This window comes from Gossypium arboreum, chromosome 11 (genome assembly GCF_025698485.1).
Source record: "Gossypium arboreum isolate Shixiya-1 chromosome 11, ASM2569848v2, whole genome shotgun sequence".
Lineage (NCBI taxonomy): Eukaryota > Viridiplantae > Streptophyta > Magnoliopsida > Malvales > Malvaceae > Gossypium > Gossypium arboreum.
In genome coordinates this window covers 115,746,859-115,891,037 of record NC_069080.1, presented here as the reverse complement: position 1 = coordinate 115,891,037, position 144,179 = coordinate 115,746,859, and the positions used below count along the sequence as shown (strand labels likewise).

General features: G+C 33.1%; 9 protein-coding genes and 1 long non-coding RNA gene across 12 annotated transcripts; 7 read left to right on the top strand and 3 right to left on the bottom strand.

The window, feature by feature from the left end:
* Positions 1–6,453: 6,453 nt before the first annotated feature.
* LOC108470655 (PRA1 family protein F3-like) lies at positions 6,454–8,716 on the top strand. The gene has a single exon (XM_017772044.2). The coding sequence runs from the start codon at positions 6,572–6,574 to the stop codon at positions 7,241–7,243; it is 672 nt and encodes a 223-aa protein (XP_017627533.1). The 5' UTR covers positions 6,454–6,571; the 3' UTR covers positions 7,244–8,716.
* Positions 8,717–10,697: 1,981 nt separating this feature from the next.
* Positions 10,698–15,746, bottom strand: LOC108470755 (E3 ubiquitin protein ligase DRIP2-like). Of its 3 annotated transcripts, none has more exons than XM_053020969.1 (7): positions 15,454–15,746; positions 13,593–13,692; positions 12,689–13,022; positions 12,116–12,594; positions 11,901–11,951; positions 11,642–11,714; positions 10,698–11,093 (listed from the first exon to the last, which is right to left on the bottom strand). In XM_053020969.1, the coding sequence occupies exons 1-7, from the start codon at positions 15,551–15,553 to the stop codon at positions 10,920–10,922; spliced, it is 1,311 nt and encodes a 436-aa protein (XP_052876929.1). In that variant the 5' UTR covers positions 15,554–15,746; the 3' UTR covers positions 10,698–10,919. The 3 variants fall into 3 exon arrangements, with proteins under 3 accessions (XP_052876929.1, XP_017627692.1, XP_052876931.1); XM_017772203.2 differs by lacking the exon at positions 15,454–15,746 and adding an exon at positions 14,482–15,081; XM_053020971.1 differs by lacking the exon at positions 15,454–15,746 and adding an exon at positions 14,345–14,462.
* Positions 15,747–19,095: 3,349 nt separating this feature from the next.
* On the top strand, positions 19,096–19,919 carry LOC108472895 (photosystem II reaction center W protein, chloroplastic-like). The gene is made up of 2 exons (XM_017774454.2): positions 19,096–19,372; positions 19,515–19,919. Exons 1-2 carry the CDS (start codon positions 19,282–19,284, stop codon positions 19,829–19,831), a joined length of 408 nt encoding a protein of 135 aa, XP_017629943.1. The 5' UTR covers positions 19,096–19,281; the 3' UTR covers positions 19,832–19,919.
* Positions 19,920–40,348: 20,429 nt separating this feature from the next.
* LOC128284404 (uncharacterized) lies at positions 40,349–42,013 on the top strand. Its single transcript, XR_008274837.1, has 3 exons — positions 40,349–40,650; positions 40,747–40,837; positions 41,467–42,013. It is a non-coding gene; the product is annotated as an uncharacterized LOC128284404 (long non-coding RNA).
* Positions 42,014–53,591: 11,578 nt separating this feature from the next.
* LOC108474203 (putative calcium-transporting ATPase 13, plasma membrane-type) lies at positions 53,592–57,146 on the bottom strand. Its single transcript, XM_017776133.2, has one exon. The coding sequence runs from the start codon at positions 56,885–56,887 to the stop codon at positions 53,873–53,875; it is 3,015 nt and encodes a 1,004-aa protein (XP_017631622.1). The 5' UTR covers positions 56,888–57,146; the 3' UTR covers positions 53,592–53,872.
* Positions 57,147–72,811: 15,665 nt separating this feature from the next.
* Positions 72,812–84,002, top strand: LOC108472228 (uncharacterized). The gene is made up of 2 exons (XM_017773738.1): positions 72,812–73,157; positions 83,947–84,002. The coding sequence occupies exons 1-2, from the start codon at positions 72,812–72,814 to the stop codon at positions 84,000–84,002; spliced, it is 402 nt and encodes a 133-aa protein (XP_017629227.1).
* Positions 84,003–85,933: 1,931 nt separating this feature from the next.
* LOC108472227 (uncharacterized) lies at positions 85,934–86,462 on the top strand. Its single transcript, XM_017773737.1, has 3 exons — positions 85,934–86,058; positions 86,148–86,306; positions 86,393–86,462. The coding sequence occupies exons 1-3, from the start codon at positions 85,934–85,936 to the stop codon at positions 86,460–86,462; spliced, it is 354 nt and encodes a 117-aa protein (XP_017629226.1).
* Positions 86,463–107,442: 20,980 nt separating this feature from the next.
* LOC108472470 (putative calcium-transporting ATPase 13, plasma membrane-type) lies at positions 107,443–111,108 on the bottom strand. The gene is made up of 2 exons (XM_017774008.2): positions 110,450–111,108; positions 107,443–110,348 (listed from the first exon to the last, which is right to left on the bottom strand). The coding sequence occupies exons 1-2, from the start codon at positions 110,802–110,804 to the stop codon at positions 107,647–107,649; spliced, it is 3,057 nt and encodes a 1,018-aa protein (XP_017629497.1). The 5' UTR covers positions 110,805–111,108; the 3' UTR covers positions 107,443–107,646.
* Positions 111,109–115,482: 4,374 nt separating this feature from the next.
* On the top strand, positions 115,483–116,786 carry LOC108472226 (F-box protein At5g10340-like). The gene has a single exon (XM_017773736.2). It carries the CDS (start codon positions 115,659–115,661, stop codon positions 116,784–116,786), a length of 1,128 nt encoding a protein of 375 aa, XP_017629225.1. The 5' UTR covers positions 115,483–115,658.
* An 8,268-nt stretch (positions 116,787–125,054) lies between these two features.
* Positions 125,055–128,223, top strand: LOC108471127 (light-inducible protein CPRF2). The gene is made up of 6 exons (XM_017772717.2): positions 125,055–125,436; positions 126,352–126,448; positions 126,588–126,780; positions 127,000–127,075; positions 127,179–127,304; positions 127,460–128,223. Exons 1-6 carry the CDS (start codon positions 125,086–125,088, stop codon positions 127,835–127,837), a joined length of 1,221 nt encoding a protein of 406 aa, XP_017628206.2. The 5' UTR covers positions 125,055–125,085; the 3' UTR covers positions 127,838–128,223.
* Positions 128,224–144,179: the final 15,956 nt, after the last annotated feature.

Below are 144,179 nucleotides of genomic sequence, written 5' to 3'. Positions count from 1 at the left end.
CCATCAAACTTTTATGTTATTTCCAAATAAGTCCTTCCACCATTGTTGATCAAACCAAGCTCAAAACCTTGTATTCTTTGAGGTTTCCTTAGTAAAAAAAACTAGAGAAGACTAGTATGCACCTTAGTTTCATGTGAAGAGTTTCCATGGAAGTGTAGAAGTAAAGAGAAAATAAGGGTTAGATTGTTAAATCAAAAGTTAAGGTAAGAGATGGTGAAATCTTCATGTCATACATGTTTATTTTCATTATCTAGCAAAGTAAAGCTATATGACTGTTGTTTTGACTTGTAAATATTATATGTTTGATATGAAACTGAAGAAAAAGAAAAGAGGGGAGAGGACCCAATTGAAAGAAAACGAAAGGAGAATGCCAATGTGAGAAGAGGAGAAATCACACCATCTCAACCTTCTTTTGTAAGCACTATAAGGAATTTATCTTTTTTCCTAGATATTTATTATATAGCATATTAATTATTTAGAAAAATTATGGATATGTTGTGTTAATATAAAAGGGATTAATTGTAAAAACAATGAAATATGTTATGAAAATATGAATAAGAACCAAAAGATGGCATACAAATATTTTTGTTATGATACTTATGTTGTGAATGAGAAAATTGTGAAGAAGTTATACATTATATGTAAGTTGAGACTTAAGGACTAAATTGTAGAAAAGTGAAAATTGAGTATATTTTGAGACTGATTAAATATTTTGAATTAATTCAGTTATAATGCCCAAGTAGACCTATTTAGAACTATTAGGATATTAGTGGCATACCATTAAGGTTCCTTAGCATGCTCTCTGTTTTCTAGCTCGTCAGTGCTCTTCGTTTATTTGTGCATATAGTTGCACATTTGTACTTGATCCTTATATCTTGAATTGTTCTAAATAGTCTACTGTGGGCTAATGTGTAAAATGTAAGAAATACAAGTATTTAAAGTATCTAGGTAAGCATGGAAATTATTCAAGGTAAGTAAATTTATTAAATTAAATGTATAGTTATAATGATGATCATATGTGGAAATATGTAGTAGATTAGTAACATTTTAAATGTACACTATGTTATTTTATTCTTGTAGTGCTTACCAAGTCTTCATTGGCTTAAAGTGTTTATTTCAACGCGTAGGTACAGTTAGATTCGACAGGCCAGAGTCGAGGTTGTTGTTGCTCATCACATCACCAAGCTCGAAAAGAGTATGTACTAAATTTTGATATAGAATGGCATGTACATTGGTGGTGAGGTATGAAACTTGGTAAATAGGGATTAAAATTGCAAACCTTTAAAACTTTACTTATTTTGGTATTTAAATGAAGTACTTTAGCATTATTAGAAATGAATTACGAAGAGTTTAAATGTATGTCTGCATATGTGGTATGATTATTGGATAAGAATGGTTGATTTAGAATTGCTTTAGAATGGTTTTTAAGTGTTGAATTGGTCCAAACTCTTTGCAGGGGGTTTTTAGCTTTTTAGCAAAGTTGGCCCAAAGTATTGATACCAAGGGTTAGCTATCGATACATGGGCCCTGAAATAAAATAAAAAATTGAAACAGGAAGCTATTTTGGTATCGATATTAAAGGTAATGTATCGATACCTTCATAAAAAATTTGAAAATTGAGTTCCATAAAGCTAATTTGGTATTGATACTAGTTAGGGGTATAGATACCTTGTTATAGGTATCGATACTTGCCCCCTATTTTGCTTAAAAATAATTTTTAAATCACTTTCGAATCTAAGCAATTAATCAATAATGACCCCTGCAAACATTTGAGATAATATTTAATGAACTGAATAAGTTAAAATGCTATAGTAAACGTTCAAATCACCTAGTGTTTAGCCAATATCGTTTTGGCACCAAATATAATAGTCCTATACTAGGTCTCGAAGGTTAGATCGGGTATAAGAGTGTTACATGCTTTTATCATTTTATATCTTTTATATAGAGAATAAAAATATAAACACATATAATAAGATTTTAACCAAACAACTACAGTTTTCAATATTTGTATTTTCCCCTTCAACCAAAGACTCTTTTGCTACTTATATAAATTTTAAAAATATATTTATAATATAATTTTTTTTCTCATATCTAAGAGATATGTCATAATATGTATATATATTATATTGGAGATAATATTATTAGGAAAGGTAACTACAAATTTTCGAAAAAACATAGATTTTATGAATTGTAAAACGAACATTAAGAATACCTTAATTATACCTAATAATAATAATAATATTGTGTATATTAACTCTTTTATTAAAGACATTAGTAAGGAACTTGTCCAACCTCGCTTAACATACTTTTAACAAAAAACTTCATTGATTTTGAAACATTGTTGAGGCTGTAAATCTCCAAAAGAATTAATATTCATGATTATGTATCGTAAAACGAATGTAAAGAAAATCTTATTTTTATTAAAAATAAAAATAATATTATAAGCATAATAATTTATTTTAGCTTTTCATTTATTTTTTATTTTTTATTCATTAAACCTATGTAGATAGATGGAAAAGTTAATGAATTCAAAAGAATAAATCATTAAATTTCTTGTCCAGGAACAATAGGATCCAAATTTTAGAAAGTGATCATAGGAATAGGGTTTTGGAACAATAGGATGCAAAGCAGCAGCAGCAGCATCACCATTGCTCGTGAAATCATCTACTCTTATCTTTTAACATTTTCTAACTCATCAAACTTTGGATCAAGATATTGAAACCATTTGTTATAACATAGACCAAAACCAAACTAAAAAAAACAGAAAAAGAGAAGAATAAAGAAAGAATACGTCATTTATCATTCATGTCCATGGAGCCATTTTACATCATCAGGTAACTAACAGAAGATTAACAAACAAAGGTACACACATCATTTATCATTATTCCTCAAAGATATTGGGAAAGAAAAGAATCAAATCGAGAAAAACATAACTGCTCTCAGGGTGTATATCCTTTTCTTTTATGTTCATCATAGAAATTGGAAAAGAAAAGAATCAACTATCCAAATGGAGAAAAGACCTGCTCTCAAAGTTTGGAGCGCGGTTCGCCTTGCTTCCCGCCAAAGGTGGGGTTCTGAACGTTCTCCGCCTCTATTCCAGGATCAGCAGCAGGATTGTTAGCAAGATCCTGCAGGTTAACACGAAAACGGGCAGGTGCGGCTGCAGGTGCAGGTTGCGGTGGTGCTGCCGGGGGTGCCGGAACCATCTCAAACTTAATGGTAATGCTCCTGACAGTGTAAGGAACGGTAAAAAAGCACGCATGTGCTTCTCCTGGAGGAAGTTGAGCCGCCATTCTTGGGGATATATCTGGGAGACGTAGGTCCTTTTTTCTTGAATCGAGGCTAAGTATGAGAATGAAAATGAAAATGAAGGTGTATCGTAGTCGATATACTATATATACGCCATATAAAAAGAAAAGAAACGATCCCAGTGTGTCCCGTTACAGGGTGAAAGATACTGAAGTTAGTTAAATTAGTTTAAGTCTGTTTTTCTTTTAGGTTAAATCCTGCTATTCTTTTGCAAAATTTATGGATTTAGTCCCTATACTTTAATTTGGACATATTTAATCTCTATATTTTTTAATTTTTAAAATTTCAGTCCTCATGAAATGATTAATTGTTAAATTTTTCCATTTCTAAAATCTAATGTGGCAAACATATTACCATATGTATGCCATGTCATCTTATTATTTTTACATACTACTAAAAATCCAGCTAATGAATTAATGACAATCATTTTGCATCAAAACTGAAAGTTCAAAATTCGAAAATATAGGGGATTAGAATGATATAATTGAAGAATATAGACTAAATCTATAACTATACGTATAGTATAAAATTAGTAATTGAATTTAACCAAATAAGTTTAGTTGCTACTGTTTGGATCAGGGCTAGAGTTTCAAAATTCGAAAAGTAAAAGGACTTAAATTGACCAATTTAAAAAGTGTATAGACTAAAATTAATCAAATTAAAAGATAGGGACTAAATTCACAATATTTGCACAGTACAGAGACTAATAACAGAACTTAACCTTTCTTTTAATTAAATAAAAATAGTCAGTACTGTGTCGTTTTATATTATTAGGACGGTGTCGTTTCGAGCATATTCTGTTGCAAATGGGAATTTGGGTTATGGAGCTGTCAAATTCTTGTAATTCCGTTGCGCATTTATATATTCGGGAAAAACAGTACATGTAGGGATTATTCTCTTACTCTCTTCTCTACTCTCTTATGAAAAATTTAATTTCTCTCTATTTTGATCTTTAGATAGAAAGATAAATTGACGTCAATTCATTTGAACTTACGTCTTATTACATTAACAACAATGTCAATATTAATTTTCTTTTTCTTTTATAGTGCAGTTACCTCAGTTCTTTCTTTCTTTTGATTTTTTGATTTTGTGATAATTCCTTGTTGAGTCTTGTGATTGGACAATCTCCAAAGAGTCTAAAGTAGTTTTTGTGTCTGTCCAATTCCTATTTTCTAGGTTTTTATTTTTACTTTTCTTTTAAAGAGATTGTGACTATTAAAAAATAGAAAAAAATTAGTTTTATAAAGTTTAATTAGACTTGCAACTCAATTAATTCAATTAGAGGAAAGCATTTGATTTTTGATTGATTCGATCCTTTTTTTTTATTAAACTAATTTAACCAAGTATAATCTATAAAAAATTTAGAGTAATAATATATATTTATTTTCTATATTATAAATTATAAATATATTTTAATAATTAAAATATTAAACTAAGTTAATTTATTGATTGGGTTGACTTGAATTTTAAAATTAATAATTGATCAAAATAATCAACAAAACCAAATTTTAACTGAAAAAATTGCTTAAACTAAATTGATTGAGTCAGTTTTCTCGATTTTAATTGAAAATTGCTTTTTCCTAAGTTGAATCTCTTATTTGAATTGATACATTGATCAATTTCTAGCCTGGCTCATTTATGAAATCTGTAGTAGACTAGGTCACTTGATGAAGGTATTGAGGGATAGTAGAAGAACTTATGGAATTTAGCTGAAGACAGATCCATTGAAAGGATTTTGGACTAATGTTAGATGCGTGAAAGGATTTGGAAACAAGGTTTAGGGAGAATATTGATGTTAATGCTAGTTATGGAGTGTGGAAAGGGGTAGTAAGTTGGAACTGAGTAGGATGGAAAAGAAGGATAATGGTGGGAGGGTGAAGGTACTAAAAGGCAGTGAAATCAGAAAGATAGTCAAATTAATTATGGGTGTCGAGCTCCATTGAAAGTATTTATTATTGTTAGATCTACGATAAATGATGAAATTTTAAATTAAATGAATTTTGATATTTACGAATATTAAATTCTATTGAACAAACTAATTATGGTAAAACGATGAATATTAAAAAACAAACAACTTATCAACTACAATTGCGGAGCTATAATCAATATTAATTAAAGAGAAACTGGACATCGGTTGGTGTCCACGTCTTTTTTATTTATTTATTAGGATTTAACTCCTCAATCGTACAAATTATATGTAGATATATATATTACATATTACATTGAACTGTTGCTTTTCGTATGTTGATTACAATTAAAAAGCCTAGCGATCATCATTAAATGTTTGTTTAGCAAGGAACTTGACACTTGCGAGTATAAAGTTAATTTATTCCAATGTGGTGATGAAAACTTGTTAGTATAATACAATTAAAAGAACTAGTGTCTGAGGTAATCTTAAAAGATAGTAAAATAATTGGTTAAAATATACTATATATAGTTCATGTACTTATAAATAATTTTAGATTAGTCCTTGTATTGTGAAAGTTAAAAATTCAGTCCTTTTACTTTTTTTAATTTAAAATTTTAGTTCAATTATTGTCGTTGTTGGTAGTTTTATAAAAATTGTCAATTTGTCATGTTTTTCATCAATCATATCATATGTCACATTATATGAGAACAAATTAATTAAAATTTAAAGTACTTATGATTTTAATGACTGAAATTTTTAATTAAAAATACGACTTTATTTTTAATTTTTTAGTACAAGAGCTAAATCTAATATTTTATCAAAGTAATAACATGTTTTAACAAAAAAATTAAGTATCCAATAAAAATTCCAAAAAATTATAATTTTAAAAATTATGTTCCATTATTTTTCACAAAGTGTCTTATATGTAAATAAATTATACCTAAAGTTATTAAATTTATAATAATTTTATAATTTTAGTCACTCAACTTTAAAAGAGTATAAAATTGTCGTTGAATTACTAAAAAATTTTTATTTAAGTTAATGGACGTTAAAATCATCATTATATAGCATTTTATTTACATCATTAATTTTAATCGAAAACTCTCATTTTGCTCTTCTTATATAATTTAACTTTTTTCATAAAATATATTTAAACATCAAAACTTTGAAAATTAAAATGTTGAATCCCTTTGTGACATTAAATTATGTTGTTATATTTATTAATAAGTATAATATAAGGGCAAAAAAGTTATGAATAGTTGAGCCACATTCATCGGTGTTGACACTAAATTAAAAACCTTGAGCTTTCTTCCTTCTCTATATTTTCTTCACAAAAGAAAAAATGAATCCCAAATGATCCAATCTTTAGGGTTTTATATCTCAAGCTCTATTTACTTTCTTTTCCCAAATCTTTCGAGGTCCAATTTTTTCTTTCTTCAAACAGAAAGTCCATATCCAAAAATGCCATCAACATCCACCACTTACGGTACCATCACCTCCAACCCAACTACCTTTCCCTCACATGTCAAACACACGCGCCGCCCGTGGCCAGAGCTATTCTCCCTCTCCTCTTTCTGCCTCCCTATCTCTGCCGGCGATGCCAAGGCACGAATAAAGATCAACCTCTCCTACTTTCGCGTGAACTACGTAATTATAGCGCTAACGATCCTCTTCTTAACTCTCCTTTGGCACCCTACTTCAATGATAGTTTTTCTGATAACTTTCATTTTCTGGTGGTTCCTGTACCTCTTTAATGACAACCCAGTTGTTATTTTCAACAGAACGGTGGATGAAAATGTTGTTTTGGGGGTTTTGAGTTTTGCTACTGTGATTTTATTGGTTTTGACTCATGTGGGTATTAACGTTTTAGTGGGGTTGATTATTGGGGTGGTTGTTGTTGGTGTTCATGCTGCCTTTAGAGGAACTGAAGATTTGGGTTTTCCCGGTGAAGAGGAGGAAAACGGGTTGCATTCTGTTGTTGGAAGTCAGCCTTTGAGGCCCACTTCTGGATATAATAGGATTTGATTTATTTTCGTGTTGAATTTTGCGGATGTCGTGTTATGAGGGTTGATTTGAAGTTTGGTTTTGTTGCTATTTAATTGTGGAATTGGAATGGAGGAATTGCTTGTTTCATTTTTGTTACATGGTCCTTCTAGTTGTTAGGATTTTGTTTGAGGTCTGGCCTGTGGTGAGGTGTTATTAGTTTAATCTTTGAAGTGGATGGTATTTGAGTCCTTGCTTGTTTCATTCATGAATTCATCAGTGCTGTTGTTTGAAATTGAACTAGAGCTGATATAATGCTGGTTCAGGTTTGAATTGTTGTGGAATTTGTTGGTTTTTTGGGGCTTTGCTTTGAACTGTGTTCATGGGGCTAATAGTGTGTTTTGGTCCCGGTGCTGTTTGGTTTAAGATTGTGGATGTAGGATGGGAGGCCTTCTTGTAATCCTTTTAGTGGTTAGTGCTTGAGGAATGAATTGTTTCATTCATGAAATGATCCCCTTGATCGTTCATCATTTGGAATTTCCACTGTTATTAGGAGAAGAAAGTTGGGTTTTTGGCTCTTGGTTGAAAGTGGATATAATAAGTTGTTTTATATTCCTCATTGGTTGAAGCTCGAAAGTGGTGAGATCTTGCAGTATAATTGTTCACGTAATCTGGCAATATAGGAGAAAATGTGGCTGCTAGTTTGATGATAATGTTGATGGGATTTTATGTTTTGGTAAATTAACATGATTTTTAAAATAAATTTCGTGGCTGTGGATAGGGATGATGGTGGTGCAGTGTTGCAAAGGCTGACAAGTATGACACAGAGATTTTCTATTTGCAGTTTTGGCATGGGAGCTTAGGGTGATTAGTTTGTTAGCATATTGAACTGATTCGGGAAGTAACTTTGTTTTAGGCACTCAAGTGTAATCACTAATTTGTTGGCTTCTGCTGTAGCCCAATCGGAATGAATCTAATGATCAATCAACTTTCTTTCCCTGCAAAACTGGTGTCTTAAAGCATGTCTCACAATGGTTGTTTGATAACCTTGACATTGGCAGGTTATGCTAGTAGTTTGATTCTGCATATAAGATTTGGCTGTTTTACAATTTGCATTCATTGTGGTGTAATAATAGATAAAGGTTCTAAAGCCTAATGGGGCTATTATGATCCATTAGTGGAGCGAATGCTAACCATTAGAACCCGTTAGATGGTTGTAGGATTGGTGGGTTCCTGCCATTTTACTGTAGTTGTCAACCAGCGGTTTGTTATGGTTTGCTTTCTGGTACAGTTGTCTCCTTGCGCTGACCTCTTAATAGTTTAGGAGGGTGCTAGATTTGCAATAACTCGTTTAGAATAGCTTTCATCTCTTTAAGCATCCATTTTCATTTTCATTTGACAGATTCTAGGTTGCCTTAAGAATACTAATACCTACTCAATGATTACGTGTATTACATGAGTCCTTTTTTTGCAAGAAATGATCATTAGAGCTAGTGTTATTTTGGTTATATGAAAGTTTGTTTTTTCTACTACTGCATCATGCATTATATGTATGTTAAGTAAGCTCCACTAGTAGATTTCTTTATGAATTGGAGGCTCCAAATTATTTTATCCATTTTTACATTATTTTCTAGACATATATCCTTACCATGTCTAGCATATTGTTGGCATATTTCTAGTTAACAAGGCATGCCCGGTTCAGTTCATTGCCAACAAAAGGAGCTGAAAGGATCGTAGTTAGCTTTGCTATTACACTGAAATTGTTGTGGCCTATAGAAGAAGCAAAACTACAATGCTGAGCATTATCCAAGTTATTTTCTTTCAATTTAGGGGAGAAAAAAAGCCTAATTGAACCCATAAACTTTCAAGGTAAGGAAAATAGTAAGAACTACAGTCCATATTTACCCTAAAATTGAAACAAAACAAATAAAAAAGGCAAAAACAGTCCTACGCTAGTAATCGTTCTAGATTGTTGGTGTCCTTGAACTTCCCATACAGGGTCTTCTTCAACTCGGTCATTTTGTGCGGGTACTGAGTGTTTCTCCTCCTCGAGTTGTTGGTGGTCGCTTGCTTCACGTCTCGTATCCTGGTCTCTACATGGGCACATGTGCAAAGACTTCTTCTATTTGAAACCGTACTACTACTTCCTCATCGGTTAGAATCGAATCATTAGTCACATCCTTCAGGTTATCATTTGGCATTTTGAAGGCGGAGAAAACGAAAAACAGCAAACGTTTATTGATGGTAGAACATTTTCTAAAATGGAAAATCGAGATAACATTTGCACTTCAGTCAAATGCAACAAAAATGTAACTACGAAAATATTAAAAAGGAAAATTATTATTATTATTATTATTTATATTCTTCATGTTGGTTTCACGGATCATGTTTAAAGTTCCTCTCATCAAAATTTGAACTTCTACCTCTCTTGATACCCAACATTTGTTGGTTAAAAGGGCAATTACTTATAACACACAAACACTTTTGATTTAAAGACATTTTGTAATCACATTATTATGTTTAATTTAACATTACATTGAGCCGATAATATGATATTATTAACAATGTTAAGATTGGGTAATAAAGAAGTAATTTCAATACAAATAATATAGAAATAATTGTAATACCACTTATTTATCCATGGACCTGCATGGCCAGATTGGACCAAGAATTTTTATTTCACGGACAGATTTAGTACTAAATACAAAGTGGGGTGATAAGATTTTGTTTTTTCTATCGCGAAAATCTATTGTTTAATGTTGTGTTGATCTTCCCAAGTAACCTCTCCGTCTGAGATCCTCCACTACCCTTCAAACCATTTTTCATTTCAAATTGAAAAGATGTAATAAAGAACAGAAGCAGCTTCATAGGCCCAAACTATTTGTTCTTTTCGGTTTTGGGTCCTCTTGGCCTTTCCGGCCTATATATTCCTGGGCTTGCCCTTAAACAACATCTCTGCCCTTTTTTCAATTAAAGAAATATTTTTTTACGGGGTAATATTAATTCTTTTATTTACTTAGGTAGGACACATTATCCCAGTATAAAGAGGATATAATTTGTAACGTAAATCATAAAACGGACATAAAAAATATAAAAAAATTATTTATTTATTTATTTTACAACATCAATTTTCAAAATTAATTATTTTTATTTATTTTCAACTATATTTTCATATAATATATAATAATTTTAAAAATAATTATAGATAATTTATTTTTATAAATAATTTAAACAGATTGACTTTAAGTAAATTGCATTCTTAATAGGCATAAGTATTACAATTATAGGTGAATTTTGATGCAGGGTGAAATATTTACATCACCTTTGATTTTACATAATTTTATACATAAATATTTTATTTACTTCAAATTTATTTATATCTTTAAATGAACTTTGAAGGGTTTCACTTGGTTATTTCAAGAAAAATTAGATAATTCACTTTTTAAATGGATAGGAGCGAATGCTGTTTAGTGCAAGGAGAGCAAACCAAAGCCAGTTTGTAAAACACAAAAAATTCAACGATTTTATTTTTATGGGCTTGTTTTAGGTTTTGCTGAAGAATGAAATAAAAACAAATTCACCATGCATGACAACATACATGACAAGTGAAACTACTTAAAACTATGATTATCCTAAGAATACATATATGTTTAGATGACTGGAATTCCAAATGATTCAAAGGAAGCATGAAAAATATAAACCAGACTAAATGGATGTCTCAAGGAGCTTGGACTTTTCGGCAATACGACAGAACCATAACAAAGTCCTTTGCTGATGAGCCAACGGATGCTGGGACCTTTTTCGCTGTTGACGCAGTTCGAAACCACAGATCTACCAAGTTGTGAAGTTGTAATGATGGTAGGACCGGCTGACCTCGACACATGATCTCCACCTACAAAATTGCATCCAAGTCGTAATGAAGATAAATTGCCAGTAAATATGAATTCCTTCTTTTGCATTAAAACTAATGTAATAATCTCGAAGATGGTACTGCATTATTTGTCTGAAAACACAGGCGGGTTAAAAGAGTTGTGTTAATGTCATCAAAACATGCTTATACCATAAACTGTTTATACAAATCCAGTTTAAAACTTCGGAAAAGAGATAATAAAAGGTAAGGAGCAATGCAATAAATAAGAATAAACATGGATATAATGAACCAAGGGTCAAAGAGTCTTCTGGAACTAGGGCTGAAACCTGCTACCCAACAAGATGCAATTCCGAAACCAAGGAATTAAAAACTGAAGTGTTACCGATGGTTTGCTTCTACTTTCATTTCAGCATTCAGTTTCAGAAAACAAGAAAAGAAAAATGGCACACCTGAAGCAACATGATAACATAAAATTATAGCAAAATAGCATCTCTACTTTAGCATGATGCAAAATTTAGGCACCCTGAGTTTTCAGGTGAGAGCAGAAAACTTAGTAAAGGTGATCTCACCTCAGCTTCACTTGAAAGATCGAGTTTCTTTACAAGGTACTTCTGGATGAACAAGACAGGCATTTTACCATCCCTGTTACCATAAGAAAACAAGTCAATTATATGGGCGCAATATCGCAATTCTATAATACAAGAATTAGTATTGCTGTTAAGAGTTGTGATAATAAACATAAAGTATAAAAATATACCACAAGCTCTATAGAAGTAAATGAGGGAAAAGGACAGATTTCTAAGTGGCTAATATGAACAAACTACTCACTTGATCCTCAAGTAGCATGCAGAAATCTGTGGAAGGGAAGTATGTCCTATCCTGAAACCATTTTATAAAATCGGGTAGCGAATTGAAGATATTCAAGTTGAATGTCCTTAATGGACAATGCAATATGTCATTCAAAACTATCTCAAGCAAGCACGGAACATGTTGAAAAAGACAAATCATGAGTAAGTGTATATATTGTGTAAACAGTATCTTACTGGCCTTCACAAGCAACCAACGAGAACCAAATTGGATTGTTTTTTCTATTCCACTTAGATCCCAATGCGTCTAGCATGATTCTATTGGAGGCAGCTACTTTCTTTTGTGCTTCTGCATGCAACCTTCTACGCTTAACAGGCCTTTTAATCAAATTTGTACCGTTCTCTTCCTCCAGGATTACTGAATTGTTCCGATGTTCCTTACTTTTAGACTTATGAATACTCAATTTGCCATCAGGAACAGTGGGGGATTGAGGGCTAGGTTTTGCTTCAGGTGCATGTGAGCAACTATCAGGGCCATTATGTTGCTCAGTCATGGAAGCTGTTGATCCCTGTGAATTTAACTTTGATGACTTTCTGTTAGCGGCTTCAACAAGACAGTTTAAGGGTGTCCATAGGTCTGCTTTGCCTTCCATCACTTCAACATCATCTGTATCTTCATTAGGCCTGTGTTCGCTAGAAGGTTGTGCCATGGAATCCTGCATGGATTGTTGAAGATGGACACAGTTTCAAAAACTAAGTTTGAAGTTAAAGTAACATAATCGTAAAGAATCTTTCTCCAGCCTCCTTTACCTGCCTTTTACTTTGACTAATTTTGTGAAAGGAATCAGGTGAGCTTGAGCCTGAGGGATGATCTTCTGCAGAGTCTTCTTTCTTAAGGGACTCTTCAACAGAGAAACTACATCCTCGAAAAGCAGCAATTCTTTTTCGTGTAGTAGCTTTGGTTCTCCTTCCAGTCAAACCACGCTGCATTGGCACTTTGGGAGTATTGACCACCAATGATGATAGTGATCTTTCCTTTCTTTTCACTGGAGGTGAAGCTGCAGGCATAACTTCAGGAGCACTTATCTTTCTTCTTTTGTAAGGGAAAATTTTGGCCCTTACATCTTGTAAATTGTGGTCTGGTCTGCATATAGTTATAGGAAAATCTAATTCTATGCGAGCTTATGTCAACATAAAACTTCATAATGAACATACTGACTATAAGTTTTTATATACACACATGCTTTGAAGATTTGGATAGCATCACATAAACAGAGTGCATCTAACTAGCATATATGTTGGAAAGCAATAAGCTAAACAAATCAAAAGTTAGCAACATCCGATGACACACATTGACTTATAAAAAGCCCCGAGAAGCAAAAGGGCAACACAAGACGTAAGTCAGAGCAAGCTGACAACACAATGCATAAGAACTGTCATTTGCATCGTTGAAGTTGGCATAACAGCACAGTTATACAGTTTCCATGCCTGGACAGTGGTACAAAGAAAAATTAAAGTGCGGTACGAGAGAATCTATTCCAGCTGTAATTCAGAAAAGTTAGCCAAATTTGGCTTCAGCATTGTGTTGTTGACAACATTGTGATTGACTGATATCTAGCATCACTTAGTGGGACTGGACTAGAACTTCCGAATATATTTGAAAAAGGTCTATGACAAAAAATTTATATATTTCTGAATAGACATAACCAATCACCTGAGTTTGTCAACTGGAAGACAGCCGAGCTCAATGTCACAAACAGGACAACAATCCATCCCCTCATCAGAGAGCTTCTCATATATGCACTTCCTACAAACTGAAGTGATTTCAAGATTCAGTGCATCAAAGTAAGCCACTGAAATGTGAGGGACCATAAAAGCATACATAAAAAATTCCAAGAAAACATGGTAGGAATTTTAACTTGGCAGTTCATACATCAAATGAATCAACAAGTACAATACAAAAGCCGTTACATGAGTGAAATAGGAAGGGAAACAATAAATCAGTATATTTCTTATAAAACTACATATTCTTCAACAAGAATTCATCACCCTTCAAAATATCCAGTAAGCACATGATGATACACTAACACCCTATGCACAATGCCATTGTAAAATAAGTGAGACCAAGTCTCGCATAACCATAGAAGGGCAGAATAGGCCACCTAATGATCCTATACATAAAAAGAGGTAAAACCAGAACAACCAGAACGCAAAAAAAAAAAAAAAAAAAGAGGATAAAATCCCATAAAAATAAGTTAAAAACCCATCATATGGCCATGACATCAAAAGAATTACAAATCGGATTACAATAAGACCAAAAATTTGGCATTCAATAGATATCGTCGTATACAATGCATCTGAAACGTACAGTTTTAAAGAAAATGTAAGACGATAGGGAAAGACATATCTCAACACAGCAAAATAACAACAAAACTAATCAAATAAATTGCAAAAATAAGTGAACACCTGATGAAAATAATCCAAAACAAAAATTATCATCCAAAGACAACAAGAAAAAAAGAAAAAGAAAAAACCCAGATCAGCAATTATCAAGCGGAAAAAAAACATTAAAAAAAGTAACATCAAAGAAAAGAGAAACTAACACGTATGGAGACACAAGGAAATAGTTGTAGCTTCCTTTAAAAGCTTATTACAAAGAGGGCATGTCATGCATGACTCTAAAGTTTCCCTCTTCACTTTGACAACACGATGATGACCAGCCATCTTTTTCTCTCCTTCAAATTTCTCTTTTTTTCCCTTTGACATTCAAAGGCTAAAACTGGGTCGATAAAGAAGGGAATTCATCACCGAACAATGGGTAATTCCTAAAAACAATGGAAGATTGAAGTTTGGTTTGGGTTCTGACAAGTGTGTTTTGGTTCCTTGTATTGGTGTCAAAAGAGAGAGAGAGAGAGAGGCTTCTTTATTGTTACATGAAGATATCGTGACAGAGATCTAAACTGAGAACAGATGTGAAGGAAATGGCGAGTTAGGGAGGTGAAATTTACAACATAACTACGTGAGATTTGGTTGGATTTTTGGACACAAAACAGAGATATAGAAGAGAAAAACAGCGGCTTTTTAGAAGTCTTTCTTAGTCATGGGGTGGTTCGAGTTTTATTTTGTTTTCTTGGGTTTTCCAGTTCTCTAAAATCGATTAAAAATATAGTTTTTTTTCCTCTAGTTTTCGGGAGTTGTGAAGTACTAGTAGGTCTTCCTTCGATTCCTACTGCTACAAAAGGTCTTATTCTGAAATTTATCCCTTTAACTCTATAAAAATTGACAAGTTAGTCCCTAACTTTTATTAGTTAGAATTTGATGTTCATATTTTGCGAAAATTGAAAAGTTAAGTTAAATGGTAGATTTTACACGAACTAACTGAACCCGATTTATAATGTAGTAAATTACGTATTACAAATCGAGGGAGGAGATGACAACAACATAATTTAAACCCTAATCTTTGAAATGGATTAACAATATCACATCTATTTAAATTAAGTTGTGAAAAACATTAAAAAAAAAAATGATATCAAATCTAGACTAGTAAGAGACTGTCTTTTTACTTTCCCCCTTACTATTTTTGATGCTTTGCCTGAGCTTCTCTACTCTAGACCCTTTACTCCCCTTCCCCAAGCCACCATGTCCTCTGTTGGATTGATCATTTTCCTTTTTCATCTTTTTGCTAAGGGTTTTCTCGGTGGAACCCTAAGCCAAACTTTTGCAATGGTAATGCCAAAAGCTTGGATCTCTCGAATTGTGCCACACCATTGCTAATGGGCCACTCATAGGAGCCGTAAACCATGCAACGGGAGGAAATCTACAATGCCCCGAAAATCTCGGTTGGACACGTCGCAATATTCCGAGCTTGAACACCGAGGAAATTTCAGTATGATTCATATAAAGAATATTGTGAAATGAAATTATGATTAGAGATGGTAATTGGTGAAAATAATTTTCAAAAGTGAAAATATGATAAAAAGGATCAAATCATAAATTTTGACCAAGTACAAGAATTAAAGTGTAAATTTTCTCAAAAAAAGAAAATATTAGTTATTATGGATTATTTGACATCAAATAAATTGGAATATGATTTGGTGATATGCAAATTACTTTTGGTGGCTAAATTGAAAAAAGTGAAAAGTACAAGGATTAAATTGTAATTTTTCTTATTTTAATGGAAAAAGAGCCAAAATACGATTCTCACTTCCCATAGAATTATATTAAAGATTTATTATGAATTACAAACTTGAATTACTCTAAGTATCAAATTAAATATATTTCCTCGTAGATTCTAATATAGTAAAGTTGTCATAACATTAACGGACGAAATTAGAATGTGATTAAGAAAATAATTTAATTGATTTAATTAAATAAATAATATTTAAGAAATAAAAATATTTATTGGGTTGATAAATTATAAGTGTTGGATAAAAATTCAAATAATACATATAATTGGACTCAATACATGAAAGACTCAAATGAGCTTTGTGAAATATAAAGGGTGACAAATCCTAGTGTACTTTAGGGCATGTCGCCACTCCTAGCTCTTCTACATAGAGTAAAAGTTGTATTTTTATCAAATTATTATTTAATTAGACCTCATTCGAACAAAACTCTTTGTATTGATTCTTTATAAATAGGAACTATGTGTTGAACTATTTACACATATTAGTAGCATTATTATTCTGGCAGAAAATAATGAAAATTCATTTTTCAGAATGAATTTTATTTTCTTGAAAAAATGCATAGTTTCTGATTAAATAGAAAATTAAATTTCCTATTGAAAGTTAATAGAAATTTGTATTCTATGTGTTTGGTTCATGTGCTTTGAGCCCACGGTCAAAGCAATTTGTGGTTCGAGAATATCGGAGAAATTCAACTAAAAGTTGGAATTAACTTAACCTCCTTGTACAAAGTACATGTATAATTTCGGTTAATGGTTTGTTACTATAAAAATCACAAAAGCTCGATTTTAAAGAAAAATTGTAAACTTCTGCTATTATTAAAAACACTATTTTCTAAATCGTTTTTTTCAAACAGTTAAGATGTGTAATTTTTTACGTATTTGTATGTCTGACGATTACTATAAATAGGTTACATATAAAAAAGTGTTTATACATAAACGAATATTTTCAGAACATAATTCTTCTCTTTTCCTCTATATTTTCTTCCCTTTTCATTATTTTTTCTCATGATTGTTATATCCAAAATAGTAACTAGTAGTAGCCTCTTCTTCCTTCTCTTTCTCTCTTCTCTTTCTTTTGATTTCATAAGGTACAGTTTAAAAACATCTCAAACAGACGCTAACAACTATGTGTACCAAGGGCTTTGCCAATAAAAAGAATCTAATGCCCAAATAAAAATAAGAGTATTTAGGGGGGAAAAAGTTATCTTAAGCACTCCTACAAACCAACAAAATGGATAGCCTTAACACAAAGGGATCATTCCTCGATGTCTTCCATGGTCACATCATTGCCACCAAAACTTAAGCATCACTATCCTCAATCTCATTGGCAATAACATTGGTCCATTGACCATATTAACCTCTTTTCATCGTTGGCAACATCCATCTCCACCTTGCCATGGCTCCCACCTCATCACTTTGAAAACTTTCTCATCTAGCAAGCATTTCTCTAGCTCTAATTTGGTTGTTATATGACTTGAATGTCACATTTGGACGACTTTCTTAACTTTCAACAAATAAAGGTTGAAACCTTCTCCCACGACCATAACATGGTGAGCAGGGTTGCCCTATTAAAATCTTCGAATCGTTGTACTCAACAATGATGGACCTGCAAGTCTTCCAAAGGTAGATCCCCCCTTGACGTCCCAAAATTTTGGGAATTTTTGATTTTTTCCTTGAAACTTTTAGAGAATTTCAATTAGCATCCTTCAGATTTTTGAAAAATCTCATTAATCTCACAAAAAGTTTAATTAAACCCCCAATTCTTTAAAGAAAATTTTAAACTCTTCCAATTTTGAAGATTTACTATAACCCCAAAATTTAGTCCCAAGAATTGCCATTGAAAGTCTCCTCACTTTGAGCCTCCTTATGATCTTTCTTATTGATTTTCAATCTCTCTTTGGCATGAGTATACTTTTTCTTTTTACCCTGACAAAGCCAATTAAAATAACACTTAGTAAAAAAGAATAATCTTGCTTTAAGTTAAGGTGCAAGCAATGTGAGGAGACACAAGAGAGCTTTCTTTTTCTTTTCTTTTTTTTTTTATCATCTCCTAATGTATTTACTAAAGTGAGTCCAATAATCAATCCTCACGTTTTATAGGCCTATTAAAGAGGTGGACATTGACTAAAAGTTTTAAAGCTATACCATACCTAAGGCGAGGATCAAACTCTTGACCACTAATTAAAGGAAGAGAGACCCTTACCATCTCATCTAACTATATGGTTCAAAAGAACTTTCTTTAACATTATATATTTTTTAATAAAAAAATAAATTTTCATTCTATAACATAATTTAGTAATTAATAATGCAAGACAAAACCTCTAATACATAAATATAATAATATATTTTGAAATTAAATATAATATAGTTAAGAAATCATTGTAAATGACATTCATATGAAGTTTGGTAAGGCCATAACATAGGGATATAAATGCATTTGAAATTGAATATTAAATTGTCATATTGTAGACCAAGTTTTCCCACGAAAAACTGGCATTGAAAGTTGTCATTTTCTAGATAGGTACTTCAAAAACATTTTTCCCCCAATGCGCAATTGGACCGGTAAATTAAATTACTGAAGTCAAAGTTAGGTTATTCTTATTCTTATCCATCTAATTCTAACATATTGGGTTGAGCTTTTTCTTGACTATGGGCTGTATGAAACACTAGAGATCAAAGCACTTTTAGTTTTAGAAGCCCATTATGCTTGTCCTTTTCTAGACAAAATCAGTGTCCCTAATCAGGAAATCCAAATTAGTTGATTAAGTAGATTCAGCCTTTAATTCAATCTATTATTATAACAATAAAAAAAAAGTGAATTTGAATGTGTTTATATTGCAATTTAATTTTTTAAAAATTATTAATAGAAATAAGTGTTGTGTAAAAAAAAAAAATTGTAGATCTGAAAAATATCTGAAATTTGAGCCAAGAAATTCAGTTTACTAATAAGTAGGACCTTGTTCACTGATTCAGAGTGAAAAGTGGAGGGAAATGGTTGGTTCCTTAAGGATTTAAGGATATAAAATTCCTGGCTTTTATTCACCACTTTGTATGGTTCTCTTGTGGCCACCTGTTGCCCACTTCTTACAACATGAACCAGTGGGAACTATTTGCCACTTTCATTAACAAGAGCATAAACATAACATAACTCTTACCCTTTTTCTTTTTTTTTTTTTTCTGGTTTTTCTCTTTGATTTTTTTTCTTAATTTCAAAGAAATGGCCACCATAACTGTTAGCAACTTTGCTGCAGTGTTGACTAAGGCAACTTTGAAGGGTTCAAACAAAGTTCAATCATCCAAAGTTCTTGGTAAGTTTCCAGTTTTCTTAAGCCTAAATTGCGATACCGGATGATTCAAGAACTGGAAATCAAAGACGTAGGTGTATCTTATACTTTAATGGGTATTTCCTTTGTCTTTAAAACTGGATTTTACATTGTCATGCATGTTTAGGATTGCCTGTGATGGCAACAAATGGTAGGGCTAGGTGCAGTCTAGAGCAGAAGTCTTCTTCAAACGGGCTGAGCTCGAACCCCAGCATGGTGGCATCAATGATGGCGGCAGCAGCAGCAGCGGTGACAACGGCTGCTGCACCGGCAACGGCGTTGGTGGATGAGAGACTTTCCACGGAAGGAACAGGACTTCCTTTTGGCTTAAGTAACAACCTTCTGGGATGGATCCTTTTTGGAGTGTTTGGTTTGATTTGGGCATTGTATTTTATCTATGTTTCTAGTCTTGAAGAGGATGAAGAGTCTGGATTGTCGCTTTGATGAATGATGTAAGAATATTGGGCTCATGGTTTTTACTTTCCGCCATTTCTTACTAAATTAACCCTTTCAATTTTATGAAAGTAACAAATCTGGGCTTGAAAATTATCATGAAAGCTATGATCCATGGCCAGAAAGATGATACTATGGAAGACGCTTTGTACTAAGCGTCGGATAGGGTACATGTATATGATATGATTTTCATATTTCCCATATCCATAATCATAAGCCATGTTTAACACAAGTATCGACTAAGGTAATTTTAAAAGATAAAAATAATATAAAGTGACAACAAGTCAGTACAAATGCAATTGCTGAAGCTCTAACACTCAACAATGCTTCCATTTTGTTCAAAAAAAAAAGAACAAAGCTTTTTATCTTTCTGGACCAAGAAATGTTGAATTGTTTTATTTTCCTATTTTTACATCATAGAAACGGATTAAATAGGTTCAATTCTCATCGGTTGACAAACTGGTAGTTCACCATAAGGTATAGTTTTGTTCTGGTAATCGCTATTACCGACCTGTTATCTTGTTTCTCAATTAGGTCTTAACTCGTAGTCTATATGGTTCACACTTTAAGTTTACAAGTGAGGTGTTAGCATCCTATTATGAGATCACGCGGTGTGGGTTCACACCACCATGAAGGCCATCCCATATCAATAAAACACGTGTTAACCCTAGAATAAGGTACGTGTTGGGATGCATGGGGACCTACCTACGACGTCCCATTCATGAACAGTAACCGTATCATATAAATAAAGAATCTAACCCTTTTGAAGGGGATACACACAAAAGCACTCAAGAATTTGGTGCGGTGAGCGTGGATAGATTTCCAAGAATCAGAAAACAAGAAAACTAAGATGAATCACCCCAACGAGATTTCCCTAGCAATTTCTCATCTGGCTAGGTAAGAAATTCTAGCACTGGCAATCAACCTAGTGAGATACACCTTTTTGCTACTTAGGCCAAACAGGTGCTTTCAACTTTTTCGATCTCAATGCTCCCTCTAGTTAGGGACCGTCATTTCCCTATGATCAAGGAGCATCGCTGCAACAACTATATGGTTTATAAGAGCAACTGAGGTTGATGAAGGAACAAATGACTAAACAAAGTGCCAGATTTAAACAACAACAATTATTCCAATAGGAATTACTAAGACAGAATGAAGAACTAAGAAAGAAGATGCAATTCGACCATTCTGATCTTCAGGGCCATGTTGGAGATAAGTTTCATAGACGAACTTTTTGTATGAAGATTAAATTCCCTACTAGGATGGGGATAGGTTTCATGAAATTTGACCAACAAACAACCAGACAGTGTCACATGTTGTCAATTAAGCAAACGCGTGAGTAAGAGCCACATGGTTAGAGTTCGCAATAGGCAGAGATGATTAGCCAGGTTTTAAATTTGGACAATCTGGATGTTAGAAGTAAGGAGAGAGTTTGCAAGCCAGAAGCAGTAGAAGTCATAAAAACTTTGCAATTATTTTATGATAACACGAACAAGTTGGTAAGTGTAACGACTGATGATCATTTTATGAATCACTAAACTAGACTACGATCACGACTAAGGCAAGCACACCTATCGAATGGTAGTATAGCTATGGTGAGTCCAGAATATCGTATCCACAAGGACTAAAAGTACTAGTATTAACTATCTTTCTATTATTTAGCCTAAAATAAAAGGGATTTGTTTTAATCTAAAATTAACTAAACTAATTAACTAATGAATGCGACAGAGAGTGAAGGAAATAATCGAATAAACCAATGATAAAGATAATACCCAAGGAAGAATCCACCTAGACTTCACTTATTATTTTGACTCTAAATCAAACGATTTATTCACTTGACTTGATCCATAGAAATCCCTAAATTATGTTAATATCTCTTTCGAGACTAAGAACAACTGACTCTAGGTTGATTAATTAAAATCTCTTTCTAATTAAAACCCCTATTATCGCATTAACTCGATTTATGGATTCTCTTATTAGATTTGACTCTAATCCGGCAGATTTATGTCGTCTTATTTCTAGGATTACAATCAACTCCGCTTAATTATGCTAGATCCACTTTTAAACAGGGACTTTTGCTCCTCTGGATAAGCACATCAAACTTGAATTAATATCCTGAAAATATTAAGACAAGAATTAATAATACATAATTAAGAATAAGAACAAGTATTTATCATGTAATTCAAAAAATTAAATAATAAGATTCGTCATAGGTTTCATCTTCCCTAGGTATTTAGGGAATTTAGTTTATAACTTTGGGGAAAAACATCTCAAAAATAGGAAAACTACAAAACATAACGAAATCAAAAAACTTCGAGAGAAATTGAAGGGAGATCTTTAGTCTTGAAGGAGATCCTGTTTCCGAGTTGAATCTGTTGGCTTTCTTCAAGTAATTTCTGCTTTTTACTCCGTGTGTCCCCTTAGGTCTACTTCTAGTGTGTTTATATAGACTTTAGAATGCTCAGAAACCCTAAAAATTAGCTTTTTCTGCGTGTTTGGGAAACCGAGAGGGATATCAACACAGGCTGCCACATGGGAGTGTGTCTAGCCCGTGTGTCTCAGACGGGCATGTGCTCTGCCCATGTGGATCTTTAAATAAGCCCATTTTGTCCGTTTTTGGCTTGCTTTCTGCTTCTTTTGTTCTCCTATGCTCTCCTGAGTATCAAACATGAAATTAAAGGATTAAGAGCATCACATTCACTAAATTAAATAATAAATCATCCAAAAACATGCTAAGTATGAGATTAAAGTGTGTTACTTTTATGGTTTATCAACGACCACATTTTGAATTGGAGTTAGGTACAGTGATAAACCGAGTTAGAAAGTAGTGGGGAAATTTTAGAATTTACTAAATAGGGATTTTTAGTATTAAATAAGGAAGTATTTAGACCAGATAGGAGATTAGAAAACATTTCCGAGATAGAAAATATTTAAATAGAAGCTTAAACTAAATTGAAAGAGTATAAAAATTGTTGTGGTGGAAGTAAGAATTTAGAAAGTTAGGAGATACATAATGGTAGTAGAAAAGAAGAAAAGATTAAAAAGAAATTTAACCAAGTGAAGTATGAGTCATCCTAGGAATTATAAAAGATGAGTTGGGATAAAACGGTAAATAACCAAGTAGATATTTTAAGGTGTAATGATGATGGGTAAAAGTATAAAGATAGATGGCTTGGGGACTTATTAGTAAATTAACCATTTAATAAAAAAAATGAGATATTTTTAGTGGAAATGTGTAGAAATGTGGAGAAAAGATGAAAGATATCATCTTTTCCCAAACATAACCGTCACTAGCCCCCCCAAATCTATCCAACTATTCTTTTATTTCCTTCCATGTCCTTCCTCCATTGTTGAACCATCTAAACTTCAAACCTTCATTTTCCTTTGAAACTTCTTTAGTAAAAGCCAAAAAGAAGACTTGTGAGCAACTTTATTTCATGGGGAAACTTCCATAGATGGGTTAAAAGAAAGAAATAAATGAGTTAGGGTTTTGGGTTTTCAAAAAGGTTAAGGTAAGAATGATAGAAATTCTTATAACATACATGTTTATTTTCAAAATATAGCATAGAAAAGTTATTTGATTTTAGTTTTAACTTATAAATGTTATATGTTGTTATGAAATTGAAGAAAAAGAGAAGAAATTTGAGGACAAAAGTGAAGAGAAAGGAAAAGAAGTGGCCAACGAGTAAAAGAGAAGAAAAACCCATCATCCAAATTTTGGTTGTAAGTACTTCAAGTAGTAATTTTGTTTAAGTTATGTTAATTAGATAATTATGTTAATTAAATAGTTAATTACTAAATTAATGATATCATTGTAAGGATATAGTAGGGTAAATAATGTAAATGTTATGAATTTTGGCTTTGGTGTACCATTATATGATGTATTGTGGTGATAATAAAAAGGACTAAACTGAAAGAAATTAAAATATGTTATGGTATTATGAATATTTTGAAAGTGAGTTTAAATAAAGTGATGTAAAATTATAGTGTTGTATGTGGTAAAAATAAAGAAAATTTACAAGTTTTAGTGTTATTATTGTAATAAGGACTAAATCGTGTAAAATACAAAGTTATATTATTTTATGTTAAGTGACTTAATGAAAAGATTTAGTAATAAGAAAATCCCATGTAGACGAGTCCTAAACTATTGGGATATTGATGACATGCCATAAGGAAAAATTAGTGCATTTATCGTATTATTTCGCACTTTGGTGCTTATCGTTGTAAAATTTGCACTTTTGTGCTTATCATAATTATTTTGCACTTCGGTGCTTATCATTATTTGCACTTTGTACTTAGTGATATATGATATGCATTAACAATGCATTATCAATTTATTTCTGTATATCCTAAGTGTTTAGCTAGTCTACATTTGGCTACAGTGTCATAGTTCGACTATTATAAATTAATAGGTTATAGTAAGTAATGATAAGTGTGATTTTTAAGAAGAACATATTAAATTTTAGGGACTAATTTGATGAGGATTATCTGTCTATAATAGGAATAAAATTTTATTTTATAATATTATTAATAGTAATTTTTTTTTAAATCTTGAAGTACTTACTAAGTCTTCACAGACTTACTGCGTTAATTCTCTAATGTGTAGGTGAAGTAGATCCTGTTAGGCTAATATCGAGGTCGGGTGCATCCCATCTCATCACCATTCCAAGAGGCAAGATTGTATGTATGAATTTTGGGGTTAGTATAGTATGTACATAGGTTCTTGGTATAGGTGAATGTTAGATGAACTAAAATGCAAACTTTGGAAACCTTGTTATTTTGGTGATCTAATGGTATATTTTGTTAGATTTTGAAAGGAATTTATAATAGCTTAACATATGCATGCATATATGATGTTATTATATAGATTTTGTGATGAATTTTAATGAGTTTGAGGGTAGTTAAATTGGTTTGGAAGTGTTTAAATGTTTTGAATTAGTGCAGGGGGCTTTTTAGCAAATTTTCAAACTATTTTTATGTCACCGTAACCCAAGGTATCGGTAATTGAGGAAAAGGTATTGATACCTTGACCCAAAAATCAATATTTTTTTAGAAACAAGGAGCAGTTTTGGTATCGTTTTTGAGGTGGGTATCGATATAAGCCTAGGTATCAATACCTAGGCCTAAGTTATCAATACCATCATCAAAACTTGAATTTTTGGAGTTTTAGAATGCTATTTTAGTATCGTTTTTGTGTAGCGGTATAGATACCTTTCATAAAATATCAATACCTTTTGTTTAAGTATCGATACTTTGCCCCTACTTTGAGTAAAAATAATTTTTAAATCATTTCCAAATGCAAAAGAACATTCATTAATAACCTCAGATGTTTATATTAATAATTTTTTAGTTAAATAAGTTAAAACACCATGTATGAATGACTGAATTATAGAATGTCTAGCCAAAACTGCTTTGGCACCAAATGTAATAGTCTTTACAAGGTCCATATAGTTGGACCGGGTATAGAGGTGTTACAGTAAGGATCTCATTAGCATTAGCAGAAGAAGAAAATGAGGACTTAGTGCGGTGCTTGAGGGAGAATTCAGACATTTTTCAATGGTCAACGACAAACATGCTTAGTGTGGATCTTCAAGTGATTGTCCATTGGTTAAATGTGTCCTTTGAAGTTAAGCCAGTTAAGTAGAAAAAAAGAAGGTTTGCTCCATAGGTTGTAGAGGTTAGAAAAAAGGTAGGAATGTAATTCTTCCACTACTCAACCACCGAAGACCCACCATCGCTGAGCATTTTTTGGCCATTGAAACGCTGTTGTCGCAGCCGTCGACACCCCAAACTGGTTTAGCTTCTACCAGTTTGATCCCGGTAGTGACAGCCCGACCGGTCCGGTCCAGCCACCAGTTGGACCGTCAACTCAATTTCACATACCAGGCTTAATTCGACTAGTTTTTGGATCTTGGTCTCAGTTTTGGGCTCCCAGACCTAATTCACGATCTCAGGTCTAATTTTCAAGTTCTATTACCTGCTAGGCCAATTGTTTGACTTGCAAATTAATTTTTAAAAATATCATATTAATATTAATTACTTTGGTTAATTTAATTTTATTTGATCAAAATTAATTTTCTCAAAAATCACTTAAATTTTCCAAATTAATTTTTTTTAAAAATTCTTTATTCAAATTCTCTTGTTGAACAATTCTTACAACTACATAATTTAATTCCACAATGAATAAATCGACTTAATTAAATTATTTTCAAAGTTGTAAAATTTTCATCTGATTCAAATGCAGTCTGATCGAGCTTTTATTGGGCTAGTGGAGGGACCAATAAGACATTTACAATTAGGCTTTAGTAATTGCAATTATGTCTAAAAGCATCATTCCAGTAATTCCTAATTACTTAATCATGAAATCAGTCCACAAGAAGTATCATGATTGAAAATTCCTTATTGTATACTTTTTACAAAAGCAATTCATCCAACTGTTTTGTCCAATGACCTCATCATGTGTGTATTACCCTCATATGATATCCTTGATTCTTTTGAGTTAAATTCGTTTACTCAATACAATCATATTTTATCTCATTATCACTATTGTGTCTTCTGAATGATTAATATGATCACTGGCAACAAATGACTGTGATAAATTATTTTGTTTAGTTTGTGATACTGTGATATGGAACTTGAGAAATTGATAAATTATTTTGTTTAGTGTGTGTTACCTCTACACTTGATAACGTGAGGTAAATTTCCTATACGTGGAATTTTCCCAAAATCTCAAGTGCAGAGCAATCAGGGCTACAACAGAAGCCTCGAGTAAATGAGGAAGACAGCTCTTTGTTGTAAATCCTTGATTCATGGCACAGTAGCAATGAGATAAAATAGATAGAACTCTGAGGGTTTTGTCGATTGTTCTGAATACAATGTCAAGCCGTCTGGTGCTACTGAAGAAGGCACGAAGATATTCTAATAATTTTGCTATTATTTCTCACTTGTGTTAGCTTTCATACAACATTCAAGCTATAGTGGAGGAAATTTTTGGGCCTACAAGTAGTTCATGGTTACAAATAATGGTCAATGGTACAACTATGATAATAGTGCATGCTACACAAGTATTTGTAGGTGATTCTCCAGTAAAACACAACCACTAATATCACAAGAATAAGATAAAATATAATCATTTGTTCTTCTACAGAAATTTGTCTTTGATTTCTACTTGATAAATGTTAGATTTAAATGACCCGAATCCTTATTTAAATAAAATACAGTGGTAAAATAAAATAAAAGTAAAATCCATATAGAACTACACTTCTTTTATTTTATTTTAGAATAAGGTTTTTTAAACCTTATTAAACTCTATTTATTTTATATTGATTAGAATAAGGTGTTTCATCTTACTAGAATATGACTTTACAAGCCTATAAATAGACATAGTCTATTCCTCTTATAATTATTCAAATTCGACATAGTGAATTTTCTTCTCCTCTACCCTTGGTTTTCTCTCAAAAGGGTTTTCACGTAAAAATTTATGTGTTCTTTATTTTATTTTATTTTATTTTATTTTCACAAATTGGTATCAGAGCTTCCGGGTTGTTCATCTCGATCACGGTAATGGCGTCTTTGAAGTATGAAATTCTGCTGTGGGATTGTAATACTAGATCTGCGTTGTGGCATATTAAGATGCAACCAGTTCTTGTGCAGATGGATCTGGAGGATACCCTACTAGAGATAGATAAGATGCCTTCGACATTAATAGATGAAGAGAAGAAGCGTAAGGATCAAAAGACATTAACACAATTACATCTGCATTTGTCTAATGAAATTTTGAAAGATGTGATGAAAGAGAAGACCGCACTGTATTATGGAAGAGGCTAGAACAAATATGTATGTCGAAAACTCTAACAAGTAAGCTGCATATGAAACCGTAATGACCCGAATTTTACCGTTACCGAAAAAGTGTATTTTCGGGTCTCCATTTCTGAAAAATGGATTCGTAAATATTTATTAAAAATATTTACGAAGTAAAATGAGTGATTAATTAGAGTTTAATTAAGTGAATTTAATTTAATTAAGAGTAATTAAGTAAAAGGACCAAATTGAATAAAGTGTGAAAGTTGAATTATAGATTAAAAAAAATAAAAAGGATTAAAAGGGCAATTATACAAAAAGTATAAATTGAGGTGGTTTATCGTGAAGAAAATCTAAGATTTTTTTATGTTTAGTATATTATTATATTATTATATAATAAAGATACTTTATGTTTTAATTATATTATATTATATTCTATTATATTATATATATATAAACCAAAGAAGCAAATGAAAGGAAATAGAAACAAAATGAAACGAAACAAAGAGCAGGGGAGAAAAAGAAAGAACGAAGGGGAGAAAAGGGAAAATTTAAGGTTTGAAGCTTTAAGCTTTAATAGGTAAGTCAATCAAGCCCTTTTTACTTAATTTTGATGTTTTAGAAGTTTTAGAACAAAGTTTTGATGAAATTAAGTTGATATTTAGATAGTTATTAGATTTCTAGATATTGTCCATGTTAAATAAAATGATGAATTAAGGGCTAAATTGATAGAAATTCAAGTTAAAAATGATACAAGGATTGAATTGTAAAGTGATTCAAAAGTTTTATGCTTTAAGGACTAAATTGAAAGAATTTTGAAATTATGGTTTTATGATGAAAAATAGATAATTATGTCTAAGTTTGGTTAAAAATTGAGTAGAAATAAAGTATGAATTAAGATAGAAAAGTAAGTGAATTTAGTTAGAATTAAATTGAAATTAAAGTAAATCAACATTTTGTACTAAGATTATTTTGGACAGCAGCAGTAGTTTAAGTTTGAAAAATCACCAAAAATTGTAGAAATTAAATTAGAGGATAAGTAAAATATGGAATTAAATATTATTGAGTCTAGTTTCTTATAGAAGAAACGATATAGCAATTGAATTGTAAATTATGAGATATAATGAATTTTGTGAGACAAGGTCAGAATGAATTCGGGTTCCCCTGTTCTGACTTTGGAAAATCACCAAAAATTGAAGAAAAATAATTAGAGGCTTAAAGTTATATGTTTAGAATCCCTAATGAGTCTATTTTCAGGATAAATCAATGGGAATATTATCCGAGTTTTTTACTATGAGATAATTAATTTTTAGTGAAGAAGGGACGAAACTGTCAGACAACAGAATAGGGGTGAATTTAAAGAATAAACTGTACTTAATGGCTTAACCAAAAATTCTGAAAATTTTATTGTAAGAAGATTTGGTGAGTCTAGTTTCAGGAAAAATTAGCGGATCTTAATTTAGAATTTTGTAACTCAAGATATGAATTAGTAATGTATTAATGATTATGAATTGTATTAATTTCGTAGTCAATGTGGTACCGAAAATCTCGACTAAGAAAGGACAAGACAAAGTCAACGGGAGTTAGCTCGAAAATTACAGTTTGTATTTCTATAATCCGAACTTAGTTATTATTTGTTATATTTATATACATATGGCAATTGTTATGTTAGAATTATGATGTTTTACAATTGGAATGGATTGATTTTGGTATGTAATGAATTTATTGAATTTATATTGATTGAAATTATTTTGATTGAATTTATATTGATTGAATTATACAATATATATGGTTTATGTAGAAATTTGAATATTGAATGAATATTATATTGAAAAATATATTGATTGGAAATATAAGGAAATTGATATGAATATATGAGATTGTGATATTTGAATATTTGATATTGAAAAGTGAATTGAATTGTATTGAATTATGAATTAATGTGAATAATTGAAATATATTGTTGAATTGAATGAAATTGTATGAATTGTGAAAATGGGTGAATATATGTGATTATCGAATGGTATATTGATGAAAGAATTATTAAATTGAGAAAGTGAATGAAATACCCTATTAACTAGTCGGGTGAGTCGGATATAATTGGCATGCCATAGGATCTGGAAGTGTACGGATTTGCCGGCTTCTTGATCAGGCACTTTATGTGTCGTATTTCGTGCACCTCGTGTGTCGTATCAGGCACCTCGTGTATCGTATCAGGTACCTCGTGTGTCGTTTTAGGCACTTTATGTGTCGATCTCGATCGTGTACTATGTACTGTTTTAGGCACAATGTGCCATATTGGTGTGTTTGGGTTGGAATCCGTGTATCCGTTAAAGTCCGGGTTTGTTAATAGGAGTAAATAAGTGAAAGATAAATCGAATAAATTTGATTGATCAAGCTATTGAAATGAAACGAGAAATTGAATTGAGAATTGAAAATTTAGATATGAATTGAAAATATGAACCAAAGGTTCATGAAATGATTGGAGTTCGAATTGATGATATATGATGCCACTTGATGAATTAAAATGTGATTTGAGATATATGAATCGTATGTATATCTTGAAAGCTATCGAGGATAGTAAGTTGATATGATATAAATGAAAGTGACTGTTATTGAAATGAATTAAAATGGAATATGATTGATAAGTGTATAGTTGAATATAGTTTAATGATATTGAATTGTGAGTAAATTAAGGAAAGCTATACCGAGTAGTAAGTGAAAGAATGGAGTAAATAATAATGGATTTAGTTAAGAATTGAACAATTATGTTATTGTATTTATTATATGATTTGTATAAAATTTATATGGTAAGTAGTTGAAATTTATCTATGAATAAATAATTGAATAATTGTAATTGTTATTATGATCTTAAGTATTTGTTATATTATTAATTGTTCGGATTATAGAAATACCATTGAGTATACCATACTCAGCGTGACGGTTTGTTTCGTCATGCAGTTAAGTAAAGATAGTACGTTGAATCAAGATCCCAAGACGATCCCGAATTCATTAAGGTAAAGTATGTTGAGTATTGATAATGGCATGTACCGGGATGTTTAATGAGAGTCATTTAGGTTGTAAAAGTATTGATGAAATGAGTAAATTATGGTTGGCAACGGTATGTAGTATGAATTTTGAAAAATTCGTAGTGATTCTAAATTAGTCCCGAATTGAATTTACTGTTCATATTGGACTGCGAGGGCCCATTAAAGGGACGACATCTTAAAACTAGGATGTGTGTGAATATTTATTTTAATTAATGACCGAAATTGGACTGTACTGACTGGTAGTGTCTCGTAACCCTGTTCCGGTGACGGTATAAGGTTAGGGGACGTTATAGAAACAGCGTCTTTATGCTCATCGTTTGGAGGAAGGTGCGTCTGTACATGAAAACTTAACAATGTTTAAAGAAATTCTCTCAAACTTGGAGACTCTAGGGGTTCAATATGATAAGGAAGATCTAGGGTTGATTCTACTTTGTTCGTTGCCCCCGTCTTATTCAACCTTTAGAGACACAATTTTATATAGCCGCGAGTCTCTCACAGTTGATGACGTTTATGATTCTTTGACCTCGTATGATAAGATGAAGCATTTTGTGGTTAAACCCGACTCTCAGGGAGAGGGTCTCATTGTTCGTGGGAGACAAGATTGAAATACTGATGATGATCGTGGAAGGACACAGGAACGGAATCCTCGCGGTAAATCTAAAGATAGATCAAAGTCTTCAAACAGAGGTAAAACTTGTAACTTCTACAATAAGAAAAGGCACATTAAATCTGAGTGCTATAAGCTATAGAACAAGATTAAAAGGGAGGCTGCCAATCAAAAGGGAAAACAACTAGAAAATTCCGGTGAAATTAATATTGTAGAAGACTACAGTAATGGTGAACTTCTAGTCGCTTCAGTCAACAATTCTAAAGTGAGCGAGGAGTGGATACTTGATTCAAGCTGCACCTTCCACATGAGTCCCAATCGGGATTGCTTTAAAACTTATGAAACAGTGTCTGAAGGTGTTGTTTTGATGGGAAATAATGCTTCGTGTAAAATCGCAGGTGTTGGAACAATTAAAGTTAAGATGTTTGATGGAGTTGCCAAAACACTTAGTGACGTACGACATGTTCCAGAATTAAAAAGAAATTTAATTTCGTTGAGTACTCTTGATTCAAAAGAGTACAGATACACAGTTGAAAGTGGGGTTTTAAAGATTTTCAAAGGTTCCCTTGTTGTGATGAAAGAGCAGAAAAAGACTGCCAAGTTATATGTTTTGCAGGGTTCTACTGTTACTGGTGATGCAGCTGTCGCTTACTCTTCTTTGTCAGATGATGATATTACTAAACTTTGGCATATGTGCCTAGGGCATATGAGTGAGAATGACATGGCAGAATTGAGCAAAAGAGGATTTCTTGATAGGCAAGGAATTTACAAACTGAATTTCTATGAGCACTGTGTTTTTGGGAAGCAAAAGAGAGTTTGATTCACCAGAGGAATCCATAACACAAAGGGAACGTTGGAGTATATTCATTCTGATCTGTGGGGGCCATCCAGAGTGCCTTCGAGAGGTGGAGCTAATTATATGTTAACCTTTATTGATGATTTTTCCAAAAAAGTTTGGGCGTTCTTCTTCAAGCAGAAAAGCGATGTGTTTTTCGCATTTAAGTCTTCAAAAATTATGATTAAAAAACAGACGAGAAAACAAATAAAATACCTCCGCACAGATAATGGCTTAGGGTTCTATTCTGATAAGTTTAATAGATTGTGCAAGTTAGAAGGGATCGTGAGACACTTGACAGTTCGCCATACTCCACAGCAAAATGACATTGCAGAACGAATGAACAGAACGATCATGGAGAAGGTTCAACGTATGTTGTCAAATGCTAACTTACCAAAGTCGTTTTGGGCCGAAGTAGCCTCTACTACATGTTTTTTGATCAACCGATCCCCATTCGTTGCCATTGAGAAAAAGACTCCACAAGAGTTATGGTGTGGTAATCTTGCTAATTATTTTGATTCAAAGATCTTTGGGTGTCCTGCATATGCTCATGTTGATAATGGAAAATTGGAACCAAGATCAATTAAATGTGTTTTTCGTTATAGAACTGGTGTAAAAGGGTATAAATTATGGTATCTTGAAAATAGAAAAGTTGTGATTAGAAGAGATGTTGCTTTTTATGAAATTTCTATGCTACCTAACTTATATATTAAAGACTCTTCCAATAAAGAAAATCAAAAGCAGGTGGAGCATCAGATTAATACAGAGTCGACTCCTCAAGCTAGTACAAAAATTGAGAATAGAGTTGCTTCTTCACCACAATACTCTATCGCAAAAAATAGAACTAAAAGAGAAATTAAACCTCCAAAGAAGTATGCCGAGGCTGATCTAATTACTTATGCTTTAAATGTGGCTGAAGATATAGATGCGAATCAAAAGTCATCTAATTATTCTGAGGCGGTTAGCTGTGAATACTCAGAAAAGTGGATGTTTGCTATGCAAAAGAAGATGGAATCACTCCACAAAAACAAAACATGGGATCTTGTGAAACTTCCTAAAGGTAAAAAGGTTGTTCGTTGTAAATAGGTGTTTAAAAAGAAAGAAGGGACTCCAAGAGTTGAAGAACCCAGATATAAAGTAAGGTTTCTTACAAAAGGTTACAGTCAAATTTTAGGAGTGGACTTCACAGATGTGTTCTCCTCAGTTGTGAAGCATAGTTCGATTCGAGCTTTGCTTGGTATTGTGGCCATGCATGATTTAGAGCTTGAGCAGTTAGATGTAAAAACTGTATTTTTGCATAGAGAATTTGAAGAGGATATTTACATGTAACAACCAGAGGGTTTTACAGTCTCAGAAAAAGAGGACTATATTTACTTACTGAAAAAGTCCCTTTACGGTTTGAAACAGTCACCAAGGTAGTGGTATAAGAGGTTTGATTCTGTTATGACTTCTCATGATTTCAAAAGAAGTAGTTTTGACAGTTGTGTTGACTTTAAGAAAAACAATTGATGGTTCTTTTGTGTATCTACTTCTTTATGTTGATGACATGTTGATAGCGGCAAAAGATAAATGAGAGATAAGAAAGGTCAAAGCCCAACTAAGTGAAGAATTTGAGATGAAAGATTTAGGACCAGTAAAGAAGATACTTGGTATGGAGATTCTCAGAGATAGAAAAGCAAGTAAATTGTACCTAAGTCAGAAGGGGTACATTGAGAAAGTTCTTTGCAGGTTCAATATGCAGAGTGCTAAGCCTGCTAATACTCCTTTAGCAGCCCATTTTAGACTTTCATCGGCTTTGTCTCCACAATCAGATGATGAGATTGAGTACATGTCACACGTTTCATACTCTAATGCAGTGGGATCTCTCATGTATGCTATGGTTTGTTCAAGTCCAGATTTATCATATGCAGTCAGTGCAGTTAGCAGATACATGGCGAATCCCAATAAAAAACACTAGAAAGTAGTTCAATGGATTTTAGGATACTTAAGAGGTACTAATGATGTTTGCTTATAATTTGGAAGAACTAGAGATGGAGTCATTGGGTATGTTGATGCTGATTTTGCTGGAGACCTTGATAGAAAAAGATCTCTCACAGGTTATGTCTTTACAATCGGAGGTTGTACAATCAGTTGGAAAGCCACTTTGCAAACTACAGTCGCTTTGTTTACCACTGAAGCTGAGAACATGGCAATTACTGAGGCTTGTAAAGAAGCTATCTGGTTGAAGGGACTCTTTAGTGAACTCAATGAAGACCTTCAAATCAGTACCGTAATTTGTGACAGTCAGAGTGCAATCTTCCATACAAAAGATCAAATGTTTCATGAGAGAACAAAACACATTGATGTTCGGTATCATTTTGTTTGTGATATTATTGCTCGTGGTGATATTATTGTGAGCAAAATTAGTACTCATGAAAATCCTGCAGATATGATGACTAAGTCACTTCCTATAACCAAGTTTCAGCATTGCTTAGACTTGGTTGTTGTCCATTGTTGAAGTTAAACCCTTAAGGGGTTTTATGGAAGAGATGGAGAATTTGTTCGTTGAGAGTTCGCGATGAAGAACTTGTTCATTAAGAATTCGTGTCAAGTGGAGATTGTTTGAATTAAATGACTGGAATCTTTATTTAAATAAAATATAGTGGTAAAATAAAATAACAGTAAAATTTATATAGAACTACACTTCTTTTATTTTATTTTAGAATAAGGTTTTTTAAACCTTATTAAACTCCATTTATTTTATATTGATTAGAATAAGGTGTTTCATTCTTACTAGAATATGACTTTACAAACCTATAAATAGACATAGTCTATTCCTCTTGTAATTATTCAAATTCGACATAGTGAAGTTTCTTCTTCTCTGCCTGTGGTTTTTTCTCGAAAGGGTTTCCATGTAAAAATTTGTGTGTTCTTTATTTTATTTTATTTTCACAATAAATTAGTATTAGAAACTCAAAATACAGTAAAATATTGCTCTTTCGTCAAATCATCTTTTAGGACGTTACAAAATGTCTTTTCTTGAACACCTATTTCCCTTTTATGTATGAAAGCCTTTTCTCATGAAATTTATTATTTGAGATTTTTATATAGGTATTATATTTTATTTTAATACTTTCCAAAATACTTATTTATTTATTGAATTCATGTCTCTTGAGATAAAGACAAACGAAGAGTTGAGATGATTAAGCCTCGCAACTACTTGAATCAATGTGTTAGCCTTGACAAAGACAAATGGAATTTCTATAACCAACCTTCGTTCTGAGCTGAAGAAAAGTAATGTTAGCCTTAATAAAAAGTTCTCCAGCTTTCTTTTGTCCATGCCACACATTTTCAGGCTTCAGTCACGACGTGATGGTAAATTTCATATACATGGAATTTTCCCAAAAGCTGGAGAACTATCTCCCCTGAGGTTGCATTATTCCCCTGAGGTTAATTTTGGAGTTGCTCCTGGAAAGATACAACAAACTCCTTCAGCAAATGGTAATCTTGTTAAAGTAAATACAGAAAAGCCACAGGAGGAAGTCCAACAGCCCCTTCCAGTTGATCAGAAGACTACTGATGCATCTAATGATCAGGCACCTGAGAGTCTTCATAATCATGTATTGGAACAAGATTACACGCGTGTAGGAAAAGATCATGACAGTCTTGCGGGAAAAGATTATGACCTTCCAGGAAAGCCTGTTGATTTTGCAGATACTACTGAGAAACAAAATAACAGTACTTTGAAAAAATGCATTGGGGTTAGATCTGATAGGGAAGGAATGAAGGTAGAATGTGACGAAATTCGCGTGTAGTTCCATATTCAGTAACCATTTCTTCATCAAGTAATGACTCAACTTTTGACACTAATGCAACTGAGGAAGCAAGTGAAAACCACTCTGGGAAGAGGCCAGGTTTATTTAACTGGATTGCCAGCCAGTGTAAGTTTTGGAGAGGTAGCAAAGACTTATAGGTATCAAGTGATCAATCCTATGAAAGCTAAACCAAACAAACACGATCACTTTAAAGATGAGGTTTTTACACAGGGATCCTTCCGGGAAGACATGGAAATCTTAATAGACTCACCTAGGGGATCACTTTCTGTCACACAGTCTAGGACCAAGTTTGTTAATTCTCACCCTCTCGTTTTTTACTGCGTGCCTTGCTGACAAAATTCTGCTAGTTTGCTTGTTCTCGTCTTTAGCTTGCAAATTTTTATATACTCCCCCTTTCATAATGGAAACTAGAATGGCATTGACTCATTGTTAAATATTCACATTTGTTTGCTGACTTTTGGAATATATTGTGGTTGCTTTCTTTATATCTTTGTATTTTTCACATGCCCATGTTTATTTGACAGAGTAAAATAAATATCTGGACTTATGAACTTGCAAATTTTCGTTCAGCTTTTAGTTCTGTTCTACAGGGGCATCTGTTTACTGTCCTTGTGGCTTCAAGCATCCTGTACTTGCATTTTTATGTGTCGATGGAAGAGGGTGTGTTTGTTTACATGCAGAAATAGTAGAAAGAGTTTGTTTACATGCAGAGATAGTAGAAAGAGTGACCTTTTATCTGTTTTCTCTTTTCTAATGTGTTAATAATTATCATGACTGAATATGTAAGATGATCAAACACTGCGTTTTGTTCAAATGTTAGTACCTGGTGGAAGCAATCTGCAGTTTCTGAATGAATATATTGAATTGGAAATTTGTTTTCCAACTATAAGAGGTGATGGAGTTTTAACAAAATCATGTCTTAGCGGTTGTAAAACTTTTGCAGGGAAGAGATGGCTGAAAATTTGCTGAAGGAAGGGGCATTTGTTCTTAGATCTCTCAGTAATACTGATCTTCTTCATTTGGTGGATTTGTTAATATCTGTTAAGAAATGGATAGAAGAACGCCCCTCCCAAGCATCACCTTTCAAGATCATTAAGGCTGCTGGGAAGAGTCCCAGTTTGGGCCATTCTCATGCTGCAAATGGGTTGAGATTGATCTTTATGCGCACTCCATCACAGGCAAACTTGCAGACAGAACATAGGAGAGAAAAGTTGCAGAATATTCCTCATTCTGGGGTTTCATCTACCATCCCCGATAAGAACTCTTCAGATCGTTCTAGATTTCAAGTATTGTCCGACTGTCAAAACCTTGTGAAAGATATAGTAAAGGAACACCCTGAGGGACATAATGTGGCCAACTTCAGAACACTGTTCCTTGAGAGGTACGGTTATCCTCTTGATATACAAAGGCTTGGTTACAAAAATTTAGTATCTGTGCTAAAGAACGTGCCTGGAATTAAAACAGAGTCCACTTACATACTTCTTGCAAGCATGGTTCCAGATGATTTTGGCCCGGAAACAGCTGCTGGTAACAGTAAGAAAATGTCTGCCATGCATTAGGTGAATTGCCTGACGATGCAACAACAAAAGAATGGGCACAAACAAGTTCATCTTGATGTAATGATGTGATATGTGTGGATGGAATAGAGGTTTGTTTGTATGTGGTGTAATATTCTTTTACCTGATTCATAAGTTAGTGTAATTTGCCACTGCAGTTCAATACAACACTTTAGTGGTATAGATGTAATGGGGTTAAGGTCAGTCAATCAGATTTACAAGCCTTCAAATCATTAGTTGAAGTTGAGCTACGAGTCAAACTCAAGTTTCACCCAATCAAGAGTTCAATTCATTGGTGATTCCATCCCCTGTTCATGTGTATCATTTCATGTTTTCTGTCTAATATTGACAAATCTTAAAAGGTCAAAGTGCAATGGCTTTACAATAACGAAAGCAAGCTTTTATAACCCAAATTATGGGGTCTGTTGTAGTGATGATTCCCCTGTTCTTATCATATGCTTTTTTAGATCTTGTACGATAATAATAGGTGTTTTTAAAAAACTTACAAATTCTAAAAATTAATATCTTGGTGATGAGCTCAATTCTCTCCTAAAATTAATTCGTGTTATTAAATTTAATTACTAGTTTTGTACTATACCGATAATTGTAGATTAATTTATATTCTCCAATTGAATTGTTTTAAGTCTTTATATTTTTTGAATTTTGAAATTTCAAACTTTCGTGCAAATGACGATCATTAATTCATTTAATTGAATTTTTAGTGAGGAATATATAAAAATAATAACTGACATGGTACTACACATATAATAAAATATTTCTGCATCATAATTTGAAAATAGAAGAACTTATTTTAATGAATTTAATGGTTATCGTATGGTGATAGAAATGCTTATGGTTGGGTTGGGTTGGGTCGGGTCGGGATTAAACATGATATTAATATATTTTATTCTTATCCAAGCACTGCTTAACCTAAAATGTGAGACTAAAATTTTGCCTAAACTCGCTCATATTTATAAATGGTTAATTTAAGCTCATTTTAAGTCTACGCATATTTTTTTTAATTTTAATATTTAATAAATTTATATATTTTTTGTTTATCATAGTTTTATATATAGTTATCTTAAATTTGTTAATGTTTATGTTATAGTAATATTATATATAAATTATATAATATTACATTATTTTTATGGGTTATAAATTACATAATATATAAAAATAATATAATATAAAAATTTATAAACTTGAAAAGTGGGTCAGGCTGGGCTTAAGCCTTGAATGTGTAGGCTCAAGCCTAGCTTATATTTCAAACGAGTCTAATTTTTTTAGGCAAGTTCATTTTTTGGGCTTAATTTTTTGTCCAAATCATCTCAAAATTTGTGCAGTCTTTTAGGCTAAGCTTACGTAGGTAGCCCGGTCCATAAACAGGTCTATTTGGTGAGGACTAAAACTTTAAATTTTGAAAAGCATATGGACTAAAAAGAACAAAAATATAGTATTGAGGCTAAATCTACCACTTTCACAAAATTCATAGACTAATGGCGGAATTTAACCTTTGGAAAGATGGCGCCGTTACATCGACGGTACTCGTTTAAATTGATTCACCAAGTGAAATCTGCGGGTGTACGTAAATACCTCTGGGCTTCCAATTTGCCTAATCTCTATCACATGCTATCTATCATCAAAGCCAGTTGATTGCTCAATTTTCTCATTGCCTTTTTCTTTTTGAGATTGCCATCCTTAATTAACAACAAAATAAAAGTGAAGTTTTAAACAATTGAAGGTTCATTCAACCATATAAAATAACATTAAGGGTAAAATTGAATGGGTCCTTTAAGCATGTGCTAACAAAAAGGTAACATGCAAGAAATAACTTGAGTTTCAGTACCATGTTAAACAATGAATCTAAAATCAAATGGGCAATATATAATGTAATATTTAAAGAAAGAAAGATATAAAGTTAGGTTGAGAAGATGTTGTATATTGTGCCATGCTTTTTGCTTTATTGTGTGAAGCTGAAGAAGGCATGCAAAGCTGGTCCCCCATGACACCCCTTCCTGTGTTTTATACTCTAATTGTTTGGTGCCATCTTTGATGGGTTGATGCTTACCTTACACAACATAAAACACAGAGAAAGAGAGGGTGAAAGGTTCATCCAACTAAAGTTATAAAAGCTAGCCTCCTTGGAAAATTTTAGAAACTCTCACTACCCTGTCTCCATGTGGTGTGCCCAAACCAAATATTCAATTTGCATTTTTCTCTCCTCCTTTAGGGACCACTTTCCATTTCATCTTTTCTCTTTGCTTTTCTTATTCCTATGCTTTTCCCTTCACCACCACTTTCTTACTCTCTTCGCCCCCTCTCTAATCCCATCACTCTACAAGTGATGATGGTGATGTATTATAACTCTGGTTTTAAATTCCCATTTATGGATGAGTTTGGATTGCATCACGTTTATTGCTTTTTGTGCACTTAATTAATGTTATCATTATCACTTATGTTAAATATCTACAGACTGGATTGAGATTTAGCTAGACTAATATCGACATTGTTTTAGATGTTGAAAAGACTTATATAAAAAAAAAACGATATGATAAAAAACTTATAATGTGATTAATGTTAAAAAAAATATCTATAGACTAAATCACAAGTGAAATGTCAAAAATATTTGATCTTAATTACTACAAAAACAATATTCCAGATATAAAAACGTAAAGGGATAACCATGCCAACCTAGCCAATCCTACGTAATTAGACAAAGAAAAATTAGAGTGGAAGTAGCAAAGATAGACTATTCCTAAAACAAAAAAATAGACGGAAATCATCCAAGAAAGTAAAAAGCCCTCGCTATTTATATCCTCTCATTCCCCTCTTATCAAACAAGTCTTCTAAAGAAGATATAAGTGTATGGAGTTTCAGCCTATTTATATGAAAGGCAGCCCTCAGCCCTGCAACGCCAATACATCATGTCAGTGTCCCTATGTAGTCTTTCATATATATCATCACGCACCACTGATAGTTGAAGCTGCCAGCATGATCTAGCTATCCATCCCTCCTTTAGTTTATCTTTCAGGGAGAAAACTAGATCATATGGCAGCTTCATCTGTCCATGGTAGCATGAATAAAACCCTAATACAAATCATCCCACAAAACCCTATTTTCGGATACAAAACCCTGGTATTGAAAAAGGTGTGTTTAATTTCTGTTTTTTTTTTTCGGAAAACCTTATATAAATTCAGCTTTTACTCTTTTGTTCTTTTACAACACATGCTTCATTTATAGCAGATTTATTTGAAGGATCTTATACAAGGATGTTTGTTAGGGTTTAAGTGACCAGATTCCTTTTACTTGGGCTTTGATAAAGTGTTAAATACAGGTATGTTTGTGTATATTTTTAGTAACCTTGAAGGATCATAAACCTATATATATCCATATCTATATTCAAATATGTTTTACACAAATGAACCAAAAAGAAAAAGTCTAACCAATTTAACTCACATTTACTCTGGATATTTTTTATGCTTCTAATGTACTCATTGTACTATGATTGCGTCAATTTCATGTATGTTTTTACTGCACTGTTCTGTACTGATGTGTTCTCTGATCTATTCAGAATTGTTCATTCTTCTTCTATGTTTGACAGCTGAATGATAGATCCATGATTTATAGTATACTTGATATGTGGTCATTGGCGGATAAGATTAATGTTAAATTGTTAATGATGTTAGTGACATGTTCTATATAATCCTAAGTTGTTTCATTTTTGTTAAGAAACTCCTTTGATTTTGAGAATAAAAAGGTATTTTAGAAATTATGTCTGTACCCAATTTCGGTACCCTCTTTATTAAACAAAACCAGAAGAACATACAAGTTGCTTAACCCAGCTTTTGATGATCTGTCATCTCTCATTAAATTTTCAAGCATGGAGTCAACTGGTAGCCATGCACCTTTCAGTCCCTATATTTTTTAAGTTGTACTAATACTATTTACTTTTTTTCTTTGTAGGATTGCAAGACCTGACACTTTTCACTACATTTTTTCAATCTCAATTCTTACTTACCAAAAAAAAAAAAGGAGCTGTCCTAACATTTATAGGTTTTGAAGCTCAATCAAAGTGAACAATATTGTTTGATAAGGGTCAATCCTCCACTGCAAATCTGCATCACTCATGAGTAAAGATCAGCTCTCTGTCACTTTGTGGTCCTAGTAATAGGCTTTTCTGGAAATAGAAACATCAAATTTCTATTTCTTTTTTTAAAGATAGAAATCCCAAGTCCCAAGTTCTCAAAGGAATGGACAGATGAGTCAACTTTCTACGCCATGATTGTGATGCCACTGCCTGATTTCTGGGATATACAGTCATTACTTACCCACCTCAAAATATGCTATGACACAGTGCATGTACACTGATCCATGTACATGCGCATATAATAAGCCATGATTTCAGATCGGTTTCAAAGTATTTCAATTTGTTTGAGCTTAGTTGGACTTTTGGATGTTGCACATAGTTTCTTCTATTTTTTATTTTACATTATAATATTTAATTTTATAATTACCGTTTTTTATTAATTACAAATAAATGCATCGCTTATCTAAACCAAACTAAAACTCTCCAAAGTAATTAGTTTAAGTAACTACCCTTCTTGCAAAGTTTTTGTCTTTAAAAAGATGAAAAGCCATCCCAATATTCTTGAATTTGGCAACATATATACATATTCTTGTATGTATTTATAAAATAATTGTTATGTGTCATTGGTGGATATGATTAATGTTAATGATGTTAGTGACTGGTTTTCAACCTCTATAATATGACATTACTCATATGGAAAATTTTATTTATTAGATATGTATTACAATAGTTTAGACATAAAAAAAAAAAAATTAGTTAATATAAATTTAAATTTAAAATTAAAAAGATAAATATAACTCTCGTAAAAAATAAGATTTCTTCTTGATCTTATTGCTATAAACTGGAGTATGGAGGGTTGGGATTCGAAGTTTGGTTGTTCAAAACAAGATCTTCCTGATCAAATTGGGTTTCCAACTCTTGACCAACATTGACGCTTTGTGGGTTAAGTTGATAAGGAGCAGATATAAGCTACATAGAGTGTTGCTGAACTCAACTGATAGAAGTAACTGTTTGTATATATGGAGGTCTAGCTAATGTGTGGCCGGATGCGATAAAAAATGTGTATTGGTAGGTGATAGTTGCTTAATAAATTTTTGGAATGATATTTGGGTTCATCAAGTCGGCAAGCTAAGGGATGTCTTTCAAGGAATTGGGTATCCTGGTGATGCTCTACGGGTATGTGATGTGGTGACGAGTAGTGGCGAATAGGATTGGTGTCGACCGTGAAGTTTTCTTCCCGATAATGTTGTTAACATTATTGCCTCCATGGTGCCTTTTTTGTATGACGCGGGTAATGACAGGTTAGCTTGGAAATGGATGAAGAATAATGTATTTTCTTCTGTAGAAACATACAAGAATTTTTTCCAAATTGATGTTGGTGGTTTTTCCAGCTGTTGGCAATTGATTTGGAAAACTAAGGCACCTCAACGAATTCGATCATAGGCTGCTGACAAATGGAGAACGTATGAGAAGACATATGACGAACGAGTGTTACTGCCCTAGATGTGGTAATATATTGGAGTTGAATCTGCATGCTATCCAGGATTGTTCTTTTTCCAAAGCGGTTTGGCTTTCTATCCTTTTGGTGTCTATTCGGGGAACTTTTTTTTCATTATTGCATAAGAATTGGCTCTTGTGGAATTTGAGAAATACCATGAAATGGCGGGAAGAAGATTTTGAATGGCATTCTTTTTTCTTTTTTTTTTTTTTTTCATATTATTTGTTGGTTGCTATGGAAGAATCACAATTCTTATGTTTTTGCTAGTAGTAGCACTTGTGTTCAGGATCTTGTGGTTACAGGTATTACTTGGGCAATGAGTTATTTATCATAGAGTTTACAAGGAATTCAGCCGTTCACTATGGCATTGGCAACATGTTGGTCTCCTCTAGATCATGGATGGATTAAGATGAATTCGGATGGTGCAGTGTCAATGAACTATGATAACACCTCAATTAGAGGTCTTTTTAGGGATGTAAATGGTCATTGGTTAAGTAGGTACTCCTTGAAAGTCAGCAATGAAATGATCTTTGGCATAGAAGCTCGAGCTATTCTTGAAGGTTTACATATTGCATGGGAGAAAGGTTATAGACAGTTGGAGATAAAATGCGACAATGCATTACTTGTAGAGTCCGTTCTTACGGGTAGTGCTGCCAATTGTAACCTAGTTGAATTACGTTTAATCAATGTTTACCTTAAGAGGAATTGGAAGACAAGAATTCATCACATTCGTAGATCTCAGAATATGGCTGTTGATCAAATGGTGAAATGTACTTATGATAATCAGTTTGGGTTGAAGCATTATGAGGATCCCCAATTTTGGTTCAAAATATTTTACAATAAGATGGTGATTTCCTAAGTAGATTTGTGTGATTTTATTGTTTTCGCTTAGTGTTATTTGTTTCTATTTTAAAAAAAAAAAGGATTTCTTCAAAATAAGCATAAAATTTTTCTCCTTTTTTCTAAAAAGAAACCATGTAAAGTTAAAAATTATCCATTGAAATCAATTAATTGTTAACTCATACTAAAATATGGTGAAAAGATAGTACTCCTAGCATAAGTAACATTATCCATTAGGGTTGAAAATAAGTGGTTTGGATGACACCAAGTTTCTAATCTTGACTATATGATTATGAAGCAAATATTGCATCTGGGCAATTCATAAAATTTTCTAATATGCTTTTCATCATTGTTGAAAGTTAAAGTTTTAATGTTTGCGTTGCATTGCTATTAATCAAAGCCGAAGAGCCTTTATGAATTTTCAATATTAAAAGAAGAATACAAAATGCATCTATATATAAGAAAAAACTAATATCCAACTGAGTCGGAGCCGACCTTATTCATTTATTTATTTTTTAGTAATATAAGGGTTAGTACTCATACAACGATAAGGACATACTCACATATCCTATGCCATTACATCCAAAAGTAGCTATTCAAATAAAGATTTACTACTTACTTTCTAGAAGTTTAAACCCAAGTTGGATCTATGGATAAATAGCCTTTAGCCACTAAGCCAATTACTAGAATTCGAGTTCTTTTATTTATTAACTTAAAAAGATATTTTAAATGTAGACATTTTTTCCCTAAGGTGTAAAACTCTTTCAACCATTATTTTCTTTATCTTTAAGATTTAAACTTAAAATCTTATACGATATCAAATTTTTAACAATCAACTTAAATTAAATTTGTATTTGAAAAATAAAGGTTTTGATAGAAAAAAATGTTATTATTATTATTATTATTATTATTATTATTATTATCCTCAAAGGGATATGATTGATTTATTTAAATTTAAGGCAAAAGTTAATCACTTAGATAAAAATAAAGTTTAATTGTACAAATGTCAGATTTTCTTTTTTATTTTTTGCAATTTGGTGTTTTTAGCCTCTCTATCCAACAATTTGAGATGATTATTTTTTAGAAAAAATTTATGATGATTCCTTGAAATATTTTATACAATCAAATAAATATTTTTTTGTTTTTCTTAAATGTACAAAAATTTGTCCAGTTGTAAAAATAATATCAAGGTATACATGTAACATCATATATTTTAAAAATAACTAATGTTAAATTATTTGATAAAATGTTAAGTATGCTTTGATATAATAAATATAATGTTTTTGAATAAAACTTAAAATTTTCAAATGATAATTTATTTCAAAATATTTCTACGATATAAACTTTTAAATTTATCTTTCAAACACTTAGAAAATATTTTCAACTTGTTCAAAATGATAAATGATTTTTTCAAACATTTTTGTCACGTGTAAAACTTCTGCCAGGGATCAAAGTATCGATATAGAAGGTATTGATATCTTGACCCAAGTATCGATACCCCTACCTGGTATTGATATCAATTTGAGCTTCAAAATTCAGAAAACTTGAGAAAAAAATCAAAAGTATCGATACATTTAACAAAGTATCAATATCTTTCACAAAGTATCAATACCTTATCCTTGTATCAATACCGTTTTACGATTTGATGTTTTGAAAATTAAAGAAAAATTGCCCGAGTATCGATACCTTCCCCAAGGTACCGATACCTCATAGCAAGAATGGATACATTTACTATTGTATCGATATTATAGGCTTAACGGTGAATTTAGACATTAAATGCCTAAAGTATAGATACCCTTCAAATGTATCAATACATTTTGTAGCAGTAGTCATTAATGCTTTGGTTTTTACACCTCCAATGGCTCAATTCATTCTCCCAACAACCCAAATAGTTGAGAATCAATGAGAGGCTATAAATACCAACTTCTAAAGCTTCTACAACAATAAGAGAGATTGCAAGAGATCAAGAGCTATCAAGAAACATCAAGAAATCTATTATCAACCATTTGTGCTTAAATTTTTTTTATTTTTTTCTTGTAAACACTTGTAAACATTCATTATATTTTCTTAATTCAAGTTGATGCAAAAAAATTTCTAGGTAAAAACTGTTTATAGGTGGATGAATGAGAAAGCAGATCGTAAAGTTTGTTCAAGTTGCGGATGTATCCTAAATCTCTAGACCAACATAAACTGAAACGAGAAACAACAAAAACGGATTAGTTGTCACAAATGAGAGTAAAATAAAATTAAAACAAAAGAAAGATGAATCGGTTGGTAAAGAGTCCAAAAGAGAACGAATTAGGGTTTCTTGGATGGAAAGAAACCGTCTTTGGACCTCAAGAAAACACCCTAGCCATATCTGAAAAAAAAAACACAAACAGATTTGTTAGAAGAGATTTTAAAGACAAAAGCAAACTGTTTTGTGCAAGAATGCTTGAAACAACAATAAAAGATTAAAACTCTTAATTTTGATGTGTTTCTTGATGGAACAAGATAGGAGAATGTTTTTCTTGAAGCAATTTTAACCTAGAACGAAAATCAATAAAATCAACAAGGCAAAACAATAAGAACTAACTTAAATAAGCAAGAAACGATAAATTAAGGATAGAAAAGAGAAGATGACATCCTAAGAAGCCTTAGAAACATTAAAAATCCACAACTCCTTTTAATGACTCTAATTCTCCCTCTAAGAAAAAGATCTTGGCAAGAAAAACTTGAAAATTATTTCTAGCACTTGAAAGATTGTTAAAACAACTTCTAAAAGAAACTGAAGAGCAATTCTTGAAGAATAACTCAAAGAGAATTATTATTAACTCAAAAAAAAAACATAAATCAATTGTATATGTATAAGGGTGAACGTGATAATACTCTAGAACGACATATTTTATGTGCTAATTGCAAGATTATTTTGAGTATGATCCTACTAATTTAGATTATTTTGTGGTCTTTTATCTTTTAGGGACTAAATTGGAGGCAAGAGGAAATTCAAGGGAAAAAAGTGCAAATTTGAAGATATAATGGGCCAACATGCAAAGAAAGAGAGAAATGGTGCCAAAAATGCAAACATGGAAGACCTAAGGACTAAAATGCAAAAGAAGAGATTTTATAGCACAAGACTTTATTTTAATTTCAATTATATTAGGATAATTATTAAGGATTTTTATTTAGATTTAATTTTAGGATTTATTTTCATTTATCTTTATTTATCTTTAATTATCTTTGTTTATTTGTATTTATTTTTAGAATTTCATTAGGAATAGACTAGGTTTTCTAGTACTATAAATAGGGAATGGAGTGGCATATATTGGACATCTTTTTTTCCTGTAAACACTCTCTCTCCCAAAAATTCTGTCTTTTTGTTCTCTCCATATTTTCTTCAATAAAAATCTCATATCTATTTTATTTATTTCTTCCCCAAAAATCATTAGCCACTAAACCAATCTAGTCGAAGGTTGTCAAAATTCCCCAAAAAGGTTCATGAGGCTTAGAATCCTCGCTTAGCCTTCTCAACAAGGTATTCATCGCTTCTCCGCACTACGGGGCTGACGCTTCCATCCATGTCCCTTAATAGGTGATCTTTTCAACTTGTGTAAGGAACGACTGCTTTGTACGTTTTGGGAAGATTACACAGTCTGTTCGTTGGCTTTCTGCGTCAGAGGTTGGAGAATCTAAGAGACAAAACAATGTGGTATTCGCAGTTGGGAAGTGATGATCTAGCAGAAGATAGTCCCACAAAAGCGATTATTGGCTAGAGTCAGGTTCCGCCAAATCTTAAGTCTAAATCTTTGGAGCTGGTGGTCGTACTGGCTTATCCTGCTCGAGAAGGGTTACTTAAAAGCCAAAGATTGAACCCAAGGTGAAACGAGACAACCGGAGGCTGGAATTTCGCCACATAAGAAACTTTCTCTTTTCCCAACTCTATTTATTTTTCCTCATTTTAATTTCTGCAATTTATTTAATTTTGCAATTTCAATTCACTTTAAATTCTGTTTTTATTTTTCCAAATTCTTAATTTTATTTTTTTATTTTTATTTTTTTCAGGAATGCAGGTTTTATTGGCCAAGAAATTGTCCAGGATTTCAAGAAACGAGAATTCATACAATCCGGTCCCTGAGGATTCGACCCTACTTCCCCTTTACTGTTATTTTTACTATTTTACAGGGAATAGGATATTTTTGGTGCTCTCAACGACCGCATCAGAACGTCAATGCTACTTATAGACCCCCAAAATAAATTTTCCTAACCCTACTAGAATAACTAACATGACAACTCATCAAATAAAAAATAAAATAAAATAATTTTAAATGTGGACTTTTAATGGGAATTCAGCCAAAGGAATTAAATGGGCTCTTTGGTCTAAATTCTTACATGATGACCCACCTATTAAAATAGAATTAGACCTATAGTTTAAATATTTTACAATTTTGGGTCACTTTGATAATTTGGTTTGATATTCAATTAAATTACTTTCCAAACTTTATGATAGGCTATAGACATCTTAATGGGCCATTTTTTTTCAAGAACTTGGTCTTGTGATTCGTTTGCTTTCGAAATTGGCTCGTTCAAGCTTGTACATGAAATTAATATACCTTGGTTGCAAGATTCGATTTCTTGGACCAAGATTTCCAAGTTTTGAAATCTTGATTTTCTTGATTCTTGAAATTGTCTGAAACAGTAAAATTGGACCAAGATTCAGTTTCTTTATTTTTTTTTTTAAAACAAGAAATTGAATCTTGATTTTCTTTTTCGATCGTGTGCGCATCTAGGGCCTTGGTAAAAAAGTCTTGGATGGCCCCATTCAATCGTGCTCGGATTTGCTTAGCTTTTGACCTCGTTATTGGGCCTTGAGGTAATGTGAGCCCATCACATCCATGGGTCTAAAATTGGGCCTTGAGACTCGCATCACAAGTGTTTTTTATATGGTGTGTGCTTAATTTGCAAACATTCTAATCTTATGAGGATTGTTTCTTTGTTTGCTCTTTTGAGAAGGTTTGTATCTTAAGATTTTGGTAGAAATCTTAAAAGAGTTGTAAGGTTAAACAATATCCTCAAAGGTTGATCAAATTAGTGAATTTGGAAAAATCCTTGGTGGTGGTGAAAGCTAAGATAGTGGAGTAAGCAATTGGGGTTGAATAACCCTAAAATCATTGTGTTCATTGTATCATTTTCTTATCCTTACTTCCACACAAAATTTTTAAAGGTTAATTCACCCCACCCCTCTTGGCTATTTCGGTTGACCATTTCAGCTAACACAAAACTAATGAGTAAAAATTAGAATTAGGACTGAAAATACACATTTTAGAATTAGGACTGAAAATACACATTTTAAAAAGTTGAGTGACTAGAAATGATTAACCTAAAAAAAACACATAATATAACTATCAATTAAAGAATTTAACTTAAAAGTAATAAGTAAAATATAATTTCTTAAAAATAAATAAATCTTAATTGTTGTTTATAGTCTCCAGTCAAAACATTTTTTAATTATTGGTGTCCTTATCCTTTTACGGTTTAAGTACAGTACAGTTCGGATTGAAATAGGTATTTAGGTAAAATTATTTCAATAACATCGAAAAAATTTATCATATTTTTTCCAACTACTTAGCGGTAATTTTTTTTTTTAAAAGAAAAAGAACCGAACCCAAATTTTAATGACAATAATTACTTTTAAGAGCAAACAATATTGTATGGAAGGAAGAAAAATAAGAATATGTTGATAAGTAGATCAATTGATAGGACTGGGCCTGTTGTCGTAGAAGCCCAAACACTTGTTATAATATCTTAGGCTGATAGCCCATTGCCTTGATAAAAGCGACAATGCTATTCTCTGTTAATTGGGCTGGAAAAATGCAATTACAAGTGTTTAGTGTTTTTGCTTTTATTTCAAGGTTAAAGCATGCTGTTAGACCCTGTACTTTGATAAAATTTGTGATTTAGTCCCTCTATTTAAAAGTTAAAGTTAAGTCTCTAAATTTTTTTATTTAAAAATATTTTTCTTATAATTAAAATTGTAAGTATTTTTCAATAAAATTTGTAATTTTAGCATGTTGATTAAGCTATCCTAACATGATGTAACGTACGAGGTTTTTCACCTAAATAATATAAAAAATAATTAATTACAAAAGGTATGAAAAATAGGTTAATTACAAAAATAGACATTTGCTACAGTATTTTGCAATGCTGCTTGACATATTAACACAACAAACTGAAATGTGATGACCTAAAATACCCAGAGACTTGATACCTAAATTTACTATTTTAATTGGCAGTTGAAAAAAAAAGGCTTTAATGTGCCGCCAAGCTTTCAAAAGGGTAAATTTCCTAATAAACCTCCTTATTTATTATTAATTTTTATTTCCCTTTAACACAAAAAATAGAGAGGCCTCTTACCAATTAGTCTAAAATTTTTTTTCTACCGAACAGTATTTTGTAAAAATGTTGATTCCAACTAAAAATACTCTTTGGCAGAAAAAACTTTTTGGACTAATTGGTAAGAGGCCTCTCTATTTTTTATGTTAAAGGGAAATAAAAGAAAATAATAAATAAGGAGGATTTATTAGGAAATTTACCCTTTTGAAAGCTTGGTGCTGAAACGCTGTCATGCGGCAGCTTAAACCCTTTTCTTCATCAGCCAATTAAAAAGCTAAATTTACATATCAGGTTTTACATATTTTAGGTAATCATATTTCAGTATAGTCGCGTATATGTTAAGTAGCACTTCAGAATATTGTAGTAAATGCATATTTTATAATAATCTATTTTTCATTTTTTTGTAATTAATTATTTTTATATTATTTAAGTAAAAAAGTCTAATATGATTAACAGAAAATATACATAATTTTATGAAAACTATCAACGATGGTAATGATTGAGTACAATTTTAAATTGAAAAAGTAAAATTTTTAAAGTATAGAGACTAAATATCAAATTTTGTAAAAGTACAGGGACTAATAGCATATTTTAACCTTATTAGTTAACTTTTCCAGCCCACAGATTATGTTTCTTGTTTTCTTTTCTTTTTCCTCTTATACCATTATAATTATTTTGAAAACAATACATTCAAACTTAAAATTCCCAGTTTCCACAAACTAAAATTGTGTGTGTGTGTTTTAATTTTAAAAAAAATCATAACACATGTAAGTTGTGTAAATAACTCCTTTGGGGCCTTCGTCAAAAGGGTAATCTTCAATTCAATTCACGGAGATGAATTTTTGCAATACAATGTCTGCAGTGTCTCGTCAAGGTCAGTCCCCACTTTCAAAACTCTCTCTGTCTCCTATTTATTTGGATTTGGGACCCATATTTTATTGAATTGTCCTTCAACAACTATTCCTACATATTTCGGCTGTTGCATCCTAGGTTTTTTTTTTAATTGAAATTTGATGTCTTTTAATGACCCATTTCAAGTTTTCTTCATTAAGATGCTTCCTTGTTTAATGGGGGTGACTTTCTATTTATCATTAAAATAGTAATCTCAGTGGTAAAATATGATTTTTTTTTTCACTTTAATCATTGGATTTTGATCTGCTAAGCTGGATCAAGTTTCTGTCTTTGCATACTTTATAATATAGTCAAGATTGTTTATATAGTTAATTCTATAAAATAATGAATTCCAAATAATTTATTATCCCACTTGCTCTGTGTGCCTTGATGCTGTTTTGCTATATAGATTATTACAATTGGAAGTGTTGCAAAGTTTTTTTTTTTTTTCTTGGTGGTTTAATTTGTACTAAAAAAGCAAGAAATAATAAAAATGGGATTAGATAACCCATTATCTCTTTGGATTGTATCATTAAGAAGTTTTGTTTGAGAAAGTTTTATGGAAGTAATCAAAATGATTACCTCTGGTAGGAAAATATTGGTGGCACCTGGCAAGAATAATCAGTTGTTTCCTTGGGCTACTTTATTATGTTGTATGATATCAGATTCATCCAGCGCAATAACTGATTACATTGATCTATTTTACTGGAATTTGGTGCGAGTACCAGATACGGGTATTTTGTCCGAATTCTTTTTTTAAGTTTCTCCATGTTTTTGGAGGGTCCGTGGGTAGTCATATGCCCGTACCTGTGTATGACTATGTGTTGGAACAAGTACTTCAAGCAAAATGAAGAGTTGAAGAAACATAGACTTAAATAGTGACATTAAGCTAGATCATTTTAGATGACCTGTTATGTATGTTACTTGCAGTTTCTAGTTATTTTTAATTGAAAAGAGTTTAGTTGAGGAGTAGGAAGTAGGCAGCACTTTTTTGATGAGGGGTGTTAAAATACTTGAGTCATACTATGACAGTATACTTGTGCAAGCTCCAATATAGTGGCTGGAGTTGAAATTGTCATATCACAATTTTGCAACATTGGAGGAAGCAAATATGTGACGATAATTTGCCAAACTTGTTTTTTTGTTTTTGTTTTTTTGTGTGAATAATGGACCCCAAATATATATATATATATATATATATATATTATACCAACAACTTAGGACACCAATAATTGTGTTTCCACTTAAGAGAGCATGAGTATAAGGTGGCTGATAAAACTTCTAGCTCTATTGTTTAGATTGTAGCAAATTTACATTGCATCTTTTACGTCAACAAATTCTTTGAAAGTTATGCTATGTTGGGATGTGTGGGAAAGATGTAGTACAAGTGAGAGATGGAAGCCATAAAATGTTATGGACTGATCAATGAGTTGCCTCTCATTGTTGACATTCTTGCACCAATGAACAGTGGAAATTATGCATTCACACTGATTATAAATAGGTCATGCACTTTATGAAACTTATGCTATGTATGATAGGAGTATTATTTTTTACACATGTTTTAATTTATGTGTTGGCAATAAACTAATTCAATTGGTAATATTTAGTCAGTCCCATGACTTACTTTTAGCAAAGAGAAGGAAAATTGTTCGTTTATTTTGAAGAGGTCTTATTTTTTCAAGAGTTATTACTCATTTTTCTAATTTTATGTTTAAATTTGTACCACCTATTCCTTATTTTATGGCTAACTATTGTAATACATATGTAATAATTAAGTTTTTTTCCTCGTGTTTTTACACTAGTAACCAATCAATGCATTAGGAGTGAGGTTCCATATGTTGCTGTTGAGATAGCTAGAGTTTGTATGAGGATGATGATTTTAAGCTATGATTTTAAGCTTCTTATAGTTCTTTCTTGTCTTTCAATGCTAGAAATGCCTAACACCATGAGTTGTTGTGGATAATTTGCTTTCTAATTGACTACTTGTTGAATTTTATTAGTCACCTTCTACTGATGATTTGAGTGCAAAATCATTTAAAAGGGCTTTCTTCTCTTTAAGGTAGAAAATTTTAAGTAGAACGATGAAACATCTAATTAAATATTCCTATTGACTGATTGTGTTATGTACTGATTATATGAAATTACAATATGGCAGACTGTCTATGCTTGTGAACTGGTCATTATAAAGTTATGGTAGACTTAGATTGTTCTTAAAAGAGATTATTAGATCACGAGGGAAGTCATCTCATTATTGTGTACATCCCCTAGAAAGAGCAAAGAGCTTAATGTTGTATCGTCTAGTATTAAGTGGTAGAATCTGAGGCCTAGCCTGCATTGCCAACAGTGTTATCCATTAGAAGCTGACGACATATGTAATTTATTTGCACATGCAGAGGATTTAAGTGGTGCTAAACATGTTATAGTGAAATTAATGCATGCATAAACAACATATCTTCATTGTTCACATAGAAGCTTACAAATTCAACACTTAAAATGAACTAGAACCGAGATAAATAGTGAACAGAAGGAAATTAAAATACTGCATTAGAATAATAAAAGAAATAGTACCAAGGTTATATACTGATATTCCTAAGGTTCTATATAAATGAAAAGGAGCATCTCATTGGAGCTAACTGGTATTTCTTTTGGATGCAAAAGCCTTGTGACCGAGAAGAGGATTTTTTTCATGCTGGAATCCACTTAACTAGCCAGCCAAGTGGCCAGGACAAAGCTGCAATTCCAATACAAGTACCCCATTGCCCCCAGTTCAGCCTCTGAGTGTTAGCAAACCTCTTCAAGAATTCCACCATTACCACTTGAAGAATTATGGTTATGGCAATGATCCCTAGAAAGAGTTTGTTCTTGTGTAGTCCCTGGAATATATTCTTCTTTTCAAGTTTTCTGGCATTGAACTCATTAAACACTTGGCAGAGGACAAAAGTGTTGAAAATAAGTGTGTTATTGACCTTTTTATCCACATCAAAGATAAATTTTCCCCTGAACTGAAGGGTTAGCAGAACTGCAACCTGATACAAGGCTTGAGCAATGAGGTTCCTCCACATGATGTTGGATATGAGGGGCTTGGATCGACCCACAGGTGGCTTTGTCATGAGATCATTGGTAGGTCGCTCAGTGGCCAAAGCTAAAGCCCCAAACGTATCCATTATTAAGTTCACCCACAATAGTTGGACTGCTGTCAATGGGATTTCACCAGAAGATACTGCAGCAATGAAGTTGATGACTAGTGCTGCTATATTCACTGTAAGCTGAAACTGAATGAATTTCTGAATGTTATTGAAGACACACCTACCCCACCTTAAAACAGTCACCACAGAAGTAAAGTTATCATCCAAAATGATTATGTCTGAGCTTTCCTTGGCAACTTCTGTTCCTTGGATTCCCATCGAAAGTCCAATATCTGCTTCCTTTAAAGCTGGTGCATCATTGGTGCCGTCCCCAGTGACTGCTACAACATGACCATTCTGCTTTAGACACTGTACCATCAGAAGTTTGTCAAAAGGTGAGGATCTGGCCATTACACAAATTTTGTTGATCTTAGCCATTCTTTCTTCTGGTGAGTAATTTCGGAACTGTACACCTTCTATTACAGCTTCCCTCAAATCCTCATTGGGTTGCAAAATGCCACATTCAGTTGCTATAGCCTTTGCTGTGAAGATATTGTCTCCAGTTATAATCTTGATGTTTACTCCAGCATTTATGCAAGCTTCTACTGCTTTTCTGACACCAGGACGACATGGGTCTTTCAAACCTACCAGCCCTAGCAAGATGAGTCCACTTTCTTGCAAAACTCGTTCATTGTCTTTTGGATTTTGTGTGTGTGCAAATGCTATGCACCTCAAGCTTTTGGCTGCCATATCCTCAATAACTTTCCCCATCTCTACTCTTTCTTCCTCGTCAATGGCTTTAACTACACCACTTCTATCATAATATTGTGAGCACATGGCCAAGATCATCTCAGCAGCACCCTTCCAGTGCACCTGTGTAGCACCGCCACTCTCACTCTTCCTCCTTATCAGAACTCCACTCCTCTTCTTCTCTGAATTGAAGGCCTCTACTTGGATGAGTTCGTAGTTTTGCTTTGGGTCATCTAGGTTCATCCCCAAATCTGAGACAGCCCAAGAGAGAATTGCTTTCTCAGTTGGACTACCAGAAATTTCAGGAAGTGATCTAGAGTTTGGCTTATAAACAGTACCGGTTGTGTTGAGAGCAACCGCTTGTTGCAGTAACTTATGGACATTAGGTGCTATTTCTGAGGAAATACTGCCCATTAATTCTTTCCCTAGCCAAAACTCCATAACCTTCATTTCATTTAAAGTAAGGGTACCTGTCTTATCTGTGCAGATTGTTGTGGCTGAACCCATCGTCTCGCAAGCTGAAAGTTTTCTGACCATTGCATGATCAGCCATCATTTGCTTCATAGAATAGGCCAAAGTTAGGGTCACTGCCAAAGGAAGACCTTCTGGAATTGCAACGACCACGATGGTAATTGCTGCTGAAATTATCTCCACGACTGAGTTCATCATGCTGTCAAACTTTGTCTTGCCTCGAATATATTCTTTGTTTCCCTGGTCATCTTTTGTGTTTCCAGTGAAGTAACGAATAAGCAGCACTGCAAGAACTAGTACAGCCACTGCCAATCCAATCTTCCCAATTGCAGAAGTCAGCTTGTTGAGGCGAGCCTGTAATGGAGTTTCTTCATCTAACTCACGGTTTATGGAACTCATCATCTCCCCCCATGCCGTATTCATGCCAACAGAAGTAACAAGCATTGAACCGAACCCATTTGTGACCTTTGTACCAGAAAGAACAAAAGGATTGTTGCTGCCATTGATCTCAACATGGTCGCTTTCACCGGTCATGCTAGATTCATCCACCTTCAAAGAGTGTCCATCCAAGAACAATCCATCCGCTGGAATTTGATCACCAATTTTCAAGCACACGACATCACCCACGACAACTTCAAAGACTGATATAAATTGGCGGCGCCCATCTCTCACTACTTCCACTTTTATATCACTACTCTCCTTTGAAAGTTTCTCGAATTGTCTGTTTTGCTTAAAGTTACTGACAGCAGATACAGCAACAACTAGAAAGACAGCAATGACAATACTCCCACCATCGTACCCTCCATCCGTTATGCCATGCTGTTTGATGCCAAAGCCCAGAGAGAGAACAGCACAAACCAAGAGTATGATAATGGTGGTATCTTTGAAAGCTTCATAAACAAAGCTAAAAAAGCTTTTTTTAGGTGGTTTCTGATACCTGTTGGCACCGAATACATTGACCCGATGTGCAAGATCAGCTTCATTAGCACTGATACCATCTTTCTTATCAGTTTCAAGACTTGCAGCAATCTGTTTCACGCCTCCAAGTTTACTTAGGGTTTCAAGGCTCTTCTCCCTTACCACCTCAGTGAGTGTTTTCTGATCAACACCGAGAGAAGGTAAGCGATCATCACTCGAGTCACTGTCATGGACATCAAGGGCAATGTAGGAAAGACTACGCAATATCTGTTTCTTGTTGATAATTTTCTTGTACAAAGAAACAAAAATCCTGGCAGAATATATGGCTGCAAAAACCGAACGCCACCTTCGGTGCTGGCATTTCACTATTGGAGTATCTTCTCCATCAGACATGGCTGGTTCTAGGTAACCTGTGTTGCGGTGTCTTAACGACATGTTAAAATGGTAGCAAAGAACGGTTAAAACTATGAGTGATGGAAAGGACGTAAAAGAAGTCTTGATTAAGTCAAAAATGAAGGAAATACTTTTGTTCTAATGGGAAGGAAGGATAATTACAGATATATATATATATACACACATTGAATCTTAGTGAATTTGCCTAATATTTTCCTGGAAATTTCCTGTACACCTTCCCTTTTTAACTTCTCCAGATAAAATTTAATTAGGGTTAAGAGATAAGTTTGTAGGAATTTACTTTTGCATTTATATATTTAATCTTTTTTCATTAATATTATCTTCCCTTTCAGTTACAAAGAAAGTTCCTTGTAGTTTCATCTGATACTTTGAAGGCAAGTAATAAATTTTTGGAGAGCAGTGATGACCTGATTGACAGCATTCCAATGGTCTGAAAGATCATTGATTGGATGGTGAAAAATCCACAGAAAACTAAAAATTTAGAGAGAAAATAAATATAAAATGATGATAATAGTAGTAAGAAATCTTTTAACCAAAGTGAAAAACAAGATACACGGGACTCACACTTTTTCTTGGAAATTAATACTATCATTTTTCTTTTCAGTTTTTATAGTCATGACTCTTGAGTGTGTTTGTTTAATCAGAACTAGTATTATATATATATATATATATATATATATATATATATAGATGTTTACGTACAATTTCTTGAACGAAAGGAAAAAAAAAAAAAAGACATAAAAGCGAACTCGAAAGGTTTCTTTTGTTTCAAATCGTGTTTATGAATACATGTATATTATATTATATTAAATTATTAAACTCTTTTAAAATAAAAAATTTCTATTTAAATTTTTAATATTTTTAAAATTTTAAATTAGTAAAGATAAAATTATATTTTAACCCTTTAAAAATAATAAACATTTAATTTAACCATTTAAAATTATTTTCATTCATACAAACATGAAATGCTATAAATTTTTTAAAAAATTGACATTCCATTCATATAATATATATTTACGTCTTATAAATTTATTTCGCTCTATCATGATCATAATATTTTATAGTTATATAAATTTTGATAATAATTTGTGATATATGTTTATTGAGACATTTATATATGAATACTACCTTTGCATTATTTTTTAATATCTTATAATATTTTAATTATTTTTGTAATAGTTGTATTTTGGATTAGTTTATTATTTAGGGTTGAACGCAGAAAAGTATTTTTGAAAAGTTTGATGCTTAGTATTGTTGTTAAAAATGATTTTGAGAAAGGAAAATGTATATTTTAAACATGATGTTATAAAGTAGAAAATATACATTTAAATTATATTTAAATTCATTAATATTATGATATATGAAATATATAAACTTAAATTATAATAAAAATATGACATAATGTCAAATTTAGCCTTCAATGTTGATACTTTTTGTTAATTTGGCTCTTATTTGGTCATCACCGTGGGTATGTAGCAGTTTTAAAACTCGAAGTCAACATCTACCCTATAAAATGTGAAGAATTAATTATTGGGCTTGCTCTAGTAGATACATTGAGAAATAAAAAAAGAATTATAATAAAAATATGACATAATGTCAAATTTAGCCCTCAAGTTGATGCCTTATATCAATTTGGTTCTTATTCTTTATTTGAGCTAAATTTTCCAATCAACTTTTTAAAAGAGTCAATTTTACCATCAACCTTTCAAAAGAGTTGAATTATTTTTTAATAGAAATACTAATTGAAATATTAAATTTTTAAATATGACAACCAATATAGCAATCTATATATACTTCATGCTTCTTCTTTTTTAAATATGATTTTTTTTATTTTTGAATATATTTATAATTTGTAAATTATTTGTTAGCATGATATATAAAATATTATTATGGTATTCTTATTTTCACGTGTTATTGTCGTTATCGTGATTCCAAGTTATTATTATGGTATTAACAAAAATTCAACTTAGGTTATAATGCCAACATAATAAAATAATTTGTGGTAACTCATTGTTTTTTTTATATAACCACAACAGCCCTTATCCATTTTACAATTTGAGTATAGTCATATTCGGGTCAGAGTGGTATTCAAGTAAAGTCCTCCCAACAATATCAACTTTAAGAAGTTCAATTCTACTTTTAGTTGGTATGGTAACTCATTGTTAATACTTTGATATATAAAATATAAATTTTAAATAATTTTAAATAATTAATATAAATTATTTGTAAAATTTAATCTGAATATATAGATCATATTAATAGAATAGAGAGATAAATTTATAATTTTCCACCTAAACTAACTTTTGAAAAGTTAAAAAGCTAAAACATTTACTTTTTTTTACTTGGCTTGAAAGTGAGTTTGAAAATTTATATTTTCATGGTTACTTTTAACTTGAAAATACTTTTGAAACTTAAGAATAAACAAAGCTTCTGCCAAGTATTAACTGCACCGGCCTCTTAGGTAAGGGTGACCATTCAACCGAATTGGAATCGAATTAAGCGAAATAGTTGTAAGTTGACGAGTCTCATTTTATCATCCTAATTCAAATTGAAATTCTTTCAAATCGAGTGAAATGAAATTCGAATAAAATAGAATGAAATTGTTCAAGTTAAATTAAAAAAAATTAAACATGACAAATTAAAATCTTGTTATAATATAACCAATTCCATGTTAAAGCACATAAATTTGAAATCATATATATTTGAAAACTTATTCAAAGAAAAATAAGAGAAAAATAAGATACTTTAATATGATAAACTTGAATCGTTAATTTACTTATTTATGTCCCAAAATTATTATTTTATAAATTTTAAAAATTTTAAAACTTTCTTTATATATTTTTTATAATTTTTAAAAAGATAATATTTGGAATTTTTATATAAAATTTGAAAGCGAGCTCATTTTATATAAAATTTTTATATAACATACTTGTTTTACCTCGTTTATTAATATAAGGAATTGTCATTATTATTTGAATTTTTTGTATATATAAATAAACTATTTTATAATAATGTCCTAAGAATAATATTGTGGGCTTGGGTAACAATAATGCATTAAGACTAACGTGTAGTTTATTGATGACTAAGTGTTGTCATTGACATGGGATATCAAAATCAATACATGAGTATGTGTGTTAGAGAATAACATATTGGACTGACCCGCTATAAGTATGTTTCTTGGATTATTATGTAATAGTCATGACATTACTCAGTGATTACTATGTATACGATCCTCAGACTTGATATCATCATTATCCCAACATCGTGAGTAGTATATTTGTTACAGTCAAACGTTCACCATAACTGGTTGTTCTATAAAGGCTGATGTTGGATATTCCACAATCTATGTAGTGGGATATGGTTGACCAATATAGGATTTGTCCTTCCTACATAATGGGAGCAATATCTTAGGCCACTTGATTGAGTGAGACTAGAAATGCATGGCCATACTCGAATAAGTTTATATGAGATATTATACTTATTTGTTTATCATAGTCTACTCAAGATATCAAGAAATATTAGATGGACTATGCAAGTGTGACTATTCCATAACTTGTGTCCATTCTAGAGATAAAGGACAAAGGATTTAATACATGAAGGGTTAATCACAGAAATGTTATGTCGAATCATGACTTCTTGTAACTTAGGTAGCAATGATACATTGCTAGATGTCATTCATTGTTTGTAATACTAGAATCGTTCTAGTATTACTACTAACGTTATAATAACTTACAGGGTCACACCCTATGGTTGAAACAAACGGACTCCAAACATAGTTGGTATTGTTTTTTGGCTGTCACATGAATTAAATTGATTATAGAATTAATTTAATTGGGCAATTAAATATCAAACGAATTATATGTACAAGTATGTTGTACATATAATGAGAACATAGTTAAATTAAAATATATGAATTTGATTTGTATAAAATTTAAGTAAACATAATTTACCGAAATTTTTGTTATAATTATTGTAATTATAATTTACGATCGAATATTATTATAATTATTGTAATTGTATTTTTTTGTCAAACATTATTATAATTATGGTAATTATAATCATTATATTCAGTTAATTATTATGTTCATGTTAAGATATCAACTATTCTCGACTTAGGAAATATAAGGTTTTTGAGAAAAACCTTATGTACCTGAAATATAGTGTATGAGGTCTAGCAGTCGTAAATGAGTTTTTCTCTCTGAAAAAGTTTAAGAGAGTTCTTTCCATTCGTTGTCACATCGGGTGGATTATATAGAGGTCGAAACTTTTTGCAGTGGCTTGGAATTGACATAAAATTGCGTAATCAGTTTCACAACAGCTATATTTGATTTTCTAGAGATTAAAAGTAATCATTCATACCCTTCTCACCTTGATTTGTAACACCTCTAACCCGTATCCGTCGCCAGAATAGGGTTAGGAAGCATTATCAAAAAATTTTAACTTAAAACATTCAATTATAACCATTTCTATAAAACACATCATATCTCAATCAAACACAAGGATATTGTCCCTTGTACGAGCCCTCAAGGCTATAAAAAAAAGTTTTAGAAATGATTTAGGACTAAATCAAAAACATTTTGAACTTTATGGAAAAAGATAAAAAATTTCACACTGTAGGGGTCACATGGCCGTGTGGCCAGACCGTGTAACTCTCTGACTTGGATCATACGGCCAAGCTACACGCCCGTGTGTCAGGCCGTATAACTTTTGTAATAGCTCAAATTTACCCGGGCCCTAAAATAAATAAATAAAAACAAAAAAACAAAATTTATTAAATAATAAAGTCCATTTACAGTCTACTTACAAAGCCCAAAAACTCAGTTACATTTATAGCCCAAAATCTATTAACCCTATACCCAGTTACACCCAAGTCCGTACTGTAGCCCAGATACCCAAATGCTGCCCAAAATTCATTAAACCCAAAATACACAGGGCCCAAGTGGCCCAATTCGTTAACAGAAGACAGAAAGCCTAGGGTTTCTGAAACCCTAGGCACCGCAAGCACCCTCACACCAAGCCTGAACTCGCGCTGCAATTGGTGCGCCAATCCCACCATCGGTACCCCATCGTCGCCTCAATCAGCGCGCCAGTGAATCGTCATCAGCGCCCGATCGTCACTGTTTCCCTCGTCGTCACCTGCAAAAGGGGAAAGAAAAACACAGCAAATATGGCAAGGAATCGAACAGAAAAGACACCAAGTTTGTACTTCGAAAACAGAGGTTATAAAAGCCGAAAATTTTCACTGTAATAGGATAGAGGCAAACGATTGATACACATATAGACAGAGAGATACACGCATATATCCACAGAAGAAAGAAATAAAAGCAGTTTATTTTCTAAAAAAGGTGATTTAGCTACATATTTGTTTATAGTTTATATCTCTGTTTAACACATATAAATCATTTTTTTCTAAAAAAACTGTTAAGTATTAAAAAGGGGAAAAGTTTACCCGTGATTTGCCCGGAAACACGAAGGCTTTTAATCTTCCAACCGTCGTGTATGGCAGCGCGTGTGCTCGTGCAGCCCAGTGGCCGGAGGCCGGAGCTAGAGGGCTCCTCTCTTCTCATCTTTCAGAGGATTTTAGGTTTTTTTTTTTTAGAAAACTGATTGTAAAATGAATTTTGGGCTAAAAATTGACACATATAGCATTACAAAAACGACATCGTTTTGCTTAGTTCAATAAGCACTAAAACGGCATTGTTTAAATGAAGGATCCGCTCGTTGACCCGTGACCCGGGGAGGATCAGCGCGTTTTTGGTAAAAGGGCTAATTGCCCAATTGATCCTTCCGCATTTTTAATATTTACCATTTCATTTTATTTTTATTAAAATTTGGCCCTAACCTTTTATTTTTGTTTCAATTTAGTCCTAATGGCCATTATAAAGCCTATTTCGGGACGACGTCGTTTTGGGATTAGGGTCGAATTACCCAGTGAGTCCCTCGGCTTTTAGCGCGTGTTTCAATTAGGCCCAAATTTTTCTATTTATTTGTAATTAACCCCAAATTCTTTAATAAAATTCAATTTTAATCCTTTTTATATATTTAATTTATTTTAAATACTATATGTATTATTTGTTTTTAGTTATATATAAAATAGTATATATTATTTTTATTTATATGTTATTTTATCATATTATTTATATTTCATATTTTATTATATTATTCCTATATTATCTTCCTTTTATTATATATATTATTTCATTATTTATTATTTATTAGTATATAAAATTAAAATTTGTAAATTATTATAAACTAATACATATATTGTTATTATATATTTAATGTCTAATATTTTAAAACTTACTACAAAATTTTGTTCCAATTTAACATATTATTATTTTTATAAGTATATTAAGTTATTATATCATGTAGTGTATTTTGTATATATATTAATTATCTCTAAAAACTCACCTTCATCATTTATACTTTGTTAAATACTTCATCTATTTTTTTAAAAAATTGTATTTATTTTCTTATCTTTATTTTTATTTATATGTTCATAATTTTGTTTATTTATTTTTGTACCTTTTGTATTTACTTAATATTGTTTTAAAATGGTAATGACATCTCACCACCTATTTGTTATTTTTATTTATTGTTTACCATATTTGCATAAAATTGATTATTTATATTGTTTTAAGTTATATTTCCATAAAATATTGTTATATATTATGTAATTTATATATTGTTAGATTTATTGTTTTCTATGTTATATTTTGCATGAAATATTATTATGTATGTATTATGTAATCTATATTGTTATTTTCATTGTTTTCTATGATTATATCTACATGAAATGATAATGAATATTATAATTTATGTCGTCATTCATCATTTGCTATATTATATTTGTATGAAGTGTTAAAGTATGTAGTTTATATTGTTTAGTATTGATATCGTAGTATGTTAAATGCATCATTGTTTTTTTTTTTTTTAAATTTTACTTCATTTAATCTAAAATTTTTTAAAAATGAGGCAATATTTTGATATTTAGGAATTCAGGAAGAAGTGCCCTAACATGCTGGGTTGCGATTTCCCGTTTGTCTAAATGTCTAAAGATATCCTTTTAAATAGGTTTTGTAAAACACGAGATGATTTCAATTACGAAAGCTTAAGAATATCGTGTCCAATCATGTTGGATGTGATGTTTGTACTCTTTTGGAGCAAAGGAATCTTGATTTTTAACTCATATTATTATGTTTTAAAGAGAGATCTTATTTTCTAAATTATTTCAAACTTTTGACATTAAGACAAAAAAACTATTCATTTTGGTACCGATTTTGGACGCTGTGAGGGTGCTAATCCTTCCTTGCGCGTAACTGATTCCCGAACCTGTTTTCTCATAATTTCGTAGACTAAAATGTTTTATAAGGTGATCCAATCACACCTAAAAAGGTTGGTGGCGACTCTTGTTTTCAAAATACCTCATCCTTTTAAAACGAGGTTTCGACAGCTTGGCAACTCCACTGGGGACTTTATAAGAGAGTTAAGCCAAGAAATTGATTTTTTGTGTCTTAATGTCAAAAGTTTGGAAAATTTTAAAATATCAATCTTTTTACATGTGTTTGTTGCATACGTTTGGTATTTTGATTTCACACACATTGCATTTGCATGATCGTTGTGGTCGTAAGTGGAGTGAGAAGCTACGCTTTCGTGAGGTTTTCACCTCCGTATGGGCTAGTGGATTGCTTCCGGGATACATCTGTACCTATGTCTTTGTGAGATTTTCATCTCCGTATGGCCATAGGGAAATGTGTTCCCTTGAACCGAACTTGGTCTATATGAACCTATAATGGGTGAGGACCGAGGAATCTGCTGGTTCAGGTTCCCTCGTTTTAGAACTGAAACGCATATAGTGAACTTTAAGTGCTTACCCTAGGGAGTATAGTGATAGCCTCTAGTAAGCTACCCTTATAAGTGCTTGTTTATTATACGTTTATATATAATACTGACTTATTTTATTTTGCTATCATTGCATGTCACTCAACATTTAAAGGTATCGATTCACAGTTCGATTTCTAGATTAGAAAGTTTTGTAATGAGGAACGAATATCTTGATAAAGTGGAGGACAATGCTTCTGTCTGTGCATGGTCAGAAAAAACCCAGTTAGAGAAAGGATATAGTGTCACTGAGGGGTATACATCAGAGTTGTGGGACTTCACTCGTATCAGCTCAACACAGAATGAGTTTCAGGAGTTGAAGGACATTAATGGGATGACGAGGCTAAGCAGCTGTTCTACAAGAATTATGGAGATCTTCCCTATTTGCTAGACATCAAGGTGGATAAGCATCTGTTTCAAGCTATGGTACAGTTTTGGAACCCTACTTATAGTTGTTTTACATTTGGAGAGGTAGACTTAGTACCTACTTTTGAGGAGTATACGACCTTGCTTCGCTGTCCAAAAATTCAAGGTAACAAAGCTTATGTTAGGGCTGCTAATCCCCCAACTTTCGTAAAGAAATTAATGATGATTACAGGGGTGAGTGAACAGTGGGCCGCAGCTTGAGTCCAACAAAAGGGTGATAGTAAATGCATTCCTTGGGCAAGTTTGAGGGATTTAATATTGGCACACCCAGATGTGAAGAAGAGGGTAGATGTTTTGGCCTTAAGTATTTATGGTTTAGTGATTTTCCCTAAAGCTATGGGGCACATAGATGAGGTAGTTGGGGATTTATTCGATCGACTTGGTAAACAGAACACACCTATGCCTGCAATCCTACCTGAGACGTTTAGATCCTTGAGTGCATGTCGAAGAGCTGGTGAAGGTAGATTCATTGGATGTGCACAGTTTTTGTTAGTATGGTTCCATAGTCACTTTTGGAAGGTTGATAAGGTTCCTTGCCAGTGTTCTTTGAGGATTATTCTCTCTTAAAGGAAGCTGCAGCTACTACAAGGAGGGACGACATTACAGAGGAAAGATGGACGGAAATACTTTAGAATCTCCGAGAAGAAGATGTAATGTGGAAAGCTCCTTGGATGGCTCTTAATGAAGTCCTTTATCGTTGTAGAAGTTTTGATTGGGTACCTCTTCCTGGAATTTGGGGAGTCGTTAGTTATGCACCATTACTCGTCCTAAGGCAATACAAAGCAGGGCAGTTTATACCGGCAACACAAGGGTTAGCTCAGAGTGATTTCTCATATAAGGGGGATCATTATAAGAGGAAGATGCGAGAGATTTCTGAGGCTTGGAAGAAAATTTGCTATATGAAGATTCTAACTGAAGGACCGACGACGACCCTTGGGTACAAATAGTGGTTTAACAAGAGGATCAATGATAACATCCCTAAGCCGAGTTTGGGGGCTGCCCTATCAATGAAGGAGAGTTTATGAGTAATTCCATCAGAGTTAGAAGTCATAAAGCAAGAGTTTGAAAGAAAGAATTTGGAGCTCGGGAAAAAGATAGAGAGGCTTGAGGAGAAGAAGATGTACCTAAGCTTTAGACGTCGACGTCCATAGAATTGAGGTCGAAAAAGAGAGGAAAGAAAAGAGGAAGATTGAGGAAGATTGAGATGACTTGAAGATACAATATAAGAGGATACAGTTATCAATGAAGAGAGCTGGATTGGGGAAGTCTTCAGATCAGTGGCAACAAGAGGTTTAAGAAGAAAAAGCCAAAGCCGAGTATTGGGAGAAGAAGTTCCAAGAGATACAGATGCGTAATCAGGCCCTAGAGAAGGAGAATCAAGGATTAAAAACTAAGGTGACTGAGCTTGGATGATCTCTTCATCATCATCGAAGTCGTAACTCTACGGTCGAGTTAAAGGCAAGCCTGGATAAGATCAAGAAAATGAAGCACAATATTGGAGGGTTGGAAGCAGCATTATAGAACTGTGAGCTACAGATTGAGCAGCTCAAGGCAAGAGAAGAACATTGGAAGGGAGAGCTTCACCATTTTCAGGATTAAGTCAGAGATAGGGACTACCTCATAGGAGAAGCTATAGTACAAATTCGAGAGGTTGCCGATTATTTACAAGACCTGGCAGCGTAAGCTAATGTATTAAGTACAAAGTATGAGTTAGTGTCAGATAGAGGTCTAGAGTTAGCTTTGTTATTGGATAGGGTTAAAACTCTGGGCCTGAGAGCGAAGGCGCATTTGTAATCCATTTTGTGTAAAGATTTTTGTTTCTTAAATAACGTTTTCTAAAAGAAACGGAATCAGAATCGATATCTTTTCGCATTCATCCATTTACATCTCATCGCATTATATGCATTCAAATTTATAGAAAGACCCTAATTAGTTAAATTATTAGTGAGAAAGAGAGAGTAAGAAAAGAAAAATCTGGAAGCAACACATCCTTACGGTACACGCTTAGACAAAGAATATGGATCAAAGACTTAAGTAGATCCAGAAAGAAATGCAGGAACAATTGACAAAAATCCAGCAAGAAATGAAGGATCAAATGTTGGAGGCCCAAAGGAATATGATGGCTTAAATGGCTCAGTTGCTGAAAGGGGCAACGGATAAAGGAAAGGCTCCTATGACTATCACTAAAGAGGATAACGAGGATCATCCTCCGGGTTTTACTCCACCTCATGTGAAAACTCAACCTGAGGCATATCCCTGAAGGCCGTCTATCACAATAAAGTTCCAATATGGGTAAGTCGATGCAGGAATACCCATGAATTTTCAAACTAGCTCAGGATTTAACCTAGGAGATAATCCTACCAATCCAGTCATCCCTGATTTAGATGTAACTGAGAAGGAAGAGATGAGACTCGAATCATCAAGGCAATTAGAGGAACGTTGCAGATGGTTAGAGGAAAAATTTAAGACATTAGAAAATGCTGATAATCGTCAAAGAATTGATGCTAAGGACTTGAGCGTGGTCCCAGATTTGATGCTCCCTCATAAATTTAAGATGCCGGAATTTGAGAAGTACAATGGAACTACTTGCCCTGAGATCCATATCACCATGTTCTGTAGACGGATGACTGGCTATGTAAACAATGATCAATTATTGATCCATTGTTTTCAAGACAGTTTGGTTGGGGCAGCGGCTAGGTGGTACAATCAATTGAGCCACGCAAAGATCGGTTCCTAGAGAGACTTAGCACAAGCTTTTATGCGACAATATAATCATGTGATCGACATGACTCCTGATAGAATCACCTTGTAGAACATGGAAAAGAAGCCTAATGAGAGCTTTAGGCAATATGCACAGAGATGGAGGGAGGTTGCCATGCAAGTTCAACCACCGCTTTTGGAGAAAAAGACTACCATGCTGTTCATTAACACCTTGAAGGCCCCATTCATTACTCATATGATCGGAAGTACCACCAAAAGCTTTGTTGATATAGTTATGGAAGGAGAAATGATTGAGAACGCCATAACGGGTGGCAAAATAGAGGGGGAAACGACTAAAAGATCAGCCCCAAGAAGGAAAGATAATAAGGTGAATAATACGAATAGTTATAATTCAAAGGCAATTACGGTTAGTCAGCCCAGAGCAACTACAGTTGGGCAACATGATTCCCAAAAACAAGGATCTGGTTCGAGACAAAATACTGAAAAGGTCTCATTTATGCCTATCTAGGTGACGTATCGGGAGCTTTATCAAAGTTTATTTAATGCACATGCAATAGCTCCTTTCCATTTGAAACCATTACAACCCCCATATCCTAAATGGTATGATGCAAACGCCAAATGTGAATACCATGCAGGGATATCAAGGCATTCAATCAAAAATTGCACTGGTTTTAAAAAGGCAGTAGAAAGACTAATCAAGATGGGGGTCGTAAAATTTGATGACACCCTTAGTACAGAGAACCCGTTGCCAAACCATGGTGATCAAGGGGTAAACGCAATTAGGGACATTGGTATGACAAGGATTAAAGAGGGCGTGGCCGAGGTGAGAACGTCGATGAAAATGATTTGGGAAGAAATGGTGAAAAGAGAGATGATAGTCTCTAAAGAAAGGAATAGAGGAGTGAGGGACTACTGCGAGTTCCATGTTGAAGAGGGACACGAGATTTAGGAATGTGACGAGTTTAAGGCCTTGGTACAAAGCCTTATGGATAATAAGGAGCTGGAATTTCATAAAGCTGGCTCAGATGAGGGACGTTTATGCACATTAGAAGGTGGACCGAAGAATCAAAACCGGCCAAGGATTATTATTTCTTTACCAAGAAATAATGAAGTTGAAATACCAATGGTACAGAAAGTCATTATTCATAAACCTGTTTCCTTTCCTTATAAGGATAACAAGAGGGTACCTTGGAATTATAACTGCAATGTGACAATGCCGGAAAAGGAGGATATAGCTAGTGCTTCTAAGGAGATTCAAGGTAAGGGTTCTTACACACGTAGTGGGAAGCTTTATGATACAGAAGGCGTCAGAATTGAGCCCGCAAAAGCAAAAGCCTTTGACAAAGGAAAAGGGGCTGAGATACTGGTTAATGAGCCAGTGAAGGAAGAAAAAGCCAAAGAGTTTCTAAAATTATTAAAACACAGTGCGTACAGCGTGGTTGAACAATTATGCAAACAACCAGCTCACGTATCAGTATTGGCTTTACTCCTAAGTTCAGAGGTACATAGGGAAGCATTGATGAAGGTGTTCAATGAGACTTACGTTACTAATGATATATCCGTCAATAAATTGGATCGATTGGTTAGTAACATAAGTGCTAACAATTTTATCTATTTCAATGATGATGAAATCCCACCTGGTGGCATGGGATCAGCTAAAGCTTTACACATTACTACTCGCTGTAAGGGGTATACGTTGCCGAGTGTGCTTATTGATAATGGATCAGCCTTAAATGTCTTTCTATTATCCAAATTGAATAGATTGCCCATAGACAGTTCTCACATAAAAACATGCCATAATGTAGTGAGAGCATTTGATGGTACAGAGAGAAAGGTCAGGGAAAGAATTGATATTCCTTTGATGATTGGGCCAAACACTTATGAGGTGGACTTTTTAGTGATGGACATCAAGCCCTCTTACAATTTCCTATTGGGGACGCCTTGGATACACTCGGTAGGAGCGGTGCCTTCATCTTTGCACCAGAAACTAAAGTTAGTAGCTGATGGACGGTTGGTCACTATAAATGCAGAAGAGGACATTATAGTGACAGTTACAGTGACGCACCCTATGTAGAAGCAAACAAGGAGGCCATTGAATGCTCTTTTTGTTCATTAGAATTCGTTCATACAACATTCATTTCATAGGGGAATGAGGTGCCAATACCCAGGATATCCAGAACTACAAGAATGGGTTTATAGATGACAATTGGGAAAGGAGCCTTGCCAGGAAAAGGATTGGGAAGATATCTTCAAGGAAGGATTCAGATTCTAGAATTAAAGGAGAAGAGAGACTGTTTTAGCTTGGGTTTTAGGCCAGATTACAAGCAGAGGAGGAAGGAAATAGAGAAGCGTCAAGAAAGAAGAAGGGCGGGTTTAAGTAGAAGAGAAGTAGAATGGGAATTGATGACGTTCCCTCATATATCCCAAACTTTTATATCAGGAGGGATAATTTACCCTGAGAGAGGGTTGCTCGAAAAAGGAAGTTATCACATCAATGCTATACATAGTGAAGAAACTGAACGAAGAAACCTTGAGAGCATTCGCCTTTACGAACCAGGAAGCTCTTTAAACAATCGGATTGCAGAAGAACTTCCTGTAGTTTTTAAAGACTTTTCAGAGTAATTTTCAGAACATTCTTGTTGCTCTAGAGCCTAGGAGTAATAAGGTTTCATTTGTAAAATAGGCTCATGTTCGGATATTTGTATTTCAATAAAACATGACTTTTGTTATCAATCTAAGTGAATATTCTTTTATACCGATCAATATTCTTTTGACCTTTTTAAATTCTTTCAAAATTTTCATTTCATACATAACACATAAATAAAAATTCTTAAAATTCATTCATTCATTGTACATTCTTTAGTACCCCGCAGGTCCCTAGATATCAATGACATGAGCACTGATACTACAAATCCTGAGCAAGAAATCTGTGTAGAAGAACCTCAGGATTTTGAAGATGACGGGAATTGTGATGTGTTTCCAAATCTGTTGAGAATGGTGAAACAAGAGGAGAAACAAATCCTACCCCGTGAGAAAGAGGCAATAGAGAATGTAGTCTTGGAGGAAGGAAAAGAGGTGAAAATAGGGACACATATTGCAAAGGAAACGAGACAAAGTCTTGTTAAGCTATTACGTGAATTCAAAGATATCTTTTCATAGTCATATGAGGATATGCCGGGTTTGAATACTGATATCGTGGTGCATCATCTCCCCATAAGAAAAGATTGCAAGCCAGTCCAACAAAAATTGCGAAGGATGAGGCCTAATATTGTGCTGAAAATAAAAGATAAAGTAAAGAAGCAGTTTGATGCTGGATTCCTACAAGAGGTTAAGTATTCAGAATGGGTGGCTAACATTGTGCCTGTCCCTAAGAAGGATGGGAATGTACGAATGTGTGTTGATCACAGAGATCTGAACAAAGCTAGCCCAAAGGATAACTTTCCTTTACTGCACATCGACACTTTGGTAGACAATATAGTGAGATATTCGTTGTTTTCCTTTATGGATGGCTTCTCAGGGTACAATCAGATAAAAATGCATCCTGAGGACATGGATAAAACCACCTTTATAACATTACGGGGCACCTTTTGTTACAAGGTAATGCCCTTCGGACTGAAGAATGCGGGAGCAACATACCAAAAAGCTATGGTGATTTTATTCCACGATATGATGCACAAAGAAATTGAGGTGTATGTTGATGACATGATTGCTAAATCTCGAAGAGAGAGGGAGCATATTGAAGTCTTGAGAAAGTTGTTCCTGAGATTGAGGAAGTTTCAGTTGAAGCTTAATCCGGCAAAGTGCATCTTTGGAGCTAAGTCGGGGAAGTTATTGGGCTTTCTGGTCAGCGAAAAGGGAATAGAAGTTGACTCAGACAAGGTTAGAGCCATACGAGAATTGCCTCTACCATGTACTCAAAAGGAAGTTCAGGGTTTTCTTGGAAGATTGAATTATATTGCTCGGTTTATTTCACACTTAACCGAGAAATGTGATCCTATATTTCATCTCCTTAGAAAACACAACCAAGGTACATGGGATGAGGAATGCCAGAATGCTTTTGATAAGGTTAAGCAATACTTTTTAAACGCTCCAATATTATCTCTGCCCAGTCCATATAGACCACTAATTCTGTACTAATCAGTGTTTAGTAATTCTATGGCGTGTGTGCTTGGTCAACGTGACGAGTCAGGAAAAAAGGAGAAGGCGATATATTACCTCAGTAAGAAATTCACAGAGTGTGAGATGATATATTTGCCAATTGAAAAGTTGTGTTGTACTTTGATTTGGACAACTCGAAGGTTGAGGCAATATATACTATATCATACGACTTGGCTAATTTCGAAACTTGATCCATTAAAGTACATGATGGAGTCAACAGCCCTAAATGAAAGAATGACAAGGTGGCAAGTACTGCTTTCAGAGTTTGATATAGTCTATGTGAGTCAAAAGGCTATAAAAGGGAGCGCGATAGCAGAATTTCTATCTAGCAGAGCTCTAGAAGATTATGAGCCATTAAACTTTGATTTCCCTAATGAGGATTTGATGTATGTGGCAACTATTGGATAACACCCATGGAAGTTGAACTTTGACGGTGCATCCAACGCGGTAGGAAATGGAATTGGGGCAGTCTTGGTATTCCCAAATGGTGATCATTATCCATTTACATGTAAATTAGATTTTGACTGCACGAACAATATGGCCGAGTATGAAGCATGTATCATGGGGATTCGAGCGGCCAAAGAGCAGAAAATTAGAACCCTGGAAGTATATGGAGACTTTGCGTTGGTAATTTATCAGCTTAGGGGTGAATGGGAGACAAGAGACCCTAAATTGATGCATTATCGAAAGGTAGTTTTGGAGTTACTTGAGGAGTTTGATAATATCACCTTCAATTATCTCCCACGAGATGAAAATCAGATGGCAGATGCTTTAGCAACACTGGCTTCCATGATTAAAGCAAATAAACAAGAGGATGTTGGACCAATTCAGATGAGTATTTCTGAGGTTCCAGCTTATTGCTATAACATCAAAGAAGAGGAAAAGGATAACTATCCTTGGTATCGAGATATATTACGATATGTGAGGGATCGTGAATATCCTGAACAGGCGACTGAGAATAATAAAAGAACTTTGAGAAGGTTAGCCTGCGAATATGTACTAGATGGGGATATCCTTTATGAAAGAAGCAAAGATCAAGTACTTTTGAGATGCGTCAATGGTGTGGAAGCTAGACAAATCTTGGAAGAAGTATATGAAGGCGTTTGTGGGACACATGCTAATGGCTTTACAATGGCAAGGCAGATCATGAGGTTTGGATACTATTGGTCTACTATGGAAGAAGATTGTATCAGTTATGCCAAGAAATGTCATAAATGCCAGATATATGGGGATAAGATTCATGTACCACCTTCACCCTTACATGTTATGACTTCTCCATGGCCCTTTTCCATGTGGGGTATGGATGTCATTGGGCCAATATCACCAAAAGCTTCGAATGGGCATCGTTTCATTTTTGTGGTCATCGACTACTTCACGAAATGGGTAGAGGCAGCTTCATATGCTAGTGTTACCAAGTCGGTAGTAAGCCATTTCTTGAAAATAGAGATTATTTGTCGGTATGAAATGCCTGAGAGAATTATATCGAACAATGCATTAAACTTGAATAACAGTATGATTGCAGAAGTTTGCAGCCAATTTAAGATCAAACATCATAATTCATCTCCATATCGCCCAAAAATGAATGAGGCAGTAGAAGCTGCCAACAAAAATACCAAGAAGATAGTGGGGAAAATGAATGAGACCTACAGAGATTGGCACGAGAAATTACCATTTGCACTCTTTGCCTATCGAACGTCCGTCAGAACCTCTACTGGGGCAACTTCTTTCTCGTTGGTTTATGGGATGGAGGCAGTATTACCCATTGAAGTGAAAATACCTTCTCTTCGAATTTTGTCAGAGATAAAGCTGGATGAAGTAGAATGGATTCAATCTCGGTATGACCAATTGAACTTGATTGAAGAAAAGAGGCTAAGGGCTATTCGTCATGGTTAGATGTATCAGAAGTGAATGATGTGAGCTTATGACAAGAAAGTTCGTGCAAGAGAATTCCATGAAGGGGACCTGGTATTGAAAAAGATTCTTCCTATACAAAAAGACTCTAGAGGAAAATGGATGCCGAATTGGGAAGGGCCGTATGTTGTGAAGAAGGCTTTCTCTAGTGGTGCACTGATTTTGACAGAAATGGATGGGAAAAGTTTACCCAATTCGGTGAATTTCAGACTCAGTCAAGAAGTACTTTGTCTAAAAGAGAGGGAAATCCAAGGTGAAAACCCGCAAAGGGCGCTTTGAGATTTCTATAAAAAAACGGAGAGGCCAAGGTGAAAACCCGCAAAAGGGCGCTTTGAGACCAAAGGGGTTTTGAGTTGAAAACCCGAAATGGCTGCTCAAATTTTGAAAAACATGCAGTGACCTTGCTATACCGGATTTGATGAGAAGTGGAGTGTGTTACATACCGAGGCATCAACAAAGTACTGTGGATCTTCTAAACACATGTTAAACTCAAAATAGTCTTCATGGAATTTGTATATAGAAGCTCAAGCTGTGATATGTTGGACATCGAATTTTTGTTCTGTTTACTATCTTTGGATTCTTTTTCTTCTGAAAGATATGTTTTCAGATTAATTTCCTATTATATTCTGATGATTTATCTATCTATTCTCAAGATTAAATTATTTGTCTTCTATTATTCAAAAAGAGTGTTGCATTGAAATAATAATTGACGAACTAAATATTTTTACAAACAAAGTTTTGTATATTACTCTGGAAATCTCTAGAGAATACAAGAAACTAAAACAGAACAATTGTTTGAAGAATTCCCAAGAGTGAAGGTCGGAGGTACTCGAGGAAACTCCTTCTTCAGTTCAAAGGATGATCGGACAATTCAAATGATTCAATCTTAGGAGAGGATTGTCTCCAGTAGGTCGTAACATTCGAAGAATGGTACAATAGGACCAATTTGATTCAAAGCATACGAGCTAAGTATGATTGATATTTAAAGATGAAACTCGGAGGGATGAATGAATAAAGGCGTCCGAAATAGGAATCATTTTCATAACATTTTGCATCATAATTAGGAGCATTTGATTCATTTTGAGCATGGCATCTTAATCATCAAGCATAAGCACATATGCATTCTACAGGTTACTCCCTTTAAAGGACAATATAGATCACAGATAGTCGATCTGGCATCTCTATATTGTCAGAGAGCAGATCAAAGATAGCAAATTTGGTGTCTCTGTATTGATAGAGAGCAGATCGAAGATGACAGATTTGGCGTCTCTGTATTGACAGAGAGCAGATCAAAGATGACAGATTTAGCGTCTCTGTATTGACAGAGAGCAGATCGAAGATAACAGATTTGTCGTCTCTGTATTGATAGAGAGCAGATCGAAGATGACAAATTTGGCGTCTCTGTATTAACAGAAAGCAGGTCGAAGATAACAGATTTGTCGTCTCTGTATATCGAAGATGACAGATTTGGCGTCTCTATATTGACAGAGAGTAGATCGAAGATAACAGGTTTGGCGTCTCTGTATTGACAGAGAGCAGATCGAAGATAACAGGTTTGGCGTCTCTGTATTGACAAAGAGCATATTGAAGATAGTAGATGTGGCGTCTCTGTATTGACAGAAAGCAGATCAAAGATGCAGATTTTGCCTCTCCGTATTAAGTAAGGAGTAGATCAAAGATTTCAGCATGGCATTCCTGAGTTTGCAGGGAGCAGGTTGAAAATAGCAGATTTGACATTCCTGAGTTACAGTGAAATAGTTTGAAGCCATCTGAATACCTTTGAGGAAGATGAGGATCAAGATTTCGAGACTTGGCCAGGCCGGACAAATTTGGTCATTTTATAATCTTTGCTCCATTCTTGTTACACAGTAATAAGCAAATAGGGGCAGCTGTAATAGCCCAAATTTACCTGGGCCCGTAAAATAAATAAATAAAAACAAAAAAACAAAATTTATAAAGTCCATTTACAGTCCACTTACAAAGCCCAAAAACTCAGTTACATTTATAGCCCAAAATCCATTAACCCTATACCCGATTACACCCAAGCCCGTATTGTAGCCCAGATGCCCAAATGCTGCCCAAAATTCATTAAACCTAAAATACACAGGGCCCAAGTGGCCCAATTCGTTAACAGAAGACAGAAAGCCTAGGGTTTTTCAAACCCTAGGCATCGCAAGCACCCCGACATCGAGCCTAAACTCGTGCCACAATTGGCGCGCCAATCCCACCACCGGTACCCCATCGTCGCCTCAATCAGCGTGCCAGTGAATCGTCATCAGCGCCCGATCGTCACTGTTTCCCTCGTCGTCACCTGCAAAAGGGGAAAGAAAAACACAGCAAATATGGCAAGGAATCGAACAGAAAAGACACCAAGTTTGTACTTAGAAAACAAAGGTTAAAAAAGCCAAAAATTTTCACTGTAATAGGATAGAGGCAAACGATTGATACACATATAGACAAAGAGATACACACATATATACACAAAAGAAAGAAATAAGAGCAATTTATTTTCTGAAAAAGGTGATTTAGCTACATATTTGTTTATAGTTTATATCTCTGTTTAACACATATAAATCGTTTTTTTCTAAAAAAACTGTTAAGTATTAAAAAGGGGAAAAGTTTACCCGTGATTTGCCCGAAAAAACGAAGGCTTTTAGCCTTCCAACCGCCGTGTACGACTGAGCGTGTGCGTTTGTAGCCCAGTGGCCGGAGGCCGGAGCTGGTGGGCTCTTCTCTTCTCCTCTTTCAGAGGATTTTAGGTTTTTTTTTTTTTTAGAAAACTGATTGTAAAATGAATTTTGGGCTAAAAATTGACACATATAGCATTACAAAAACGACATCGTTTTGCTTAGTTCAATAAGCACTAAAACGACATCGTTTAAATGAAGGATCCGCGTGTTGACCCGTGACCCGGGAAGGATCCGCGCGTTTTTGGTAAAAGGGCTAATTGCCCAATTGATCCTTCCGTATTTTTAATATTTACCATTTTAGTTTATTTTTATTAAAATTTGGCCCTAACCTTTTATTTTTGTTTCAATTTAGTCCTAATGGCCATTATAAAGCCTATTTCAGGACGACGTCGTTTTGGGATTAGGGTCGAATTACCCAGTGAGTCCCTCGGCTTTTAGTGCGTGTTTCAATTAGGCCTAAATTTTTCTATTTATTTGTAATTAACCCCAGATTCTTTAATAAAATTCAACTTTAATCCTTTTTATATATTTAATTTATTTTAAATACTATACGTATTATTTTTTTTAGTTATATATAAAAATAGTATATATTATTTTTATTTAATGTTATTTTATCATATTATCTATATTTCATTTATATATTTTATTACATATCATATTTTATTATATTATTCCTATATTATCTTCCTTTTATTATATATATTATTTCATTATTTATTATTTATTAGTATATAAAATTAAAATTTGTAAATTATTATAAACTAATACATATATTGTTATTATATATTTAATGTCTAATATTTTAAAACTTACTACAAAATTTTGCTCCAATTTAACATATTATTATTTTTATAAGTATATTAAGTTATTATATCATGTAGTGTATTTTGTATATATATTAATTATCTCTAAAAACTCACCTTCATCATTTATACTTTGTTAAATACTTCATCTATTTTTTTAAAAAATTGTATTTATTTTCTTATCTTTATTTTTGATTTATATGTTCATAATTTTGTTTATTTATTTTTGTATCTTTTGTATTTACTTAATATTGTTTTAAAATGGTAATGATATCTCACCACCTATTTGTTATTTTTATTTATTGTTTACCATATTTGCATAAAATTGATTATTTATATTGTTTTAAGTTATATTTCCATAAAATATTGTTATATATTATGTAATTTATATATTGTTAGATTCATTGTTTTCTATGTTATATTTTGCATGAAATATTATTATGTATGTATTATGTAATCTATATTGTTATTTTCATTGTTTTCTATGATTATATCTACATGAAATGATAATGAATAATATAATTTATGTCGTCATTCATCATTTGCTATATTATATTTGTATGAAGTGTTAAAGTATGTAGTTTATATTGTTTAGTATTGATATCGTAGTATGTTAAATGCATCATTGTTTTTTTTTTTTAAATTTTACTTCATTTAATCTAAATTTTTTTAAAAATGAGGCAATATTTTGATATTTAGGAATTCAGGAAGAAGTGCCCTAACATGCTGGGTTGCGATTTCCCGTTTGTCTAAATGTCTAAAGATATCCTTTTAAATAGGTTTTGTAAAACACGAGATGATTTCAGTTATGAAAGCTTAAGAATATCGTGTCCAATCATGTTGAATGTGATGTTTGTACTCTTTTGGAGCGAAGGAATCTTGATTTTTAACTCAAATTATTATGTTTTAAAGAGAGATCTTATTTTCTAAATTATTTCAAACTTTTGACATTAAGACAAAAAAACTATTCAATTTGGTACCGATTTTGGACGCTGTGAGGGTGCTAATCTTTCCTTGCGCGTAACCGACTCCCGAACCTGTTTTCTCATAATTTCGTAGACCAAAATGTTTTATAAGGTGATCCAATCACACCTAAAAAGGTTGGTGACGACTCCCGTTTTCAAAATGCCTCCTCCTTTTAAAACGAGGTTTCGACAACTCTCAAAAAGCAACTTTTAAAACCTACAAGGGACACATGGCTGAGACACACGCCCGTATCTTATGTCGTGTTGACAAGAAAATGGCCAAAATCAAGCCATTTCTTTCACCCTTTCATCCTTGAACTTACAAGTTATTTGCACACATGAATAAAGCATCATAACCTACCAAAACATGCATTAAAATGACTAAATCATTACACCACTCCATACAACCAATATGCCAATAAGGCACCCTAATCACCACAATCAAACATACCTAAATTTATGTCCAAATGGTCATAATTCAACCAAACATACTTGACTATATTCCATATCAAAACATGCCCTAAATGATTACTTTGCAAACGTGCCAACACTTACCACTTTGGCCATAAAACCATGCATCAATTTGATCATATAAACACCAACCATTAAGCATCAAAGTGCCAAAAGCACACTAACCATCAAGGCATCAAAATGACATAAGTTTCATAAATTCAAAGCAACATTACATGCCAATATCATTAACTAAACATTAGACATAAGTCCACCTAAACATGCCATTATAACCATGACTAAAGCATCAAATCTACAGATGAAATCAATGGATAGTGTGATGGATCTCTGACTAGCTTTCAACCCGATCGAGCTTCCGATAATCTGTAAAGTAAAGGAAAAATAACTACGTAAGCAATGAATGCTTAGTAAGCTCGTACAAACTTTAAACAAAACATTTCATTTTAATAAAGAACTTTATAGGGTAATTATAAATCTAAACCGATCTCACAAAGTTTATTAACTTTATAACCATTAACTAAAAAATGAGTAAATTCCTCAATATCACAAATATTTCCATTCCTAACATAATAGGATTTTATAAGACTTTGAACCTTTCCATTTACTTACTTTAGCTCAAATAACAACATCAATTCACTAATTAGTATATTTATCCACAACCTAGATAAATTCATCCATAACTTCAGTAAATTTCTCACATATAAGTAAACCCTTAAACTCATCAATCCATTTACATTATCACATTACATCTCAATTATAGACTTACCGTTTTATTAAATTTCCTTACTTGTATCATTTGCATAACACAAGACATAAGCATAAACATCGACCAATTACACAAGCTCGACACAAGCCTATATATCATCATCAATACACAAGTTAGTGCAATACTCATATATAATTCACTTGAAATATCATAGTGTACGTCATATACATGAATAACATCACTTGAAATCATTAATTTCATGAACATAAACATATTTTCATTAAACATTACCTTTTCATAGATTCATGACATATGTCTTTTGAATATTTATCAATCTCTTCCTTTTCATACCCGTTGAATCAAAGGAAATAACATCGAATAATGGAAATAATATTTTCAGTACAACTTACCTGACAAAATACATTGGCACGAGGACTGCCAGGCTCGAAGCCTGATATAACACACTGGCACAAAGCCTGATATAATACACCGGCACAAAGCTTGCTAGGCACAGAGCCCGAATATCACTGCACAAAGCACGCTTTCGGCGAGGAGCAGAATATCAACGACACAAAAACGCTAGCTAGATGCAGACCCGAATAACGTTACGTTTCTATTTCTTAAAAAATAGCTAAATGACATTCAAGATTTAACCAATAATGAAATAGTATGAAATATTAAATACAATTAATAATAATCGTATAACGAACTTACCTGGCTAAATTGCAGAAATGTCAAAGTATAGCGGCTATTTGGTAATTTTCCATTCTTCTTGATTTTCTACTCAATCTTGATCTAAATTAATTAATTCATTCAATTTATTAATTTAGATAGTAAAATAATTCATTTTATGCAATTTAGTCACTTTTGACATTTTTACAAAATTACCCCTAAATTTTTACTTTTATTCAATTTAGTCCCTAAGCCTAAAACATGCAATTTAACCATTTTTACCAAAAATTGAGTCTAGCTGAATACTTATGGCATCCAATACAGCCCATTATTGCAACAATTTCATATCAAATCCTTGTACTTTTACTATTTCAACAGTTTAGTCCCTAATTGAAAAATTCATCAAAAATTACTTAAGAAAATACTTTTAAATAACAAATAATATTTCAAATTCATCAATTAAAATCTAAAATCACATGGTTCATCAATGGCAACATTCAAAATCTTTAACATTTTTAAAATCAAAGGTACAGGCTAGCTGGACCTTGATGCAACGATCTCAAAAATATAAAAATTATTAAAAATGGGGCTAAATCGGACTTACATGCATCATCCAAATCATGGCTGAAGCTTGAATGTATAACCATGGTTTCTTTCTTCTTTCAATTCGTGAAGAAGACATGAAAATGATGATATAACATTTTGGTTCTTATATAAATTACCATTTTGTCCATTTAATAATCATCAAATTTTCATGCTTTTAATTGCCCAAAACTGTCCATTACATTTTTAAATGGTCTAATTACCATTTAAGTCCCTTTTCCTTTATTCAATATATCAATAAATCACTCAAATCAAATGGTGATCATATTTTACTATCAAAACTTTAAAATTTCTTAACGAAAATTTAATACCACCTTAATGACACTCCGTAAATATTTATAAAAATATTTATGGCTCAATTTATAGAAAAGAGGTCCCAATACCTCATTTTCTAAAACCACTTGACTTTAGGGTCTTACCACTTAAACTTAATAAATCGTTTATAAAATATAAATTATCAAATCAACTCTTAAAAAACATATTTGATTTGTAAATATTAAACAATAATATTTACAAACTTACTCATCGGATTTGGTGGCCTCGAAACCACTATTTCGGACACCACTGAAAAATAGGTTGTTACATGATTTCTTCCTCGCACATGGATCCCTAGATGTGATCGCCGAATTTATTTTTCAGCTGCGCTATGGGGTGTACTAGTGATCCAACAATTTGTCCATTCCCCAGGGTTGGTTTGAAGCTTCTCTTAGTTAGGCCAAATGTTATTGGGAAGATTTAGGGCCCACAAAACAATAATGAGCACACCTATGAGGCTAATGTCAGTGAAGCATGTCGAAACCTCCTTTTTTAAAAAGGGAATTTTGAAAAACGGGAGTCGCCACCAACCTTTTTAAGTGTGATTGGGTCACCTTATAAAACATTTTGGTCTACGAAATTGTGAGAAAACGGGCTCGGGAGTCGATTACGTACGAGGAATGGTTAGCACCCTCGCAATGCCCAAAATTGGTACCAAATTGGATAGTTTTGTCTTAATGTCAAAAGCTTGAAAGAATTTAGAAATAAGATCTCTTTTTAAAACCATAATAATTTGAGTTGAAAATCGAAATTCTTTCATTCCAAAAGAGTGCGAATATCACATCCAGCATGATTGGACACGATATTCTTAAACTTTCGTAACTAAAAATCATCTCGTGATTTACAAAATCTATTTAAAAGGATACTTTAGACATTTAGACAAACGGGAAATCGCAACCCAGCATGTTAGGGCACTATTTCCCGAATTCCTAAATACAGAAGACATTGCCTCGTTTTTAAGATTCCTTTAGATTAAATGAAATATAAAATTTAAAAAACAATGATGCGATTGACATCTTATAAGATATCAATACTAAACAATATAAACTACATGCTTTAACATTTCATGCAACTATAATATAAATGATGAATAATGACATAAATTATAATATACATTAACCTTTCATGCAAATATAAATGACATAAATAAACATGCATTAATATTTCATGCAAAATATATCATAGAAAAATAACGAATATAACAACATAAATTACATATACAATAATGTTTCATGTAACTATAACTTAAATCAACATAAATAATTAATTTTCATGCGAATATATAAAAACAATAACATAAAATAACAAATAATTTATAAAAATTTAACCTACTAAAACAATACTAAAAATAAAAAAATACAAAAATAAATAAACAAATAAACAAATTATAAACATATAAAAAAATAAGTCAAAAAATAAAAATAAAGATATTTTAAAATAATATAAGAATGATAAAGGAGAACCCTTTTTAAAATGATTAATATATATAAATCATATTATAGGATATAATAACTTAATATATTAATAAAATAATAATAATGTGCTAAATAGAAACATAATTTTATAATAATTTTAAGAATGTTAAGTGCTAAATATTGATATTACACATATTTATTTAATAATAATAATTTAAAAAATTAAAAAATATATCGTAATTAATGAGTAATAAAATAATATATTTTATAATAAAATAAAAATAATGGAAGGAATAATATATGGTAAAATATATAACATATAATAAAATTTATAAACAAAATATATAATAATATAAACAATATGATAGATAATATATAAATAATATATATACTATTTGTATGTGACTAATGTTTATAGAAATAAATAATACATATAGTTTTTAAAATAAATTAGATATATATAAAAAAGGAATTAAAATTGAATTTAATTAAAAAAACTAGGGTTAATTTACAAATAAATAAAAAATTTTGGGCCTAATTGAAATGCACATTGAAATCTGAGGGACTCATTAGGCAATTAGCCCTAATCCTTAAAAACGACGTCGTTCTTCAGAATAGATTTTAACGGCCATTGGGACTAAATTGAAATAAAGTATAAAGGTTAGGGCCAATTTAAAAATAAAAATAAAATGAAATTATAAGTTTTAAAAATGTGAAAGGATCGATTGGGCAATTTGCCCTTTTACTAAAAACGCGCGGATCCTCCCCGGGTCAAGGGTCAACGCACGGATCCTTCACTTAAATGGTGCTGTTTTAGCACTTATTGAACTAAGCAAAACGACGTCGTTTTTGTAATACTATATATGTCAAATTTTAGCCCAAAATTCATTTTACAATCAGTTTTCTAAAAAAAACTAAAATCCTTTGAAAGAGGAGAAGAGAGGAGCCCTCTAGCTCCGGCCTCCGGCCACTGGGCTGCACGAGCACACGCGCCACACGTGCCGCCGTACACGGCGGTTGGAAGGCTAAAAGCCTTCGTTTTTCTGGGCAAATCACGGAAGCCTCTCTTTGCTTTATCTTTTAGTGATATTTATGTGTATTCTGGCGATTTCATAACGAAAAAAGAAAAGAAAAAAGTAAAGCAAACCACCTTTGTTTCTTCAATAATTCCCTGGTGTTTTATTGTGTATAAATGCATATATCTGTTTGTATATCTGGAAAAGAAATTATATCCCCTATTACAGTAAAGGTATTCGGCTTTTATAGCCTCTATTTACAATTTTGGTGTATTCATTATTCAATTTCTTGCCATGTTTACTGTGTTCTTCTTTCTCTTTTTGCAGGTGACGACGAGGAGACTAGCGATGATCGGGCACTGATGATGGCACACTGGAGTTGATTCGTGTCCCAATCACGGCGCGATACGGAGCCTGGAATCACGGCACTGATGGAGACGTAGATGGAGGGTGGCGGTTGGAGTGCTTGTGGCGCCTAGGGTTTCTGAAACCCTAGGTTTTTTGAAACCCTAGGCTTTCTGTCTTCTGTCAACATTTTGGGCCCTGTATATTTTGGGTTGAGGGTGTAAACGGGGATTGGGTAGTTTAGGTATTTGGGCCACCCATTTGGACTGTAAAGGACTTTATTATTTTTGTTTTTGTTTCTTTATTTATTTTATGGGCCGGGCAAACTTAGGTTATCACAAAGCAAAGAGAAGGTGAGTCCCTCTAGGATTATATGAAGAGGTTTTATGCAGCAACTCTCAACACGAAGAATCCGGAGGACCAGTGGGCTATAGATGCTTTCATAATAGGGGTACAGAATGACCACGTATAGTACTTATTTACCGATAACAAACTGTAGCGTTTGGCTTATTTGTACTAGCAAGCTCATAAGTTCGCAGAGGCGGAGGAGACCAAAAGGGCATCGCGTGGCAGCTTTTAGAAGGAGGACAAGCAATTTAGGAATAGAGAGGGACCTCACGGCAGGCAGGGCCCTCTTAGCCTGTCGTTGCGAATAAAAAGTGATAAGCCGTAGGGAAATCAAACTCAATGTGGTTCTCCTAGGGCCCCTCAAAGGTCTCAGCCAGAGTATTCCAGGAGGTATATCCTCCAAGGTAGGTTTGAAGTTTACACTCCTTTGAACGTTACCCACACTTACATTCTGAACCAGATTAAAAGCCTTGACATCTTACCCAAGCCATCCCTGATGAGGAACACTGCGAGAAGACAAGTTCAAAGGACAAATATGCCTTTCACAATGTGGGACACAAGACCGGGGATTGTTTCACTCTAAAAGATACTACTAAGAAAGCAGTGCAAAACGACGAGCTCATCGAATTTTTTGATCAGGGTGTTTCCCAATAGGGTCAGAGTTCCCGTGGTGATCCTAAGGGTAAACAAAAGGCTAAAGGTGTCATCCATGTGATTTTAGGTACGGATGAAGAGTAGGTAGGTTCTAGTACAAAGAGGAAGATAAATCTAATCAGTGTGATATCAGTTAGTGCCCCCAAGAGATCATGTCAGCAAGAAAGATGGAGTGTTGAATTTGATAGGATGAAAAGGGTAATGATCCAATGGTTGTTTCTATAATAATTGTAGCTTTCAAAGTTAAGAGGATACTTGTAGACAGTGAGAGTACAGTTGAGGTGTTTTCTTGGGAAATGTACTAGAAGATGGGGCTAAAAGAGCATGTATTTGTCTAAAGCTGGTCTGTTGTATGGTTTTGCGAACCATCCCATTGAGGTGAAGGGTTCGATCACTTTGCCAGTCACCTCTATGTTCAGTTATTCGTTGTTGACCAACCAATGGCATACAATGATATCTTCAGACGATCAATAATGAGGATGACAAAAATAATGATCGCAATGTTCTACATGAAGATCAATTTCCCAGCAAGGACAGGGGTTGAGTTCTTTCAATCAGATCAGTGAACTATGATGCAGTGCCATATGTTATTTGTTAAGCAAGAGTGAGAGCCTGTAGCTGAATGGCAGAGTTCACAAATAGCAGAGTTAACAAGTCAGGTCTTGTATTTGGACAGTCTGGATGTAAAGGAGAAGGAGAAAAGTAAAAAAAAAAACTCAAGGTTGCATAGCATACTGAGACTTTATAGTTATTCTATGACAACGAGAAAAAAACTATAAGAATCTCATCAGTGTTAGTGGCAAGAGAAAAGAGTGTGTTGGTTCGGTGTTTAAAGGATGGTTTAGACGTTTTTGCCTGGTCAGCAACAGATATGTTAGGGGTGGACCCCTAAGTGATCGTCTATAAGTTGAATGTGCTTCCAGAAGTAAAGCCAATGAAGAAAAAAAAGAGGAAATTCCTGCCGCAAATGGTGGAAGCAGTAAGGCAAGAGATGGCTAAACTGTTGTTAGCGGGTTTTATCAGGGAGGTAAAGTATCCAGATTGGGTATCAAATGTGGTTATGGTAAAGAAAGTAAATGGCAGATGGAGAATGTGCATTGATTTCACTAACTTCAACGAAGCGTTTCTTAAAGACAATTTTCTTTTACCTTCGATTGACCGTTTAGTTTATGCCTCTACAGATCACAGATTCATGAGCTTATGGATGCTTTCTTGGGCTATAACCAGATTCTGTTGGATCAGGATGACCAAGAAAAGACAACTTTCATCACTGAAGAAAGGCTTTTTTGCTATCGGGTTATGCCTTTTGGCCTTAAGAACATAGGAGCTACCTACCTGAGGTTAATGAATAGAATTTTCAAAAACCAGGTAGGTCACAGACTTAAGGTCTATATGGATGACATATTGGTAAAAAATGGATCTTTAGGGGACCACGTGCAAAGCTTATCCGAGACATTTGCAATCCTAAGGGCCCACAACATGAAGTTGAACCCTGAAATGTGTGCCTTTAGTGTGCGAGCTGGTAGATTTTTGGGCTTCTTGATTTCAGAGAGGGGAATAGAATTCAACCCGAAAAAGATCTGCGCGATCTTGGAAAAGCCTTCACCACTAACAATAAAAAATATTTAGTGCCTTACAGGTATGGTGGTGGCATTCAATAGGTTTATTTCCAGGATAACAGACAAATGCCTCCATTTTTTCAAAGCTTTAAAAATCTATTTTTCATGGACTAAAAAGTGCCAAGCGATCTTTGAAGAACTGAAGTTGTTTCTTACCTCCCCTCTGCTTCTTAAATCGCAGCAGGTAGGAGAAACCCTCTTTCTGTATTCTACTATTTTAGAGGATATAGTTGCAATAATATTAGTCAGACTAGAGGATGTTCACCAATTTCTAGTGTATTACATCAACAAGGTACTTTAGAACAACAAGCTGAGATACTTGAAAATAAAGAAATGTATTTCTGCTTTGGTTGTTGTAGCTCACAAGTTACGACTGTACTTCTAAACTCATCCAATTGTCGTTGTCACTAATCAGCCCATGAAGGAAATATTGTCCAAGGCTGACACCTTAAGAAGGGTAACAAAATGGAGTATTGAATTAGCTGAATTTAGAGTAGAGTTCGCATGCGAACAATGATAAAAGGGTAAGTGCTAGCTGATTTCATGGTGGAATGTTCTTTCAAGAAAACTATTGACACAATAGTAGTTAGCCCAACTCTAGAAGGTGTACATGCAACTGATAATTCAAAAAACTAGTTAGTTTATGTCGATGGTTCCGTAACCAAAGTAATAACAGGAGCAAACGTATTCCTAATTGACCCTAGAGGCAGTGAGTGGCAGTATGGACTATCTTTTGGATTTCAAACATCCAACAACACCGTTGAATATGAAGCTTTAGTATCGAGATTGTAGCTAGCACGCCAACTAGGAGTGAAGGACTTGGTTGTCCACACAAATTCACAATTGGTGGAAAAATAAATGAATGGTGAATACAATGTAAAGAAGGTCATGTTAAAGAAATATCATACAATTACAACCTAATTGCTCGTAAAATTTAATAAGGTCCAAATTAAATAGCTCTCGAGAAGTGATAACACACGAACCGATGCACTGTCTAAGTTAGCATCCTTTGTTGTCATCAAACAAAGGGGGAAAATATTGTTTGAGCATAGAGAAACTCCAAGCTACGACATATCACAAGTCCTATGCATAGATAAGGAAGAGAATTGGATGACTCCCATTGTCTGCACACACCAAGGCATACAAGAAAACCTGGACAAGAAAGAGCTCGCAAAGCTACAACGTAAAGCTGCAAGGTATGTCATTATTTCAAATTACAAATACCTACAAAAATCCTAATGAGTGAATTAAATATTTGAATTCTATGTAAATTATTGTTAAGTCTCTTAATTACATGATAGATTAAAACAAAATGTTTTATCCTACATTTGCTAGATTCACTCTCTTGGAGAGTGTACTATATAGAAAGGGGTTTTCCCATCTTCTGCTGCAATGTCTGTCACAACCTGAGGTTGAATATGTGATGCGAGAAATACACAAAGGTATTCGCAGTGTTGATCTATTGTAATCTGACCTAGTAGATTAAACTAGTTTTCACACTTTAGGAGCTTGAAATTAAGTATTATTGTTGGATTTTTCTTAGGATTTAGTAGTTTTCAATAGAGTCAATAAAATGTGTAAAAAGTGTAAAGTTGAGCCTTTTATTTACCCCAAGTTCGAATAAGGCCTATAGGTTCGCTAACGTATCTCGTAAATGTATAGGAGACCATATCAAGACTGATCACTATGTCACAACACGGGATAGCAGACGCTGCAACATAAAGACCAAAACGAAGAAATTCTGAAGTTGTCTGCTCTGTCGTGACACGAAACATGGGTGTCGCGACCAACCTCTAAAGATGTCTATAAAGGAGTACACTAACTGCGATATCGTGACACAGGACTTGGGTTTTGTGGCATCGACCTCTGGAAGCGGAATTAAACTAAGTAAGGGGCATTTTGGTCCTCACAATATAACTTTAAGCTCGAGAATGGTAGCTGACTTAGGGCTAAAGACGATGGCCGTAAAAACTTTATAATTAAGCCCTTTGAGCACTCATTTTACACACACATTCCTTAGCTTAGATTTCTTTCTACAATTTAGGTTTAGTCTTTTCTCTTTTTAGGTTATTTTCGTTCTTTGTTTTCCTTTGTTTTTGAAGATCTAATTTATGAATGCGTCCAAACATTGGGGATTTATTTCAAGTAATTTAATACAAATCAAGATTTTCCTAAATCTTGTATCATCAATCTGTTTATTATGCATTTTGTTTCTATCGATTATATGTCATTTATGAAATCCATCAGGAAATAATCCCTCTATAGGGGATTAGCGAGTGGAGGCATGATCATTTAACTATTGTGCAAGGTTTCTCAATAGATCAATTATTTGGGAAAGCAAGAATGGGAAACAAACCCTAGGCCTAACAACCTTGGGAAGTCATAAAGGTAGGAATTAACCCAAAATTGGTATAGCCCATCTGTGAACACCTTAACCCTGAGCTTGTTTGGACTGTGAGGTCGAAAGATAAGTAGTTCCTATTGACTCATTATCCGAGTGGACGTATCAGAATATCCTGCTAGGGCAATGACTAGTTGGTTGACGAGAAACATGAAGCAACAATTGAGGATGCATGCTGAAGCGAGCTAATCACCCATAAGCAAATTTAATAAATTCATACTCAAGTTTCCATTTATTTATTTATTCTTTATAGTTTTCTTATTTTTCTTATTCTTTTATTATAAAATCCCAAAACCCTCTTATTATCTTTCGTACTATAACTTAAGTAAACTACTAATTAGATCTCATTTTTGTTTAGATTAAAATTGCTTAAGTGCTTAGCCTCCATTGGGTACGATCCTTAGAGTACTCACCTACTGCGTTGTAAACTATATTACAACCTAACCCTTATACTTGCAGACACCACTTCAAACCTATATCATTTGAAGCAGTATTCACACTCTAGATGTTAATACATTCAGAGGTGTTCAAGTTGTTGGCGCTATTGCCGGGGAGGCAACGTCACTAGTTCGATGTTAATTTCTGCATTTAATTAGAATAATTATGATTTTTTTAGGTTATAGATATGATTTTAATTTTTTTATTCTACGCTAACTTTTATTACTTCTTTCTTCTTTGATCTCAGTATATGCCTCAAAGGAGAGAAACGCTTGTTTAGATAGTCACTAATCTATAGAGACTATCCCAAATAAAATATTCAAACATGGATGAAATTGATTACATGTAATATAATGATGAGATAACCCTTGATGATGAAATATACAAGGAGGGGGTATATGAAGAATGGGAGATCATGGAAAATAAAAAATTGTTCATGATAGAACTAAACCAACATGAAAAAAAAGCCTCAACGCACCAGCGGAAATTAAAAAATTGTTCATGATATAGTCGAACAACCACATGAGTTCACTGGTAAATCGAATAAGGCACTTAAAGAAGATTATGATATGTCTGAAAATTTAGACAAGCCTCCTTGTGATTCGTATGAGATGCCTTTACGTGAAACCACTAGGACAAATAATTCTGAGGTATTATCAAACATGTCAGACATGATGGCGTAAATGTTGAAAATGATGCAAGAAATATACGACACACTACCTCTTAGGAAAGGGCACATATATGATGTTCACAACTCGGATCATGAGAACCATTGTATTATCGATGACCAGAATAAGAATTATGGTGAGATTCAACCTAAGCTTGTAACTGAAGATCATGGGAATAAGTTGAATGTAGTTGAAACAGTCTCTGATCCAACTGACATAATAGCAAAACTAACAGTAAAGGTAGTAGTGGAAGACCAGCTAACCACTAACATAAAGCCTAAACCAATGTTGAATGAAAGTGTAGAAAAGTCAATACATTTTATGGCCATAAAAGAGAAAGTGCCAACCAAAGAGGTTGAGGAGTTTGATTCATTCTCATTCGACAATAGAAACAAGACTTAAGCAACCAAAGTCTCATATAATAGGGAAAGGAGAAACCTCGAGGCACTAATACCCCGAAAAATAATTTAGGGTTAGCTTGAATTTGGTACCAAATGGCTTGTAATGTGGATGTCGCACCGGTCGAAAATAAGGCAACATCAACAGAATCGACTGAAGAGGCTGGTTCATATACATCGATAATGGAACAAATGAAGAATCAAAGTGTCGAGAACCAGCTGTAAGTTTTTCTATGGTGGCAACACAAATCGTCCCAGCTTTTAAAGAACTTCTATTTCTCACTTTAAATTTTGTTTCTTTTTATTATTATTACTTTATTTATTTATTAATTTCTTTTCCTCTATATTACCACATATTTCATATTTTTTTGTCTTAGTATTTTCTTATAGGTACTTTATGTCTGCTTGGAGCAAGAAAATCTCGATCTCAATACAACAGCAAGGACTCAATTTTCTCAGGGAAGTTTTCTTGTTTGCACCTTAATCATATTACAGTAAGGGTAATATATGCTCTAAAGTATAGGAGGAAGTACGTTAGGATTCATTTATATTAGGATTCAATATTCTTTGAATTGTTTAGATGTATGATTGTTATTGGTTGTGACACCATGTGTAGTATAAAAGAATTAGCAAAAACACCTCGATGTCGCGACACGACATTTTTGTGTCGCGACATAGAAAATAGTCTCCCTAAAATTTCAAACTAAAAGGTGTGCCACAACAAGAAACCCCTGTGTCGCGAAAACGATAATCTAATAGGGATGTCGCAACATGGAACGCCTGTGTCACGACATCGCTGTAATTTTCTACAGGGTCAACTCGATCCATCTGTGAGACCTTAAAAAAAACCTTTATTTTACCTGGTACTAACCTCTTAAAATCCTTATTTTCAACCTCTATATATATTCTAAATACACACTTAAACCCTCATTAACTTTAAATACCTCTTAAATCTCTTTAACTTTAGAATCCTCTAAACTATCTAAACCCTAAAATATGAAATTGCAAATCTCTTGCTCCCTCTCTCTCTTAACAACTTCATTTTGCAAGCATTTAAGGGATAAGCACGACAAGGAATCAACAAACTTTTCTAAGGTTAAGGGTTCCTAAACTTGGATTTTTACTGTTACATTAATTTTTCTTGTTTGAAATTGTTTTAGAGAATAATTAATCATGCCTCTTAGGAAAATTAGATGCACTAATGAGCCGGAGCCATGATGGGTCCAACTCCTTCCGGGTAAGGGAAGACATTCATACAAGAGAGGGGTTTTGATCCGTCAGTAATTATTTGCAAGGAATTATGACCAATAGTACGTTTTCAATGATGGGAACGTTTTTGGATGATTTCGAAGAAACTGTCGTAGTCCCGATAGGACAAGAATTCTATGCATCATTATGGGACTATGAGTTTAGGAATAATATTAATCATACATGGGACACGATATTGGTAAGGGGTATAAATGTTAGAGTAACCCCTTAGTTTATTTGTAATTTTTATAATGTTCCATGCTATGAACAAGATTTTATTTAATAAACTGATTTAGAATACTTTAGGTTCATAGATATGGACAATATAATAAATTACCTAACAGAAGGCAGGGGTGAATGGAAATATCACTCTGGTACTAGTACCTCTACTTCTTTTAATCAAGCTATTATATTTCTTGAGGCCAAGATATGGATCCAATTTGTGTGCACACGAATTGTGCCTACTTTGAATGTTTCTAATGTTAATACTTTTTGAGCGATATTACTTTTGCAATTTTGCAGAAAAAACATGTTTGTATAGGTAAATGGATCCACCAAAACATGCGAAGGTGTGTGAGTGGCCAGAAAGTAGGCATGTTTTTTCCTCACTTAGTGACAGCCTCATGCAAAAGGGCAGGCATTCCAATGACATCCACAGAACGACCGCTGAAGTCATTACAAAGTATCATAGGTGATACCTTATTCCAATAATATGTCGAGTTATAGGCCAAACAAGTCGAAGATTGAAACAAGAAATAATAAGAGACGATGGCTACACCAGTTTCATCGTAAAGGTTGGTAAGAGCCCAACAACAAGTTGGTGAAAATAGTCATCCAAAGCTCGATTAGATGATACAGTGGATGCAGGAACCAAAACCATTATTTCAAGAGTTTGTTCGGTAAAACAATGTCTAGGTCTTCAATTACACACTTGACATGTTCGGGCATACATCAGCTGAGCGGGATAATGAGGAGACTAAGAATGAAGATGAGAAAGATGAAGATAGAGGAGGATGACTTTTTTTATGGGTTGTATTAAAACTTATTAGGATATTTATTTTATTAGGAGTAAGAGTAACATTAGATTTGCTGTTAGTTGTTTTTATTCAGAGTTTTTATGTAGGAACCTCAATGTACAAAGACACAATAATTGAAGCTTTGCACAATTAAAGGAGGAAGCACCCACCAATAGTAGATGAACCAACCAAGATCAATTTGGTAACTTTGTTCCTTATCTTTTCGAGACTACACATTAGGGACAATTTGTTTTCTAAAGTGTGGGGGGTAACATAGAAATTTTAGTTTTGTTGTGTGCTTGAGCTTGTAGAAATACAAGTGATTGGTTAGAAGCATGTTCACAGGTTGCTTGTTTTTACAAATAAATTTAGCATGGTGATGGGTGATTTTTAATTTTTTAGTATTAGACTACTCAGCTCTATATGTTACACTATAAATAGGTATTAAGCAATTAATTGTACCAAATTATATAAAAGATATAAGGAAACGAGCATGCTAGTATGTATGATAAATGGTTGAACTTGAGTTTGTTGGATTGATTAAATTTGTGCATATTGAGATATTTAGGGATGACCTAAGACATTGTTTAAAACACAGTTAGAGCCAAAAAGTTGACATATTCTTATTCTACCTTTAGTACCAACATTTGAGCTTATTGACACTTCTTAATGAACCTTATTACAAACCCCCAAGCCTGAAAATGCCAATTTGTATTTACCCTTTTCTTTAGTCCTGAACTGCACGACTATAGATGTATGGCCATACGTATTGAGGGTAAGTAGATATATTAAAGTGGGGTTTGTAAAATCAGATTAAAAAATGGGAAAGATTGATGTGATATGGGAACTTTAGGTTAGCCTGGAAAATACAAAACAAAAGAAAATTCAAAACAGAAAAAGACGAGTAGAAAAAGTTCTTGAAAAGGAAAAAGCATTTATGAGTGAGAAAAACTGAAAAAGAAAACTGACAAAGTCACAATAATGGAAAAACCCACTCATTAGTGCATAAAAACTCGTAGGCTAACTAAAGTTACTATTTTATGTTAAGGTTTCCTATATGGAGAGAAAAGGAAGGAGAGAGAAAAGGAGAAATAATACGATAAGTAGATAAGGATCACTAAAGGGGAAGAATAGAGATCAATAAGATGTGCCAAACTATTTTTGTGTTCGTAACCCTCTTGATACTTATTGTTTTTTAATTATATACATGTCCTAAGCCTCAGAACGTTAAAAGCTAAAAAGTCCTGTGTAACTTAAATATCTCTATGCATGAATGGACATTATATTGAACAATCACATAAATGACTATTTGTATACTGCTAGGATAATCAAATTACTTGTATGATTAGTTGATGGATTTTTGTAGTTGAGACCTTAGTGATTGTATACTTTGGAACATACTGAACTTAGATGTCTGTAGTCAAAAATGGTAAATCAGTTACTCATCATGCTAAAGTTGTTAGTAAATATGAAATGGCTAAGTTATGTGCTTTGAATTCAATACTTTTATAATATTTGCTCAAGTGTCGTCTTTTCTATTGTTTGTTGTTGTTTCAGTTGCTTGAGGATAAGCAATGACTTAAGTGTGGGGGGTTTGATTGATAACCTGTAAATTATACATATTTTTATCTCATGCTTAGTACATTTATGGATGATTTCTCCTTAGATTTGGTGCATTCAATGCTCCTAATCTTTTAATTTCATGTTTTATACTTAGGTGAGTATAGGAGAGTAAAAATAGCGAGAAATGGGCCGACAACGGAGAAAATGGACCCACGTGGGAAATCAACACGGTCTGGACTTTCTCACACAGGCGTGTCACACGGCCGTGCCCCTTTGGCAGGATCGAAGCACGACTTACACAGGTAGACTACACGCCCGTGCCTGTTCAACAGCCTTGACCATGGGCTGGAGTAATCGCACACGGGCGTGCCCCTGTCGAGTCCAAGTATAGTCCTATTCAGAAAAGGCCAAGTTTTAAGGCTCTTAGGCATTCAAAAACCTATTTAAACACCCGATGAGGCACTTAAGAAGGGGAACGCAAAGTAGAAAGCAAGGAATTACTCAAGAAAAGCCAATTGATCCATCTCAGAAGCCGGATTCATCATCAAGACTGAAAATCTCCTTTCAAGTTCCTTCAGGAGTTTTAGGTTTTCTTATGTTTTGTTAACTTTATGCTTTTGAGATGTTTTCTTTCATAAGTATGAACTAAACCCCCTAAATACCTAAGGGGAATGAACCTAAGACAGATCTTGTTATTATTATCTGAATTGTATGATAAATATTTGACTTGTTCTTAATTATGTGTTTTTAATTCTTGTTTTGATATTCCAGGATATTGATTCAAGTTAAGCTCTTATTCAAAGGAGGAATAGACCTTGTCTAAGAGTAAATTTGTCATAATTAAGTGGAGTTGATTGCACACCTAGAGATAGGGTGATAAGATTTTGCTGAATTAGGGTGAAACCTAATAAGGGAATCCATAGATTGAGTTAATGCAAGTTTAGGGTGTTAATTAGAAAAATATTTCAATTATTCAACCTAGGGTTAGATGTTATTAGTCTCGAGAGAGATAATAATATAACTTAGGGATTTCTACGGGTCAAGTCAAGTGAATAAATCGTCTGATTCAGAGTCAAATAAGAAGTGAAGTCTAGGTGGATCTTTCCTTAGGTATTATCTTAATCAATCGAATTTTCCCAAAAGTATTTTCCCAAATTTTCTTTCTGTGCATTCTTAGTTTAGTAATTAATTTAGATAACCAAACCTCTTAATTTTTAGGCTAGATAAATACTAGTATTCGTGGTTCCTTTGGGTTCGACAACCCAGTCTTGTTGAACAATACTACTGGTCGATAGGTACACTTGCCTTAATCGTGATAATAAGTTAGTCTCAAGAATGATTCATTCATAAATCTTTAAAACCTGTCACGAATATCACGCATCATTGATCTATCGTAATTTGACCTAGTAGATTAAACTAGTTTTCACACTTTAGGAGCTTAAAATTAAGTATTATTGTTGGATTTTACTTAGGATTTAATAGTTTTCGATAGAGTCAATAAAATGTGTAAAAAGTGTAAAATCAAGCCTTTTATTGACCTCGAGGCTAAATGAGGCCTAAAGATTGGCTAATGTCTCTCGTAAGTGTGCAGGAGATCATTAGAAGGCATACCATATCAAGACTGATCACTATGTCATGACACGGGATAGAAGACGTCGCAACATAGGGACCAGAACAAAATAATCCTGAAACTATCTGCTCTGTCGTGACACAAAACATGGGTATCATGACAACCCATGAAGATGTCCATAAATGAGTACACTGACTACTATGTCATGACACAGAACCCGGGTGTCGCGACATTGACCTCTCTGAATGCAGAATTAAACCAAGTAAGGGGTATTTTGGTGTTTACAATGCAACTTTAAGCTCGAGAACGACAACTGACCTAGGGTTAATGACAACTTTCCTAGGTTTTAGTTTGTTTTCGTTCTTTGTTTTCCTTTGTTTTTGGAAATCTGATTTATGATCACATCCAGATGTTGGGGATTTATTTCAAGTGCTTTAATACAAATCGGGCTAAGAGACTTAGACATTTGCATGCAATGCCAAATCTTGAATTTAGAGTTGAGCCCATAATTTGAGGTGTTGGATTTAATTAAACCCGTTGGTAGATCATAACATATATATAAGTTTGATACTACTTAATAAATTAGGATTTAAGAGTACTCATTCTTCAGTAAAAAGACTTGAAAATTAGCATGCATGTCAAAGAAAAAAAATGTTAATTCTAAAAGATACTTAATTTTACCCTCCAGCAAATTATCTCCATCTCATTTATCTTTTATCAATTTTATGCATGTTTGATCAAATCGAACGAAAAAAAATTCGAGTTAATTGAGCTGATAAGTCTTATTTATCATCTTAACTCGATTTGACATTTGTACAAATCAAGTTGAGTGAAATGACATAAATTTGAAACCATATATATTTGAAATTTAAAAAAATATTACAATTTTAAAATATATATACAATTTGAAATTTTATAAATATTTTGAAATTTAAAAATTATTTTGAAATTATTTTGTAATTTTTGTTGAAAGATCGATTTGCTCATTTTCAAAATTGACAAGTATCAAATACGTATTTACACCAATCTGGTTTTCAAATTATTTGAGTTATTCAAATTGCAAAATTCAACTCGATTCAAACTCGAAATTCGAATTACTTATTCGAGTTGACTCGAATAACTCAATTCGATTGACTCAAAATTTAAATATTTTTTTTATTTTTTAATCAAATTCATATTTCCTCACCTCGAATCATTTCACTAGTCCCATTTGCATTAAAAATTTTAAAATTGTGAGTACGTCATTTCAAATTGTTAGTATTTGAAATTATTTCGTATGGATAAATAATTTCCTAAAAAAAAGCTAAGACAATTTTATGTTAACAGTTTTATGCATTATGTTGTTCCGAGTGTATTCTGATAGTCTATTTATCCTTTCAATGATAGTCTTATTACGTTAAAAATTACTATTCAATTAAACTTTGTATGTAATAATATGATAATAATAATTAAGATATAATGAAAGGAATTACGTGTTACAATGTAGTATTTTTTTTAATGTTAGCCAAAGGCCAACACTATCTCACACTATTATTACAATGCACACATACTTTTTAGGGGAATTTATCCAAGATTTTCCTAAATCTCTATCATCAATCTGTTTATTATGTATTTCGTTTTTATTCATTACATGTCATTTATGAAATCCATGAGGAACTAATCCCTCTATGGGAGATTAGCGAGTGGAGGCATGATTATTTAATTGTTGTGCAGGGTTTCTCAATGAATCAATTGTTCGGGAAAGGAAGAACATGAAACAAACCTTAGGTCTGACAGCCATAGGAAGTCATGAACGTGGAAATTAACCCAAAATTGGTATGATCCATCCGTGAACACGTTAACCCCGAGATAATTTGGACTGTGGGTCGAAAGATAAGTAGTCCCTGCGGCTCATTATCCGAGTGAACATATTGGAAAATCTTGCTAGGGGAATGACTAGTTGGTTGACAAGAAACCTGAAGCAACAGTTGAGGAAGCATGTTGAAGAGAGCTAATTACCCATAACCAGATTTGAGAAGTTCACGCTCAAGTTTCCATTTATTTATTTATTCTTTATAGTTTTCTTGTTTTTATTATTCCTTTATTATAAAAACCCAAAACCCTCTTATTATCATTTGTACTATAACTTAAGTAAACTACTAATTAGATCTCATTCTTGTTTAGATTAAAATTGCTCTAGTGCTTAGCCTTTCTTGGGTAAGATCCTCAGAATATTCATCTACTTCGATGTAAACTATATTACAACTTTACTCGTATACTTGCGGACAACGCCTCAGATCTATATAATTTGGAAGCAGTATTCACAATCTAGATGTTAGTACGTCCGAGGGCAGTCAGGTATTGCTCACCCAAAAAATCTTTAGACAAGGGTATTACTAGCCCACAATCGAAAAGGATGCACATCAATTGGTCTACACATGCGATTCCTACCAAAGGCAAGTTCAAGTACAACGATAGCCAATAGAACCTCTTCAAATCATATTAAGCCCTTGGCCATTAGTGACTTGGGGAGTTAACATACTTGGCCCATTTCCTATAGCCACAGCACAAAAAAAGTTCATAGTGGTCACAGTAGATTACTTTACTAAATGGATTTAAGCTGAAGCTCTGGCAACCATCACTGAGACGCAAATTGAGTCTTTTTTATGGAAGTCCATCATATGTAGGTTTGGTGTACCGTGTCTGGTTATTATGAAAAATGACATGCAGTTCCAAGGAAAATTCAAGAGCTTTTGTACTACCCTCCATATTGCTTTAGCTTAAGGCTCTGTTAAGACACTGCAGATAAATGGGTAAGTAAAGGCTATAAATAAAAAAATTTATTAACCTTGAGGAAAAAAGTGAAAGATGCTAAAGGTGCATGGTTAGAAGAACTGCCTAAAATTTTGTGGGCTCTACGAACTACACCTCACACTGCAATAGAAGAAACAACTTTCTCTCATGCTTATGGTCAGAGGCTGTAATCCCTACAGAGAATGGCATAAGGTTGCACAAAGTGCATCACGTTAATAAGGAAGCTAATCAGGAAACTACCAAGCTCAACCTTGATCTGATTGATGGACTCAGGGAAACAATTGAAGTCAAGAATACAACACTCGCTCAACAAGTGGCTCGCTACTACAACTTCAAGGTTAAAAACAACCAGTTCCAAGTAGGTGCTCTTGTATTAAGAAATACTGAGGTTAGTTTGCCAGCTTCCCAATAAGGAAAAATGACTCTAAATTGGGAATAACCATATAAAAGCAAAGAAAAAATTGGTTATGAAGCATACAAGCTAGCGAGGATAGAAGGCACAGTTATACCACGAACATAGAATTAATATAACTTGTACTTGTTACATTAAGGCTCGCAGGTGTAATACCACAACCTCCAAACAATTAGCGCAAGCTCAAAGCTCTCACTTGTCATACTAAGGCTCGCAGGTGCAATACAGTAGCCTTTGAACAGTTAGCATGAGCTCAAAGCTCCCAGCTATCATACTAAGGCTCGCAGGTTCAATACTACAGCCTCCAAATAGTTAGCGAGAGTTCAAAGCTCCCAACTGTCATACTAAGGTTCGCAGGTTCAATACCGTAGCCTCCAAATAGTTAGCAATAGTTTAAAGCTTTCAACTGTCAAACTAAGGTTTGCAAGATCAATACCATAAGCTCTAAATAGTTAGTAAGAATTTAAAGCTCCCAACTATCAAACTAAGGCTCGCAGGTTAAACACTGCAACCTCTAAATAGTTAGCGCGAGCTAAAGCTCCAAGCTGTCATCTTAAAGCTCGCAGGTTAAACACCATAGCCTTTAAAAAGTTAGCATGAGCTAAAACTCCCAGTTGTCATTTTAATACTCGCAGGTTAAACACCAGAGCCTTCAAACATTTAGTGCAAGCTAAAGCTCCCAACTGTCATATTAAGGCTCACAGGTTAGACACTGCATCCTCTAAATAGTTAGCTTGAGCTCACAGGTTTAACACTACAGTCTAAAAGCAGTTAAAGCTCGTGAGTTAAGAAGTTGACTCAAAATTTGCCTAAGTCTTCGAAGCTTTGTTAAATTCGATTTTTGCTTAAGTTTAAGACTTTGCTTAGGTTGGAAGGTTTACTTAACTTTGGGAATTTACTTAAGTTAAAAATTCACTTGAGTTCACGAAGAAATAAAGTATCATGACATTAACAAATAAACTTGAACATTCAGTTCTTGCATTCATAAAGAAGGGAATTATAAAGTTACAAAATCAAAGCTAACTAAACTTTAGGCCTTATTCTCCCTCCCCTCTCTCTTAACAACTTCAATGCTCTCAGTAACAGTAGGGTCAACAATGACATCATCACCAGTAGGCACAAAGATTGACTCAAAAGGACCTTCCTTAAAGTAAAAATCATGTGAGTTTTTCCACTTGGATACAAACTCATCCCAGGCAGTTCCCAAAGGGAAGAGAATATCAAAACCAAGCTAGTCCATTTCTACCTCAAAAAGTGCGTCAAAGTCAATCTTGCGAGCATCAAAAGGTTTAGCAGCAACTTGAGCATGTAGAAGGACATTGGATTTGAGCTTAATGGTAACGTTACCCAACATTTCAAGAGTGTTCTTCTTAAAACCTTAAAAAGCTTCCTCTTATTTCCGTTTTAAGCTCGCCATTGTAACCTCATGGTCTGCAGTGATTCAATTCATAATTGCCTTGTACTTTTCAACAACCTTCTTCAGCTCAGCATCCAAAGTTGCGACCTTACCATATAGTCCATTATTCTTTACTTGTTCAGCTCTTAGCTTCTTAGTGAGGTTCTCGTTCTGTTTATAGAGCACTTCATTTTCATTTTTCATCTTCTGCCACTGCTTGCGGGTGCTCCTAATATTTTTTTCAAGTTTTTTCTGAGTAGCTGCAGCCTCAATAATGTTTTCTTTTAAGATCTAAACTAGTTATAGAACCATAACTGAGGAAGGTTTGCAGAGTAGAGCTAAGTGTTAAAAACGTAGATTTCTGCGAGCTCCCAAACGAGTCACCAGTATATATTTTCCATTTAACACACTTTGGCACTAAAGGTTTCCACTTCTTGACCATACCCTACACCTCCCTAGTGCTTAAATTCCGATGGCTTTAAGCTAGTTCGCTACTATCTCTAGCAGGTAGCTCCTTAACGGGAGGTGGAGAATGAGAGATATATGGAGGAAGAGAATTACTACGAGCAATGATGGGAGAGCCCCTACAAGCCATCGTTTGTGAGCTCGTTAAGGGAAAAGTAGGGTTAATGGCCATCAGGGCAGAAGTCCCTACACGATCTGCCCTTCTTTTGCGATGAGACTTCAGTCGACCACTACGTGTCTCTTCTTTATTGCTAATTACCACATTAACAACCCTTGCATCAGTCTTGTGCTTTTGGGGCTGAGCCCTCATACTAGCTTAAATATTCATAGCCTCGACAGCCTCTATAGCTTCATTAATTTCTTGCAAAGTGCTAGTAGTCTCCTCAAAATCACTTTCTGAATCGCGAGCTATGCTTGTATACCAACGACCTCGGTATTAGCAGAAGAAATTATCAAATTAATGTTAGCTTCACTCTCAGTCCGTGATAAAGCTACCACTACCTAGGGGTGGGGCCTTACCCTATAGTAGCTATAAAAGAAATTCCTAGGTTCTGGTCTTAAACCCGTCAGAATTAGGCCTAGACCATCGTCGTCACCAAAGAGCACGTATGGCTATGACCACCTCTCATAGACCACACCTAGTGCATCGATAACTTCACTACTATCACCCTACATATATCTGTTGGGGTTATCACCCTCCAGGCAGTATAGAAACACATTCCTCACTGTTATAAGGTCTTCAATAACTAGAGAACTACCAACACGCAACCTCTTCAACTAGTCTTCACCAACATCTATCCTGATAGTTCGCTGGAATGAGCATATTTCTCCTTTCGGTATAGACTATTCTGTAAGAAAGTCAAACCCATCTCTGAGCCTACTCTTCACCCTAATATATGTCCTTCAATTTAGCCGAAGGTTGGTGTACCGGTTTGCAATTATTGTTCTACCTTTTTCACAGGGAGAGCAATCATAAAAATCCACTGAATTTCCTTGATTCTGGAATTTTAAAAAATACAGGCTCTGAAAAATTATGAGTTTCGGTACTTCGTGGCGGTTGCAGTAATAATAAAATATGCCACCACAATCCACTAGGAAAACCCGCAAAGTTGACCAGGAGCGATCTAGTAATGTTGGAGGAGATTGCAAAAGAATAAATGTAGGGGTAGATGAAATCCAACTTCCAAGGCATGAAGGGGCAGCAGGAATCTATCATCACTAGCATCACTAAGCCTAAGTGATCCTCAAAACATGCTCTTGTGGTGGGCGACGGGAAGGTAATCGACCACCAACATCTCTCATTCTTGACATATTTTTAATAAAGAAATGAAAGGAAAAAAAATTCACCTTGAGAAAAATCTTCGACTGGTTCTGGTTTCAAAAGTGTTAAATGTGAATTTTAGGGTTCCATAAAGCCCTATTTTTAATAAAAGACTTTTCCCACATGTTTTGATAGATTGACTAACTAAGATATTCCAATGGTCAGATACATATAAGTACGATCCACCCGTACAGGTGGTTAAGTATACAATAGATTCCAGCAACTGTTGTGTATTCTACAAGCTGTAATAAATGCGAAATGATAGCCCTAAGGAGCGCCACTTGATAACACACCTTAGGCCCACTAAGGAGGACTAGATTGCTATAAATCAGTAATTACCAACCTGAAATGCAAATAACATCTAGGTCGCCAGCCCACAACCTGGACAAGTCTCACAGAATGGGTTCATGTGAGGCGTACAGTGAGAGGACAGTAAGGGGAGCTTGCAGCATTAGCTCGCACGAGCCATGAAGAGTTCGTGGTCTCAGTTCACATTTTCCCACTAAGTTCGCATGTGGAAGGGTCGTGAGGTCTAGTAGGTGACCTAAACTAGTGCACGTGTCCAGCATCCCCAAGTCTCGCTCAGAATGTCAGTCCTAGAAATAGTATGGTCAAGTCATGAACAGTGGGGTCATGTCATAAATAGTGATAGTATGTATAAACACTCAAATGTTCCCATTAATGAGACACGAGATTAAATTACTCAACAAATATGTATTAATTATAATTTGTGGTATAAATTGTATCTATACTTATATTTGTAAAATCCATGTATGTTAGTCCAGAGATTTGGATGCAAATAAAAGGGACAAGAATGCTAGAATGAAATTTCGTATTTGATAACGGAAAGAAGTAATTCACATTTCATTTGATTTGTGAGTTCTGACTCGGACTTCAAGTTTTCCCATTCTTAGTTTATCCCCACCAACACTTTTGACAAATATTCATGCAAACATAAAACTTTATTTATTTTTATCTACTTTTGAGTGTTCATACGAGATTCGTGAGTTTGAGTCGCAAGGATTATTTATTTATAACATGTATGACAATAATTTAGTTTTACTAATAATGTGTGAATTATAAATGAGGTTAAATATAAAATCAGTATCCAAACTTGTCCACTTTTTCCAGATTGGTACCTATGGGTTTTTTTTCTCAAATTAGTACCCGAACTTTTTTTCCATCCACTAGTTTGGTACTAGAGACTAACGCTATTATTTTTTGTTGACATGGCAATGCTGACCAATCACGTGCTACCATGTGGCATCCTTTTTGGCCCTCTTTTTATTTTTAATTTTCCCTCTTTTAAATTTATACAATTCAGCTAGTCTTTTACACCTCTACTAGGCCACCGTTCAGCCTCTTCCAATGAGTTCTCTGACCAACAAAAGCCAATGTCTGGAATCCTTTCGAATTTAATGGTTTTGAAATGGAAGAAGAGTTCATAATCTAAAAAAATGAAAAAAAAATAATTTTCTCTTCTGCAGTTTCACTTCTTCTTCTGCAATTTCCAATCAAAAATCAATTTTCATTTTCCAACCTAAACTCCCAAATCTTAATCCCCAATTTTGTTTCTTCTTAATTCTTCTTCTTCTGACCTGAAAATGGCACTGGAATTTATGAGTTAGGGTTTCTAATCAGAGTTTTGGAAACACATGAAAATGGAGGGTGTTGGTGAAGAAGAAAAGAAAAAACGAATTTGAACAATAAGATAAATTAATTCTCGCTTTAATTGATTCAATCGATAAGTCATAGCTTGTTTTTAAGTCATAACCACTGTAGAAGCGCCAATCTTTATCTTCCTCTGTGTTGATTTTGGGTTCATTAACATTTAAAGAAATTACTTCAATGAGAAGCAACAGGACAAAAAAGCCTATGAAGAACCCTACTTCTTTCAACTTCCAAACCCTAATCTCCTCCCTTTCTTCTCCTCAAGTACTTTTTCCCCTCCCCAATTTTTTTCCTCTTCAATCCTTTTAAATTTTCTCTTTATCGACTTTAATTTGGTTGATTTTAAGGTCTAAAACCAGACTAATGAAAGGCTTGTATTTATTTTTGTTTACTTTATGCTACTTGGTTTTGAATCGAAATTAATACTGTCTTTTGTATTTAGATCTTATTGTACTTTACTTGGGTTTGGAACTGGTCGAGAAGCCGTCTTCGTTGTTACTGGGAATGAAGTGGTGGGTGTTTGGATAGGAGGAAAGTGAAAGAAAATGGTGTGGCGGCCATGAAGCTCAGAAATGGGAGATGAAGAGGTACACCCAGAAAAAAAAAGAAAAAGAAAAATAAGAAAAGGAAAAAAGTGAAAAGGAGGGAAATTAAAAAAGAAATAATAAAGAAGAGGGCCAAATAGGATTCCGCGTGGTAGTGTGCAATTGGTCAGTGCTACCACGTCAACAAAAAATTGACGTTGTTAGTCTCAGGTACCAAACTAATGGACGGAAAAAAAGTTTAGGTACCAATCTGAGACAAAAAAATCATATGTATCAATCTAGGAGAAGTGCACAAGTTTGGGTACCAATTTTATATTAAACCTTTATAAAAAAAGAATCATATATTTTGAATTATTATGCTCCTACCCATAATATCAATAATGCATGTATTGTAAAAAAGAATCCATATACCTCGAATTAAATCTATCCATGGGTCGAGCTATTCATCTAGGCTCGAAGGTTTGTCCGAAATTTGGGAGGGTTTAGGAAAAAATATTAGGCTTGAAAAATAGACTTGGACAAAAAAAAAATAGATCTGTTTAAAATATGGATTGGGCTCAGTCTTAACATTCAAGGCCCAAGTCCAAAGCCCATTTTAAAGTTTATAATATTTTATATCATGTAATTGATAATACATTAAAAATAAACATATACTAAATATATAATACTACTCTAATGTAAACATTAAAATAATGTTAAGATGACTATATAAAAATTTAATAAATTTAAAAAGTATTAAATTAAATTCATATATTTTTAAAATAAAATTTTAAACTAACATGAGCAGAGCTTAAAATGAATTTGAGTTAATTTGTACAAATATAAATAAATTTGAATAAAATTTTAGATTCATATCTTAAAATAGCCGATATTTAAAATAAATATAAAATATATTAATATTATATTTAAACTCAATCCAACCCATTTACACCTCTCGGGTTGAATTATCCTCCTTCCTCCATTATATTAAAATTTCCAGGTAGTTTCCTAAAGGCAGTAGGTGCGCAGAAATGAGAAAACACAACCAAAATTATTCCTGCTATATATCGAGAATCTATAACAACTATAAAAAGAAGATACTTCTTTTGCTTTTCTTTTGCATTTGAGATTGTGGATGAATGAAAAGGAGACCAAAATTAAAGAAAATGTATTTTTATGTTTAAAGTTTTATAAATTTTATTGTTATAAGTTTATCTTAATTTTTACCTCTTAAAGATTTTTTTTCTAAACATTTGTGTTAAATATATTGATATATTTATGTATTCAAATCTTACTCAACAAAATTTTTATTCTGCCATCTCTTACTTACAATTATTTAAATACGTTGTTATAGTAATGTCTTTCAAAAAAAATTATAGTGATGAAAATTAGAGAAAATAATTTAATATATGATTATAGATTGTGTATGTAAAATATAATTTTTTTTTTGAAGTTTTCAAATATAGTACAATCAAAGCATAAGTATTGTTATGATACTTCTATTGGGTCCGAGTTAAGACTTGATTCTAGACCCAATCGTGTTCTGATCCGCACTTTATGTGGCTTACATTTTGGGTTCGCACGTGAGGTGTTTGCATACTCTCATGAAATCGTCAGATGTGGGTTCACACAACTATATAGGCGAACTCACATCTTGCGAATACGAGTTAACTCTAGAATAGGGTACGTTTTCCTACCTATGACATAACATCCATGAATAATAATCATATCATATAAATATACAGCTCAATCATCTAAAGGGACACACTCTGGAATACTCAACAAGTATAAATACATATTCAAGTAACCTCTAAATATAAAATCAACTATTATAACATAAATGAACTAAGAACTAAAATAAAGTATCAAACAATTACAATACAAAATAAGCTACAAACTGAAACAATCTTTACGAATTGGCTAATTCGACTAAAATTACACATGACTACAACACATAGTAGGCTCAGAGTCCCACACGATTAATTGTAAATGGTGAGTCTCGAACATAGATACTTAAGCCAACTATGCTAAGACCCTGTTAGTTTTATTAGTTTTAGTTTAACTTGTAGGTTTGAAGGCTTTTAAGGAAAAAAATCATTTTTGCCTCAATTTAATTCGTACCAATTGAGCTCTGGTTAGTAATTTAAAAAATTAATTAAGTCTCTTTATTAATGATTTTCCTCTTTGACTACATTAATCGTTAAAATAATCGACATTGTAAAATAAACCTATCAGATGATGGCATGTAGCATGTCAATATATATTTAAATTTTAAAATTTAAAATTATTAAAATGCACATTTAGATTGGATCTGAATAAATGATTGTCCAAATTCATTTAATCTAAATATATATTTATTCAGTTTATTCTAGATGTGATTCAAAATATTATAAAATTATTAAAATGTAAAAAAAAAAGAAATTGTACTAAAATTATAAAAAAAGTATAAAAGTTAATAAAAAGTTATAACTTTAACAAATCAAAATACAAAATCACAAAAGAAAATTTATAAAATTATATTTTGCAGGCATATATAATGATGGATTTCTCTATAAATTATAAAAATTATTTTAAATTGTAAAAGATTTCACATAAATTAAATAATAACAATTTAACTGATATTTACAAACACCTAAAATACAGTGATTAAATTAACTAAAATTAAACTACATAGGAGTAACTTTGTAAGTTGAGTAAAGTAAAGATACTCACCTATAAATTCCCCAGTTTCCTTTCTTTTGTTGTCTTCCATAGTGGGGGTCTGAAATGTAGGATTCCGATATCATCCAAACACTCAACGCATAAACACTTTACATCCATTTCAACAGGTTGTCTTGGAATCTGCTTTTTATCTTTTTCATATGCTTCAAATTTACTCTTCTTCTATTTTTATAGTCGAGGTTTGGCTTTGTTAGCATCAGCATCAGCATATTTGCAGCCAAATCTTGATTACGGTGCTGTTTTAATTGCCAATTTCTTCAACCCAAACCCACTAATAACATTAAAATTTTATAGTTTGAACAAATCTTTATGTTACTAACAAGCACAAACTATGTTATGAGTTCACAGGAGTGTTTTCTAAAATTACAAATTTTTCTAGAATGAAATAATCCATGGCTAATTTGTCAATTTAACAAAAAGAAAAAAAAAAACAAAAAAACATCTTAGCTATGAACTTCATGAAGCAGCAGAACTTCGTGTTTGAACCTTCTTGTCAACAGGAATACACTTAACAATCCAACCAATGGGCCAAGTCAGAGCAGCAATGCCAATGCAAGCCCCCCATTGCTCCCAGCTTAGCCTCTCAGTATTGGCAAACCTCTGAAGAAACTCCACCATTATTGCTTGTAAGACCAATGTGATTCCGATGATGGCCAAAAACAACCTGTTCTTATGTATCCCCTTGAATATGTTCTTCTTATCCATATTTCTTGCATTGAACTCATTAAAGATTTGACAGAGAACAAATGTATTGAATATCAGGGTATCCTTGACCTCCTCCGACACACCAAAAATGGATTTTCCTTTAAATTGTAAAATCAGTAGGATAGCTACCTGATAGAGTGCTTGAGCAGTGAGGTTCCTCCACATAACTTTTGTTATAAGTGGCTCGGTTCTACCCACAGGTCGCTTGTCCATGAGATCATTAGTGGGTTGCTCGGTAGCCAAGGCCAGTGCACCCAAAGTGTCCATTATAAGGTTCACCCACAATAGTTGGACTGCAGTTAATGGCACATCTCCAGAAGATACAGCAGCAATGAAATTGATGACCAAGGCTGCAACATTCACTGTCAGCTGAAACTGAATAAACTTTTGGATGTTGTTGTACACGCATCGACCCCATCTTAAAACTGTTGCTACAGAGGTGAAGTTATCGTCCAAAATGACGATATCTGAGCTCTCTTTTGCAACTTCAGTTCCTTGAATGCCCATGGAAAGTCCAATATCAGCTTCTTTTAAAGCAGGAGCATCATTTGTACCATCTCCAGTGACTGCTACTACATGACCCTTCTGCTTCAAGCACTGTACCATTAGAAGTTTGTCGAAAGGCGAAGATCTTGCCAATACTCGAATAGTTTCGATCTTTTGCATTCTTTCTTCCTCTGAGTAATTTCTAAATTGCACACCTTCAACCACAGCTTCATTGTGTAAACTGCTTTCGGAATTGAGGATTCCACATTCAAAAGCTATGGCCCTTGCCGTATGCATGTTGTCCCCAGTGATCATTTTGATGCTTACTCCAGCATTCTGGCAAGATTCTACTGCTTGTTTGACACCTGGCCGACATGGATCCTTGAGGCCAACAAGACCCAACCAAGTCAGTCCTCTTTCTTCAAGCTTTGTATGATTCTCTTCATTTCCATCTGTCACTGTTACATCCAAAGTTGCAAAGGCAATACATCTCAGGCTTTTAGCTGCCATACTCTCAATAACCATTCCAATGTGTTCTCTTTCATCTTCATTCATGAACTTTGATACCCCTTTTTTGTCATAATAACATGAACACATGGCTAGTAGCATTTCAGCAGCTCCTTTCCAATGAGTAGCTAGCACTCTTTTGTTATTGCTTCTCCTTATCAAAACTCCACTCCTCTTTTTCTCTGAATTGAAGGCCTCAACATGGATGATTTCACAACTTTGTTTTGATTCATCAATGTTCAACCCCATATCATTCAGAGCCCAAGAGAGTATTGCTTTCTCAGTTGGACTACCATAAATCTCAGGAACTGATGTGGGCTTAGGTTTATAAACAGTACCTGTCGTGTTTAAACCAACCCCTTCACTTAGTAACTGGAGGACATTAGGTGCTATTTCAGAGCTCATAGAATTATCAATAGGTTCCTTTCCAAGCCAAAACTCAGTAACCTTCATCTCGTTTAATGTAAGAGTTCCAGTTTTATCAGTGCAGATTATGGTGGCTGAGCCCATGGTTTCACAAGCAGAGAGCTTCCTTACCATGGCATGGTCCCTCATCATCCTCTTCATTGAATAAGCCAGAGTTAGAGTAACAGCTAAAGGCAAACCCTCTGGAATGGCCACAACTACAATGGTGACAGCTGCTGCAATAATACCAACAACCGAGTTCATTACATCATCGAACTTGGTCTTGCTCCCATTGAATGCACTTCTACCGTTCTCAGCTTTTGTGTGACCCGTAAAGTAACGGATAAGCAGAACCAACAGAACAAGAACTGCTACAGATAATCCAATGTTCCCAATGTAAGAAGTCAGCTTGCTGAGTCGGGCTTGTAAAGGGGTCTCCTCGTTCAAATCACGCCTTATGGAACTCATCATCTCACCCCATGCAGTGTTCATCCCAACAGCAGTGACTAGCATGTACCCATGGCCATCAGTGACCTTCGTACCAGACAGCAAAAATGGGTTCTTCTTTTCATTAACTTCAACATGGTCACTCTCTCCAGTCATGCTAGACTCATCGACCTTCAACGAATGGCCCTCGACGAACAAACCATCGGCTGGAATCTGATCACCGGTCTTCAAAGACACAATATCGCCGACCACCAGCTCAAAGATCGACACAGGTTGGTATCTTCCGTTTCGTACCACTTGCACGCGTATGTCATTGGTTTCATGAGAAAGCTCCTCGAATTGTTTACTTTGCCTGTAATTACTCACAGCGGAGACGACGACGACAAGCACAACGGCTACAATGATGCTCCCACCATCGTACCACCCTTCTTTCAGGCCATGCTGTTTGATTCCGAAGCCTAAAGAGAGGACAGCGCAGACCAATAAAATGATGATGATGGTGTCTTTAAATGCTTCCAGAACAAAGCTAAAGAAACTTTTTGCAGGCTGTTTCTGGTACTTATTTGCACCAAAAACCTTGGTTCGAAGAGCAAGGTCATTATCATCACCTGTGGTTACCAAAAGTTACCAACAAACAATATTACAGAATGTCAACCTATGTAAATCCTATGCAGATATATAATTTTTGAAAAATAAATAGATTAATTACCTGGGATTCCTTTTTTGAAATCAGTTTGAAGGAGAGTAGCAACCTGTTTAACTCCACCATACTGATCGTTCAAGCTTTGGAAGCTCTTGTCTTTCACCATCTTAGCAAGTCCTTGAGGATCGACGTCGAGAATCGGAACACGTTCATCGCCACTTCCTTCAACGTCGATGGTAACGAAAGAGAGAGACCGCAAGAGCTCCGCATTCTTTTCAACAACTTTCTTAGTCAACCCCACAAGAAACCTAGTGACGCTTATGGCTGTAACCGCCACTCGCCACCTTCGTACAGAGCTTTTCGAAGGCTCCACCTGGCGATGCATGGTGGGTTCGCTCGGCTTTCGCAACCTCAAAGACATTGATCAACAAACTAAATGAGCAAACAGGGGAGATTTCTGTTTTTACTTTCAAGGGCATAGGTTTTAAAAGAGATACGAGATGAATGAAGTAAACACGTTCGAGGAATCTACATTGCAGCTTCCTATCGCTAAACAGATAACAATCCGATCATAGAGGGAAAAAATATACTAATAAATCGTCCTTTTAAAGGCTAAGTTAGCAAGTTTAGTATATTCCCTATTACTTCAAGACTTTTTTGTGGGTCAGTTGTAAGATGATTAACATGAATTATTCTCTTATTGGGGAGATACGTATGATCCTTTTTCATTGTAAATATATGAACTAAAACATTAATTACTTAGAAAAAAGTATTATTAATTACATTCATGAAAATAAGATGAGACAACTTCCAAGGCAGTCTGGTTGAAGGGTAACAGTTTAGTCACACATTTTGTATTTCGTGCCATATGTAGACATTTAATACGTAATGAATTTTGGATTTAAAATGATGAGGAAGGTGATTAGGATTTATTCAAGGTTATTGGTAGTTAATATTTTAAAAATTTTATGATTTGGTCATTATTTAATTTCGAGATGATTTTAAATTTTTTTAAGCACGTGTTTGAATCAGAAATGATTATTTATTGTATATAAAGCACATTTTATGTATATTTGATTATAAAATACTGATAATTATATATGATTGATCGTAATTGTTCCGACAATAAATGTGACATCTACTGATTTAACTCAACAATCAAGTCGGGTATAGAATGTTACATTATGTATGTGTTTAAATTAAACCAAAAATTTTGAATTAATCTTATTTGATTGCTTTTTTAAAAAAAATTATTTAATTGAAACAACATGATGAAAGAATTAATAGTAATTTGGTTTTGACTATCATTTTAAATATACTTCTTCCAAGGGAGGTAAATTGTTGATGAATATTACTGCTTGAGTGAAAGTATGGTAAAGATATAAGAACCCACTTTTACTCAACCATGCGAGTGAGTGCCTTGCACTCTAGGAAAAGGAAATTCTTATGGTCTTAAATTATAAAATTGCTCATGGCTTGGGTGGAATAAAGTTTTTTTTTTTAATAGAAGGTTGGTTTTTACCTATAATTTTTCTTTAAATGTGCTTAAAACTTGAATATTCGTCCTCGCTTCAAGAAAATTATTTTCCTTTTATTTAAATTTAAATTTTTATTAATACATTTAAATTTAGATTGGATTTAACTAATTTATTCAAAATTTCATAGCAGTTTAAAAATATTTTTATATTAATATTTATATAATTTTGAATAAAAATAATTTTATTTTATAATTGATTAAATCTTTTCATTTTTGTAACTAAGGTTTTCATAATTGAATAAGTGTTCGATTTGATAAATCTATCTAATTTAATTAAAAAAGATATACAAATTTTAAAAATAACAATTCGAGTAGTTTGTAGGTAAATTGATTTAACCCTTTACCTGATTAATTTGTAATCTAATTTATTCAATTTCAATTTTCTAAACTGAAATATGAGCCACCAAATTTGAAGGAAATTTTAATTTACTCTACACTTCTCTATTATTCTTTTATTAAAGTATAGGCAAAATAAAACATAAATGAAGCTGACAGATGCAATAGTTTTGAACCAAGATAAAGAAGAAAGCAAAGTAGTAAAGAAAAATGCTTTACTTGTTCCATAGTTGAAACACTAATTTATCTTAAAGTCATATTTTACAATTCAGCTTAGCAATGTGTAGGATGTTTTTAAATAACATTTACATTTGGATGAAACAAACAAAGTTCAATGTTAGGTGTTAAGGAGGATCAGACTCTATGTATATGATAAGATGATTCTTTTCACGTATTAAAATGATTTTATTGACTAGAAAATTATGATAATTTTAACCAACTTAATATCTTAAATGGATTCAGTGGCTGCCAATTCTACATTTAAATATAAAATTATACTTTGTCCCCCTTAAAAAGGATACAAATTTGATTTAATCTTTTTAAAATTATAAATATATAGATTATTAAAAATTATAATTTAATTTCGACCCCCTAAAAAAATTTCTGGCTACGCCCCTAAATGGATTATAGAATTTTTCTTAATTTATTCTCAAGCTTCATATATGCTGGATTACCAGACACATGACACATAACGTGGGTGGAAACAAAATTATGAAAAAGAAGAATATATTTATTTTAAAAATTAAAGATATTATTATTATTTAGAAAAAAGGAAAGATAGTTTTTTTTTTTTTTAGTTTAGTTGGAATCGGTATTGTTGTTAGTGTAAGAGAACGTGGGTTCGAGTGCGCTAAAACTCATTATTCTCTTATTTAAGGGTTTGAGAAGGACTATGAATAGTTCTAAATATTTATCAAAAAAACAAAGATTAGAAATCGTATCCTACACTCCTAAGAGGCCAGCGAAATTTTTAGAAGCCTCCAAACCTAAGGAATATTTTAAGAGTACCAAGACCTTTGATAGGGAACCAGGTTGCCAAATAGAGTTTTATATGGAGTAGCAAAGATTGGTGATACTTGAGCAATTCATCATAAGTAATATAGTGAGAGCATGGGTAAGACTGATACCAAAGAAAGCTACAACAGCGGTGGCTGATAAAGGCCTGTCAGGTTGACATGAAAATTAATCTCCTTGAGGTTGGTTAGGATTGGATTTGGAAAACGTTTTAGTGGCGATTTAAACAATTGGATGTTGAAAGGAAAAATTATTTCATGAAATATAACATCCCTTAATACAGAATAGGTTGACTGCAAGGTACTCCTTTCAACCATAAGGATATCCCAAACAGACACACAGAACAGCTCCTTCATGGGATTTATTAGTGGATCTAGGAAGAATAGAAACATGACACAGACATCTAATTAAAACACGTAAATAAGAGTAATTGAGTTTAGTGGAAACGACTTTTGCCTGACAACAAAGACAGAGAGGTATGATTAATAAGATATGTAGCGACTAAAACACACTCACCCCAAAACTTGACAGGTAAACCAGCTTGAAAATGCAATGCCCTCTTATACACAAATTTGCTGAAGACAAATATATTAGTGAATTATGGTAAGAAGTAAGGTTGAAAAAAGAAAACATCTTAAATTTGTTAAAGATTTGTGTTTTTAGCGTAAATATTAGCTCAGTTATTACCTAAAGTTTAGCAAATAATAAATTGTATTACATAATGAGATTATGATGCAAGTAGTGTAATAGGTGATCTAAATTGGTAAGAGTTCATGAAATCAAATTGAGTAAATCATTCATGTTAGAACTATTATGTCATTTATAAGTCTAATTGGAGAAATAATTTGTCTAAGCTATTGGTGTTAGATTGACTTCCAAATATGGAGGCATATATGTGATTATTTGGATTGACCTAAATTGAATTTATCCTATATATCCATTTATGAATTTATGTATTTGAGACGTTTATGGTGTGACTTACTTAAATCCAGAATAAGTGAATAACCGTGTGTGTGTGTGTAACTCATGTACATTGATATATTGGAAATCGACGCTCTCATGGTAGTAGGCCGAAAATTGTATGATGGGTACATGACTTATTCATGGTATGACTTCACTCACAATAGTGTAATCATAACTCAATTAAAAGAGTAAATGATGCCCTTTCACTAAGAATATATGGATTATAAAAATCTAACGTGACCACAATATTAATAATTACTAATTTTAGTAATGATTATTTTCATCAATGAAGATATAATGGTGACCATGTGATGAAATCAGTCAAATTAGGTGAACGAATTTAACCTAAAGGGATAATGGGCATCCAAAAGGGCAACACATATATGACAAGGTCATTGGATAAAATCTTTATATATTTACCTTTCGTAATGGTATATAATAGGGAGATCAATCATGGTAATTTTAGTGGATTGACTCTATAACTAAATAATATTGTAATTAAATAGATGAAGAGTCAACTTAATTACAAATTATTTAAATCCTAATTATTTATGTCTGATTGGTTCCTCCACTATAGTTAATTGTAACTCTGATCGGAGCATAATAAGAATTGAGAATGAATGGACAATGACAAATGAGAAATAGACTGCATGTAGTATTATTCATGGTAAACGCATTTTCAATTATTGTTTAATTAGATGAATAACTTAAATAATAAAACATAAAGTGAAAATTAAATTAATTAATTATCATTGTAGTTTAATTTTATTATTGGGTAAATAAATAAGTTTTAAACATAAATTCATTAGTATTTTTGTCAAAATTTGCTTATGAGTTGATAATGATTTATTGATGAAAAATGACATCATTGCATTTATGTATTGATGTGGAAACTTGTTATTACATAGATGCAATCACGCAAAAAGAAAACCCATGATTGAAGAACCTTCTTTCAACGCAAATAAGATACATATTATGCCTGAGAGTGATGCATTATAATCACAGCCACAGACACAGACACAGCTGTTGCCTGTGGCATTTTTTCAACAGAGTAATGGCGAGTCAAGGGAGTTCCTCAAACAAAGTAATAGCCACTCGGGGAGGAGTCGGCCGCGATGGGTTTTTTTTTTTTTGGGGGTGTTCCCTGGGTTTTCTTTTATTTTGTTTCTTCGTTGAAATTTGAGTTTCATTACGGCTAGCTAGCTAATAATTTATACATATAAATACATATATGAAAGTTTAAATGGTTTAAGAATATTATGATAGCTACAAGTCTATCCTTTCTAGTACGAATAATTTAACTGCAATTAGTCTTCTTCTCCTCTCCTCGTTTTATATACATTGAAAGCCGATTTAATAACCAAAATAAAAAATAAAAACCTAGAAGGGATTATTAACATTAGTGGTAGAAAAAGGTGGAGAGAGATGAATCATGGAGTTCCTTATTTTTTGATAGTAGAAATATTGGGGAAACTTACCGTCAAGTCTTTATTGAGATTCAAGTGTGTCTCCAAGCAATGGTTTAGGCTCATCACCCATCCTCACTTCACCGATCAATATCTTTCAAACCAAAGGAAAAAGGATCCTCGATTTCTTACTGCCTATTTTAAAATTGATAGAGCCACAAAGCACATAGTTATAGCTTCCATGGTCATCAATGGAATTTCATTACCAGATACTAGAATCCCTTATCGTCACCAACGGATGGATGATGTTCCACATGATGGCTATCACATGTTGAATTCCTGTGATGGCATCCTTTGTTTTCTTGGACGTTTTAAAATCATTGTTCTTAACCCTAGCACAAGAGAACACCGAATTTTGCATCAAAGTGATGTGGATTCATTTTCTCCCGTTACAAATCCATTCCAAGTCGCTATTAATTTTCCACAGCAACAACAACAATTGGGGTTTGGTCGTGATCTAGTTACGAAAAGACTCAAGATTGTTAAAGTGTTTAATCCTTATCCAAATATAGGACCACTTTTGCATCACCATGATTATTGTGAAATTTTCACCTTACGTTCAAACCCCAAGGTCTTTTGGAATTATATTGGTAAAATCCCTTATAAATTTGATGTTTCGTCACCTTGTGTGTATGTGGATGGAGCCATTTATTGGTTCACCGATGACATCTACCATCTTGAAAAGACTGAAGTTATCATCATGTTGGATTTGAACATGGAGAAGTTCCAATCAATCCCACACCCAAGTTGTTGTTCAAATAGACAGCGAAGAACTATGCAGTTGGGGAGTTTAAGAGAAAGTTTGTGCTTGGCACAACAAGTATCGGATTGTGAACTAAATATATGGATAATGGAGAAGGAGAAGTCGCCATTAGTAACTTGGGAGAAGCTTTATTGTATAAAGCTTTTGAGCAATGACCTCCAGTTTGGTGTCGGATTTGCATTTGCAGAGGACAAAAACGGAAGTTTTGTGGTTTGCGGTGGAGATAAGGTGTATGTATTTAATGAAAATGGCGAGAATGGTTATTTGGTGCATGATCAGCAGGATGTGCCCATCTCATTCACTGAAAGTTTAGAAAGACTTTGAGTCAAATTAAACCCCAGTGATTATCATAGACTTTCAAGTATTTTTTTTTTTTTAATTTCAAAAAGAAAAAACCCTTCATTGATCTAATTGTCATTTCAATTACCTTTAGAATTGGAATATTTTATTTCTTCTTATTTTATTTATTTTTAAGTTAGTGTGTTGATAAAAAAAACTCTTGTTATATTATTATTATTTTTAATAATTTTATTATAGGTTTTGATTATATATATTTTTATTGACACAATGTTTAGAATTAGTTATAGCTCCTCCTCAACCCATAAATAAGAAATATTTAAATTCACGTCTTTTTATAATGACAATAATATTTATGCGGTTAAATTAAAATTGATTGACCTTATTATATTACTTTTAAATACAATGTAATTGGCTTCAACTCAATTAGTTGGTATTAATAATATGAAATGGATGTTCTAGCTTTAATAGATTTGTTAATTCCATTGTTGAACTTCAAATAATCAAAATTTTAATTTGATCAACCCATTAATTAAACTAAATTCGATTTTAATTAGAATCATTAATTTTTCTAAGATTTCATTTCATTATAAAATTTAAAATCTAAAATCGCTTTTCCAAAAGATTTTTTTTCTTATTACTGTAACTCCCATAAAAAATGGAAATCTCTCTGAACTCTGGCGATAACGGGTCTCATCTGGAAATCGAGGATGGTGAAGATTCTCGAGTAGATGTGGATCGTAAAACTAAAAAAGTCCGATTCAAAGAGAGTATAGGCGAGGGCAGCCACTGATATGTTGGGTGAACCAATGTCGAGCTCAACTGTATCTTGGAAGGACAAACTTCTGGGAAACAAAACTGGAAATTTTGATAAGATGGCGACGGAAAATTCTAGCGCTGGGGCTGAAGATGACTTGGAATTTTTGGAAGGAGACATCCTTAGATCTATTGTTAATGGAATCCCAACAATAGATTTCTCTGAGAGGATACAACAAGTTCTTTTCAGAGAAACGGATCAAACGGTCATTCTGAAATTGCTGGGCAAGAATATTGGATATTGGGCTTTAAACAATTGGATTAGCAGCTTATGGAGACCCACCAAACATTTTCAACTAAATATATGGAAAGAGAGTAATTTTTATAAAATAATCGTTTTTTATTAATTTTGACATTATATTATTTTACTTATGTTAAATATTAAGATAAAATACAAAAAAAGGTAATTAATTTCTTTTCAAGTTATTTGAAATTAAAATTGAGTAGAAATTTTCAATAAAAAATAAATAAATTTTAGAGATGAAATTCAATCAAATAAAATTATAAGCACAATGATGAATATCAATTAAAGTAAAATATAGATTCAATTTTTAATTTTACCTAAAATATAGTGATAATTTTGCACATATAAATGTACTTTTAAAGTTTAATGGTAAATTTTTTTAAAAATTATAATATATACAATCAATTTGTGTATCGCACAAACTAGTTATATATATATATTATCATCCTACATATTAATATTGAAATAAAAATTAAAATTTTATAAATATTTTTTACTAAAATAAAAAACTACCATCTATTTTATATAAATCATAAACTTTTAATTTAATCAAACTGTATCATTCAATTTTTATTATTGATAAATTAAGTCACTTGTACTTATGTTAAAATTATTTAACGGTTACCAACAAAAAAATATTTAACGGAAAAGCTGAATCAGCATATATGTTTTTACATGGCATTTTTTGGCAATTATCTTATTGGAATTTTTGAGTAAATTTTTTAGGTTTTTCTCAATTTTTTTATTTGGGTAAATTGTTAAGAGAAATTAACCTTTCTATTTTCCAGTTGATGCAAGATTGATGAATTTGTCCATTAATTTATTTGATTTTAATATATATATATATATATATATAGTCTATGCTAGTTAAATTACATAATTTATATTTGTAGATGGTTAATGCTATTATATTTACACAAGCCTGTATTCTTTTTTAAATATAATTATTTTGTAATATTTATTAATTATATATATTATTAAAATTTCTAATGTAAACATATTAGTATAGTTTTTAATATTTACATTATAGTATAATACATTTATTTTTATCATATAGATTACATAATATATAAAATAAATGAAACAAATCTATTATAAACATGAAAACGGGTTGGACAAGGTCGAGCTCAGGTTTTGAATATTGAAACCCGAGTTTTGACCCATATTTTAAACAGTCTTAATATTTTTTTTATCAAATTCGTTTTTTTGGAAATTTTCAAATATGTATATAATGTCCCAATATTTACAAATAAAAAGTTATAAGTAACAAATAGTTAAATCACTTGGATATTAATTAAGAGTTGACACTTTTCATGTCATAAGTTGTCTCTTAAATACTAAAAGTTATGACACTTGATTGAATAATTATGTTTATTCAAGAGACATGTTTATTCAAAAGAAACCTGTTGAATAGTTATGTCATTATAAAGATATATGAGGACTCCTATAAATACAAATGAAATTTCATTTGTATGGCGCAAGAAAATCACTAAAAAGTAATTTTCTATTCTTCCTTCATCTTATACTATTCTTAGATTGTTTTATTAATTAATGCAGAATTTTTTTTTTATAAAAATTGATAGTCTTGTTATACACTATTTAATATTCAATCGATTGTTTTTATTAGTGCCATATGTAGATAGTATGAATCAGCGATTTACCAGGAACTTTCTAATCAATTTCCTTCAGGATCAACTCATAAGAAATGACCAAAATATTTTGTTTTCTTACGTTTTTGAAAACATGACGTAGATTCCAACTTAGGGTCTGTTTGTTTACCAGGAAGTTTTAAGGTGTTTGGAAGCTTGAAAAGATTTTTCATTTGAAAAATCTTTTCCAAGAGATGGGTAAAATCAACACATTTTATGGAAAATGTCTTACAGATTTTTTTCCGTAAGACATTTTCCTAAAGACGGGTAAAAGTCCTTTTCCCTTCCTTCTGTTCTTCATCTTCTTTCTCTCTTTCTCTCTTTCTGCAAATCTCATTCCTCTCTTTCTCTCTTTCTCAGGCAAAGGTAAATCTCATTCCTCTTCTCAAGGTCGTGACTTAAGGGATGGCATCTTCTTTTTAAAGTTATTTTTTTTCTTCTTGTTCTTTACTTGTCCACATTTTTACCGATTGTCTGGTAGTGTCGCCATCGCCACCATTTGTAGGTTTCATTTCAAGCTCAGCTTTTGTTTTTCCATTTTGTTTAATTTCGGGATATGAGTAAGCTTGATTCTTCATTACTTCTTCATTCCATTGTTAATGGTGGAAGGAACCTTTCTAGTTTCCACTATTCTTTTGCTCGTTATTTTAACACCGTTTCTAATCACATGGAAACTTTAAGTGAGAATTCGATGTCTTTTAGGCAAAACCCAAAGAATTATTATCGCTTCGATAATGTTGATGATGCTTTGACTTTGTTTAATGAGATGATTGAGCAGCTCCCAAAGCGTTCCATTGTTGAATTCACTAAATTATTAATAGCCCTGGTTAGAATGAGACGTTATGCCACTGTTGTTTCTCTGTGTAGCCAAATGGAATTGTTGGGAGTTTCCATAACGATTATTCTTTCAACATCTTGATTAATTGCTTTTGTCAACTTGGTGGAATTGATTCTCTGGGTTTTCTGTTTTGGTCAAAATGCTGAAGCTAGATGTTAAACCTGATGTTGTAACTTTTTCCACTTTGATTAAAGGACTTTGTAAACGAAGTAAGATTTTTCAAGCGGTGAGTTTGTTTGATGAAATGATTGAAAAAGGATATCAACCTGATTTAATTATTTACACTACAATACTGAATGGGTTGTTTTATATCAGGAATATTGATTGAGTTGTTAGGTTTCTAAGGATGATGGAAGAAAGAGGTTTTGAACCCAATTTGTAGAAGATTGCACTTTCCTTAACTATCTTTGTAAGAAGTGCTTGCTAAAGGATGCCCATGATCTCTTCTTTGAAATGAGAAAGCAAGGCATTAAGCCCAATGTCATCACATATACTACATTGATCGATGCACTTTACAAGAAGGGAGTGGTTTTTAAAGCCAAAGATATCCTTGGCACAATGAAAAAGCTAGGCATTGAGCCTAATGTTGCTAAAGGTATGATTGTTTGCCTAATAGATGTTGTTATAATGTAATGATCCAGGGATTTCTTCGAAACAATTATCCCTCAAAGGCAACAGAACTTCTTACAGAAATGGTCGGTACGGGCTTTTTTGGAGGTTTGTGCACTGCCACCTTATTTTTGGGTCTCGTCTTATATGGTAAATCAATCTTGACATGACTCTCACTTGTAAATTTGAATCAATTTGCTTATAAACAACTATACTGTTGTGACAAGAGTTTCTAGAAATTAGAGTGAATTATACTGTCTATTTTCAGTTTAGTTGATGATGTACTTCAAAGATTAAAGATGAATGAAACAAATTTTATACACCATTTTTCACTTCTCAGACCCATGAAAAGCTATTCTCGGACATCATATTTTTCATTGAATTTCATACAAATTTAGTCTAAGTTTTGTTCATTTATTGCAGAAAACTACATATTGTTATTGGTAATGGCTGATTAATATATCATCCCTTGATTTGTAATGCTCATCTTCATTAAAACACACTATTTCGACTTACATATCTATCTATTGTGAGCAAATTCGGTAACACCCTGGGCTCTACGTCAAAGGTTTAACTTTGTAGGTTGTTGTATTCTGATGTATCAGACAAATAAACAGCAAGAACCAAAATTATATCAAACTTTGTAGCTTTTTAATTACCATTCTTGCTTGATTTCTGTTCCAAATCGATCTTTTCTTGCCATGACCACTTCATGATATTTAAGTTTGATATTAGTATTTAAGTTTGAAAGTAGACATGATTGTCTAGTCTTGATTGTTGTCACTCTGAGATTGACGTCTTGCACCATATCGGACAATCACTTTTGAAACAAATGAAATCAGTAATCACCCTTGTTAGACGTGTAACTATGTGCAGCGCTAATATTAGAGTATAAGGCTCCTGAAAAACATCATCGACTGTTATTTTCTACTAACAGACTCGTATGTGGCTTAACGAAGTCCACCTATGTTTGCTACTACTCTTACATAAATACAAGAGTGGTTGTTATTATGTTTTTATTTCTCAGGTTGGAGTTGGACCTGTGTTTTACTTAAGAATTGCTCTAAAACACAAATAAATGGTTGCTTTGATACAGGGATCTCTTTCATCAACCTTTCCTATTGAGAACCAGAACAACCTCGTGACGATGAGGACATTGAAGAATCATCTAGATAGGACAAAGAGCCTTCCATTCGTGAAGCGTATTGCGGATTTCCATTTGCTACTATTTCTAGCCATGTCTCATGGCCTTGGTTCCGATGTTCTAGCACTAGCAGCGTGTGTTACCACAGAGATAGTAGTACCAGAAGGTTACCAGCTCCTAATCGAGTCCATGGCCAACACATCCTGATTCACTTATTATGCTTGGTCGTCTATTGAAAAATACTGTATATTTATGATCATAACAACTTACTATTTGCCATTGTTTACTAGCATCATTATAAATCTCAATTATTCCTAGAATCTTAACATTATGCTTTACATTCAAAGCTGAAAATTGGTGAGCTGTCTCTGATACTAAATTTAAGATAAAAAAATGTTTTCAAGTAAGAAGCATAGAAAAATTTGGTTTCAAAATTTTTCTCAAGGTTGAAGATATTGATACTTTTAATGTGGTGTAATATTAATTATGCACTTGAACAATATTATTGTTATTATGTGGTGTACTACTAATTATGCATTTGGATAATATTATTAATTTCTAGTATTAATTGTGGTTTGGAAGCTAATTTATAATTATTCAATCCTTTTTTTTTATAACACAATTACAAATAATTTATTACACTTTGGTTGTTTTTAATTTATGACGGTTAATATTCTAACTTAATAATTGAGTATTATTATATATTTAATTTGATTTATTTATTTATAAATAAATCATTGCAATATATGTAAAAATAATTTAAAATATAGTTTTATTAATATATATAAATTTATTAATATATGTAAAAATAGTTTTTCCGGAAAATATTTTTGAAATCGCCAAACAACAAAAAATATTTTATATAGATTCATCCAAACACTGAAAAGTAAATCATTTTCCAAAAATCATTTTCCGGAAAACATTTTACTGGCAAACAAACGGAGCCTTATTGTACATGATAATTCAAATTGATGAATCTTATAATTTAATATTATTATATATTACTTATTCAACAAAGTTGATTGATTGATACACATTGGCTTTTTTACAAAAAATCAAGGACAAAATACCTGATCTAATAACTACTTCAGCAGCAGCCAGAGGTGAAGCCAGAATAATTTTTTAAGAGGGGTCGGATGAAATTTTAATTGTTTATAGTTTATAACTTTATAATTTGTAAATGATTAAATTAAATTTTTATAATTTTAGGGGTCAAAGTGAAATTTTACCTTTATTAATTTAAATTTTTAAAAAAAAAAATTAAGGACCTAAATAGTAATTTTACATTTTAAGGGGGTCGGGGCCCATGCTAGCCCCCTGACTTCGCCCATGGCAGCAGCAATAACTATAACAAAAATTGAGAAAATATTTCTTTTAATTTCTAACTATAAAAAATTAGAAAATATTTCAAAATTATATTAACCACAAGTTCAAGACATATAAGAGCCCTAATCATATTTTAACTCATAATCAATTCATAAATATGAGTTTCATTATATCTTTAGAATTTTATAGTTTATTTATTTATATTTTTTCACACTAAAATATAGAGAGAACAAATAAAACCTTAAAAAATAACTCCATTACACATTTTAAATATTTAACTAATTTCTCATAAATTTATTTTGTCCTTCCATATCAATAATTTTTAACTTGTTCGGATATTTCAGAAATTAAACGAATAACTTAGCTGTTACGAATATGGTATCAAGGGGACGTAGAGGACGTGGGAAGGTTTCGGTTGGTACAATGGGGCCCATGGTCGGCCCAGTTCAATAATTATTCACAAAAGGAGCTGCCTTCCTATCCAATGGGAATTTTGTAGTAGATTTTCCTCAAGTTTCTTTCATGCACTTTACGTTTTCGAAAGAAATAATAATAATTTTTTTAAAAATGTAAAATATATTTTAAAATATATTATTTTAGAACAGATATGTCCTGAAATTTCCAGGTCAGCTTTCTCTGGGTTGCTAATTGGTACCTGTGGAATTTTGGGTTGCAATGTCTTTTTACTGTAATTTTTTTCAAACAATTCCACCCTTTAATTTTTTTTTAACACTTTGATTAAGTTCTAATTATATTTATTTTTTGATATAATATTCAGAACTATTCATAGCTTCTCTCTAACTTATAAATAGAAGGATAATACGTTTTAATACACTCGAACTCACGTTCTTCTACATTAACAATAATGCATATACTAATCGAACTAAAACATCTTCAAATTTAAAGGAGAGCTTTTAAGTTTCCATGAGAAAAAAAATAAAATTCTATTTTTTTGGCTTTAATATAGTATTAAATTGAAGATATTTTGGAAAGGAGTGATAAGTTTGGTGGAGTATAAGATCACTAACATCTAAAATATATAATAGCAAATTGCCGCTATCCCAAACATCACTTTACATTTTACAATATACATTTGCAAATTGCCAAATTGCAACTAACAATCATGGAATGGAAGATATTTGTAGTTATGTCCTTTATATTACAACTACCCCAATTGTAATTTCATATCCATTTTTATTTTCAATAAATCAACAAATTTATTAAATCGTAACTTTAACAACTTATCCATGTATGGAGAAAAAAAAAACCAATTTAGTTTGATCCCTATTTCACATTATAATTTTGAATATGACATGTTAAATTCTACGTATTATACATGAATTTCCTTATTTAGATCTATATTAAGTAAACTTATCTATTTTCTTTATCTTTAAATGTTTTTTGAGTAGATTAAATCTTAGCTTAATTAGTATTTACATTGCTACTATATGAGTTTAAGTACGTTAAAACGTATCATTCTGCTATTTATGAGTTGGAGAAAGATTATGAGTAATTCTAAAATTTAAAAAATTATCCAAATAAGGGTTGCACCAAAATAATTGTAGCAACGAGAACACCAAAACTTCCCTCACCTTATCCATTTAGAAAAATTGAATTGGCCCACATTGGAACATATTAATTTAAAAATAATTAAATAAATTCTAAATCCCAATCTATTTGACAAGCATCCGAATCAGCAGATGCATAAAAGGACGAAAAAGCCGGCAAACCACCCAACCAATCACACAATGGATAGAGTTTTCTCCGTTGAAGAAATCCCCGACCATTTCTGGTCTTCTTCCGCCCCCGACGACGATAAAAACAAAAGCCCCGGTTCTGAAATGAACCGTAGTACTTCGGAGTGGGCTTTTCAGCAGTTCCTTAGAGAAGAAGTTGATAAGAAAGGTGAAGATAACGAAGAGGAGGAAGCTAAGGAGAATGGGTGTTTTGAAAATAATAAACACGACAATATTCCTGCAGATGTAGAGGATTATCAGGCTTTTCTTAAGAAGAAACTTAACTTGGCTTGTGCTGCTGTTGCCATGTCAATGGTAAGTCTTTTACATTCTTCTTTTTTACCCTTTCTTTTTTGTGTGTAGTTGGGTGATGAGAAAAAGGTGTAGTGAATAGAGGATAATGAAGGAAAGGTTTAGATCTCTAATGTTTTTTTCCTTTCTTTTGAAAAAAGATGGGATTCTTTTTCTGGGTTATGTTTGGTATCTGAGAAAACCTGAAGGGAAACTTGTATGTCTGGATTTTGATTCTTTTTAATTACATTTTGGTTCCTTTATCAGTTCAAAAAATCTACCTATGTTGTAAAATCAGAAAGGTTGTATTTTCAAGGGTGTTTTGACCAGTGTAGCTTTGGTCTGAAAGTCAAGGTTTTGTTTTGAATGTTATTTTGCTTCTCCTTTTGCTAAAGGGTTAATGTTTAAACGTCATTTACTGATTAGTTAAGTTGGTTTATTTGTCTTGTTTCTGGCCTGTTGATATCAGTCCATCAGACTTAACAGTAAATCATTGAGAAGCTTAATTTTAGTATTAGAATTTTCTTTCTTTTTTGTGTTTTTGATTGGTTAGTGGATTTTCTTTCCCTCTTGATTCTGGAAATTGCCAAATTGGAATAAATTTGGTTGGTCTGCTTTTTTTAATTATTTTTGGAGTGTATTTTCTTGTGTAAGAAAAAGTGTGTTTTTCCTTAAAACTCCATGTAGGACAAAGAAAGAGCTGGAGATTAGTTAGGTATGGGCTGTATTTAGCTTGCTCCTCTTATTGTATCCAATACATATTATATTACATCCCTGTCCAACATATTTATATAACTAGCTGGAAATTGCCCATGGTTGTAATTTTTAATCTTTTGTGCATCTTTTCAATGTTGAATTGATTGTCCTCTGTTAAAAGTTATGTTAATCACTTTTGCTCTTAGAACTTTTGACTGAGTATGTTAGATGCATTTCAAACAGGCTTCTTTTGCAAAACCTCAAGACTCTGCTACTAGAGCCGACAGGGGGTCACAGGCATCTAATACTCCACAATTGGGATCCAAAACTGTTTCCAGAGGTTTAAATTCATCACTGAAGCTTCTAATAAGCAGTTGTTCTTTTTTTATTCTTTAACAGTTTTCACAGTGGCATGTGCATTTGAGTGTTTGGTGTAATGCAATCTTATGTATTGTTTTCCTGTTTTACTGAATGTTCAGGAACCGGTGACAAGGATGATAATGCAGTGGCTGAAGTTCTTTCTTTTCCCAGTGGACAGAAAAAATTTAGAGCTCAAGTGAGGCCAAGCACAAGTACTGGATCGTCAAAAGAACAGTCGGACGAGGATGAAGTTGAAGGTGAAAATGAAACAACGGAGAACATGGATCCTGCTGATGTAAAACGTGTAAGGAGGTAACCATTGATTCTTCTTTTAAGTTGCAGATATTTTACTACGTCCTGCATGTCACAATTTTGGAAAATGAATACTACGGTAGATCCATTTGATATTAAGAACTTTTCCGTTTAAGTTCTTGAAAATGTTTGGTCTGTTAATTAATGGAGCAAATTAATCCTACAAATACTTACTTTCTTGTGTTCTATTTCCACCAACTCATCCATATGGTGGTTCAGGATGCTTTCGAATCGAGAGTCTGCTAGGCGTTCTAGAAGAAGAAAACAGGCCCATTTGACAGAACTTGAGTCACAGGTTTTGGTGCTTTTCCCTGCCCTTTCTATATTGTCCTTTCCTTTTCCTATTTGCTTGCATTCCCCTTTGAGTTATGGATATCCTAATATATTATTTACTGTAGGTTTCTCAATTAAGAGTTGAAAATGCAGACTTATTGAAGAGTTTGACTGACATTAGTCAAAGGTACAATGAAGCAGCAGTTAACAACAGAATTTTAAAAGCTGATGTTGAAACATTGAAAGCAAAGGTAAGTTATTGAATATTTGAATTTTCTTTAGGGTGATTGTTTAGATCTTGCAAGGCTCATACCTGATTGAAAAGTTTGCTTAAATGCTGAAAGCTGTGAGTGGCTAACATGATGAGCACACAGTTCTTAATTCAATTGGTGAATTCTTTATATAGGTAAAAATGGCTGAAGAGGCAGTCAAAAGAACTACTGGTTTGAACCCTGTGTTCCATGCATTACCTGAGATACCAAGCATGTCATCATTTGATGGATGTCCCTCTGAAACTTCAACGGATGCTGCAGTTTATGAGGAAGATGGTCCAAAGCATACCCTTTATCAGGCTGCTGCTAACGATTCGATATCCACTCATGACCTTAGAATCAACAATGCACTCGCAGATATTTCTTCAGTTGAAAATATACAACCTGTTTCTGAAGGATCAGCAGTGACAGGAAACAAAATTGGGCGGACAGCTTCTTTGCATCGAGTGGCTAGCTTGGAGCATCTGCAAAAGAGGATCCGTGGGGGTGTAAGCCTGAATGGGAAGCAATAGGAGCAAGGCAGACAAGCAGAGTCTAAAGATAGTGAAGAATGTGTTGGAACTGACCAAAGTGTGCTATGATTTCTGGTTTAACTGATGGAAACAATGTTAGTTTTTAGGTTACTTGGGTAGTAATGGCTACTGCTTGACTAAACCTTTCCTTTAATCATGCCATATTTGCTGGAATGATAGATTTTACCACTGCCATTTCCATAGCATGCTGTGGGATTTTCTATACGTCTTGTTAGCTTTCCTTTTAGTTCCATCCTTGTCAACTGATATGGTAGGAAGCCAATTCTACATCTCTGAAGTGCTACCTCAAAAACCTTTATGCTCTAATTTGCTAAGCAAAAACTCTATCCCAGCCAGGGAAAAGAATAAAATTACTTGGAATGCAATTACCAAATGTTTGTTCCAAGAGACGCAAAAGAAGGCTTTAGAATAAATTGCCTACCATCTAAACTATACCGAGTATTTTGTTAGATGCGGTAATTGAGGGTGCGTAATGTTGGTAAGTTTACTTCCAATAAGGTTAAAAATAATGGTGGCGATAGAGATTAATTATCGTAATTGTGAGATAAAAGATTCCACTATACCATAGCTACCGTCCATCCAAAAGGTGCCTAAGTAGGATTTAACAAGAAAAATAAAAAAACTGACCCAAATTGTGGTGTTTAGATAATTTATATAATATAAATTAAAAAAAGGTGATACTTTGAATCAAATTGAATATTATTTTTATTTAATTTTAATTTTTATTAGGTAAATATATATTATATTCTAGTGCAATAATTTTATTATGATTAATATTTTATTTATATTTGTTGGAATATATTTTTGCATTGAAATAGTTGTGTTGAAAAGGACATAATTTAGCTGATTGAGTCCTAATTCGATTAATATGGCCATTATTGCCAATGTAGGAGGATGTGGGTTCAAGTGCGTTGAAGTACATTATCCTCTTATTTTTGGGTTGGGGAGGGGCTATAGGTAGTTTTAGGCTTTCTGAGAATAGATATGATCAGAACTTATAATAAGATTGTTAAAAAAAATGACGTCATGTCTTTACTTGAATTAAGCAGTGGTTAAAACTTTTGTTAGACACTTATTTCACACAGGTTCAAATCGTGTTATCCCATCCCTTATCCTTAATATTGTATAAAAAGGGGGGGGAATAGTTGTATCATGTAAAGGCATAATATTTAGTGAAAAATATTTAAGAACTTTTATGATCAGTCATTTTTATTGTTCTTTTTTGGACGCTTTAAGACTTTATTGTATCCTAAAGGCATAAAAAGATTTAAAGAAAATGTCACTGAAATTCTGCCTTAATTATCTTTTCACACCTATTTTTTTATAACAATCCTCATACCATATTTAGAATTACTTTTTTGTCTCCTCGTGAAAAATGGTTATGTATATTAGATGAAGGTGTAAAATAGCTCCTCTGTTAAGATTATAGTGTTTAGATTGTAAAAATGGTAGTGATTATTTTTAAGAAGTCTTTGGAGAGAAATGCAAAACTAAAAAAAAATTGACTTAGGCCCCGTTCGACTCTGCTTGTCTAATGGGCTTTTGTCAGAAAAGTATTTTTTTTGTTAAAAGCATTAAAGAATAGTCTTCATTTTTTCCCATTTTTCAACTTAAAATAAGTATTTTTTCACAGATGAAAAAACAGTAATTTTGCCACTTTTTCTTAGCCAAAAGTGCTTTTGGCCTAATATTACTTTTTTAACCTTTTTTTTTCTTCTTTTTGAAGACGGCAGAACCCTTTTTTTTCCATTTCTCTTTTGTTTACTTTTCCTTTGGTTCTATATGTTCCTCTTCGGATAGGTGAGTCTCTCTTTTCTTCTTCTTCTATTTTTTTTGTGAAATACTTCTTATTTGATTTTATGAAATAATTATGAAATAAAAAAATTTCTTTCACATTTTAAAATAAAATAATATAAATGTGTTAAAATTATTAATTAAAAATAAAAAATCATTTTTAAAATAATACAATTGTGTCAATATCTAATTACAAATAATTAATGATTATATTTAAATATTTAAATATAGTTTATATATTCTAATTAAATTTAATAAATAATTAATATTAATTAGTTAGAATTATTTAAAATTAATATTATATATTAAAATATTAACAATAAGTTATAAAAATTATTTTTATATTATTATTAAAATATCATAATATTAATTAATTTGAACATTATTTAAATGTATATTTATTACTTTATAATATCATGTCTAAAATGGATATTTTATTTCTCAAAAGCGCTTTTTTACAGTAATACCAAACACTTAAATTTTAAACTAAACTTTTCCACAGCACTTTTCAAAAGCATTGTCAAACTAGCCCTTAGTAGTGTTGTTTTATAAGGTGAACATTTAAAATATCAACAATTAGATTATTCTTTTATTAGGTTGTTTTGATTGTGATTCAAATTTGAATGATAGATGAGGCAAAAGAGGATAAGTTTACTTCTTGTTACTTCATGAGTTGTTAAATTGGGTTTTCTTCCTAATTGTGCTTTCAATTTTCAACATTTGTAGGGATTGTTTTGATGAATTCATTCTTACTTATTAGATATTTTGAATTATAGTATATTACCGATAATTATAATTTTAAAGAGATAAATAATTGATCATAAAATATGTTTCATTTCTAACCTTTAAATACATTAATTAAAAAATAAATAGGCTACCAGTATACCAAAGATTATAATTTTGGTCATGGTGTTGGATCTGTTGTGATTGATTACTGGTTCATACTTTAGCCTGCCCCAGATATAGCGCTCAATTGTATTTTTAAGATATAATGATAGGAGCCCACTTCCCTTTCTTTTTCTATTTCCTTTTTCCTGATGGGTAAGTATGAGCCCACTCATTGACTTTCTTTTCTCTTCCAGTAAATAATTTCATTGGTGGGCCAAGTATCCTAAGCAAAAAGCTTTTTGATTTTCTTAATTCGGCTGCTAACCACCTGTTTTAGCTTTTGAATTATGAGTTTGCCAAAGAAAATTGGGATTAAGATTTAAGGGTGAGATTGAACTTTTGATTTGGGCAAAAAAGTTTAGCATTATTGGCTAAATTAATCACACTGATCCTGACCCTAATGGCCCACACAGTGGATCTTCCAGAGGATATCATTGAAATGGAGTACCATTTGACATCCTATTTACTTTCAATCATACAATTTCAGCTTGAAAAAGAATGGTCAGGTTGGGGTTGGAGTTGGGGAGTTAACTTTGTTGCTTCATTCAATTATTATTAAGAGAAATATTCAATAAAATCGAACTGAGAAGATGAAACAAAGAAAAAGGGGAGAAAGGGGGGGGGGGACATATTGAGCCAATTCTCCCACTTTTCTTTTGTCATTGGATGATGAAAACATCAACTTTAGAGTAGTAAATTTACCAATTAATATTTTGAAAAGAAATCCATTAATTATTGAATTCTTCACTAAAGAATTTATTTAAATATTGCTTTCTTTTTGATGATTTATTAAAATGTAATTGTTAGGGTAAATCATTGGTTGAGTTATCAGTGGGGCTATTATCTATGTGAGAGATGGGTTGTGTATCAAATTTTGGGGGAAAAGTTGTGATGCAAATTAGGCAGTCACATCAAGTAAACACTATGAGTGAGGTACATCTCAAACACTCCGGTAAAATTTGAGTTATCTCAGTTGATATTTGTAATCCTAAGTAATAAGATTATATTGAGTTTAATCCCTTAAGACTCTCATCTTATAGTTCTCAACTGTTGATGTAACTTAAATTATATTGTTGGATTTGGAGAAGTCTAGCTATAAACAAATGCCTTCCCCCTCATTTGCAATCATCCCATTGTACCTCATTCTTGAGTAGTAGAAAATTTTAAGAGTATTTACTCAAACACTAGGTGTGCTATTGCTTTCTTGTAGCTTTTCTATTTGATTTGAACTTCTTTGTCTTTTGTGTTTACGTTCTCTTTATTTTAGTGCCTTGGAGAATTTTTTTTTGTGAATTATCGCTTTCAAGAGTAAGGTTGTGACGAATTTGAAGCAAAAAAATCACTTAAGGCCATGTGGTTTGCCAGACCCAAGTTTTAACCTCGTGACACATACATCTTCAAGCAACATAGACCACATCTATACCCCACGCGCAAGCCCCTACCTTTCAAATTTTAAAATTCAAATGCAACAAAGTTATTTTCACTTAATGCCTCAGACAACTTAACACCCAATAGTGTCTCAATTAGGGGCCAATTGTTATACCCTCACTCTTTGGAGACAACCCCTCAGATTTACTCCTCATGAGGGCCCTACCTACTACTCGAACACACCTCTTGGAAATACTCCTCAGCTCAACATTTGTGTGTGTTCGTGTAGACCCCACTCATTAACTACCATCTCTGAGCTCAACTACCACGTCCCATTTGTAACACCCCCACGCCCGAAACCGTCACCAGAGTCAAGCTTGAGGTGTTACTAAACTTATCTTACCTTTTAAACAACTCTAAACCACTTATTTTAATTTTCGGAATAAACTCTTTTTCTGCATCATGGTTGCTTAAAAATTCATTTCTCGAGTTTCAAAACTCAAAATTAAGATCCGTAAATTTTTCATGAAACTAGACTCATATATCTATCTGCTAATTTTTTTCTAATATTTTTGACTTAGCCAATTAGTACAGTTTATTAGTTAAAGTTACCCCTGTTTCAGAATTCGACTGCACTGGCCTCTACTTACTACGAACCACTTTTCTCTCTGTAAAAAAATCATATGACTATGCCGTTTGTTTCTATTAAAATTAGATTCAATAAGGATTATAACCATATAAAGTACACCACCTAATTATTTTTTTAAAATTTATGGTGAATTTCTAAAGTTGGAATAGGGGATCCAGAAATCGCTCTGGCCCCATTTCACCAAAACTCAGATACCCTATAAAATACAAAACCTTTACCTGTTTTGCTTATTCCATATGAAAATAGACACAATAAGCTTTAATTTCATATATTATTCACCATCAACCCATGTCTCTACAATTTCTTGTGATTTTTCAAAATCCCGTTATTTCTGATACTTGAATCTGTTTTTAAGTTACTTTCACATTTTTCTTAGTTTTCATGTGATAGTTACTACTTAATCATACATACTATTAAACATGTATATCATCAGCCACTCTATTAGCTAATCACTAGCAAGTATTTACACATCATTCATTGATCATTTCATATCAAAAGAAACCAAGTTCCTATACATGCCATACACAAAACGAAACGTCTAACTATACTAATGTGATTTCTTCGATAGTGTGATCGGGTCTCCGACGCTTCCTTCGATCCCGAGTGGCTTGATAAAACTATAAGAAAAGAAAATAAAGAGAGTAAGCACTAGGCTTAGTAAGCTTACAAGCAAATAAATTACAACATTCAACATAATGAATAATTATACATAATGTCACCTAGCCTCATAAACTTTATTTACTTTTCATTTTCTACCTTCTTCTTTACTCACTTACCTTCTTTCATACCTGACCTTTCACTATTCATAAATATAATCTACCTTACCTTTTGCTGATAATTCACTGTAATTTAACGTGTACAATGACCCGTTGAACCACTCGGAATATTAAGGATACTAGGTCGTCCTCGCTCATCAATATCTCGCTAATGCCATGTCTTCGACATGGACTTACATGAATTATTCCTGCTCCAATGCCATATATATATCTAATATGGGCTTACATGGCTCATTCCTGTCTCCAAAGCCATATATCTGATATGGACTTACATGGCTCATTTCATCTCCGCCCCTGTCTGTCAACCCCAATATCCTAACATTCCTAAGGTTCAAACGAGCTTCCTAATGCTTTTCTCTATCACTTCGCCTTTAATTCGACTTTAAATATTCAAAGAAAATAAGTATATAAATGCTATAAATTGACAATAATAATGTAAAATAAAAGAATATTGCATTTATTTATCAGTAAACTTACTCGATACAAAATGTGACTAAACTTTACAATTTAGTCCTTTACTTTTCTTTTCCCGATCTACTCCGGATTTCGCTCTTCTTGATCTATAATAGCAAATTTAACTTATTTAATATTCACATTTATCAAAACAGTCCTTGACCCAAACTTTGGCAGAATTACATTTTTGCCCCTAAACTTTCACATATTTGCACTTTTCCCCAAGGCTCGTAATTTAAACTTCATCCTATTTTCTTATGTTTTATGACATGCTGATCATTTTTCCCTTCTATGACAACATCAAATTCACACTCTAACATGTACTTATGACTATTAGGTATTTTTACCGATTAAGCCATTTTACTCGTTTTCACTTAAAACTGAGTAGCACAAGTTGTCTAACATAATTTAAAACCTCATATTCTATCATAAAACATCAAAATAAACACTTTTCACCTATGGGTATTTTTCCAAATATGAACCCTAACTTAAATTATTGCTAGCATAAGCTTTATCGAGCTATCGGGACTCCGAAAACGTAAAGAACATTAAAAACGGGGCTTGGAATCACTTACTATGGAGATTGAAAGCTTGAAACAAACCCTAGCTATGGAGAACCCTTGAAATTTCGTGCTAATGAAGAAGATGATGAATTTTGTGTTATTTTTCCCTTTTTATTTCATTTAATATCCAAATGACCAAAATGCCCTTCCTTATTAAACTTTCAAAAATTCCATCCATGTCCTATTTTTTCCATGAACTTAGAAATTGGTCAAATTGTTATTTAAACCCTTCTAATTAATATTCCAAAGCAATTTCATACTAAAAACTTCTAGAATGCAAGTTTTGCAAATTATTCGATTTAGTCCCTAATCTCAACTTAAGCACTTTATGCATAGAATTTCATCACGAAATTTTCACACAATCATGCAATCATATCATGAACCTCAAAATAATAATAAAATAAATTTTTCTACCTCGAATTTGTAGTTTCGCAACCACTGTTCCGTTTAGGCCCTATTTCGGGATGTTACACCATTTGTAGTGATTAATATCATGTCCAATTGTCACCCTACCTAAGCTTATGTTGGCGGTCCACTTGGCCACTTGTGCCTTACCCACCACTAAGGACTTAACACGTAACACCTCGGGACTATAGCTAAGAGTATAAAAACCTTTGACTTTACTAGAAAAGAGGTTCCACCCTCTCTCTCCTTACCTTCAACCTTCTTACTTAACCTTAACACCATTTCTACTCGAAATACTCTTTGCAGTGACTCTCCGCCTTGTAACGAACAAGGTGAACCACCCAGCTCTGCCATCATCTCTTAACACATCAAAAATAAAAAATAAAAAAACATTTTTTAAAGGTAAAAAAATTATAGGTTATAATTTTTTTAGAAGTTAAAAATAACAATAAATAATCTTACTATATTTATTTTAAATTTTATTTGAAAGTAAAATTAAAAAAAACAATGATTATAAGTTTTAAAATAGATCACTCTAATTTTTGTATTTTTAAACATTTGAATGAGAGATTACTTTTTTTTTTAAGGACTGAATGAGCACTTTCGGATGCCTAGGATTAGTTGTTCTTGGTTATTTTGATTGATTACTTGGTGTCTCTGAAAAATAAAAGTTTATTTATTTTTCAAGGGATAATTTGGAACTTTCGTGCGATTGTAAAAATCTTTATTAGTTGGACGAAATAATATACTTTGGCTTATTTGAAAAACCCATCCGAACAACATGTAACTGATTTAGTCCATTCCTATATAGCTACTTGGTGTCACTTGAATACTGATGGGGTGGTTAAGTCGGGTGTTGGCCTTGCTTCTATAAGGGAAGTGTTGAGGGATCATAATAGAGAGTAAATTATTGGCTACGATCGCTATTTGGGAGAGTGCTCATTGTTTGATGTTGAATTGTGGGGGATCTTGGAAGGTCTAATTCTTTCTCACAGGCAAAAACTCAATAAAGTGATATATTCACTGATAGTTTCAAATTCTGCCTTGGTAAGGAGAATTTTTCAAGTTTTAGAGTACATTGGACAATGGAGATTAAGGCATGTTCTTAGAGAAGAGAATAAAGATGCAGATTTCTTAGCTAAAATAGCTTCAGACAGGAATGAGGGTATTCAGGTTTTAGAAGAAGCTCCCGGGGAGCTTATAACTTTAAAATTTGATTTAGCAAATTAATTTCGTTATTCATAGTATTTTGATGTAATTGTTTGTTTATATTAAAAAAAAAGGAATTTGGTGGCGGAGATGAAGAAGATAATCAAAATTGACAACAAAACAAATTTGATAGTGGATTAGTGTAAAAGTCGAAATCTTTCAAGTGATGTATTTATGAGTTAAATTTGGTTTGCTAATATAGATATGTTTCGTAATTTTTAAATTATTTATATTTATATTTATATACTTAAATAAAAATAATTTATCTTGAACTTTAAAATTATATAAGTTATTGAGGTTTATTTTTCAAAACTTAAATCAAGTTTTTCACTTGAAAATTATATTAATTAAAAATAATATTTTGTTTCATAATTTAAATTTTGATCCAAATAATATATAAAAGAAAAGAAAAACATCTATTCACTCTCTTTCAATTTTGATATTAAGCAAATTGGTCCATTTGAAAAAATCAAGTAATTTAATTCTTATATATCAATTTTGAAACTGAGCATATAAGGACAATTAATCACAACATTAGCATATTTCGTCAAATGTACACAACTTTGATTGCTATAGTAACAAATTGTTTGTTTTGATGTCCCAAGCTTTTGATATAACAACATTTAAGATAATTTTTATTTACATTCTCTAAGTCATTTGGTAAAATAATTATTAAAAATTTTGTTAAACATTTTCAAAACATTTCAAAGATTTGTAAAAGTACTTAAAAGCATGTTTTAATTTTTAAATTTATCTAAATATTTTTGAGTCAATCCAAAATATTTTTAAGTGTTTTAAACTCATTTTATACAAGTTTGGAAAGCTATATCGATACTTGGAGGAACTTCTATTGATAGAAGCAAGTTAGAGAGCACCCCAAACATTCCTCCAGACTTCTACCAATACTCAAGGAGACTTTTACCGATATAAGTGACCTTCTACCCATACATATTATGAGTTGTATCGATACAAGTCTATCTGCAATGCTTCCAACAACTAGAAACTATCTCTAACGGATATCAAAACAATCATAAATTTTTTCTTTGTTATATATACACATCAAGAACACTTCAAGATACAAGAGATGAACATCCAAACGTAGAAATCAAGAGAAAAACCTTCAATTTTTTATTTTTCTTCATTTTCTCTTGTACATATTCATTGAAAGCTTATTGTAATATCTTTTTTCACTCTCAAATCTTTGTATTTAGAGTTTCAAATTGCAAACTCATACCTACAATAGGTTCATTGTTAGTTTGCTCATCTTCTCTTTGTTGTAAAGAACATACTTAAGATTTTTAAGGTATAAAACCATGAGTAGATTGTAAAAGGTTTCTAGATGAGCACCAAAGCTAGAAGGTTTTAGATAAGTCATAAAAGCTAGAGGAAAGGTTCTATCTTAGCCTTGTGAAAAATATAGAGATTTTAAAGGTTACATATTTCCTTAAAAGGTAATAATTCAAGTATAGTGAATTGGGAAATTCTCGGTTGAGGTATACCAAGGTAATGAAGGTAGACAATTAGGGTCAAATCACTATAAATCGATTTGTCCAAGCTTTTCTTCCTTTTGTTCATCATTTAGAAAAATCTGTAGAAATTTTTAAAGTACCAATTCACCCTCTCTTGGTATTTTTGGACTTAACAAAAATTTAGCACACATTCTATCCATTTGCATATATTTTCTAAGCTAAAGTTTTTTATATATTCTTTTTGAATTCTTTTAAATTTAAAAAAATTATACATTTTTCAAATAATTGTTTTAGAATCAAGAACAAATTGACAACATATGTAAATATTAAGGGATTAATTTGTTATTATATCAATCAAAATTATGTACAATTGATGCAAAACATTAATTTTCATGATTAATTGTCCTTAGTTGCTCACTTTCAAAATTAACTGTTGGGGATCGACCTGTTTAAGCAACGAACAAGTAAAAATAGCGGAAGAAATTGAAAAATTAAACACACAAATTTAAACTGGAAAAACTCCTCCAAAAAGGATAAAAAAACTACGAGCAAAGATAATTTTACTATAATGGCAAAAGAACAAAGAGTACAAAAGATGGATATCAAAACTAAACCTCAAAACGTAAACACAAAATTCTCCAAAAGTGTTATAAGTTCTAATTTTTAATGGGTGTATTTTCTAAGGTTGTAAAAGAGTCTATTTATAGGCTAAATTCTTAAGTTAAATAATAATAAAATAATCTAGACAAATCATAGTTTGGCTGAAACAAATAAAGAGAGTCTAACTAGGAGATTATCTCTCAAACTTGACCGAAATATGAGGCATACTTAACAAATCTTCACCTTAACTCGTATTTCCACCACGTCATCTTTGCCAAAACCCGCCACGGACCTATCTTGAACTGTGCAGGGAATTAATTGAGTCGAATCTATGCTTAGAAGTTGAGAGACTTCTAGCCTTCGACTTGTGCACTGCCAAATCAAAACTAACTCGGGTCTGATTTTCGCGAACACAGTACCCTAACTTTTCAAAACCTACATCCAAAAGAGAACCTCTCTTCAACGAAACGGTCATACCTTTTTCCCTCCTATGACCAAGTTGTTCTTTCTCCGATCGAGTTGACTTCAACTCCGTAACAGACGAGAGACATCCGTTTTCACCAGTAACTCTAGAACCTTCCAGAATATAAATGTGAAAAATAAAATAGAATAAAATAAATAAAAATAAAGAACACATAAATTTTACGTGGAAACCCTTTCGGGAAAAAAACCACGGGCAGAGGAGAAGAAAATTCACTATGTCGAAAAATTTTTACTCAAATACAAGAGGAATAGACTATGTCTATTTATAGGCTTGCAAAGCCATATTCTAGTAGGATTGAAACACCTTATCCTAATCAATATAAAATAGATGGAGTTTAATAAGGTTTAAAACCTTATTCTAAAATAAAATAAAAGAAGTCTAGTTCTATATGGATTTTACTTTTATTTTATTTTCCATCGTATTTTATTTAAATAAGAATTTGGGTCACTTAATTCTAACAATCTCCACCTTGACACAAATTCTCAATGAACAAGTTCTTCATCGCGAACTTTCAATAAACAAGTTCTTCACCTCTTCCAAAAACCCTTAAGGGTTTAACTTCAACAATGAACACCAACCAAGTCTAAGCAATGCTCAAACTTGGTTATAGGAAGTGACTTAGTCATCATATCTGCAGGATTTTCATGAGTGCTAATTTTGCTCACAACAATATCACCACGAGCAATAATATCACGAACAAAATGATACCGAATATCAATGTGTTTTGTTCTCTCATGAAACATTTGATCTTTTGTAAGAAAGATGGCACTGACCGTCACAAAATCGTGGCTGATTTGAAGGTCTTCATTGAGTTCACTAAATAGTCCTTCAACTAAATAGCTTCTTTACAAGCCTCAAGAATCGCCATGTACTCAACTTTGGTAGACAAAGCGATCGTAGTTTGCAAAGTGGCTTTCCAACTAATTGCACAACCTCCGATTGTAAAGACGTAACTCGTGAGAGATCTTCTTCTATCAAGGTCTCCAAGCAAAATCAGCATCAACATACCCTATAACTCCATCTTTAGTTCTTCCAAAATGTAAGCAAACATTAGTAGTGCCTCGTAAGTATCTTAAAATCCATCGAATCGCTTTCCGGTGTTCTTTACCAGATTCGCCATGTATCTCGCTAATCTGACCGACCGCATATGATAAATCGGACGTGAACAAACCATAGCATACATGAGAGATCCCATCGCACTAGAGTATGGAACATGTGACATGTACTCAATCTCATTATCCGATTGAGGAGATAAGGCCGATGAAAGTCCGAAATGGTCGCTAAAGGAGTACTAACAGCTTAGCACTCTGCATATTGAACTCCGCAAAGAACTTTCTCAATGTACCCTTCCGACTTAGGTACAATTTACTTGCTTTTCTATCTCTCGAGAATCTCCATACCAAGTATCTTCTTTGTTGGTCCTAAATCTTTCATCTCAAATTCTTCACTTAGTTGGGCTTTAACCTTTCTTATCTCTCTTTTATCTTTTGTCGCTATCAACATGTCATCAACATAAAGAAGTAGATACACAAAAGAACCATCATGCTTTTTCTTAAAGTAGACACAATCATCAAAACTACTTCTTTTGAAATCATGAGAAGTCATAAAGGAATCAAACCTCTTGTACCATTGTCTTGGTGATCTGTTTCAAACCGTAAATGGACTTTTTCAAAGAAGCAAACATAGTCCTCTTTTTTCGAGACTATAAAACCCTCTAGTTGTTGCATGTAAATATCTTCCTCAAGTTCTCCATGCAAAATGCGCTTTTACATCTAACCGCTCAAGCTCCAAATCATGCATGGCAACAATACCAAGCAAAGCTCGAATCGAACTATGCTTAACAACCGGAGAGAACACATCTGTGAAGTCCACTCGAATTTGATCAGAACCCTTTGCAACAAGCCTTGCTTTATATCCGGTTCTTCAACTCCCGAGTCCCTTCTTTCTTTTTAAACACCCATTTACAACTAATGCCTTTTTACCTTTAGGAAGTTTTACAAGATCCCATGTTCTGCTTTTTGTGGAGTGATTCCATCTCCTCTTGCATAGCAAACATCCACTTTTTCGAGTCTTCACAACTAATCGCCTCGTAATAATTAAATGGCTCTTGATTCGCATCTATATCTTCACCACATTTAAAGCATAAGCAACTAGATCAACCTCGGCATACTTCTTTGGAGGTTTAATTTCTCTTCTTGTCCTGTTTTTGGCGATAGAGTATTGCGGTGAAGAAGCAACTCTATTTTCAATTTTGTATCGGCTTGAGGAGTTGATTCGTATTAATCGATGCTTCACCGCTTTTGGTTTTCTTTATTGGAAGAGTCTTTAAGAGATAAGTTAGGTAGCATAGCGCTTCATCAAAACAACATCTCGCTAATCACAACTTTTCTATTTTCAGACACCATAACTTATAGCCTTTTACACCACTTTATAACCAAGAAAACGCATTTAATGGATCTCGCCCAATTTTCCATTATCAACATGAGCATACGCAGACACCCAAAAATCTTTAAATCGTAATAATTAGCGGGATTACCGCACCATACCTCTTGTGGAGTCTTTTTCTCAATGGCAACGGATGGAGATCGGTTGATCAAAAACATGCAAGAGAGGTCGCTTCGCCCAAAATGACTTTGTAAGTTGGCATTTGACAACATACATCGAACCTTCTCCATGATCGCTCGTTCATTCGCTCGCAACGCCGCTTTTGTTGTGGAGTATGACGAATCGTCAAGTGTCTCATGATCCTTCGACTTGCACAATCTATTAAACTCATCGTAATGTAACTCTAAGCCATTGTCTGACGGAGGTATTTTATCTGCTTTTCCGTCTGCTTTTCAATCATAATTTTCCAAGACTTAAATGTGGAAAACACATCGCTTTTCGCTTCGTGAAGAACGCCCAAACTTTTGTGGAAAAATCATCAATAAAGGTTAGCATATAATTAGCTCCACCTCTCGAAGGCACTCGACGGCCCCCACGATCGTAATGGATATACTCCAACGCTTCCTTCGTGTTATGGATTCCTCTAGTGAATCGAACTCTCTTTTGCTTCCCAAAACACAGGTGCTCACAGAAATTCAGTTTGCAAATTCCTTGCCCATTAAGAAGTCCTCTTTGCTTAATTCGCCATGCCATTCTCACTCATATGCCCTAGGCGATATGCCAAAGTTTAGTAATATCATCATCCGACAAGGAAGAGGAAGCGACAAATGCATCACCAAGAATAAAGAGAACCTCAGAAACATATAACTTGGCAATCTTTCTTTGCCCTTTCATCACAACAAGGACCCTTTGAAATCTTTAAAACCCCACTTTCATTTGTGTATCTGCACTTTTGAATCAAGAGTACTCAACGAAATTAAATTTCTTTTCAATTCGAACATGCCGCACGTCACTAAGTGTTCGACAACTCCATCAAACATCTTAACTTTAATTGTTCCAACACCGCGATTTTACATGAAGCATTATTTCCCATCAAAACAACACCTTCAGACATCGTTTCATAAGTTGTAAACCAATCCCGATTGGGACTCATGTGGAAGGTGCACTGAATCAAGTATCCACTCGCCACTTTAGAATCATTGATGAAGCAACTAGAAGTTCACCATCGCCGTAGTCTTCTACAACATCACTTCACCGAATTTTTCGTTGTTTTCCTTTTGATTCGCAGCCTCCTTTTAATCTTATTTTGTAGCTTATAGCACTCAGATTTAATGTGCCCTTTCTTCTTGCGAAGTTGCAAGTTTTACCTCTGCTTGAAGATTTCGATCTACCCTTAGATTTACCACGAGGATTCCGCCTCGTGTTCTACCACGATCATCATCAACATTCCGGTCTTGTCTCCCACGAACAATGAGACCCTCTCCCGAGAGTTGGGTTTAACCACAAGATGCTTCATCTTATCATACGAGGTTAAAGAATCATAAACCTCATCAAGCGTGAGAGACTCGCGACTATATAAAATCGTGTCTCTAAAGGTTGAATAAGACGGGGGCAACGAACAAAGTAGAATCAACCCTAGATCTTCCTTATCATACTGAACCTCCATGGCCTCCAAGTTTGAGAGAATTTCTTTAAACACTGTTAAGTGTTTGTGTACAGACGCACCTTCCTCCAAACGATGAGCATAAAGACGCTGCTTCATATGCAACTTGCTTGTTAGAGTTTTCGACATACATATTTGTTCTAGCCTCTTCCATAATGCAGCGGCAGTTTTCTCTTTCATCACATCCTGCAAAATTTCGTTGGACAAATGCAGATGTAATTGTGTTAATGCCTTTCGATCCTTACGCTTCTTCTCTTCATCTGTTAATGTCGAAGGCATCTTATCTATCCTAGCAGGCATCCTCTAGATCCATCTGCAAGAACCGCTTGCATCTTAATTTGCCACAACGCAAATCGGTGTTGCGATCCAACAATGAATTTCATACTTCAAAGACGCCATTACCGTGATCGAGATGAATAACCCTAAGCTCGATACCAATTTGTGAAAAATAAAATAGAATAAAATAAATAAAAATAAAGAACACATAAATTTTACGTGAAACCCTTTCGGAAAAAAACCACAGCAAGAGGAGAAGAAAATTCACTATGTCGAAAAATTTTTACTCAAATACAAGAGGAATAGACTATGTCTATTTATAGGCTTGCAAAGCCATATTCTAGTAGGATTGAAACACCTTATCCTAATCAATATAAAATAGATGGAGTTTAATAAGGTTTAAAACCTTATTCTAAAATAAAATAAAAGAAGTCTAGTTCTATATGGATTTTACTTTTATTTTATTTTCCATCGTATTTTATTTAAATAAGAATTTGGGTCACTTAATTCTAACAATAAAGAATGTCGATCATTTTATCTTTTGACAAAATGAGAGCCCCACGAGACACTTTAACATCGCTAAACTCGATGCTGATCCTGTAACCTTTTGAGTCTAAAATACTTAAAGAGATGAGATTTTTTCGTAAATCAAGTATATACCTGACATCTAAGAGTGCCCTAATTGTCCTATCGTGCATCCTAATTTTAATAGTACCAATACCGATTACCTTACTTGATGAATCGTTTTCCATGCTTACAACTCCACCTTTAACCGAACTGTATGTGGAAAAATATTCTCTATTGGGACACATGTGGAAAGAACATCTAAAATCTAGGACCCACTCGGACGTAAGTTCAGAGCTTTCGCTCGTTAACACTAACAAGAAATCATCACTACTTTCATCGACCAAATTAGCACTAGCTACATCTTCCTCGTTGCTTTCACCAACACTTTTATTTTGTAGTTTATAACAATTTGCTTTGATGTGACCTAACTTCTTACAATAACGACACTTTTTTTCTCGTTTCTTTGATGCTACCGAAATGGAAGCTTGCCTATTTGCCTTGATATCCAAACCAAACTCATTGTCGAGTTTATCTTTACTCAACAAATAACCCTTCACATCCTCGAATGAGAGTTTGTCTCTGTCATAAATCAAGGTCTCCCTGAAAGACTTGTATGAAGAGTGTAAAGAGCACAATAATAGCATAACCTGATCTTCATCATCAATCATAACCTCAACATTCTTTAAATTGTTCAAAAGAGTAAAAAATTGACTAATGTGATCTCTAAGAAGCTCACATTCGTTCATACAAAATGTAAATAAACATTGTTTCA

What these genes read in the sequence shown, in the direction of transcription:
- LOC108470755 (XM_017772203.2), bottom strand. Translation starts at nt 14,644, where the DNA reads ATGTCAAAGGGAAAAAAAGAGAAATTTGAAGGAGAGAAAAAGATGGCT. An exon ending in TTCCTTGTGTCTCCATACGT is followed by an intron (nt 13,693 to 14,481) that starts GTTAGTTTCTCT and finishes AAATCACTTCAG; the next exon opens with TTTGTAGGAAGTGCATATAT. An exon ending in CTTCCAGTTGACAAACTCAG is followed by an intron (nt 13,023 to 13,592) that starts GTGATTGGTTAT and finishes AACTATATGCAG; the next exon opens with ACCAGACCACAATTTACAAG.
- LOC108472895 (XM_017774454.2), top strand. Translation starts at nt 19,282, where the DNA reads ATGGCCACCATAACTGTTAGCAACTTTGCTGCAGTGTTGACTAAGGCA. An exon ending in TCAATCATCCAAAGTTCTTG is followed by an intron (nt 19,373 to 19,514) that starts GTAAGTTTCCAG and finishes ATGCATGTTTAG; the next exon opens with GATTGCCTGTGATGGCAACA.
- LOC108472228 (XM_017773738.1), top strand. Translation starts at nt 72,812, where the DNA reads ATGGCAGATGCTTTAGCAACACTGGCTTCCATGATTAAAGCAAATAAA. An exon ending in AGAAGTATATGAAGGCGTTT is followed by an intron (nt 73,158 to 83,946) that starts GTGGGACACATG and finishes CTCTTTTTGCAG; the next exon opens with GTGACGACGAGGAGACTAGC.
- LOC108472470 (XM_017774008.2), bottom strand. Translation starts at nt 110,804, where the DNA reads ATGTCTTTGAGGTTGCGAAAGCCGAGCGAACCCACCATGCATCGCCAG. An exon ending in TTTCAAAAAAGGAATCCCAG is followed by an intron (nt 110,349 to 110,449) that starts GTAATTAATCTA and finishes TGGTAACCACAG; the next exon opens with GTGATGATAATGACCTTGCT.
- LOC108472227 (XM_017773737.1), top strand. Translation starts at nt 85,934, where the DNA reads ATGGTGGAAGCAGTAAGGCAAGAGATGGCTAAACTGTTGTTAGCGGGT. An exon ending in GTAAATGGCAGATGGAGAAT is followed by an intron (nt 86,059 to 86,147) that starts GTGCATTGATTT and finishes ATGCCTCTACAG; the next exon opens with ATCACAGATTCATGAGCTTA. An exon ending in ATAGGAGCTACCTACCTGAG is followed by an intron (nt 86,307 to 86,392) that starts GTTAATGAATAG and finishes ATGGATCTTTAG; the next exon opens with GGGACCACGTGCAAAGCTTA.
- LOC108472226 (XM_017773736.2), top strand. Translation starts at nt 115,659, where the DNA reads ATGAATCATGGAGTTCCTTATTTTTTGATAGTAGAAATATTGGGGAAA.
- LOC108471127 (XM_017772717.2), top strand. Translation starts at nt 125,086, where the DNA reads ATGCATAAAAGGACGAAAAAGCCGGCAAACCACCCAACCAATCACACA. An exon ending in ATCCAAAACTGTTTCCAGAG is followed by an intron (nt 126,449 to 126,587) that starts GTTTAAATTCAT and finishes CTGAATGTTCAG; the next exon opens with GAACCGGTGACAAGGATGAT. An exon ending in TTGAAACATTGAAAGCAAAG is followed by an intron (nt 127,305 to 127,459) that starts GTAAGTTATTGA and finishes TTCTTTATATAG; the next exon opens with GTAAAAATGGCTGAAGAGGC.
- LOC108470655 (XM_017772044.2), top strand. Translation starts at nt 6,572, where the DNA reads ATGATCCAATCTTTAGGGTTTTATATCTCAAGCTCTATTTACTTTCTT.
- LOC108474203 (XM_017776133.2), bottom strand. Translation starts at nt 56,887, where the DNA reads ATGTCGTTAAGACACCGCAACACAGGTTACCTAGAACCAGCCATGTCT.